At 39.7% G+C, this 144,179-nt stretch overlaps 2 long non-coding RNA genes across 8 annotated transcripts; both read right to left on the reverse strand.

Annotated features, from left to right (window-relative positions):
• Positions 1–4,500: 4,500 nt before the first annotated feature.
• Positions 4,501–35,861, reverse strand: LOC129785262 (uncharacterized). 4 transcript variants are annotated; one of them, XR_008749039.1, is made up of 5 exons: positions 27,344–35,861; positions 26,097–26,595; positions 18,413–18,645; positions 6,399–6,515; positions 4,501–5,193 (listed from the first exon to the last, which is right to left on the reverse strand). It is a non-coding gene; the product is annotated as an uncharacterized LOC129785262 (long non-coding RNA). The 4 variants fall into 4 exon arrangements; XR_008749038.1 differs by lacking the exon at positions 26,097–26,595 and having other exon boundaries at positions 27,344–29,335; positions 29,668–35,849; XR_008749037.1 differs by lacking the exon at positions 26,097–26,595 and having other exon boundaries at positions 27,344–28,117; positions 29,029–35,843.
• Positions 35,862–42,208: 6,347 nt separating this feature from the next.
• Positions 42,209–103,295, reverse strand: LOC129785263 (uncharacterized). Of its 4 annotated transcripts, none has more exons than XR_008749043.1 (4): positions 103,160–103,295; positions 97,410–97,508; positions 63,622–63,744; positions 42,209–42,637 (listed from the first exon to the last, which is right to left on the reverse strand). It is a non-coding gene; the product is annotated as an uncharacterized LOC129785263 (long non-coding RNA). The 4 variants fall into 4 exon arrangements; XR_008749042.1 differs by lacking the exon at positions 42,209–42,637 and adding an exon at positions 48,469–48,611; XR_008749041.1 differs by lacking the exon at positions 42,209–42,637 and adding an exon at positions 56,140–63,307.
• Positions 103,296–144,179: the final 40,884 nt, after the last annotated feature.

The raw sequence follows: 144,179 nt of genomic DNA on the forward strand, positions 1-144,179 counted from the left end.
GCCTCATCACCAGAAAGGAGCTGACAACAGGTAAGACCTGAAGAAGCTACCTAAGACCTTCTAAAATTAGTTGTGCTTGCCATTTAAAGTACTGAATTATGCATAGCTCCATGAGGATGCCTATCGGCTCTTCAGAGTAAAAAGACTATTCAATGTTTCTGTAAGCCTGTAGCAAACAGAAACTTTGCCTTTAAACTGCCACTTAAGTGAGGCCTGGAACTTGTCAAGATTTGTCTCCACTGTTGATATACATGCATAAAACTGTATTAAATTACAGGCAAAAAATATTGCTTGCAATTATTCACTGACAGAATCTTCACTAGACAGCTCATAATCATTTTGTGAAGATATCTACCTGTTCCTATTTTTCTGCCAAACCCTAAGTGAATCATGAAACGTAGCTTTTTTCCAGTGCAGTAGATGCCTTATTTATTCCACAGCTCTTCTGTACATATGAAATGCACACTGTTCAAAGAATTGCATTGTTATTATTGGAAATAATGATCTAAATGTATTCAGGACTTAATCTATAATTCCCTGAGTGTTTTACAATGTGCAGAAGGTAAAGCAAAAGATCTTTAAGATATTTTGGAGGAAATATATATTACCGTACCGTGTCTGTACGAATTTCTTCAGGCAGGTCTTGTTACCAAAATCCTTTCATTTACATTTCTGCTGTATTTATGTGCTCTGTTTTAATGCTGCTTCGCCTAGTTTGGATATCAGTAAGTGGAATAAGAGACATTTTTATGAGCCATACCCAGTGAAACAAAGAAAAGAAAAGTTAAAAATTGATATGCAATATTTATTAATATTTCACTGCACAAAGAACAAAATCTGATTTCCAGAGCCCTCAGAAATGGAAGCTTTAGAAATATGGATTCAGTCCTGATGGCCATACAATGAGAAATTTAAGTTTGATATGATTATGAGGAACTCTCAGCTCCTCCAAATAAATATACTATGGATGAGAAACTGAGTAACTGCTTTACTTTGTTTTTTGAAATAACAATATCTGATTATTATTCTCAAAATCTCTCTTTTCATGGGCTTGTAAAAGATAGTATTAAAGCAGATGGAAATCATGCCAGTTTCACAATTTCATTTATTATTAACATGAAATACATTGTGAAGAATAAACTATTGGTTTTAGAAATGTTTCATCATTTTAAGACACTTTTAGAAAGAAGACATGACCCCCTCGTGCTTTAGGTACCTGCCTTATAAAGTGGAAATAAAGCAAGGTGGCAAGTATGTTTGGGTTTTACTTGTTTTGTTTTGTTTTGTTTTGAGTGCAAAATCAGTTGGTCCATACCAGTAGTATTGACCACCCTTTCCCCTGGGAAAAGAGTCATGAGTGACAGGTCGGGGAGGAAAAGTCCCCACCTACACCAATCTACACAAACAGTGCCACTTTCTCCTCCCAAACCTTTCAGTAAAATCGAAAACTGTGAACAATACACACTGTTAGTTCCCTCATAACATACTTTGCTGACAGCTCCGTAAAATTAAGTATAAAAGAATATTAACACTTGCAGAGTCAAGGCATAAATCCTACTTAAATAGGTAACATCAGGCCTACCCTTACTGAATAGGCTGGTTGATTGAAGTTGCTTACTTCCTATAGCAGATATTGTAGAAAGATGAGAGAAGTGTATCCCGATTTTTTTTTAAAAAAAAGATTTAAATATAAAGAAAATGTGAGAACACTCCTACCCATGTCTCTCCATGCCATGCTACTATCGAACTGTCAAGAAGTTTGCCCCAGTCTTGCATCTAGGGGCTTGCTTACCAATCTAAAAAGCCACCCAGCGACAGAACAGAATTCGATTTGGTCCAGTATTATGTGTTTATCGGTAGTTAGCTGGGGAAAGGACATTAAGAAAAGAGGAGCATGATCCCTTCTCCATCATTCGCTCCCAGCTTTTGCCAGTTTGTGGTTCAGACACTTCCTGAGCAGAAATTTAAGCTGCAACATCACATTTAACCGCCCTCTAAAGACCTGTCTTCCCTCAATTCTGACCCATTTATTCCCCATCCTTGCTACAGCACAGAGTAATGTCAGGATTTTTTCCTTTTTCATTTGTTTGGTATCCACTGAGAAAGACTTCCTTTTCTTCTTCCATTGCCACTGGCTCTGGATGCATGTTTAAAGTTTTATCAGCTCCAGCCGTGAAGGAACTTAGCAAATGAAAACATGCTTTAGTTCACTTTTCTTCTTCTTTTTTTTTGTTTTTCCCCATTATGTTAGGGAGGAAGAAAGCGTGCTTGTCTAGCTGACAGAAACTAAGTGGTTATACCTGCTGTAGCCTGCTTCCTTATCTGCTGTTTTCTATTGTTTCCAGAAACAAACCTTTCTAATGGTGAAGGTGTTAGATAAAAAGCATAGAATAAAGATGAACTAATTTAAAAGAATTTTTTTCTGTCCCTGGATGTTAAAGCCGTGACCCTGTTTGTGAACAATGGTACATGAATGAGATGTATGGATGTTCAGTATGTCACCACAGCGCAGAGAATATCCGTATCTTTTCAGATAGCCTGAGGGATAAGAGCCACAGACACACTCTGCATGTCTAGTCCTAAAGATAACAGAAGCTATTGAATCTTCAATTTTCATATACAAAATCCCTAACACCAATCCCGAAATCGCTCTTTCTTCCCCTGCCGTCTCCCCCTGGATGTGGATGCAGCTTGCTCACACCTGAACGGTTTCTCCTCTCGCGGAGAGCCTCCCCTCCCCAGGTGTGGTCTGTAAGAAAACAAAACCGTCTGCTCGGAAAGAGCACGGACTGCCAGCTGGGCAGGTTTCAGTGCCTTGTTCGCTGCAAGTGGCTCGTGCATAGTAAAACAAAGACATGAAAGCTTGAAACAAAAGAAGCCCAAATTCAGAGTGGTATTTGGGGAAGGGAGAGGGAATGGAAATCGATCCAGAGTCCTGACAGGTACTCATTTTTGTCATTACATTATCATTTAATCTATTATATTATGTATGATATATGATTATAATACATGGTATATAATAACCCTATACATATTATTATATTACCATTTATAATATCTTATATTTCACTCTTTTTTTTTTATCAATAATCCATTCCGGTAGAGTCTACAGTCAACTTCAGTACTGGCCAAAGATGTGATATCACAAATGCAGGTTTTTCGGGACCGCCTGTTGACCTCAAGCACTGCCCCCAGCACATGTTGCACCAGCAGTTGCTGTGTGACTTTAATCATGGTGTGTAGACTGACACTTACAGAGCTGGCTGAGGGTCTCCAGCAGATCCCAGTCTGCCCAGTCAGCACCTCTGTGGGCAGGGGACCAAACCTCTCCCTGCCACAGTCTCCCACAAAGTTCTGTAATATTCCTTTTCCCCTCTGTATTTATTAAGTTGTCGCAATATTTTCGTACAGTGAATTTTAGGCAGCTGTTATTAACCAGCTGGTTATGATTGGGATTGGTGAGTGTAATGCACCACAGTGGTGCCAACACCTACAATGACAAATGAAACTTCAGACTGCTGGCACTGACTGCTTACATACAAATTTATTTTCTGAAATGATAATACACAAATAATAGGAGCAAAATAAAACAAAGCAAAACAAATTATGGTTCTGACTGACAGTTGCTATTGTATTTCAAAATGAAAGCATATATCACTGAAGTGATTTTGCTGTGAGGGAGCATCTTTCAAAAACAGCTATTGGAAAATAACTTTCCATGTGAAATAATAATCACATATATACCTGTGACTGAACTGACAATGAAAGAGAAGGCCTTGAGATAGTCATAAACCTGAGATAGATTAATTTGTCTAGATATGATACTGTTTTCCTACACTGCCCTTGCAAGACTGAATTATGCATCAGGTGGTTACATTTCATTTATTAAATTGCTTCCCTCCCTCTGCCATCCGCAAGCAGCATAACCACAGCAGTAGTAGCACAATGGCACATGAGCTTCTCATTGCCTAAATTGCAATAGATTTTCAGCCTGATAGAAAATACACAATGGATTTTCTTATCATGCCACTCACTAATCTAACAAAGACTTGGTTTCCCACTCATTTCTTACCGCTTTCTTTGCTTTTCTGTTACAGCTTTGCTCTATATTTGTCTAGCTTTTTGTCATGCTAAGCAATAGACAATTGCTGCATGACAAATTTTCTCAATTGCAAATAGCAAGTCAACCATAATTATTTTTTTTTGCTAAGATTATTTTCCAGAGATGCCCCCACCTCTTACAGAAATGAGAAACTCGGGCTGCCTGGTTACATATTTTTCTAGTTGTCTTGAATGACAGGGATTCTGCTGTGCTGTGCATAAAGAAGGAAAGATACCGTCAGTGTCAACGTGCATTCGTAATACCAGGTACCTTCGTGGCTGATGAGCCCTTTCAAGACACAGGGACACAAGTATATGTCATTTCCTAAAGGCAGTGCATTAGGTAGTGTTTTGAGCTTACATGAAAATAGTACTTCCCCCACCTCCAAAATAGTCTTCCCCCACCTCCAAAAACCCTCTCTGTGAACCCAAAAGAGGGTATCGTTGTAGCAAAGAGTGAAAAATAGATGTTTTTTTGAAACCACGTATCATCGAGTCCCTCTTCTGCTTTGCTCTATTGTGCTGCTGCAAACACAGTCAAGGAGGGTGTAGAGAGCCTAGTAACAGCTAAGTCCCCAGTATATGGCACAGACTGGGTACTGTCACACTGGGATGGCAGGAGGCACATAAGGGATGGAGAATGCGTAAGTGCCGGTTTACTAAAGGCTTGACTCAAAGCATACCAACATCTTCATCAGGCTTCAGGCTAGGTCCAAGTTGCACTGATGAGGCCTGAGTATAGTAATGGTAGTTGCTGATTTTCAACATGCTTCTTTGACAAAGTCTCTGAACCCCAACCTTCAACAGCGGTATTCTTCTATGTAGTAGTGCCTGTTGAACAAAGAGCATTACTCCAAATTAGATTGCATTTTTTATGAAGTAGGCTGTAGCAAATCTATGCTTTCAATTAAAGAACATTAAAAAATTGTAATTAAAAACATATTTAAAGCCCATCTTCATCCATCTGATAGAAGAGAGATCAATGCAAGGATGTTGGTCTTTCTCTTCTCACTGGATGCCTCCTCACTGGAGCAGCAATGGAGTGCAGTCAGTGCCAGGAAAACACAGAAACCCGCCAGCAGCATCTGTCTCCTGAAAGAAAGACTTCAGTGACTCCCCTGGAATTACCATAAGGACAAAATTAACCTGATGCTTTTGGCACAGAAAATATACATTATATTCTTTAGGGATACAAATTTTCAATGAAGAAAGACTTCAATGAATGTTTGTAGGAATTTTTAGATGTTTTCACAGTAAACACAAGGAATTATAAAAGGTACCTTCTCCCACTTTAGCATTTCCAAATATGTATCTGTTCAAAAAACCCCACAATATTACATATTCAGAATGAAAACGTTCACTGTGAGTTCATCTGTGGGATGATAATACATAAAAGTGAGCATCTTATATTTTGAAGCATGTTATTTACACCCAGGGAAGACATGGAATGTTCTGAAATTCTGAAAAAAAAACCCAAACCAAAACAAAAAACCACAAGGGGGGGGGGCCTTACTTGCAAAATTTACAAGAAAACTGGCCAAAATTTTGTACCTGAAATGCAAATTCATTGCAGAAGGATGCAACATGCTTTTCCAGGCATATCAAATATGCGAAAATATGGTTGCAAATTGAAAGTAAAGCAAAACATAAACACACCATCATTTTCATTCTGCTACCATTGTGAGGAGGAAAAGGCTGAGAAGACCGCATATTTATTTTCTATATTCAGTTTGTTCACCTTTTTCTTACTACGAAAGAGACACCCATTAAAATTTTACAAGATATTTAGTAGGTGATCTAAAATGATTAAAAACAGTATGAAAAAAAAAGCATTTCCAGTGCTTGTCAGCATCGGTTTTCTTACCAAATTTAATACAAAATAGCTAATGAGGACAACTCAGCCCCACTAACACTGTTCAAAATGCAAACTTGATTTTGAGAATACTCCCCTCCATATTTAATACGGTGATGATTACAAGAAAAGCTATGCTCCAATATGTTAATTTCATCTCTGTTTTTCTGCTGATCTTACTCTTCATTTGAAGATTAATGTCAACCTCTATTCCATGGGAGATCAAAGTGAGGCATCCAGTTTGTACCAGATGCCATCATACAAAATTACATTTAAGAGATCTCCAATGTAATTAAAAACTCGATATAAACCATCTCAAAGAGAAAGACGTACTGTACCAATTCTCCACTCTTTAAACAACTTCTGGGAAGGTGACAAAATGTGACTTAAAACTTATGCTAAACATGCCATCTTCTTCCTTTGAAGTCCTAATTAATTATCTTACCTGAAAATCACTATAAATAGGAGGCTGCGGGTCTGCTTTTTCATGCTGATCTGTCTGGGTTCCTCATCCCCACCGATACACAGGAAGACCACAGCAAACTCTGGTAAACAATTGGACCTTGGACAAATAATTGCAGGTATGGAATATGTCCACGGTACTGGGTTTCTTTTGGGGACATACCCTGTCGTGGAAGGCTGCCATGTGCCGTGCAAACAGCTGAAGTCACACAACAGGTCTGGCTGCCCGGTTGTGCTGGCCTGGCTCCAGAAGGGAGTCCCAGTCAGAAGCAGGGCCTTGGTCTCCCACAGCTGTGCTGGGAATGTCTGAATGCCAAAGGCCAGAGGAGAAGGGGTATAGATGAACCAACTCACGTCATTCCCAAAAGCCAGTCCAAAACAGAACCAAGAAGAAACCAGGATGCTAGAGAGAAAAGCTCCTGTTTCAGAACCGACTCTTGTTTAATTTAGCTTGTAATATCGGGGGGGTGGGGGGGGGGGTGGGGGTGGAGGGGGGTGGGGGGTGTGTCTATTACTTTATTGTAGTTTTTGAACAAAATCATTGTTGTCTGGTACCAAAACTCAGAGGTCATGCAGAGAGCAAGAGGTGGCCCAGTACCAGCCAGGCCATACCAATCCATACAAGATGGTGTAGGCAGGCCCAGGCCTGAGAGCCCAGCTATCACCCCTGCCTTCCCTCCCCAGAACTGCTCCAGTGTTGTCTCCCTTGGGCACCCAGGAAGCCCCAGGCAGACGCAGCTAGCCCTGAGAACCCAACAGAAACACGGCGGTTTCATGGGACATGAACGGTCATCAGCATATCGCCATGTCCTCAGTAACCATAAAGAGTTAACTACCAAGGTAAGGCTGTCTCCCGCCGACTGCTTTTATTAAACAATTCACAAAGGTACGATATTGACTCAGTACCACAACAGACACTAATTGAAATGCATCCAGCTGATGATGATGCCAAGAATATGACTATAAGCAGCTTCTACTGTTTATAGACTTGAAAAAGATAAAAACATCCAGTCTGGCATGTAAAGGGGCTGCCAAATCCATCCTGGAGAGCAAGTAATATGGTATTCATTAACCCTTCTCTATTGGCTTTTTTAATAAAATGAGATACAGCTTGGTTCAACCTACAAGCAGGATTTATTTATTTTTAAATGACAAAGAAATGGAAAATACAAGGCACTTGGCAAAGTATTTCTTTGAGTACCTTGGCAGCTTGTCATTGATAATGGATTTGTTGTCTGATCTTCAGTCATTTGCAATTTAATTTACCCACAAAATCTACCACTTCTTCTTGTACATATTTCTCCACAATGTGCCTATTTACCTCCCCAAACCAGGAAGAAATACATTAGATGATTTAAAGGGTAGATCTTAATGCAATTTAAAGCCTTGCAAATTGATTTTCCTTAATGAACTTTATATCCTAACATCCTGCCGTTTTTCCTCTAGTACATTCAATTAGGCTATAATCAGTTATTAAGGGTTAGATAATGGAAACGTGACATCATCCACACAAGACAGAAATTTTTGCAAGAGATTAATTAAAATCTCATTTTCATGAAAGAATAGACCATCTGAGCTGAAAGGTGCCTATAATAATCACACACACACACACACACAAAAAAATGGAAAAAACAATATCCCGGAAAACACAAGATAAGCAAAGGAAGAACATCCAGCTTGGGTAGATGCTGAGAGGGGCGAGAACTAAAACATGATCCTCTTGGGAGTGTAAGAGAGAGAACCTCTGTACAGTCATTTAGGAAATGAATGTGCTGTATTCATCCAAACCGCAGAAGAGCAAACATTGTGAATCAAAGAATTTCAGTCCATTACTGTAAAAGAGTCGAATACATTTCTTTGTGGATAAAAAGCAAAAGCCATTCATGCTATACTTTCAGATAGACACACACACACATTAATAGCAGTAGTAGTAGTAGTAGTAGTAGTAATACTTAAAGCAGAGAGGCTTTTGTGTTTTTGTTAATATTAACTTCTGATAGAGAGGAGCTTTGGGCTCAAAATATGTATCTAATCTTAACTGAGAACACAGCTCAGCAATTCCATTTGCCCCATATCAAAGAAGGAAAAATGTTGTTATTCTGCCAAGAAAATTGATCTATTTATCTGATGCAACATTCTCTGTCAGCATTTCTGTACAGCTCTCCCCACTCAATATCACTGCAGGATGTCTGTAGAGGATTCACATCTTCAGAGGTCAATATGTCAGGTCCAACACAGGGTTTGTTTTTCCTTCCCTCTCTTTTTTAAAAATAGGTGTATTCTAACTATTCTTAAAACAAACTGAAATATAATGGTTATATTAACAACTAAGAACTTTGTAGTAACAGTATCCATATTGCTGCAGTAATTTTGGAGATCCTCAATAATTCAGAAATAAATAAAAAAAAGGCAACTCAATAAAAATAGCCAACAGAGTGCATAATAGTTCTTAACATTCATTAATGCTTTTGAAAACAGAATCTCCAAAGCATACCAGCTTATGAGCAATTTTAGGGACATTACCTCAAAGGGAGGTGCTAGATTTAAAAAACAGTGTTCAAAGCCTACAAATGCTCCTTGCTCATGTAACTAATCCTCAACTGACACACCTTGTGGTTGCCTTACTGGCCTCATGTGCTGACTGTATTGGATTTTGTCTCCATTTATGTCCAGGAAAACAAGATCCAAGCCTGAGGGTCACATTGTTCCACAAAGATCTCTTTATGGGGTCTGGGATTTGAGTAGAATCTTTTTTGGGCTTTTGACTCTTTGTTGGCTCTTTTTTGTAGGATTAAAAGTAAAACTCCAGGTTTTGTCCTCGTTTTCACTTATTAGATGGCTTTGAATCTGCTGGATAATTCTTTTTCTCAAAACAATTTACAGAAGCTATAGCCTTCGTTCGATCTAAAAAAACCTGTGCTCGACTTCACATTTTTTTCCTTGAACTTTCTAGGTTTTCTTTTTTCCCCAGACCTTCCAAGCATCCCAGTAACCATCTATAACCACAGTCTTAATTAAGAAGAAAAGTGTTTTGAATCATTAGTTTAAGTCTGTTTAGAAAAATTGTTACAAAATTGTAACTGAGGTTTTCAATGACTGTATTTCTTCCCCAGAGATAAGGCAATTAAAGTCGTTTCACATAAAATCAACCTTCTCCCCGTTGCACCAGTGTAGGTGTGCAGAAGTAAGAACAAATCAATACAAGAATCTATTCGCAGGGAAAAAGGAACAAATATATCTTTATAATTACAATATGTAACACATTCCACAGCTGCATGCCTCTTGTGAATAGTTCTGTTCTGAATGTAAATACATGCTTTATGCTGAGAATAATTTAAAAGAGGAACTGGGAACACACACAGAACGAGCCAGTGCTTTCTATATGCTTTTAAATATATGAGCCAAGTTATTTGTATTTTCTCTGCATTCCCATGATATACTGAAGAGCAGCCTATGTTGTAATGTATGCTGCGGCAGAAATATAAAATAAGAACCAGTTAACTGGCCAAGAACCTGCAATCTCTCCTTAAATCCATGGTCTTTATAGGCCTATCAACATTACCTAACTCATTAGGTGAGACAGAATATATCATGCAGGAAAGACATCTTGATTTAAAATGAGGTTGGTCAAAGTACTGGAGACCAAAGATGAAGATTTCTTTACTGGCTTCGTGCTTGCCCTTACACTGAAATAAACCCATGATGAAGCATTGGGGATGCTTGGGGCATGGATAATGCTAGAACAAGTCTGAGAAACTTGTTCACCTCTGTTCAATATTCGCTTAGATGCACAAATGTTGCTCATGTCCATCCCCTCAAAACAGAATTTTCTCAGTCCATGGGAACACCAAATTAACAAAAGTAGTCTTTGCTGTTTCAGAGTTTCCTTGCCTAGGAATTCCACCCTTAGGAGTTTGCTTATCCTCTCCTCAACAGCTCCAAAGTCACACCACCTGGAAAACGCTAGTTCCAGAGCAGTTTATGCTTGTCAGCTGGAGGGAACATGCCCTGTGGGTGGGGTATGGCTGCTGGAGGATCATAGGTGCATGAAATATTCCCAGACTAGCTCCCAGGACATTCCATTTAATCTATGCAAAGAATATAACTATGGAAAAAATATGCAAGGCATTGAACGCTTCCAGAGAAATTGCTATTCTTCATAATTATTTTTAATTTACTTTCTACTGGATGAGAACTGAGGCCCTTGTCTCCTAGTCAGCACAAACTTTGCATTTCTTGATCTGCATCTGGGGCTTACTGAAAAATGAGCATGTTGATTACGACTCCCCTCCTCCCCTGCTCAGCCCCAGCTGCTGCTCTCCTCGTGCAGTTCTAAAAACTAAAATGCAGAACCATTTACTTACTTATTTTTATTATTTATTTTGCTTCTGTGATTTCTCTGATCTCCTTTTTAAGCTCCCTGAATATTGCTGATGGGAGCAAACAGTACAATTTTGGTTAAGTGCCCAGCTGCACTCAGCCATGTGCAGGACCATGGGACAAAGGGACAGCTGGGGCAGCACCACCACGATCTAATGATGGTAACGAAACCCAAAGCCCCAAACTTTATAGTTCTTCAATCCCACCTCTTGCTGAGAGTAATGAAGATATTAAAATCTGAAAGAGGAGGAAACTGGGGATGGGGAAGTAATGGAAAACAAATATTTTTCTGTGCTCTCGGTGACCGTAATCCTTTGCAAAGAAAGGCCATGTTTGGTGAGACATAATTAAAGCTGGGGGTCCCAGAGATACCCCTCTCACAGCTCTCCTAAGCGGTACACCACCTGACAGGCAGACTACTCCCATATTCTCCTTTTCCCTCAACACATTGGGATCTGCCCACTCTCCATTCACAAGAAGATGGGTTTTGAGCTCCTGCTTCCTTTCACTTATGTTCTTGAGCTACAGCTGCAGCAAAACCAAGGCAGGAACCACTTTTCCACCTTTCCTGATCTATAGGTAAGTGTTCCACCATACAAGGCTGACATAGGTTGACGAAGAACAGAAATGGCTTAAAACAAACAAACAAAAATCCAGAATGAAACCTTGTTCTTCCCTTCCCTACCCCATCCTTACACATCACTTTATTCTAATAACCTTGAAACTTTGTGACAGCATCTGGACCACAAATGAACATAAATATAGCTGAATACTACTTGATGAAGAAATCTATTTTAAATAATGTTGTTGCATTTTTCCATGGAAAATTTACTTCTAGGCTGCTAGTGAGAGCAACTCCCTGCTCACAGATGATTCACCTTCAGCAAGAAAATTTTACACATCAAAATAGAGCATCAGTCAAGAGGCTTTCTTGCATGGCAAAGCTCGCTAGCGTGCTTCACTCTGTAGTGGATTCAATAAAGATGGTGCTTCAATGTTGTTATTGCCGTCCCCCTCTCCAACCCCAGAATACAACAGGAGTTCATAACCTTCAATAAAAAAAAAAACAACCCAAACTACTCCCACATCAGAAAGTCCTACCTGGTCTCCCACTGATCAGCTTTGCACTTGTGCAGAAGCCTTCTTTTGCTTTTTCAGTGTCATTTCTCCCCTCAGAAAAAAGTTACTTTCTACAGCATTGATCTCTGGTAGATGTTCCCATTCCAGAGATCCCCCTTTTACCCGGTGTTGTTTCAAGACTCGGCAGGATGGCTGATTTTTAATCAGCCTAGCAAGTCACTTGGGTCTCTTACTGCCTAGCAGAGATTTACTTTAGGATTTTCGGTTTTGATGAAAGCACAAGTGGGAAGGAGCAAAGCTTCTGTTCCCTTTGTAATTAATCACAGGTTGAAGTGCTATATGAATTATACAGGCCTCAAGAGAGACATCACTTTTTGAATTTTCAGCAAAGCACACAACTTAAGACATACTTTGCTTTGTATATTTGGCTAATAGAAGCATTAGTCACTGAGCTGCAGATATTTTTTTTTTTTCCAAAGTTTGAAAATAACCTTGATAATCTGTGGAAGATGATTTTCTGACATGAGCTCTACCTCTGTAACTTTGGTTATAGGAAAATTTGTACTATCTAAGTTTATACATCATGGCAACTGGGTAACATACAATGGTAAATTCAAATATAACTGTGTTTTTCAAACCAGGATTTTTTTTTTTTTTTTTTTTTTGACAGGGAGGTGGGCGGGAGAGTCACTCAGCACATTAATTTGCAGGGAAGCATATGGGTGAGGGCAGAATTACAGCCAATTGCAGCTCTTGCAAATTTATCAACAAATATCACTACAGCTTTTAACATCCTTCCCTGCCATGACTCCAGACTCATTGTTCACACCACATTAAGAGACAATTGGTTAATACATATCACTATCATAAGCAATACTTCAAAAGGTGTTAAATCTCCCCATATGTGCCAGTTTCACAGATCCTAATGAGATTGTCTTTGTTTTGCTTCTCATGAAGTACTTTCAAATTCAAAGAAAAGTTAACGGGGGTGGGGGGGGATGAACTTTGAAAGTTTAATTTCGCTTAAGTAGCAATCTATTTCATTATAAGCAATAGGAAAAAAAGAAGAACGAATCCAGTCTTAGATTATTCTCTGCTACAGCTGCAAAGCCATTGCCTACGATGATGTTACGCCATGGGCAGCATTCCCCAAAATGGGATCTGCAGGGAAACAGCTACGCCAATGCCTGAAATACCTCTGGGGAAGTAAGGAATAACTGAAATCGTCAGCGAAGGTTATCTCAGAGGGAAATAAAGCAACATATAAAACGCCAGAAAGCATCATTTTTCGTAGCTGAATAAAGTAAAAACAATCTAGCCATTTTCTGTCATCTTTACACACAGCCAAACAAAACAGCCTTGGCTTTATTTCTGTAGAGCAACAGCAGCAAAACATGTCCCTTTAGGGAATTTCAGGTGCAAAACCATATTGCCAGCAGCTCTGTGGAAAGATACACCATCTACCCTCTGATTTCTTAAAAAATGTCAATCAGAATTAATGTAAAGATTCCAACCTGCCAATTTGTTCTTTAAGTATTCAAGAGTCATTTTAGAATATCTGGTTGCTGGAGAAAAAAAAAAATCTGATTATGTGACTACACATTCAAAAATATGAATGAAAAACTTCTGAGAATATAAACATTTCACAAAACTGTTCAGGGAGAGAAAAATACCCTACTATGATTCATGCATCGTGCTTCTATTAGCAGTGCAAAATAACCGTCCTTGTCCTGCCTTTCTCTGCCTTATCACCAACAGCTTTTTTCTTTAATTAGACTTTCTTCTTAAATTATTTTAAAACACGGAAAAGGTACAAACACTGACAACAGTGTATTGATGGAATTTCAAACAGTAAAGCATGAAATGCCAAAATATGGAAATACTTTGTCTTTCAGTCACCTTTAACAAAATGCTGCTTTTTCTGTAAATTGATTAATGCATGGTTCACAAAATGCATTCAAGAGATAATCTTAATTCAGTAATACCAGGTCAGGTCCCATGGCTTTAAGGGTGCTTAATAAGGTTAAATAAAAAGGGATGTAAACTAGCTATGGCTACATCTGAAGTCTCTGAATAGCTCCAGACATACCTAATGGAAGAACTTGGTCCCTAGTGAATCTCAATAAATCTATTTTATTTTTAAGAAAAAAACAAGAAATACTAAAAGGACATCAATCACAATTTTCTTGACAGAATGTTATGGAGTGACAATTAAAGATGTCCCATTGCATCATAGCTTAAATCATGTTACAGAGTCTGAGTATCTGCGGTTGTTACCAACATCGTTTCCTCATTGTATTAAAATTAAGATTTCTAATAAATTTTGGTTTATACTAGTAAAATTATAGAATATTTTTATTATTTTAAAACTTATCTTTATATTTTCTGTAAACGCTGTTAGAATAAACTAAAGTTTTCTAATAAAAAGCCACGTTTGAGATTAATTTTTAAATTTATGGAGTGATTTATATTTCCAGGTTTGACCAGTTCTATTACTTTAAAAACAACAAAAAATACCCAAAACCAATTACCCCCAAAACAAACCCTAAACAAAAAACAAAAAACCAACCCACCCCCCTCCCCCACCCCCCCCCAAAAAAAAAAAAAAAAAAAAAAGAAAGAAAGAAGATCCAGTAAGATCAGTTTTTCCAGCAGACAGCTTTGGCTTTAAAAAAGACCCCAACATTAACAGCAGGTACAAGAGAATTAGTCACTGCCTCCAAAATGTATTTTTGCTTCTCATATTGCTATGATACCAAAACCAGTTGCATGACAACAGGACCTTCAGGTCTTAGGGGTTACAAACTTCTTGCTACTCCTATCTAATACCCTCTCTGCCCCGGAGTGAGCTAGCCTGCCAAGGCGGGATCTGGCACGGAGGAGCAGTTACATGATTTGTCTCCTGGGCTCAGGACAGCTGTTTTAATAACCTAAGGAATTATGTTCCCCCTCCTGGGTGCACATCATAGTGACATGTTTGGATGATATTTTTCATGCAGATATCATGATGTAAGCGTGGTGGTGAAGGGGTGTATCTCCTTCTCATTGAAACCCATCAGAAACACAGTTCTTCAGCTTCTGACGAAAAATTAAATATTGGCCAAGTAGTTCCCTTTAGGGTGGTGCGGTTATCACAGTTCTCCAATTATTTCTTTTTTGTATAAACTTGTCTACCTCATTTATCTACCTATCAATACTATCTTCCTATCCTGCGATGAGCATTTTCAGGCTCCTTTCCTGCAAGACTCTTAGAGAAAAGAGATCATTTCCAGTTCACTTCCATGCGTGGCACAGAGCTGTGTGCAAGTCAAACACCTTCGTTTCTGTTTGTCTGCTTGCTCTTTCTAAAGCCTGAAACCAATCTGTGGCTTCGCACAGCCCTGAAAAGACATGAGTTTTGCAAACTACCTCCCAGAGACTCCCGCAAGGGCAGAGCAGACAGCAGATGGCACGGGAGTGCTTGCTGCTGGAGCACAAGGGTGCAAGAGTGCTGGGGTCTCCAGCCCTGGGCTGCAAAACCCAAGAAAGAGACCTTGATGCTGGCACACGGCTGCAGGCAGCTGGAATGTGGGCTGCCCAAGGTTTCAGGAACTTTTGCAGCCTGTGGTGAGCTCTGGGCTAGCTAATTAAAAAGCAAATTGATTTAGATCTTTACGATAATACATACCACCAGACTATGTCATAGACGCACCCTCAGTTTTATTTGATGTCTAAATGTCATCTACATGAATGAAAGTTACTTTATGACTAATATTTCTGGGCCACACCTAGCTAAATGATTAATGCAAGTAGTGTTGGTCATCTTGCAAATGCAGTGACTGCATTTCACTCGCTTTATTGTGGGCAATTCTATGTACTGCTATGTTTGATGAGTCTAATTTTTCCAAAAGGAATATATGAGACATTTCTGGTTGCACCCCATCCCAAGCAGATACCAGCGAACAGCAAGGCCAGAACAATGATGTCTCAGATTCAAAACTTCAGCGACAAGCCACAGCTATTTCACCTTACAGAAGTACCCCAAATCCAGCTCCTGTTGGTACTGCTCAGCCATCTCCCAAGGGCCATATGTGAATCATCTGTTTCCCAGCGACTGGTATAAAAAGATGCTTAGAGGCTGACTGATCTTCTAGAGAGGGAACATGGAAAACACACGTTGTCACCTGTTTTTCCAATATATCCCATCCTTTCATCTGCCTAATATGCCCAGGAAAAAGAGATGCCTTCTGCTATGGATTTCCAACACAACAGAAAACCTGGACTTTGCACTTACCAAAGTAATGCAAATAAATGAAATTCTTAAAAGTGTGGTTTATCTTTTTAAGATGTCCAGCAAGATGTAAAAAGAGCCAAATAACCCAGCAAGTTAAACCATCACTTGCAGTAGTTTTCCACAAGCAAGTCTGTAAAATTGTCTCTAATCTTTTTTTTAGGAGCTGCTCTTTTCCACCTGCTTCCATTTTAACGTGTCCTCAATACCAGTTATTTTTACTTCAGCTCTAAGAGGCAAATAACTAGAATGAACAATAGGTCTTCCCTTCACAAACAAAAATATGATATTGTTAGTGGAAGAAAACATAAAAAATTGCCATAGAAATAAAATCTCAGCAAGTGTTTTCATTTGTCAAATTTGCTCAGCAAGAAGGTCCTCAGTAAAGAAAATACAATCTATAAAACCAGCGTCAATTATCACAGAGTGTAGGCACTAGGCTGCATTTGTTCTTAATTTTTGCATGTCAGGAAATTATAATTATACACACTCTGTCAACAGGGAAGTGGTGAATTCATAGAAATGGCAAGAATCCCCATCTCTTGCTGGGCGTTGTGGAAGTCTGAGAAATACTGCAAACCTACTCGTAAACCTCCGAGCTGAAAGACTAAGCTGAACTGATCTATGCCACTGACTCAGTAGCGATGGAACAGCTGCTGTTTTAGGAAAACATGAGGAAGCAGGATGCCTTGTTAACTGGGCATTAGTTCTTCACAAAGATGTGTCCTTCATGACCTTCCGTCCCCTAATTGGTTCGCACTCTTAAAAGCGCACTTATCTTTGCCCTGGCCTTGAGCCTTTCAGTGCAAAGGTTGTTACTGATGCTGCTTGCAGGCTGCATGCATTCCTTCCCCTAAAATGAGTGCATCAACCAGGACAGAGAAATAAGAAACAAAAGGTGAGTTTTCAGTCCCAGATATCTGTAATTAGCTGCTTAAGGCCACATTCCTGATCTCACATCTAGGAAAACTAATTAGTAGGATGGCCAAATCCGTGATTAAAAGTCATACACAGAGTATTTGGATGCAAATTGGCAGTCTAAAATACTACTACTACACTATATGGAGTCATGCTGAACAGCTGGGATTTATTTGGAGTTCTTCAGTTCCTACTGTGGTAAACCAGCAATATATTATTTCAACAAAGAATAAATTAAATAAAAGGAAAGGAGGAAGGAATCTGACGGCAAGGATCTAACTGAAAAAAAGAAAACAGAAAGAGATGAGGCTAAGAGTGGTAACAAGAAAGATTAGAGACTTGTTTATATAAATTCATGGAAATTTCTAGAAAACGAAAAGAAGCCCTAAACAAAAAGAAAGGGAAAAACAGTAAATATGTAGATGGAGATCTACAAAAAATGTTAGGAAAGCCCAGAAGCTGAGTCGATTTTGAGCATTTCTTGTTTAAAATTAAACTAAAAAAATCAGGAGCTTTAGCTGTACCCTGCTAGTCCTTTCAGAGCATACCTTCGTTCTCCTCTTTCTTTAAATTTGTCTTTGTGATGCTGAGCTCAACCCCTTCATTAAAATACACGCACATGGCTTCTGAATTGCCATCAAGCAAATGCTGGAAGCCAGTCTACTCACTCTAACGTAGAATAAAAATACCTGCAATAGATGGCTGGGACAATGAAAAGCAATTTGTAGTTGTTCCAAGCATCCATTCATCAATACTGGAGTTGCAGAATACTATTGAAATACTAAGACTTATAGGATGCATCATATTAAATATTCCAATGACATTGTTTCCAGGAGAGGTTTACTGATGTACTAGAAATGAGCAGTATGCTCACCGCTTTCCTCAGCAGTGGTAATCCACTTCACACTGACCTACAGATCCAATTAATTTGCAGCTAATGGAATGCTATGTTCAAAGGAATTCTAAGTATTACTTGAAATTCCCAAATGACATTGTTAGCCAACTATCTTGGAAGGGTTGATAAGCAGCACAAGCACGGGGGCTACTGGTGTTGCATAATTGAGTTTTGCTTCTAACATATGCTGCTTGTATTTTGCACACAAATTATATTTTAAGCTTCTTAAAAGGGTTCAGGGTTGGGTTTTTTTTTTCCTTTGGTACAAAGGCCTCTGTGATACCTCTTCACATAAAACAGTCTCATGAAAGTGCATTGGCTTGACCCTGAAATGACCCTGAATACCTTAATTGCTCTAGATCTAACTCTTCTTCTGAGTTTGCTTCACTGCTGAGAGCCAGCGGTGAGGTTGGAGTCCCTTGTAAGGCAGCAAGTAGACTTCCTCAAGACTTACTTTTAGGGAAAACTTGGTGTTGTAGATGTGATACTTCCTCTAGCTGCACGGTTTGGGCCAGGTTCCCAGTTTAGTCGTCTCACCTTGTGGCTGGGATCTCAAGGTAATGGTAGAAGTATCCTTTTTTTCTGGCTGAAGCTGTCAGTCCTCTTCTTGGGCTCCCTAAGAGGGGGTGTGTGATGTGCCACAGGATAACTGAGGGACATCTCCCCATCTTCACCAAATAATTGAATCTATGGGATTTAAATCATAAGGAGAAAATGAGAGTTACAGTCGTGCTGTACCTGGGCATCAGGGTTGTGTCTTTGTGCTCTCTCAGCACAATTGGTCATTAATTCCCTGGGTGGGTGAGGACTTCCACAGCCCAGATCTGCATAGATGAAACAGCCTCAGATGAGACAAATCTGAGTCAGTGGGTGGCACAGAGATGGGGTGATTGACTAAACTCTTAGCCAGCTTCACAGGGATGCATTTGACTGAGTGTCAGAGAACCTCTCCAGAAGGCGATTTTGGACTGTCCTGGAGATTGCCCCAGGCAGGTCCTGTTCTGCATAGACCAATCAATGTTTGAATGTCTTGATTAGTATCATAAGGGTAGACACTGCAGTACCAGCATCAACCCCAGGCAGCTGCTGCTGCAGAATCGACTGAACTGTACATAGATAAGAGACATGTAATTAGTCACTAAAAACCCTTCCCGAAGAGTCAGGAGTGAATGGTCACACAGACCAGCCCGTTTTTATGTAGCTAAAGCAGGTCAGGGCTGGTTTGTTCCTAGTTTAAGGGAATAAATAGCAATGGATCCTGTGTTTGCTGTAGTGGTCACACAGGACCACAAGACGGGTTTGGGGTGTCTGATTGGATGCTGTTGGAGACACCACTACAAAGACCTTCACAACCAGCCCTGTCACCACCTGGAAAGTGATTGACTGTCCTGTTTGAGAGGTTTGATACCCCATATAAGCATTAACCTATTAAAAATATTACAGCAAAACAGTTTTTGGAGGTTTGTCTCCAGAGTATCCACAGCAGACTGTGGCGCACGGGCTTCTGCTACAATTCAGCTGCCTGTTTCCATCTCCCCGAGACCAGATCCTCTCTTTCAGCAGCAGACGGGAACAAATTGTCTCTTTAGACAAGGAAGCAGCTATGGAGCTGCACTGCAGACATAAAATAAATCTCTGGCATAACATTAGAGAAGGTAAAGCAGAAAGATATCTATAGAAACCACTGTTCCCTGCACAGAATTGTGTCAAATGCTGGTGCTCAGGAAGATCTTCCCAAGCCACGCTGTCCATACAGCGGAGAGATGGAGCACCTCTGACAGGTCCAATATTAACCATTCACCCTTTTCTCTTGGTGAAAGAGATGAGGTGTTTTATCTTCTAGTGTGAGATTTACCCAAAGGAAAACTTTCACTGAGTAGGAAGCATTACAGTTCTGTGGCTGCATATTTTAAACCTCATTCCTAAGTATTCAAGTCATTATAAATCCACTGACTTCAGCAGAGTTGTGCAGAGTTATGCCAGCTATGAATCTAGCTGTTCTCTGTTTAAGTACTTTCCAAGCATTAAAATCCTTTTAAAAGTAAGTCATCCAGGTGATGTTCACCCGCATATAAATCAATTAAAACATGAAAGGTTGTATGCAGGCATGGGGATTAAAGGGGAACAAGGGGGAAGAGGAAGGAATATTTCCCATTTTAATTTTCTAGGAAGTTTTTTCCCTCCAGTGTGTCCCGTTTTCAGCCCACTTTGTTCTATGTGCCCAGAGCTACCCATTCTGTGTAGCGTGTCTGTGTAACGCTCACCGTGTTGTTAAAGGTTCATCAGGATTTATAGCATATATCCTTAAGGTTGTATTAATTGTATATTGCTTCATGAAATGGGAGCTTTGCAACCTGGGGTACTTACATGATGAACAGCCTTTGTTAGGCTCTGGTAGAACTATAATTTAAAACCACCCCTCTGTAGTCTTTCTAATGAAGTGACTGGGGGGGTTGGTTGGGTTTTGTTTTCTCTGTTTGTTTTGGGGTGGGGATTTTTTTTTTTCTGAAACAGGCTGTCAACGAAAGGTATTAGCCTTTTAAAATCCACTTTCTACATTCAGACTTCAAAAAAAAATAGAACCTACTTATTCTTAGAAATCAGTGATGTCCTCCTGAATCTTCTCCAAAAAGTTTATTGTCAAGTGATCACTGAATTCTGGTTTTTTGCTTCTTCGGGCTAAACCTCAAAATTAGAACTTGCTTTGTTTTCACCGTTTATCTCAGGATCAAAGCAGCCCCATCAAATCCAAAATTTTTCTCTTTTGAAGAATTAACTCTGCTGAAAAGCACACTCAGGATCATTACTATTTTTCCAGGCATCATCAAGACGCATGGCAGTTTTCAACATGAAGTACTCTTAACTGGAAATATTATACAAGATCTGAGCTGAATTGACTGACAGTGTTAACAATGTTAACAACGGGGCATGTATTAGCATCCAGTTGTCTTTAACCCATGTCTAAGATGATCACACACTTCCCAGTGAGCACAGTGAAGAAAAAGGGGCAGGTTTTAAGCTCTAACTCAGACTAACATTGAAACATTATTCCTGATGCAGTTTAAAGGATTAACACAGGTTTTTCAGCAATGCAAATAATTTAAAAAGCAGCAAAACACTCTCCAGTGGTCACACAAGTCAGGGAACACAGTGGCCAAGGTCAGCTGAGAGCCCAGATTGCTGAGCAAGTCCATAGGGACAAGGCAGCGTTGCAGCACAAACCAGTAGGTTGCAACAAGGCTTTTACCATCAGTCAGATTCTACTGTCCATGCTGTTTCACCTTCCTCCAGAGCTCAGACCACACTGCTCCTCCTCCATCCAAACCCCTCCCCCACAGACTTCAGGGCTACTTAACTACTTAGCAGGAACGAGCTACAGCTGCACGTCATCCATGTCAATCAACCCGCTGCCTTCATTCCTCTACCAGGCAGGTCCAAGGTGAAGCCTTGAAGCTAGGGTCACATTGGGATCAGGGTGGTGCATGGTCCTGTGCAGGTATAGCTGTGGCATAGCTTGGGTAATGACCTGAGCTCAAGTCAAGCTTTGAGGAGAAGAGGAGAAACCCCACCACTTCTCCCAGATTCATCTCACCAGTCTCATCACAGCAATCTGATCTAAGGCTATGGTGGCTGCACTGTATCAGAGCTGGCCCCAGTAGAGGCAGCTCATCTTGTTGAACAGGGATAACATTAGCTGTGGATACCACACCCCTGGAAGTGTTCAAGGCCAGGCTGGATGAGGCTTTGAACCACCTAATCTAGTGGAAGGTATCCCTGCTGATGGCAGGACAGTTGGGCTAGATGATCTTTTAAGGTCTCTTCCAAACCAAAGCATTCTATGATTGTATGATGATTCTACAAAGTTTCCTGTCCTGGGTTTGTGCAGGGTGCTCCTAGACCATGATCATATTTCTTAAGATTTGAAACAATAGGAAAACAAAAACAATTTCTTCCCAAAGGTTAGTGAGACCAACAGACCATATAAATCTCAGTTAAGATCTCTAGACATAGCAAAAGCTTTGTTCTCATCCTCTATCAAGAAGCAATTCAATACTAATAGTTCTTAAATATCCTCAAGACTTCAACAGAATGAGCTATTTACCAGTAACATATCAGTGGGTTTACTGGCTTTACATAAAAAACAGAACAAATCAAAGGGTTATCTTAGGATTGTTGTTATTATTATCAACCCAAAAACAATCTTAAAGACTAACATTTCATATCTAATTAGAGTTTGAAAATGCACTGAAATGTAGGGAAAAACGGGCACAAGAAAAAGATGTCAGTTAGGCCTGGAGTACATACATAGAAGTTGAATAATGGGTACTAGGGTTTCATAAGAAATCAGTTTTCCTGCTAGGTAAGAACTATTCTTGACTTAGATACAAAATTAGGAAAAAAAGGATCCCAAAGTTTAATTTATAGCTAAACCTGTTTAGTTATAGGTTTTAAGATGTTTCAAACAGTGTTGAGAGCTCTGGTCTACTGCAAAGTCACCTTTACTCTCCTGGTTCTGGCAGGGGTGGAGGGAAGGTTGCATGCACTACAGCATCTCACAGCAGCTGAGCTCCATCTGGCTTAGATAGTGGCACAACCAGAGGACTGCTCAGGCTAATGAGAAAGGTGTTGTGAAGTGGTCATCACAAAATACACTGACTAACAATAAGACAGCTTAACAGAAGATACGTGGAAGAAAAAGTGAAAAGCAAACCATAAAACTAAACCAGAAATACTGATCAACTACAGTTGATCAACTGTATCAACTACAGTTAATCAAAATAGCTTTACTTGGGAATAAATATTTGCTCCATATCACATGAAGCTGGCTTATAGCTTTTTCACTGACAATGTAAGAATAAGTGAGATTTTCCATTGTTCTTTGCTTTTCATTTTACTTATCCATCATAAATTGGCTACTGAGACCATAACTCTCTTGCCTGATAATAATATTTTTCAGTAGATACTCTGCTGAGATCATATCTAGTGAGATATCATACACAAACACTACAAAAAAGACAAAAACCCCAAACAGGTTAAATTCTATTATCTAGGGAACAACAGCACTGTGCTCAAGAAAAGCATTTAGTTAAAAGCTACAGATTTCCTTGCTGAGTTTTCAACCCTAAAATTGCACCTATTGGTTAGTGACTGAAAATTCACAGAACCTTGAAACAAATTTCAAGTTAAATTTCCCTGCTTCCTCTCCCCTGCACCTTAAAAAACATTATAGGCACCTGAGGAAAGGTGAAGAATTGTAAAAGTATTTTTGTTTTAGAGACATTTATATCACAAATGAAGACTTTTTCTCAGTTATACTTTCAACCTGGTTCTGAAAAACCTGAGACATGCTAAAGGAGGGCTAGATAAAGGAAAAAACCTCTGAGGTTTCAGATTTATCTTGCAGAGAACTTACTCAACCAAAAAAAAAAGAGGAATAAAATCACAGTCCTTAGCTGCATGCCCTTGATATTGATTCAGCTCACACAAATCTGCTGTGAACTCCTTCGTTCCTCAGCAGCATTGGCTGTGCCAAGCACTTTTGTGACAGCTGGCTCTTAAAGCTTTAGTTTCAGGAATCTTGTGAATGTGTGAATAGATCAGTCCTGTTTTCATAAAATGGCATTGCTAACCCTGATAGCTGCAGAGAAAAGCTTCAAAATGCGACCCAAGCGGATCATAAAGTGTTCAGAATCTAACGACAAATAAAAGAGCCCACCACATTTATTAGATTGCATCACTCTCCAACATTTGGGCTCAGCAATATCATAAATGTAAAAATAGCACTTACAGAGCTCATGTATAAAGAATGTAGATTGTTTTATGAAAAGGTAAGGACCTTTCTAGGTTCAGCTCCCACCTCAGCTGCCTGCATATCCTTGACCATGTCCCTTTAATCTGCTCTTAGTCTAGTACTTGGTCCAATTCTGTCAATGTGAGTCTAAAACAGGCAGAGCAAGGTGTTGCCTGAAATCACAAACTGCTTTGCCCCAGTGTGCATTCCTGTTAGCATGAATGACCTTCGTGATGGTTATGACAGTCTCCGGACTCTTGCACTACTTTGTGAATCATGTACCAGGAAAAGTATTCATTGCCCATGCAGATTATCAAATACAGCCCTCGGTTTCCTTTGAGCTCTTTGTGCACAATAGTTTTTATTCTGCTGAGTGTAACTTGCCACTAAGGATGTCAGACTTCACATTTAAAATGCCACCTCCTTTTCCCCACTATTCATAAACTCATACTCAATAGCAATCCTACTGGCCAAGGACTGCTTGTTATTGCACCCTTAACACGTGCAATGAAGCCTGGAGCGTGGTGAGCACCTCTTCAGTGTTTTTGTAAAACAGCGTAGGATTAATGCCAAGGGGGGAGACACTATGCCCCGCAGAAACAGCATTACATCCCTGTAACAATTTGTACTTTGTTTTATCTCTGTGTCTCCCAAATATGTCTGGGAACCTGGCATTTCCACACCAACGTGTTGGAAGAGAGGGACAGACTGTTCCCAGATCTTCTGGTCAGGATTGTACCCACCAAAGGTTTGAGTGGTTTGTAGATACCTGAAGGTGCACATGAAGTTGATTATGCTCCTCCAAAACCACAACTTGCATATTACTAGTTGTAAAAACATAATAATGCTACTTTAAATTCTGCCAGTGTCTCCACCCAGAATAATACTTGCTGATCTCAAAGGAGTTCTGAGAGCCGTAATTATTGCAATTGTCTGTGGGCGTCTGTCGCAGGAAGCTGGAGCCCCGCAGTCTCTGCGGCACAATTTCTTGGTCAACAGCACCATCTACCTCTAACGACAGAGTGCTGGAGCAGACCGTACCTCGGCAGCGTTCCCTGGCTCTGCTTATTGCTGCAAACCTACTAACGGTTATGTCACTGCAAAGCTTCTTCTGTACTGTATGTAAACCAAGGCTTTGAAACCTAGAGCCAAGGGTTTCAGTCTCCATAGCTCATAAAGCTGCTGGAATGGCCAGCACGGTACAGTGATCTCGGTCATTGCTGGAAACCGGCAGCACTTACCAGGCACTGCAAAAAATCACGGCTTTCTCCCAGCGTGTATGAGAGTGGAAAGCAAGGACTACTGTATAGTAGGGTCCTGATTACCTTTTTGTGTGTCAGAAGACACAAATACGTCACTTGTTAATTTGTTGGACTTTTTTATAGAATACATCTGCTCACAACAACAAGCAAGGAACATTCCCTCTGGCGAAACTACCGGGTTGACCTTTAGGATGGAGATGCTCCAAAAAAAACGGTGGTGAGACTGCAGTGGCGTAACCACAGTAATGAAAACGGCAGTGGTATCTCTGGGTGGGGTTGAGAGCTGGTGAGACTACCAGGCACCTGGGGTGCTGACGGGGCTGTCGGCGTGTGCTGCAGCCTGAATGACCGCATGGCACACGCCGTTAGAAGAAATGCAGACAAGCTGTGCTATACACTCAGCTACACCAGACCTCCCTCCATAAGCTGGCATGGGAACCAGTGTAAACAATCATTTCTTGACGTGATCAGCTGAAAAGTGGTACAAAATACCCACAGGGAGTACTGAAAAGAAATATTGCAGGTATAATATATCCATAGTATCTCCAAAGCAGCGATAGTCATATGATGTTTAAATGTACATTGTAGAAAATCCTGCTGTTCTTTTGTGTGATTATGTGCTTACAGAGCACTTTGCAGGGCTGGAAGAACAAGAGTTCTTGTCTTTTCTCTTATTACCATCTTTTCTGAATGGTAGGGATTCTGGAGGAACCCACAGCTCCTGTGGGTTCCTCCATCGCTTCAAGGATCAGTAGAACACAGGAAATCAGCATGAACAGAGATTCCTGGTGCCCTACTGAAAACTGTGTCCTGAATCAATGACAAGATCCCACAGCATGGGTGGACTCTGGGCCATTGTAATGGAAAGACCAGAAAGCCTGAACAAAAGTACATGTGAGTACATTTAGCAGAGGCCTGAACTCTTGCCCAAAATTCAGTGCAGTGTCTGAAAATAAATAAATAAACACATAAAATTTGAACTCATATCAATCTTATTAACAGTCATTTATTCATACTACTTAACCACCTGGATTGCAGTTTTGGCTTAGTAGCATAATACAAAAATTATGACAGAAAATACAGACCTATCCTTTGCCTTGTGTTTAGTTTTTAGACATCACTGCACCTTCTAGCCTGCAAAAAGAGTAAATGGAAAATGGACATAACCAAAAATGTCTTCATGCTGCTACTTTCGGTTCACAGGCATGACAAGATGCTGAGTCCTGTCTAAGCTCTGAACTGCTGTCGCCCTTCTGTAATTCTACTCAGAACCAGAAAGAGGTCTTTCAACCTTAAAAGTCATATTAGACTAAAAATTAACACAGTTAATCTGCCTTAAAATAAAAACAATTTGAATGGGATAGAAAGCAACTAAAAGGTTTGGTAGAAAACTGCCCCTCTCCCGTTTCTCCCCTGTGATACTACAGGGTGAGACCTTCCCATCAGGGTTGCCATCAGCACTGTGACTCAGGTTCCTACAAAGCTGGGTCACACCTACCCTGCACCATCCCTCTGAGCTCCCAGGAAAAGTCATTTGTTCCTTCTTTTCTCAAGCCTGGCTTTGCATTTGCTCCTGAGTCTCTTCTGGAAAGCACAGAGAATTAAGTGCTTAAATATTCTTATTTTAAATAGTATTATTAAAAGATAGAAAAAATCTTAAGTGCTTACAGTCATTTTTGAAAAACAGACTTTGCAATATAGATTAGCATAAGCTAGACAATTCTAACACAATGAAGTGCAATGTCTGAATGCCTTTAAAATATTGGACCTTGCTGTAACCAGGAACACTCAGCACCTCACAGGACTGAACTGTGTCTGTTCAAAATCATCCCCTAGCTCCTAAGGCGGTCTATCAGCACACGCACATCAAATGTCACCCACGTGTTTTAGATCACTAAGACTATTTTTGCCTTAGTAACAGAAAGAAATTAATATGCACTTTTTGGTTTCTTCAAAGGATGTGGTCCAGCCCCTTTTCTTCACCATGGTTATCACATATCCTAAGGAAACATTGGGAAACTTGATCAAATATACCTCAGGCCCTTCAGCACTCTGGATGCTTTAACTGCTTCAAATGAGCAAGGTGGGCTTGTCTGTATGAGGGAGCTGGGGAAACCCTAACATGCTCTTTCACCTTCAGCTCCTACCTTGAGTTTTCCTTTCTAGCCAACACAACCTTATTTAAATCACTGCTTTCCTTCCCTTGCTATGGCCTTGGATGTCAGGGACTTTCCTGATGACCAGCCCCGAAGGAAAGGGATGGCCTCGATACTTTGTTATGGGAGGGTTTGTTCAGAGGAGACCTGCAGGAGGGAAAACCTTCTGCACCTACCTGTTGCCTCCTTACATGGACAGGTCAGGAAAAGGCACAGTCTCCTTCCTCCAGCTGATCGTTTCCGTGGTGCTGAAGCACATCACATATTTCCGTTGCAGGTGTCCATGTTCTCCTTAATCACAACCAACTTCATTAAGTTCCCACTGTGCTCCCTGAAGAACTCAGACCTGGGAGCATCATTTTCCCATATAAAAGAGCCCCCTCATCACAAAAAAAACCAAAACCCAAATCCCCACACCTGAAAGTAAATGTATTCATAATTTAAGGTCCTCATGCCCTGTAGTGAGAGAAGCCATCCATCTATTATGCAGCTGCCAAAAAAAATTTAATGTGGCAAAGCATTTATGGTAATGAACTGCATTCCAAATAAAACATAAGGGGAAGAAGAAAGCTAACAAGCATGCAAAGACTGGAGAAGAGGATGTACTGTTTGGGGAGTTACTTGTTTAAATTCCCAGCTGCTGAGAGACAGTTCGGAGGTGGTGAGAGCGGCAATTATTGATTCAGCACTGCCACATGCTCAGCAGTGGCAGGCGGGATGCGATGGGGAGTGGAGATGCCTGCTTTCCCACCAGACCCCGTGAAATATGGTTCTTTCTTTCCCTGCAAAAAGGTTTTATTAAAGCTGTCGGCCTGCTTTAAAATAGTGACAGGTGTTGCGCAAATCAGCAGACGGTTTCTTACTTAGGAAAATGCCAGACTGGTCTAATAGCACAAACTAAAATATAAATAATACAAAGAAATAACACAACGGGATGAAAATGTCCAGTCCTGTGGAAAAAAAAAATAATTATTATTTGGTGATGTTACTAAGGCACTGGGAGACTTATGACAGCAATTTTAACGTAAGAGATGTAAATACTATGGATATTTTCATTTACAGCACCCTGAGCTGGACAGCAAGAGAAATTTCCATTTGCCTCATCCTTGTAAGGTATTTTAGCCCATTGTCCATAACTGGTTAGGGAAATTACAACAATTGTAGATGGATTCTAACAAAGCCCCAGAAAAATGACAAAATCTTTTCACTGAGAGGAGGAGACAGACTGCAGAGATTTTTTGGTAGAGGTTTGCAGTCTGAAAAACAGTCAGCCAGCTACTCTGCCTTGTTGCTGTTACCTTTGCAGGCTGCTTTCACTGTTGAGTCTGGGCAGTTTTAGCACTCATAACTAGTGATTTATGAAAAGTAAAGTCACATGGAGTCCTGAGAGGACTGATACAGAGTAGCTAAAACCAGCACTGAGAAATGCCTGTAGTTTGACCGGCCCCTCTGCACTGGCCTGAGATGTCTGGACACTGTGCAAGCATGAGGCAACACAGTACCCTGGAACTGCAAAACCTGTCAGAAGTAAGCTGCTCATCAGCATCTGCAAAGCATATTTTAACTATAACGATGTGATTTCAAATAATACATTCATATGCTTTGAAGTCAGAACGTTCTTCAATGCCTTGCTGAATTAGGGCTTCCATGCAGTGACACGAGTAACTCTGGTCTCTGAAGGGTGTAAAAGCAGGTATATAGACTCCTATCCAGCAATTTCCAGCACACAGAGAAAATGGTACTGGCTGTAAAAACCCACCTGCTCCCTCACCAGATTTGTATGTCATGATGCATCAAGGGTAATAGAGGAAATCAGGGAGAAATAAGCAAAGCACGCAAAAGGCAGAATGGCACAGCTCACCATAGGGCTCTCGCTTGGCAGTAGATCCACATTCTGTTTCAAAGCGTTCACACGTGCCCAGCCGTACCAGATCGCTGAGCCCACTGGCTTGACTTGGCCTCTGGGATCAGCTCCAGAAGGTGGTGCAGCAATATCAGAAATGCACCGTGCCGGGCAAGCCCCGGGGCTTGTGAAGTGAGTGAAGGTACCTCTTCCAGAAGCCAGCACCACCTTGCAAAGGGCACCAAGACAAGTATCTGGAGATGTCTACAGACTGAAGCTTTATCTGTCCTCTTAAATCACCTTTTCTTCTGCTGAAGAAACAGCACTGCCAAAAGCAGGAGGGATGCCTCAGCCAACAGTACTGTGTTCCTCAGTCAAAGTCCTCAAAACCAGCACACTCTTTGTCTGGAACGCATTTACACTGGGTCCAGGAGAAGCTTCCTACCTTGAACAAAACTATTTTCCCACGCAGGTTTTAATTATTCTACGCAAACTTATTCCATCAGAAAGTGGGGTTTAGTGCCTACTGTGCCTCATCTGAAAGGTTTTAGCTAAAAGTGTTTCACATCTTATTTTTCAGTTAAATAATTTTTTAGTAGTATTAATAGTAGTTGCTGTAAATGGGTCTGTTTTCCAATGCAAAATAACTATTCTTACCTGTTTAAAGTGTTTCAGTGAAAAACAGATGCTGAAGTGTTCCTTTGTGGCTTATTTCCTAAAACCCAAGAGTATGAGATTTCCATTATAAAAGGGTATCTCTGAAAAAAATGAAAAAAAACCCTATTTCCTTAAATTAATAGGAGCTCATTCAAACCTCTACTCAAATCAGCTGCCTTGTAAAAGAGAGGAACCCTATCGAAGTGCAAAACTTTATCTCCAAAAGTCACATGTGTGTAGGGGGAAGCCCTCTGAGCTGATTTCAGAAAATGCTATATTCTGTCTTAAACCATATACTACTGTGAGGTGTTAAAGGAAAAAACGCTCTCCCCTAATAATCCCATAAGTAACCTAGGGACAGGACTTACAGAAGTTTTTTAGTATGACAGAGGGGCAGGGGGCAAATAAAACTTTGTGACACAGTATCCAGTCCCCCTAACCTGGTAGTGTGAGTTGGAACCCTGAAACTGTTGAGCTGTCTTCTAGTTTGGGTCTCTTAGCATTGCTAGGGCAAGCCTCTTCTCAAATCTTGATGCAGACATGCTGAGAAAAACTACCAAAAATGCATTAAATATACCAAAGCTGTGAGTGCTGTTAGTGTTCTTTAATAGGCTGTGAAAAAACCTGAAATCGTTTGTCATTGCTAAAAAGTTGCAGCATAATTCACTCATCATTTACATCAGAGAGGCTACTGATGTCTTGAAAGGGCTGTGGCTGTCCCCAAAGAAAGCCCCCCTGGTCGGGAGCAGCAGTCACTGAAAAACTCCACAGATTTTCTTTAAGAAGGGCAACTCATAAATTCAATCTCTGTCTCTCAGGGATCAATACTGGTGCCAATATTGCTCAATGAGCTTATTAAAAGACCTGGTTGAGAGGTAGAGTGCACTTACATCATTTGCCCATGATTCATAACCAGTGAGAGATGCAGATATGCTGACAGGTCTGGCCACCATTCAGAGACCTCAACAGGGTGGAAAAATGGGCCGGTACGAACCTTCTGAAATTTAATAAAGGCAATAAAGGAAAGTGCGAACTCCTGCCCCAGGGGTGAAATAATCTCGGTACAGGCTGAGGGCTGACCAGCTGGAAAGCAGCTTGGCAGAGAAGGACCTGGGGGTCCTGGTGGACACAGAATTGAACATGAACCAGCAGCATGCCCTTGCAGCAAAGAAGGCCAATGGTGTCTTGGGCTGCATTAGGAGGAGCATTGCCAGCAGGTCGAGAGGGGAAGACCTCAGCTATCTGATAGAGAAGACCAAGGCAGGCACTCCTCAGATGTGTGCAGCAAGAGCATAAGAGGCAATAGACGTAAGCAGTAACAAAGGAAATTTTTATTAGATAGGTCAAAAAAAAAAAAATACCATCATACTGGTAAGCTTCACAAAATATGTCCACAGGATCAAAGTCTGTGCTGATGGCCACAGAGCATTTCTAAAACTATTGCCCACATTTTTTTATACTTGGTTCTTACATGTCTTTTTAAAACCTGATTCTATTGATCTAATTTGATAAAATCCTCAAGAATGGCATTAAGGTTAAATTGATCCTTTTAGAAACAATTCTTCCTAATCTTCTGAATAATCTTCCTTTATGACCACAGTAGGAATCTGTTCAATGCTTATCCATGTGCAATGCTTATCTAAGAAGTTTTTATCTCAATGTTTAATGGAAGGGGTAGATTTGGATATTAACTCAAAACCAAAATATTTCCCAGCTGAAGTCGATGAGTAGATCCAAATGCAGAAACCCCTGCTTTACCACTTTGACTTTGACCTAGATGTTCCTTGAACAGCACCTTTCTTTGTTATACACTGAGGTACGCTCTATGAGTCTCGTGACATGATGGAAATGAGCCTGAGTTTTGGAGAACAATCATATGAGGTACCCGGTAGTAAAATTAGATCAGGCAACATACTAAGTCAGGAAGAGCAGCTGAATAACTGGAATCCAAAACCACTGACATTTTTAAGAACAGAGAAGCATATGTTTGACATAATTTTTTACTTTCTTCTCACATAAATTTTCAATATTTTGGATACATTTGCAGATTTAAAAAAAATCAATCAAGAAATAACACAAAATTGTTCCTTTGGCATTCTAGTAATAATAGCATTGTCACTCTCATTTGTGGAGAGCCCCTCCTGTCCTTTAATATCCAGCAGTGTGAATAAGGGAGAATATGCAGAATGTGAGTTTTATACTTACAAGCAATTTACGGTGAAAAGGAAACAATTTTGTACATTTAAAATTGCACTAAAATTGTGCTTAAAAATTGGGTTCTTCATTTATGCTTCCTTTGTTTTCCTCAGGCAAGACACTCAGAAATATAGACTGTATTAGCAGTAGGTACTCCACTGTCTGACAGAACCAGAAGCTTTTAAAATGAAAATTAAAAAAAACCGACATGAACATAGAGTTAAACTGGTTAAAAGTAGGCATGGTTACATGTATGGTCATATTGAGTTAAATTAGTTCTGATTTAACACTGGCTTTGCACAGTCTTGACTAAAAGTCAGTCAAAATATGTAGTTATGAATATTTCAGTTTAATTTTGGTTTGTCAGGTGGCAAATTGCCTGAAGAAGCCACAAGTACCTGCTCAAAAGACAAAGACTCCCTGAATGCTGCCCAGCTCTCATTATCAGTGCTCTCCGTGTTTCTCTCCTTTCAAAGCTAAGAATACCAATCAGCTTTAATGGTTGGAAAGAATTATTCAGCCTGTTTGATAAAACTGCCTTCAAGCCACATATAGGCTGTGACAAAGTTTTCTAATTAAACAGTTTCATTAAGCAGCAGAGCATATCTTTCTAAATCCCAAAGCTGCCAGCTCAGGGCCTGATCCTCCTCCCACTGAACTCCAGAGGAGCAGTATCCCTGTATTTACATATCTACCTGTTCAAAAGATTTTAAGAATCAATAAGCAAAAGTTATTCTAAGTCTCAAAAAACATGCATGCTCTTTGGGATTCTCTGGGCAAATTACTTATTGATTTTTCTCAGCACATACTGCTGATTTTCATAGGTCTTAGATTGTTTGGGGGTTTTTTTTGGCATCTTGTCATGTAATCATAAAAATTTTCCTCTGATAATATGGATATAACCCAAATTTATAATGTGTTTCAGTCAATATAAGCGTAGGCTGTCTCAGAACACCAGGGGTATAAGGTTAGTGCAGCTGGAGAGCACATATCGTTGCTAGATGCATGTCAATCACTTCAGAAGAGCTCAGACGGAGACACAAACCAACTGAGGTGGACACAGCCATAATGTAAAGGCAGGCGTGGGAGGAAGGTGAGGCTCCTGTTAGTAGCATGATGAAGGCCTCCAAACAGAAGAGGCTCAAGCCCTCTGCCTCTCATAAGCCCCATCCTGGGCCTTGCTGATCCCCATGCCGTGCTGTAATTCCCACCTGCCTTCCCATATCTGCCATTTGCTCCTCTGAGTGACTCCTGCCTCCAGCCCACCTGCCGAGAAGCCAGCCCCAATGAAGGAGAAGTAGCTTAGTCTTCTCATTAAATTAAGTCCCTGCTACCCTCATCCCTCTTCACGGTCCAGAATGGCCCGGATCAGAAGCACTGGAACGTCACAGAGGAGTGTCCACCCACAGCCTTCTTCTGACCTCAGTGGAAGCTGAAAGGATTTAAAAAAACCCACATTCTAAGAAAGCTGGCTCCTAGTAAAATGTCGTACTCATTCTTGCCAAGATGAAAGGCCAGAATTCTTGTGGTGTGAGTCAGGACAGGCGCAGGGCGCCCAGATACAGCTCATAGGCAGCTCCCCACCCCTTCATGAGCAAACCCTCTGGAACCAGTTATCAGGTCATCACACCCAGTCACTTGCTTCACCTGCCTCTAACACATCTGTAGACCTGTTTGCAAGAATTTTCACCAGAATTGACAAATTGTCGTTCTGTATTCAGAAGACATGCTCTGTATGTCTCCCATCCAGTCCTTTGACAAGCCCAAGGAAAGCCCTTAGAAAGACTGTCATCAGGCAATTGCACATGAAATAATTTGGTGAAAATGAGAGTCACAATCTAGAAACCTTGAACACTCTAATTAACCTTCCAGGAGAGAGTCTCTTCTTCTCTGTATTTTTAAAATAAATGGGAACAGCACACAGGTCAATGGCAATCTCCCCGGTAGGCAGGGAAGTCTGTGTGACTCGGGGAGAATTTTAAGACTGCAAGCAAGTATATGTAATAGGTTTAAAGAAAGCATGTCTTTCCATGTCTGCCGATGCTCAGCATGAGTAAGGAGGATAGCATCTGGTTTAGCAGTGTTGCATCTTTCCATCACAATCTTCTAAGTTGTGCAAAATATGTATTTTAATGTTCCTTAATTTTTTCATGAGGAAAATCTACCAAGTTTTTACCAGCAAGGAAAATTCATGTTTAAGGACATTTTTTTCATCTTCCTCATCTAAGATGAAAGAAAAAGGAAATTTTTTTTCCATCACAGCATCTTTGGAGTGGCCCTCCAGCAATTGTGTGCCTACTCCCTGCAGATTGCTTTATCTAGAGAGAGCCTGTCACACAGGGAGAGCTAATGTATCAGACAGAAACGAGCTGCAGCGACCCACACACTCACGCATATAAATAATATAGAATATGAGATGTTTGTGTGAGCACAGAGATTTCTGGAGGGCACTTTAATATTTTGTTTACATCTAAAAGTAAATACAGTTCCTTAAACAGCTGCCTCATGATCCCCAGCTGTTCATAAATATAAAAAGAAAGTGACATTTGCTTCAAAACAGCCAGTAAATTATATATCTAGAACAAAAATCTAGCAAGTCTGCTTGGATTTCTACCGCAGTGAAAACTTAAGCAGAGAACTGCATTGCGCATCGGTGGAAAACATGCTGGCTCCCCCACTAACAACTGGTCTGGAGATGGAGGTAAGAAGAGGTCGGGCTGTTCTTCGCTGAGCTCTCCCAGCAGCTGACCCTTGTGAACCAGCAGCATTGCTCCTGAGCTGACACCCTGCCTGGCACCCTGCCGAGCAGCCAGCCCTGGGTGGGCACCCTGCTCCCCGAGGGACCGTGGAGCCCACGGAAGCGGCCCCAGAAGTGGGCTGGGAGGCAGGGAGCAACCCTCAAGGCAACTTGCCATTGCTGTGTTATCTCCAACCCCCTCAGCAAAATGCCACCAAGCATTCCACATGACAGGCTGCTACAGGGCCCTTCACGGGGGTCTCGTGGACCCTCCTAGCCCCCTGCAGCCCCCTTTGACCTCTCCCAGCCTTACTCCAGGCACCCACCGTCGGGGATCTATTTCATTACCGTGGCAAAGCTTCAAATGTACCTGGGCTGCTGACAAGCCTTGAATTACTGCTTCTGGGTTTGAGGGGTTGGGGTGAGGGGTGGGGTTGTGGTGGTGGTTGTTTTTTTTTAATTATATTCACTGATCTGAAGGTTTATAGGTTTGCTTTTCATTCCTTGGTCCTATATGTATAAGCCTAAGAAGGGCTTACACACCTGAACAGCTAGTTTTTTTCCAGCTACAGCAATTGTTATAAAAAAAAAAAAAAAAAAAAAAAAAAAAAAAAGATATAAACCTTGCCTGACCTTACTTTGATGATATTAAAACAAACTCATTTTGAGTGGGCTGACTTGTCAAGCTACCTAGATTGTTCCCAAGCTTCCTCATTATTTACCACTTCACCAGCCCTCTGTCATCTCTGTGCTTTATCTGCAATGAGTTTGCACTGCTTCTAGATAAAAATATTGAATAACTTCTGCCTACTCCCAATCCATGCAGACCCCAGTTAGGGGGGGGAATAAAAAAAAAGAAAAAAGTCTGACGGCTATTCCGCAGTAGCTACATCTTCAACTGTGTCAGTCAGTTTTTAATCTAATAAATGTGAACTTCCTTGATACAGTATCACTAATTCTTTTACAGAATGTCATGTAAACTAGGTTAAACGCCTTACAGAAGTCTACCGGACCAGGTATACCAAGCTCATCACTTCTTTTACCATCTAAATTTTTAATCTCATCGTAATTAAACAAGTCTTGCTTGGCAAGAGCCTATTTCCATAAACCACACTATCTGGTGTTCATTCTGTTCCCATCCTCTCATTCTGTATTAATTGAATACCATATTAGATCCACAACTGATGTCATGCTAACTAAGCTGGAAATAGTCAGATACATGTGGACTTTGATGTGGAGGGTTGTTCTCTTTAAATATTCAACTGTGGTTCTTTCTTAGTATTTTTAGATTCCATATCATATCACCAGCTAATTTCCTTTTTGTCTGTTTTTGCATTGTTTTTTTTATTATGATTATTTTTACTTTTTCCTTCACTTCTCCACTGAACTAGAATGGACTTTAAGCTAGAAGTGTTTCTTTTTTAATTCCCCCCCTCACCCTGCTTGCTGAATTGTGGCATTTTGGTGGGAGGGTCCTCCAAGCTCCAAACTTCATTCACATTTTACTCTTTCAAATTTTGCTTTCAACTAAGTTTTATCTTTTCACTTCTTTCACTTTAAGAAATTCACCTTTTGAAGCGTTAAGTACATATGGACTGTCTCCTGTCTACGTCAACAACAATCTAGCTGAAGTCAATGATCCTTAAGCAACCGACAACTTTCATTTCAGAGATTGATTTACCTTCATTCCTCATAAAAAGGTCCAAAATTGAGTTACGTTGTGGAAGGTACAACAGCTTTTGTGTTAGAAAATTATCACTGATAGTTGTAGAAGACTGCAGGAGATAAGCAACATGTCATTCAGTATAAAGATCTTTTTGCCATGGGATAATAGTGCATCGTTCTTCAGTGCATCATGTGCTGGTATCTCTCAGGGACAGGAAACTGAGCATAGCTGTCCACAGATCTGAACCTGAAAACACAGTGATTTCTTATATTCCATGATTTGCAGATAGATTGGGGTTTATTCATTGCATGCTCATTATCTATTTAGATAACCCACCAGATAAACCAGTAATACCTAAAAGAAGTAGAAAGGTGCTCTCACAGAAAGCAGTCATTTCCTTAAAAGACATGTCTATAATTCCACGCTCCATGCAGTCTCTTATTTCTCATCTTTAACCACGGTCTTGGACATGCCCAGGGTTCCTGTCCTAAGCTTGGCTGCTGTCGGCTCCTGAAGTCTCTGGTGGTACAGCACATCTATTCTCAGCACCATACCACTGGGCCAAACTCTTGTCAATGCATTTAGGACAATGAGGCATGACTGGGGCAGGATGTGGAAAAGCTCGGGCCATTCTGCAGCTCATCAGTACACCCCATTTCCTAAACACAGCATTTCAGCCCTAACCAAGCCAAGCTAACTGCAAGCAAAAAGAAAGGAAAAAGCATAAGCCAAGAAATCAGCATCCTGTGTCCCAGCACAGATGGGATCTATGTATCTTCAAAACCTTAGAGAAAAAAACAATTATTCATTGAGATGGCATCTCATTAATTTGATATAAATTCCCAAACTCTTACTGCAGTCAACACAAAGAGAGTCTACTGTCCCATCCTGCCTCTGACAGAAAACTTCTCAAGGAACCTCGGACTGTTGGGGTAGGTCCAAAGAGCAAAGAGACTTTTGAAATAATAGGGAAAGTGCAAGGAAATATCAGAAATGTTCTGATTTTTCCTAGCATTCAGCAGTGTTTCCAGTACCATGTGTTAAATACTAAAAAGTGATGAATTTGGTGAAGCTCTGAAATGGCATTAGTCCTAGCTGTGTCATCAGCTCCAGTGAGAACATCACATTAGCATGGGGATTGTCTTCTTCTGGAAACTCTGGTGTTAGCACAGAGTGCATACTCCCAGAGTCAGGGTACAACCTGCTAAATGTTTGCAAGACCTGCCTCCCTTCCTGCAGTCACTAATTTCTGTAAACACAATCTCCTGAGCATCTTGCTTATTTTATTACAAAACCTATTGTCTAGCATCCAGGTAAGAGGAGTTCACACGTATCTCTCCTTCACCTTCCTCTCTTCTGCTTATGATTCTGTAAGAACATCTGTGGCAGTGAGCAAGACCACCTTCCCCTAAGTTTGCTAAATTAGGCTGATATCTTGAAAATGGTTGCAAGCTTTTCCCCTTTTCTTCTTTATCTGTCACTGCAGAGACAGCCTGTGAGAACAGATTTCATTTCTGAAGCTGGCCAGCAGTAAGTTTTGTCCTGAACTATATTTATTTTTGTGTTTCCAAAAGTTTCCAGTCAGAGTATCAAGTTTAGTTCTTATCAGATAATTACACAGCACTTGCCTCCTGAGGCAATTTTAAATCAATCTCAGGAAAGGCAGTAACTATACACTGTAGATAATTATAGTCCATTAAAGTACCTTAAGATTAGATTCAGAGATCACTAATCACACAAGGTCATAAATGTACCGCACCTTTCCGTGCTCGTGTCTGAATTTTGATATGTAGCCCTTTCATAGGAAAAAAATATTTTCTAGGGGTTTTTATTGAGCAAAGTATCAGGGGTAAATAGCAAACTAATTAAAACCCTGCTAAATTATTGCCCTAAAATCTATTTCAGTTCTAACCAGCCAGTCACAGAGACAAAATCAGCACGGAGCAAGACTGTCATTTTAAAGATACTGACAAAGCATGTCATATTTTCCATTTAAAACAATGTCTAACCAAACGCCTGCCTTCCTTCAGGAAAATGGCTCCTTTAATTGCAGCGAGAGACGTGTGAATTGCGCTTGACAAGTATTTGATTAAATCAAGAAGCTTCCTTACGAGTCCCACTGATCAGAAATCCTCCAACTGTTTTCCCTATGGCAAAATATCATTTTTGCTCAAAACATATAAAATACATTAAGACAATAAAAGCAAATGTATCTGAGGTCAGATTATACCGAGCTGAAACACTCCCTTCCTGCTTTGATGCCGTAGTGAATTGCACCTGGGATGCACCGTAACCATTTAGTATCTTTTGCCGTGGTTGTTGGTGATCACAGCGCCAGCCACGGGGGTTGTCGCTCTTCTTGTGGTGGTGTGGTGCCTGTGTCAAGGTCCCAGGTCTGCAATGCCGACAGACTCTTAGTCGGGAAGTGCCAGCCGGCTGCCTTGTCCATAGAACAGCCACAGCCAGGTTTGGAGAAAATTTGGACAGATTTACTGAACCCAAACCAAGTTGCACGTTTGGTCTAGGGACTTTTAACTCTAAAGGTAAGCCACATGTGTCAGGGGAAAATGGAATGATATAAAATCCAAAAGGCTTCAACAAAGGTCACCGTGGGCATTACCAGGTCTTTATCCTTTTTTGTCATGATAAGACAAAATGGCTTATGTGAGACGCTTCAACCTTATCTTTGTTTTATGGGAACCCTGTCTGAAATTTTCTTGTTCCAGCCTTATCCAGATCCCCTCACACCTGGTACAACATCTCCTGCCTCAGCCTGCTCAGGGTACACAGCAGAAACTACCCAGCACCCTCAGTTTGATACTTGCAACTTCAGCTTCCATAAAGTTTTTACCTGCCGGGTTTGCCGGTAGGGCCACGTTTCATCAGCACTTTGTATGAGTAACACACATGGACCGATGGCTGCAGCATCATGGCAGGGATGTTCACTTGTGATTCCTGCCCCTGGAGGGCAATTAAAGGTGCCTCAGTGTGTAGTTAGCCATTTACCACATCACTTGTGGTAAAACGACATCGTTCCTCCATAGCTTGGTGATTAAACTATTTTAGCTCTGCCTTGTAGCAGGAATCTCCGGAAGCATTTCAGAGGTACCTGCCTCTACACTGAACATCTTTTGCTGATAACCAGCAGATGAAGGCAAATACCTGACCTCCTAGGGCACTTCTGAAAGCCACCGAGGATGTCAGCCTTCTGATTCATACCTTCAGCTACCAAAAATTCCAAGAACAAGTGTAAAAGACAATGGAAGGTAAAGATTTACCATCCAGTCAAAACCAAATCTTGACCTGATGTAATTGTAACCTAGTGTTGCTAATTCTGCAGCTATATGGTGAGTGGCTCCTCAGATCCTCACACAACTCAAATCACGGCTCAGATGAGACATCAGGCAGGCATGGGGTACTATCAGACCAAGTCAAAACAAAAAATGGTTCAGTGATTTCTAGTTGATCTTTTAAAGGCCTATTCTTTCTACAAATACTTTAAACTTTTTGTTCCAATACCAGATGAAAGCAGATATTTAAAAACAATTTACCTTGGGACAATCTGCTTTTGCATTGACCCCATTTACTAACATCACAGAAACCAAAAGTACTTCTGTATGATATGAAATACATCTTCTAGTGCCACCCAGAGCAAGTCACCCTTTACTGGGGACTTTCAAGACCTGTATGGTTGTAGTTTCTCAGGTGTTCAATAGGCTGTTACTGCTGTCTCTGGCTCCATGAAGTAGTCTTACATTAAGCGCTACTTCTTAAGGAGAAATTGCATGTGTTTTTCAAAGCCCCAGCCCCCTAGATGAGTTACATTTAGGGTTATCCCTTCTGTAATAGTTGATGTCAAGACAACAACGTAGTGTTTGCAAACACCTTCCAGTGTTTCAGAAAACTACTCACATCCAGACCAGAAAAAGGGGTGATTATAAACATTAAAAAACTTCTCAGTATATTTACCTGCCTCACCCAGCATACCACATTCATTGAGACTAAGTCAGAATCTCTGAAATATTTTACATTCGTCTGAATCACAGTATTGAACTTCCTCATAATAGAAGAAAACTTGTTTCTGACTTTGGGTGCTCCTTTGGAAAGAAAATGTTCTCAGAGGTGGGGAGGGAGGTTCCTTTATCCATCTTGCACATCCAGAGCTGAGTCTCTCAAAGTTCCCTCGTGGCTCGTCACAAGGGTATTCATCTCACCCAAAGCCAGGCAATTCATCTGAGCTACTTGCCTGCACTGCTGCTACAGACATTAGAGAGAAACAGGCACTCTCAGAGAGTAATCACCTAATTTTCTTAGACATCTCCTTCAGAATGAGATTAATTTGTGATACAGTAGCTTCCTAACCTCAGTCAGAATCTGTGAAGTGTATGTACAGAAATATCCGAAAACTGCTGACTTCTTTCACATGCAGAGAACTGGCTCATTAATTTTGGTTTGCACATAATTAAAAGACACTAAGAAAGGCTGAAATGACATGGCTTTCTATATTCTTACAATGAGGCAGCTAACACAAAGAACTTGACAGTATTTTCACCCAAAATGCCTGCTTTTGAGTGCTAGTATAAATTCATTGTAAGAGTATACCGCATGCAATAACTCATTCTTGTAAGGGTCAGAAATCAGAAATCTTCTATACATGGCAAAGAAGATTTGTATGCAAGATCACTAATCACTTTTCAAAACAATGGAAAGAATATGATTTCTTATATTTCATTCTAAGTCAATAACTCACACACACTTAACATTGCAAACGCGAGCAGCTCCACTCATCAGTAAAACTGCTCAACAGTATGCTCAGGTTTGCAGAGAAGTCATCATAGAATTGGGAACTGAGTTACCAGAACATCAACAGAGGAACATATAGAAATCTTTTTTTTTTTTTTAAGATTTGAATTGTCTCAGAAGTTGCTTAACTTTCAAAACTGGGCTTTAAGATGCTTATCTGGAACATAACATTAATCATGCACATTTTAAATGTTATATGATAATGACTGAAATGCCTTGGCGAAATCAGGGTTGTATTGTATTTGCTCTCTACATTTCAGTAGGAAAAAATCCCATTCCCAAGAACATTTACAGTCTTTGAGATACAAGGGAGATGAAAGGTTGAGGAGAGATAGACACAATTAAGTAATAAGTCTTTGAGTAAATAACAGGTCCATGATGAAATCAGCAGTAGAATTGAGGTCTCTCACTTCCCAAACCAATACCTTATACACAAAATCATTATATACTAATTAAAAATCTTTATCAGTAGAAAATGAATGTAGCATGAATCTGGGATAAGTCTGGTTTCTATGAGAATACTATTTAAAAATAAAAAGAAAATTTTAAGCACAAGGAAAGTCTCCTGAGAACAAAATTTTTGTGGAACACATCGCCATTTGCTGAACGTGGAAGAAATTACCACTGTGATATAAATGAGGCTCCACTGAAGTAAGCAGGAAACCTCACACTGAAAGCTCCTGCCTCAAGCTCTCTGCAGACTTCAGTAGGCATGGCTTTTCCATTACATTTATTGCATTACATTGCATAGTTATGGTTGAGTAACATTTGGAAGGTTGTCTCTGCAATGCTTTAACTACTTTTTTACAAGTGACAGTCAAGGGGACTGAGGGATCAACAGAAAAGTCCATCACTGCAGAAACTTGCATCAATTCATATCAGAGAAACACCTGTCTCTGTACAGCTCCATGAACAAACACATTCATTTACGTGACAATGCAAATCAATTAGGGAAGCAATCTATTTGGTATTACTAATGATCCATTTGCGGTCCTATTGTTTCAAGGAATGTGTGACAGCACATAGCATGGGATTGACAAACTCCACTAGCACAGAAAACCTCAACAAAGGTCCTCACAAAATACTTTAGGGTCTAAAAATACAAAAATAAATAAATAAATAAATAAATAAATAAAACCAAACCTGTATACTGAAATAGAGGCAGAAAGATAAAGGGCCAGGTCTTAGATGAATGAAGTGTGCACTCCACCACACTGAGATGCAGAATGCAGGACCCAGAGTAATACCAGGAGCACTATGAGACCTTCAGAGACTCTGGACAAAATCCAAAAAGTTTCAGTGGTTCTTTATTTAGAAATAGCTAAGAAGCTGAGGACAGAAGTAAGCCCCCATCTTCCTCCTACACCTTTACTCATGGCTGGAGAAGTACTTCTGCCAGTGACCCTAGAAGAAAAAGAAAGAAAAAAACGAACCACAGAAAATAATGATAGACTACAGTCATTTACCCAGAGGTGGGAATGTTCAGTTTCCTGCTTCGCTCAACTGAAATGAAGTCCATTCTACCCATTCGACCAGGAAAGATGTTCTTCGCTTTGTTCAACACAAAACTGAAAAAAAATTTCAAGATTAGTAAACACAAAGAGAGAGCAAGGAAAAAAACCAGAGCCTGGCTTCACAAAGTAGTGGCTGGTATATTCATGTGAGTCCTGCCTGGTTCCAGTCCTTGCTCCTAAGGCAAAGATTTTTACAGAAAAGAACTTTCTGTTCTTCCCCATGCCTGTCTTGCACACAGCCAGGGAACCTTGAAGACTTCTTATGTTTAGATAATAAAATTCAATTTTGCTGAGGCTGCACTAAAGGGAGATTGCTACCATGTATTGTTTATTTCAGTATAATCACTATGGAGAATTACTAACAAATGTTAGTTGTGCAACATTATATTGTTGAGGGAAAGTTAATCAATAACTCCAAGAAGGAACTAAAGCAAAGATCTTCTTGTAAAGCTGGATCTAAACCCAGACTTGTCAAAAGAAGTTGAACTGTGGTCAAGATAAATCCATACAGGGAAAGCAAATTGAAGTTCGGTTCCCAGTCAGCTGTAAGCAGAGGGTCATCTATTTTTTGAGACCCCCAGAAGACTCTGAAATACCTGTAAGGAGCATGCAGGATGCTTAACTAACATAGCACCACCTATTCTTGGAAAGCAAGTGAATATGTATGATTATTCCAAGAAATGTCACGCATAAACATATGTATGGTCTATATAACTTTTCCTAAATGTAAGATATGGCATGCACATTAGGTGGAACGATCCCCTGTGCATCCAGCGCTGCGATAAAGGAATGTCTGCTTCTTAACGCTGCATTGGTGTGAAGGAGTTTTCTTATTCCTGATTTCAGTGACAGGATCACGACCCTTGCTTCTTGCTTCCTGCACAAAGGCAGGCAGCAATTTAGCATGGACACTCTTCATTTCAAATGACATTTATTTCATGCAGAGGGTTATACAATCTCCATTTTCATAATATTTCATTTAAATACATCCTGTGTAATGGAATCTTGGTATTTTAATATCACATCGCTGGTAAATGAAACTCTCATCTCATTCAGTAAGAACAATGTTTGGGTTTGGCCTAGAGCGGAGAACAGTGATTGAAGCACTTGGGAATTCATTTCAAAGCACTCTGGAATGCATCGCCATGGCCACATCCTCCTTTTCAGAAAACACCCACAAACAGTGTCAGTCTATAGGGTGCAGGTTTTGAAAGAATGTGTTAGCAATTGTCAGAAGCTAAATAGGAGCCTAAAGGAATGATTAATTAGGAGTACAGCCAGCAAATTGACACAAATGGTGAACATGAATAACACTTGCCTCAACAAGCATTTATAATTTCCTTTCATATTGTCAGAGGCAAAGCCCAGCAAAGATGAACACAAGGCCAGTTTTCAAAGTTTTTACTCACTTTGATCGGATCATTCATACAGTTCTTGATCCCCTTTAATTCTATCAGACAGCAACATTTTCCTCTGTACAATGCAGCTGCAGAATAATTTTTAAAAATTAAGCTGGTCAAGAGAACAAGAAATGGAAGGGACATGTTACAGGCAGAAGCTGGGCAAATGTTTATCACCTATAGCCATACTGCATCAAATTGAAGAAACAGGGAAAGGTCATTAGTTAATGATCAGGACAGTCTTTTCGATGCTGGACAATTCACAGAAGTTAGAGTTACTCTACCTTGTAGATAAGGAAGTGCATATGATCAACAGGAATTCTCCAATCTGAACAAATCTCAAGGAGTTAATTCTTCTCATTGATATATTACAGGAAAAATAATTCTTTGCAAAGGTCTGTTATCCTTGTTTAGAAAAAGTCACTACATAAAGAACATCCAGATTTGTCTCACATCCATCCACCAAACTTACTTAGACGTGGCCATCTGGAGCTGTAGATGGTTGTGCCAGAGCCTTTCCTTCTTACCCAGAGTCACATCAGACATTACTTTCTTTCAAGGCCAAACGAAGGGAAATTGTTGGCATAATGTTTCTCTTAACTATTTAATACATCAAAGTAAACCAATTTTGTAGTTTTGTACTTCTGACAAGTTATATATATTAATAAAGGAGAACACCTGTCTTCTGCTTGAATACGTCGTGAGTGCCCTGGTTTTGTTGCTGAAGAATTCATTGTTATGTTTTAGCAGAGCATGAGTTTTGGGAATAAAGCATAAAGAAGTAAATTGGGATGAGGCATGAGTTTTAGTAGCACTTAAAGTGAACAGTTTTAGCTTTGAAAACAGAGGGAATCTAATCCCACTCTCTAAGTTGTAAAAAGACCTTATGAACTCGTCCAAGAGTTGGGATCAAGCTCAAGAACAGAGTCACTGAGCAGCTAAAGAAAATGAGCAATTATATAAATGAAAGATTAAAATTAATACTAGTGTTTAATATCACTATTAAAGAAATAAATACTAATATTAACTTAAATTATAATAATTAAATACAACTTATGTACTCCAAAAGTGAAGGGTAGTCAATAACAGCTACCAGTATGCTTGGTGTCTAGAAATTATTGACTAGGCAACATTCACTTAACATCAGGACAAAGGAGCAAAGAATGCTCTTAATGCCCAGTTACAGTAGAAGCCATCAATGTATTTATTATATGCAAAAGATAGAGTGATATGGAGTAGATTTTTTTATATCTTTCTCAATCTAATTAACACTGTTCTTCAAATAATCTCGTAGTCTTCTTTCACAGAAAAAGTATGTTTGAAAGTTTCCAGCCCTTCCTTTCCAATGGAGGGTTTGTCTCAGGTAAGTAGCACTCGGATACACTGGAAAACACCTATTTTTAAAATATTCTAAGAATTCTTCTCAAGAAAATGCAAAATTTAAAGACTTTTATCATTATGCTATTGAGTCTTGCTTTTTGGTAACTATTTAGTTAATACCTATTACCTATTAACCTAAAGTTAATTACCTATTAATTTTTAGGACAACATAAAGCTTTAGCCAGTTTAGCACTGTAGTAAATAAGAAACTATCTGTTCTGAATAAATATCCAAATGTTAATATTTCCATGGTGAAAATAAATACTTCCTTTGTTAGTCTGCTAAAAGTATCTTTAGAAAGATTTATGATAAATTCTGTACACATATGTATATACATATAATAAGGCAAAAGTTTTCAGAAGTGGCAATGGATGTAAGCACACAACCTGTCATAGATAAACGGAGCAGTACAAAACGTTGCTGTCCTACTTTATTTATTGCTCCTCTCTTTGCAGATACGTTATCATGGACACTCAAGTGTTACTCATCAAAATCATTTGGGGCTTTCCGGATAGTTCAGTAACCTGCACAGCTATTTCAGGTTGTAAAGCCATGTGGTGCCCTGTTGTTCGATGGGCTCTTTGTACTCTGTAGTTCTTGTCGTCAGGTCACCGGGACTGGTGCCACAATCTTTGGAACATTTACAAAACAAAAAGGTAGATAACTAGGCAAACCAGTTTACCTGCATAATTATAGCAATTGTGATAACAACTAGCCATGATGAATGTTCCTTTTAAGGGAATCAGATTGGTTTTAAAAATAAAATGTTACACAAAAAAAAGCTTACAAGGCAAACCATGATTTAAAGGGAAGGATGAAATCTAATACCGGTGAGTTAGGTACACACTAAAGACAATCCATCCTTGCTGCTTCCCAGAGATCCCTTTTATCGCATAACCTAAAGAACACATGATGAATACAGCTAGAAAGAGAAGTACACCCAAAATATCAACAAACCATCTGAGAAAGAGAACCAAAAGCATCCTTCAAAGTGTGTTTTCACAACTGAGAACCCAGAGAAAGGATTTCAGACTGTCTTGATTCACTTCAGGGGAAGAGTTGGGTTTGTTGCTTTTTTTTTTAAAGGAAGGTAATAAAGTCCATGTATAATATTGCTCTGCCATTTGTGGGGCCTGAAGGGTAAAGACCCTGTAGTAGCCAACTGTGAATTAAAGAGAAATGAGAAGCAATCAAACTATAGCAATGGCATTAGATAGTATTCTTTTATTAATTTTTTTTTTTTTGTAATATGACTAACAATGTCTAAATGAAACATTCTTTAAAAGCTAATTATATTAATTCTTAATGAAAAAAAATTCACAGGCACTGGAAGACTTGTGCCATCTGGCTAATGCTCAGATTTTTACAGAGATCCTAATTAGGTTTCATTACTTGAAAGAAGGCACTAGGTGACGTTTCTTTTATCTCAGAAATCATGACTCCTGCAAAGCCTGTGAAGGAAGCAGAGTGCAAAGGATCTGAGAAACATTCTCAGCTGCTATGTGAAATCCACACTGTTAAGCAAGTTGCTTACTGCTTCTCAGGTATTTAAAAAAAGAAGTTACAAAAAAAAAGTAGTCTTATAATGAATTCTTGATAGGGTATGTATGGAGGTGTTTGGGTTGTTTGATTTTTCTGGACCTTTCATGTCTGAATTGGAAAAATCTGTAGTTAGTATAGTATTATATTTAGTTCAAAAACAATTCAGTCTACAGCCTTTGTGTCTTTCACAGTAGAAAATTCTGTAATCTAATTCCAAAGAATGCAATTGCTATAACCGCAGCAAGTTGAAATTGTTCCAGCGACCAGAGCTAATCCTGTAAAAAACATTGAATATCAAAATAGCAGCCTTTCAGAGACTGATGAGGAGAAAGCCAGTGCAGAGAGGAGAACTGACCACTACTTTACATGCATTTTGTTGCAATAGCTAATACAGGGTATATGGCTTCATTTCTATACCAATACCAGCACAAATTAATCAGATCTAGAGGTTTTATGAAGTAAAATGCATTCTGTATGAAACACATCCAAAGACAGGTGTGGTTGGATGAAGACTAGTAATTTCACAGTTCACTTGACTACCCAAAGACTCATTTAGATCAAGTCTAGACACATTTTGTGAATTTTATTCACAAAACAGGTCTGAAACCCATTTGTGGACACTAGTCTTTAGCTATAACATAACACAACCACCTTTTGGCACATCTTTACCCCTCTTACCTTTCCACAATATTTTCCTGAAATTGTAATGGCAGGGAAATGAAAAGACAAATAATATGTATTCAAATGTTAAAAAACCTCCACTTCATTCTAAAATCCAGAAGTTTTTCTTGTACTGGAAACTGTCGTAATTGTACACACAAGTTACAGTCATGGTCTTTAAATTATGTTGCTTACATTTCACATGTATACATATTTCATAATTCCTCCATTTCTTGAAGCCCAGGAGATTATGTCAGTTGCTTTACTTTCCTTATAGAGAAATGGCACCAGCACTAGCAGTTGAATCTATAACATTGACATGATACGAAAGATGCGAAAGTATTGATCAGGCTGCAAAGAAGAGAAGACAAAGGAGAAGAGTCTTTAAAAAAAAAATCACAACATTTTAAGACATGTGGGGCAGGCCTGGCTCATAGTTTTTTAATGCTTCATGTGCACAAATGCTAAGCACTTTCATACAAAAGGCAAAATAAGTATCTCCCTCTGGATGGAAATATCAATGGTTTTTTTAGAAATCGTAAAAGAACAATGAATAATTTCCAAAGGAAGCACTTCTGTTTGGAAAAAGCAGAGAAAGATTCAGACTACTCTATTGGGCTTCATGAATGCAGGATTTAATAAATTCCTCCATGAAGTCTTTTATGGCCTCTTCCAAAAAGCAAATAGTTTCCATGTGACCAGTCACTTGATTCATCAGTGAAGGGATTCATTTTGCAAAACAAATTGCCTTTAGCTGCCTTATCTTCCCTATGCTGTATTATCCATCAAAAATAAATCCTCCTTGGTATAAGGTAGCTGTTCTTGTGACCTTCTTAGTGCTATACTGAGTTCTTCAGGAGAAGAGCTGGACCGAGTTACAAATGTAGGACATAGGTAGGTATCTCATGATTCTATAGGCAGGTTGCGAAATCTCCATCCTTGAAGATATTCGGAAGAAAAATGAACAAGGCTTTTAGCAAGCTAGAGTGACTTCAAAATTAGCTATGCTCTGAGTGAGGAAAGGAGCCGATGACCTCAGGAATCCCCTAAGGAGTTGGAATGAATAACATGGAAATTAGAAATAGAAATAGAATAGAAATAGAAATAGAAATAGAAATAGAAATAGAAATAGAATAGAAATAGAAATAGAAATAGAAATAGAAATAGAAATAGAAATAGAAATAGAAATAGAAATAGAAATAGAAATAGAAATAGGATTATTCGGTTTAACACAGTAATAATTAACTTATTTACTAACTAAATTGTAAGTTTAAATATAAAGTCTAAATAATTGAATAAAGTGAAATTCTATTATTTAGAAAAGCAGATATGAAATTAAGTGCTCTTTGAAGTAAAAAATTGAGCTTTACTACCGGAAAGAACTCCATTTTTCATGTAGGCCACTCATACCCTTAAGTAGTTGATGGCATATTAGATTCCCACTCACAGTAAAATTTGCTTTCCATTCTTCTGTACAGCAATAAACATTCATTTTTAAATTCTTTATTTTAAGCACATATTTAAAGCAAATTTATGTATAAATTTGAAAAGGGTGTGTCCTAATACACAGGTTGGTTTTGGTTCTGTTTGTTTTTAAAAATCACGATACAAGGCCTGAGATGTGAGGGCACTTAAGGATGCAAAATCAGGGCATAGTTTGAAAGGCTTTAAGACCTATGTGGCCATGAAACACAGCTGTGTAACGGCTCACCCTGAAGGACACCACCACTTGTACCCACGAGAGCCTTTAAGCTCTGCCATCATGCAAACTGCACACCCTGAGGAGCTATAAGGAAGACAACTGACTGCACAACTAACGTTTGCTAGATTGAGTCTACAGCCTCTTACTCCTTGGATAGCCCCCCATTCCCCGCCAAACCCATCACCTCATTTAACTACAGGTCACCGTGTTCACAAATATTTGTTCACTAACATGATTAACATGCTCGCGTAAAGCTATTGGATTTTACTCCTATATTTGAGACACACAGCTGAATGAAACACCATTCGTGGAAAAATGCTGCTGGGTACTTTTCAATCCTCTAAAGTAATGTTGCACCTAGAGTGAAGAAAATAACCTGAACCCTTCAAGTTACTATCTTTTCTCTGGTTTATTGAATATTTTATAAGAATTCCAAAACAAGATTGAAAATGTTTGTGCATAAAGAATCATAATATTGATTTAGTTCCCATAGTTATAAAATATAAACCAACTACCAAAGAACAGCCATTCCCAGCCTTTCAGTTGTTATATTTTGTATTCCATTTCATGTTCACAGGATGGTACAACACATTTATTTATGTTATTGGCAACAATCTTCACTGTATCATGGGAGTTCATTATGGGAGTTTTCAGCATACTGGCTATAAGAACCTGTCTCCTGGATTCATAATTCAGTAACAAAATACAAGTGATAAGTCTAATGATGATTTGTACATGTTTTGCATTTTCAGTAAGTATCATTATTTATCATTTACATATGAGGAGTAACCAGAATATAGGCAGATTGTCTTGGAGGCTTAGATTGTGGGGTTTTGATGCATTTTTGCTAAATTTCAAAAAGAAAAACATTAAAAGTACTAAAAAAGCATATAAAATCAATTTTTTAAAAAAATCTGAATTCATAGGTGTTTTATATGCTAAACCCTAACTTTCATTCCTACAGAAGTCAGTAAAATTACTTTTACGTAAAATTACTAAATGCGCAATGCATTTGCTTCTTGTGCTAACCAACCAATTTGGAGTACGTAACATGTAACTCACAAGTTCAGTTCTGGTAGCTAATGAAATGCAGGTTGGCAGCCCCAGCCCTTTGGTCCCATAGCTGTCCATCCAGCCCAGCTACAGCTGGGCAAAAGAACAGGACATGCAAGCAAAGCTACAGCAGACCAAACTCTGCAGGAGATGCCCCCCCAGCTGACAGAAATGGAAACGGTTCCCCACCAATCTTCCAGTCTTACCCCGTTTTCCTCACTCTCTTCCACAGATTGCCCGCCTATCTTTTTTTTTTTTTAATTTTATTTTATTTTTACATATCTTCCAGGTTCCCTCTCAGTGTCCTGGGTGGCACAAGGCAGCAAGCCCTGGGGCTCAAGTGAATGTAGAACTAGAAGGCTGCATGGGCAGAGAGCATAGAAATTAAATCCCTTCCTTCCACCTTGCAGCCCCACCAATTCCAGCAAACCTTTTTCTTTCACCTGAATCCTCACTGAATTATTCTGGTTTTTTCCAGCCCCAGTTTCCCCCTACATCCTTCTGCCTTGTCCCCCCAGCTCTCAGCCCCCCTCTCCGAGGACTTCTTTTGTTGCTCCAGCAAAGCTGAATTTTGCCTGCGTACTGAGCGCTTCTTGTCTTAGGTACACCAGGACTAGTTGATCCACAAAAAGCAAGTTTATTTTTTTGTGGATCCCCTTTGTGCAGCTAACGAAATCCTTGCTGAAAGGCTTCTAAAGCCCAGGTCCTGCCTCCTAATCATATGCACACAGTAATCACAATATATTCACAATAGACAAATGCAAAAGAAAGTCTTACATGATTAGACCTCTCAGTAAGAAAAGACTGTGTAATTTTTCAAAAACTGCCAAAATAAGTGTCGTTTCAAGGATATTCATAACCCTGAATCCTTTTAACAGGCAGCACCCACCAAGTAATTCCCCCTCACTGAATTATTTTAGTAAACGTAGTGAAAATGCACAGAGAGAAGAAAAAGGGGAAACTGGCATGCTGAGGGCAGCACAGAAATCCCCCCTAGAAGGCTCACTGGCTCACTGGTTCACTGGTTCCTCCCCCTTTCAAAGCCTGTAGTCCTCATTTTCTGAGATTACCACTGAAGTTAACACCTGGATAAACTTTTACCCATGATGAACTGAGGATGTTAGTTTACTGCAGACTGAGAATGGAACAAAAGCAAAATTAAGGACAGAAAAACAAGCTATTCAGAGTCTGAATATTGTGACTGTTGCTTGGCCAATGCAATGCTTAACTCCTGTTTTATTCTACTAAGAACAAAAAAAGCATAAACTGGTACATTTTGGCAAACAAAAATAATAGCTAGTATTAAGCTAACAATTTATAGCCACTTGTGCTATATGGCATACGTTGAAGCTATGGAACAAGATGAAGGCTCAAACATATTTCAGCAAAACTGAAGCCAGTTTATAGAAATTAAGGATCTGATCCTTCAGACTGTAAAAAAAAAAAAAAAATGTGGCAGATTCTGATTTTCTTTGTGGAAGTTAACATCTCACTTTGGCTCCTGTGTACCTCTTAAAAAAGGAGAGATGGAAAATCATGTCAAGTCTATTATGCTTTTGTGCAGAGAAACATTGCAACCTAAAATTTCCATGCCCCCAATTGCCAAAAATGTCAGAAAACTGTCAGGTTTTATGTCTGCTTAAAAACAAAACAGTAATAATACAGCTTCTGCAAGAGATCTGACTTCCATCTGACAAGCTGATAAGGCAGGCTGAACAGAAATTAGACAGGCCTAGAAACAACAAGTGAACAGCAAGCTCCACCACGCCTGCGGTTTTCACCAGCCTACATCCCTCCTCAGAGTTATTAAGCTGTTGATTTAATTAATAGGACCAAAATACGTTCTATCCTTTTGAAACATTTCTGTCCAGCTTGTTTCACTGATGCTGTTGTTCTTAAGAAGCCTGAAATGATGCAGCAAATGATGTTTGGCTTTTTAAATGTAATGTATTGTATTATTGTTGGTCTAATGCTTTTCATGTTAATGTTTTAATTTTTATTTTGGATACTTTAAAAATTTTTGAAATGCAATGCCTACAAGACAAGCTTCTGCTTTAGCATAATTTCACTTTTGACAGAAAAATAAAAATTGTACAAACAAACAAATCCAAATCATACGGGTTCGGCTTCTGAGTTTAATACACCTGAGGGATGTATGATGTAGGGTCTTCCACAAATAGCAAGCCAGGTGTTGGACTCAACATCTGTACTCAGCAACACAAATGTCTTCAAAGGTGATTCTGGACATTCCTTTGGTGGTGAATGTAGTTCTAAAATAATAGGAAGCTTTAGGACCTGAATCATCGAAGACCTTCTAATTTTACACTTCCTAGGCATTGTTAGCATAATTCCCAAGAGAATTCTTTCTCCAGAGAAGGATCCCAGTCCCACCCAGCTGTACACTCTCTTTGGTAATGAGCGTGCTAATGAGCCCACGTGTAAATATGAACTGCCTCAAGGACCTCTCCAAGCACAGCCCTGGACCTGCCACTTACTTCGAGACATCTAGCAAACTTAGGCAAATCTCAGGATTTGGGGTCTCCATCATTTCCTTCTATAATTTTCCCTCTGATGATGGCATGTACTTAAATTGAAGGTCTGCGGCATGCAACTTCATAGCATGAGGCCTTTCAAATTAGCCTTAAAAAGATAAATATTTTAATGAAAAATCACATATAGTAATAAGAAAGAAAAGGAAGACAGGGGGGTTTTTTGGCAAAAGTCCTTTACAAGGAAAGACAAAAATAATAGCTATTTGGTAGGTTGCGAGTGGTTTTAAAGTCTATACCCTGAGGACAGCACAAGGGAATGCTTCCTTCACTAGGAAATGTCTTATCTGGATGAGACAGGATGCTTTACAACACCCAGCGAGCAGCACGCTGAGGAGCAGGACATGCTTGGGCTGCAGATGAAAGCAGCAAAAAAGCAAGAGTCAGAGGTGCCCAAACTGCAAGCAGTCTGGGATCCAGATGTACGCTTTGACTCTCCCCAAGGGAACATCCTGGAACAACACTCTTCCTGAACACATCCTTGATGGCAGAAATCTTCCCCAAACACCTGCAGTTATACCTCTATGCCCCTCCAAAAGCTGCATCCAAGCAGGTAGGTGCTGTCTCCCACCTTAGCCCAGGGACCAGGTAGACGAGTCACAACAGGCAACTCACCCTATCTGACCCGTCTAGAGCAAACCCAGACCTCAGACAGGGCTGAACGTTTCTCTAAATACAGGGACCCCACCCTTTTCCTACCACTTTTTGTCTGTAAGAGCAATAAAACAGTAATACGTGTCCTCTACAATGAGAGCATCTGCCTCGGAGTGTGTGCGCGGATGCCCTCCTCTCCTTCCCGAAGCTGGCGGCTGACTGCTGTGCTGCATGTTGGGGTGGGGAAAGGCACTGCCCCCCTCCCGCATTAAAAGCTGTGCAAGATGTATAGGGCTATAGAGAGCGAGAGTATAATGCCTTGCAAGCATTTACTTGAAAGGGGTGGAAACAAGCAACAGTTTCAGTCTCTGCTCTCACAACAGAACATATTATATGAAATCAATAGTTTTATTAAAAAGCAAAAATAAAACTGCCACCAAAGCATTCCCTTCCCCATTCAGGTAAATTACAAGTCATGGAAGAGGGATGTTGCCTGGTGTTTTCTTAAGCACATACTGATAATTGGTTAAATAAGAAAGAGCTAAAACTCTTTAGGAAAGGTTTTTTCTTCTCCTGATTTTAATTTTAAAGGGTAAATTGAAAGCCAATATTCACAACAAACATTTTGGTGTGTGCACAGCTTGGAAAGATTCTCAGTGGGCTACAGCATATAGGATATGCCTTTCAGATGAGGATTTTGTAGTTGTTGGAATATATCCTTTAATAGAGTTAGAAACATTGCTTAAATTATTTGTCAGTCATGATTAGCACTGATATAACAACCATGCAATCAACAAGCTAACAAGTTCAGCATCTTCAGTGCTATATTATACTAAAACTGTTTAAGCAATAGAACTAATATCTTGCCCGAATACCTTCATTAAAGAAAAGGTGAAATAGGCAAACTTTCATTTTTATGTATTACAGACTCCATTTAACCATGCTCATTTACAAATTCAGTTGCGTTACTTCTAATATCATCAGAAATAAGTTCATCTTCAGTAAAACCACTAGCCTCTGCAGCGAAGTAACTGAGGGTAGAAAAAGTGGTTTTATTCTAATCTGAAACCTTTTCCATGATTATAACAGTCCATTAACCCAATTTAGTGCCTCTTTGTCAAGAAGGATCTGAACCTAATGTTATGCAGAAGCCTGCTCCGAAAGTCAGCAAGAGCATTACTCTTTGTGTGAATTCTTACCACTCGAGCTGAATGCTTCGGTCACCTGTATAATAAATGGTAAATGAATTACTGAGAGGACCCAACCTCTTAACCATAACTACACCATATTTTCAGATAAAAATTAAATGAGAAAATAACTGCTAAGATAGTACTGTGAGCAAAGAGACATCAGACTAAGTTAGTCTTCACACAGAGACACTAAGCCAAGAAGCAAGGGCAGGTGAGCTTTCGCTGCTCAGAAGAGCGTCAGGAAACCCTAAACACCACACAATGGCAGAGCTCAAGGCTGGTGGCAATACAAAGACAACATTGTGTGCTCATAGATTGTCAGGGTAACCGATTATATCATGTCACAGATAGAAGTGATTACAGCCAGAGCTGAGATTTCAGGCCTCTTGAATATAATGATAAGAGCTAAGCAAAGTTACAAAAGCAGTAATTGCATATGATGTTCCTGCAAACGATCCAGCAAAAGCAGTGACACTGGCCTTCCTTGGACTTAAGGAACTGCAAATGTAAATGCTAACTACACCAAGATCTACACAGCAAATGCTACACCAAGATCATCACAGCAGACTTTGAGCCTGTATCCCCAAGCCCAGATTTGGGGTTTCCAGAACACAAGAGTTGCTCAGTCATTGTGCCGTGACTCTGCAACGTGCAGCACCCAGTGCATCTTTGGGGCACATCTGGGTTGCTGGCAGCTGCTGGCCTGAGCACCCATCAGATCCTGTGCCAGGAACAGCACCCCAAAGAGTCATCTGCAGCATGCAAGGCATCTTACAAGCCATCTGCAACACTGAGCAGGTAGTTTCATCCAAGGTAAAGGGAGGTGATTGCACTTGTTAAATTATTGGCCTGGCCAGTCTAGCCACAGCTCCACATCACGTGGATTCCCACCACACAATGGTGCTCCACCTCCCAAGAGACCTGTCACAGCCAGGAGCAGCTGGGTACTCCTAGAAGCCAAGGCAAAAGTTACAGCCTGAGATTCCTTGGGTTCACCTCTGCCACAATTTCAAAAGTATTGCTAAGAAGGTTTACATACCTGCTATTGAAGTGCTCTTTTATCCTGCAAAGCAACTTTTAAAATGACACCCAGCAGTTCTATAATTAGTGTTTTGAAGAACGAATTTGGTCAATCTACACGTAAAAAGATATTTTCTGACTGATATTATGAAAAAAGATATTTTCACACAGACCAGCAAACAGTGCACGAGCAGTGATTTGCTTTGTCTCCTCTCATTGTCAGCAAGTAGCATTGTGCAGTGCTGAAACGCTGCCTTTCAGCACACTTTTCTGTGGGTTTTTTTTTGTTTTGTCCTTATCACCTTTCTGCTTCCCCTCATAGACGCAAAGACAGCATCTGGTCCTGCTCTTTTCTGACAACGTATTGCTACAAAAATAGAAAAAAGCTCCACCCCTCCAACTCCCCCACCCAAAAAAAAAAGCCTTCTCAAAAGAAGGAAAAAAAAAGCCTTCTCAAAAGAAAAAAAAAAAAAAAAGAAGAAAGGTTCTTCGGGAGGTAGTTTTAATATGATTCTGTCTAGTTTGTCTTGGTAATGAAAATACATCCAGCTGAATAGCTCAGCCCATATTCCCTTCAGAAGACCAGCAACCCTAAAGCAGCAAAGTTCACCCTGTTCTGGTGTAATTTACACACACACACACACACACACTTGCAAAGTCCCTGTTTCTCCTCATTCCTTCAAGACCCCCAAACTGATGTGACAAGTTCATTGGACCTTGCAGCACCTCGGCTTTAATTGCATCTCAGCAGGTCTGTACAGCTGGCGGTGGCCACCAGCCTTCTCAAGAGGGAGCTGGTAGATCTGCATTGCCCTTTCAAAGTCACAGCTGAATACGGTTCTGAATACGATGAGACAAACACTCCAGCTCCCTTCTCTCTGCCGTTTCTGTGTCCTCCTTGAGAGTTCAAATGATGTGATGAGTTACAAAAATGCCATCTCATTTTAATCCCCAAAGAGGGTCCTGAGTGCAATTAGAAGCAAAGAAAGAGATCATTGTTTAATAGGTATGCTTCGGCTGGAATCAAATTGCCTCCGAGACCCTAAATCAAAAACTCTGTGGAACGCAGATAACTTTAGAGAGCTGTTTGTTAGAGAAAGCCAGTCTCCAGGGACCTGCGCTGCATTTCAGCTGGGAGCTCTGCTCTTTGCCGCTCCTGGCAGCCCTGATGAAGGGCAATCCAAGCGAAGTGCAGCACTTAGACCTCTGCAGGCAGGCAGAGAGGAGCATCTTTGGCACCAGCCTTGAAGGACTGAGCAATCACAGCTGCTGAAGAGCCCGTTGGCTGGTGGGAGGGTTCAATGCCTCAGATGTGTTGGAAACCTACTTCCCTTCAAAGGCTACACTTGACTGTGGAGAATGGTATGCGATGTAGCCTTCAACTTGCAATAGGTTTACTTGACCACAAATGCTGCTGCAAAGTGAATGTGCTGAGAATTACTCTTTAGCTACCTTCCTCAATGTGCACATACACATATTTTGGAGCACTTTGGAAAATACATTTTTATTGGCTCATCAACAGGAAAAATAAAGTTGCTGGCAGCAAGAACTTTACGTGCCCTAAAAACAAGAAATGCATTAGCATCTTTATTACAAATGTAATTGGGTTTTTTTAATTTGTGATTGGGGAAAGGGTCACCAGTTAAAATACACCACTGTAAAATTTGCAATTTAAATTTCATTTCACGCTGGAATGTAGAAACAGTTTACATAAATAGTATCCATTAATCATTAAAAAGAAAGGTTAGATGTAAATTAGGCTGCTATTATTTTTTCATGTGATTATTTATGGGTTGGTCGTGAAATTTGTTTTCACAAGGAAGAAGAATTAAGGCTTTTTGAAAGCAAAATCACATTCCTACAGAAAGTATAAACTTCAAGCAAGGAAAACAAGAGTACTTATTGATTTGACCCCCAAGGGCAACTAAAGAAATGCAGAGTTTAGTTTTGTTTACCTTTAAGGTAGAAGCCTTTCACTTCAACTAAGTTCAATGTAGCACCTTTTGTCACCTCTACTCAGACTGCCATTTTCTGGCAATCCATTTTACAAATCTCACTTTAAATTTTGGGGAGAAAAAAGTACAAAAGAAAAGGAAATATTCTAAGGGTAGAGAGCGCTACTTCATCAGCTAGTGTAGACTGACTTAATGCCTCTGTGATTAGCATAGATAACAACAATCAGCATTTTACCCCAACCTTTCAGAACAGCCTTCTTTAAGGCATCCAGTTCCAGAAGCAGGAACAACCCTTACTTTTTCAATGAAAATCGCTAAGAACAAATCTGCATACTATTTCAGAAGAATATATCCAGTCAGCCAAGATGCAAGATGTTCAGCATCCTCTGCAAAATCATTCACGCAGACCGTCTTTGCACAAAACCCCAAGAAAAAGTACTTTCCCTTCAAAAATATCCATACTGTACTATGGAATACCATGTAGGGTATATCATATATGATACACCAGTGTGGGATCCCATACTGTGGTATGGTGTGCTATGGGCAGGAACATGTTCTGGTTGCAGCAGAGGAGACGACTAGCAGCAGTGCATTCATGTGCCCTGAGACCATGCTTAGGGATCATAAAAGTTTAAGATTTTTTGCTAGATTTGAAGATAAGAGGAGAACCTACTGTTACACATTTAATTTTACTTTTTTAGGATACCTTAGGCCGGTTTAAATTAATTCATGTCATCACTCGTTGTACAACTGATGGATCGATAAGAATTGTTTTCCCCTGGCTGAAAGAAGAATCTTATCTGCTCCTCTGGGATGGAAAAAAAAAATATGATCTTCAGATTATCTGAAACCTCTTCTTTTATAATAAAGTAACTCTCCTTTTTACAAACTACAGAGACTTAACAGATGTTGTCAGCTGCATTTCCAGGCTTTGGGGGGAAATCTCTCTTCAAATTTATGCTACATATTAGCACTTTGGTTTGCACTAAACTTAAAGCTTATAATGTATAAACCTGTTACATAAAGATGTATTAACATTCCAGGACCTAATCTTTAAGCTCACTCTACACAAGAACTTCCTATCAGGATCAATAAGTTGGGTCCAAGCTTCTAACATGGATAAGACATCCCAGAGAGTGAGGATCTGTCTATAAATCCTTCTTTTTCCTCAGAGAAAAATGAAATGAGACAGGCACAGGAAGAGTATGCAATTCAAGAGTACTTGAATTCTGGACCTCCATGATGGGTGAACCTGCTGCACGTTGGTAAGACAACGTCCCACAGCCAGCAGGTTCCCTCCAAATGTACCAGGAGGAAGGATGCAACAGCCTCTGGTTTCAGGACTACAGCTTCCAGCTCTTATATGTTAGAAATTTCATATCTTGACACATTGGGATTTCACTAGCCCTGAACCCACACTCTTAATTCATCCCTGAAAGTGATGATCCCATCCTAATTTCTCACAAATTAACTTTATGCTTCCCTGAATTAACTCCCACCAAAGAAAGGCTTTTCACAAACTCTCTAAAGAATTTTGAAATAGAATTATAAATAATAAAAATTATTGTCAAAGTGACTCAGTATCATCACCTTTTTATAATATTTCTTTACTCATTAATACACAGACTGTGCTTATACACAGTTAAGGGTCAAGTCTTTAGTGGCACTCCTCTTTATGTACTATCTGATTTCTCATGGGGCTTTGGCTTGCAGCTGTAACATCATATAATTTATGATTTACTGGAGACATCCTGCTAACACTTGAAAAACAATAGAAAAATAACAATCACTGAAATTAAATAACTCCGTATTTAAAAAATAAAAAAGGGGCTTTTTTTCTTTGCAGTCTAATAGTTTCAAGGTTGGTATTTTATCAGTTCATGGAGTGCCCATAGTAATGTGATCTCAAGATACACTTCTGTCTCCCATTTGTAAAGGCTTACAATAGCACATTTTTTTCAACCCTGGTGCACTAGACGATTCCCATTTTCATCTATGTTATTACATTGATTGTCACTACTTTAATACATGTTATTGTATAAAGGGTTTCAGCATAAAGTTTTATGAACGCATCTGTTGAGATCCCCATAGACACAACAGAGCACCCCAGGGCTCTTTAGAGTGAAGCAATTTAAACATCAGTCTTTGCTCGAGGCTGTATTCAAAACCACAGTCAAGGCCTCTCCAGCAGAAATTTTTTGTTTCCACTGTGCATAGTGGTTATTTCACCTGAGTATTAAAACCAGCAAGAAGACAGAAAGGCTTAAGAGCTTTTGTAATCTCATTGCAAATGCATACAGAAGGAGTGCTTGAGTTGTAATATATTATTGACTAGATCATTGGCCTGAACTTCTTTCCACTTATTTTTCTTCCCCCAATTTGAAATGGAAAATAAGGTTAAACCTTATTTTATGCCCCCAGCTGAATGGGAAACCACTCATAACTTACCCCATTTACACAGGGAAAAAGTGAATAATCTAATTTAAAATTTCAGGAACAACTGTCAGACAAAACAAGTTTCTGATGTTATTCCTGAAGGACAAGCACCAGCCCTTGAACTCTGTATGTGGTCTTCATTATGGTGCCTTGGCGTAAACCCAGAACACTGTCTCCTACAGACACCTCTTTAAAAATGTATGAGGGCCTAGAGAGCACAGCGGGGCAGCAGAAACCTCCCGAATTCTACATGTTAGCATATTCATTAAGCACAATCAATAATTAAAATGTCACTTCAATGAAACATACGGATTAAATTATGTCTTGGCTAGGACTATTCTGAAAAGATTCATAAGTATTCAGTCCATTGTTTATTGTGCAAATGTAATCTCAAAGTAGTCATCCTGGCATTAACAGAGCAGGACTTTTCATCTTTTTTTCAACTGACAATGCTAAGAACTTCCCAGGGGAAGGAGACATCCCTCAAGAGCAAAACCAGGCCTACTGATGATAGACTTCTTTTTCTAAGGTGGCTTTTGCAGCTCCTTCAAAGGTAGCTGAGTGACCAGGGGTCTCACAGGGCAGGCACCGGAGGCAGTGTAGCACTTAGGACAACATGGGTGCACAGGCAAAGATGGGGATCCATTAAGTGTGAGCCCTGTTGACTATCACCTTGACCTCCAGGAGCATAAATATATTCAGAAAATGAGAACCCATATAAAGGAAAAAAATACGTTCTGATATGTTACAAAACAACCTCTCTTCTGGCTGTGAGAGCACATTATGACTCTACTAGTGCTGAGGCAAGGAGAAGACTGCAAGCATCTCTAACAGCAGAACCTGCAAGCACTGTGGAACAACATTCAACCCGTGGTAGTGTGGCTGAGCTCAGTTCCTGTTCCTTTCAGACGTGCACACCTGAACACCTTCTTTAAAATATATATATATAAAAAAAATCTATCTGGGTTTTGTTTTTAAACGGCCAACATATCTTTAAAGTGGCAAGTGTTATAAACACGTATTGGAACAAAAAGATCCAAAACCAGCCTCAGCCTTTCCCCTCTTAAGTAGAGTATCTCCCTTGTTCCCACCTTCTGTACAGGATGTAAGTCCTTTCTCCCTCCCTGCATCGCCATGAGCTGTCTACCACTCACAGCAGAAAAGTTAAAAGTAAATATGCATTTTCCATTCTCCATTAAATCTTCATACTGAGTGGGAAGGGTAACAGAACAGCAGATTGCACATTATTCTGTAGAAGTATTTGGTTGCACTATTCTAAAGTAGAATAGGGGAGGGAAAGATGAGATAAAAATGTCATTGCAAAAATGAGAATTTCCTGCTCTGCATCTGTCACTTCCTTTGTGTTTGTCTCTGCTTCAATCAGATTTAAGTGATGTTCCCTTGGGTTTCTAAATCATATTATTATCACTTCAGAACCATTAAAGGACTGTGACAGTCGGAACAACATTGTAAACTATTTCCCAACAAATTCTCATTTAAAGTATGTTATGAAATGTTAATGTATGAGATGGAGAACCCTACAGAAAGATTATATAACAAACTCAGGTTTTTCTTCTAAAAATCCATTTCCATAGAATTATTAGCTTTTCAGAGTGAAATATTTCTGAAAGATGATTTAATTTTGCCAAGAGCTATTGGTCTTTGCTTGAAATGGGATATTGGGTTCTGTCCCTGATGATTAATTTGGGATGTGATGAATAGCATCAGATGCGGAAGTTGTACTTTGCATATATTAATAATATTAGAATTTAGGCACTTTTTCCCATTTCAAAAAAATGTTTTGACACCTAGAAAATAAGAGGAACACAAGTGCATTATCTAAAAACATGATTTATGACAAAAATAAACAAATTAAGAGTCTAGTCCTGAAACTTCTAAGAAAGACTGGGCTGTACAATACCTCTCATACTAAAACCTTTACACAGACAAACATTTTGGGCTTGGATATTATCTTCTGCTTTTAGGTGCTTATGGTCTTCATTTATTATTAGTGAAATATTTTTAAAAGGCTAAAAGATACCTCCAGTCATCTGCCCAAATAAAATTGGATGCTAAAATATGGTATATCAATACGCATGACCAGAACCATGTACTGCATTCCAAATTGCTAATTAAAAGAACAAAAATCTTCAAATAAGGAAAATTATTGTTCGGCTAAAAATACCTTCATTTTCATTTAGCTGTAACTGACAGTGTTTAACACAGATTTTTTACCACAACACATTCATTGCCTGACCACAAATTTCTAATTAGGGATGCAACACAACCAACTTTTCTGAAATTAAAAAAAAAAAAATTAAAATCGAAAGATGAAAACAATTTATTAAAACAGTTTTCCTCTCTATACCTTCTCCAGAACAAGTTCCACCACCTAGCTCTCTTGTTCTACCTAATACACACTCTGCATATCAATAAAAAGCATGAATCACACAACAGATACTTCATGTCTCTGCTGGCTGTTTGATTATGGCTTACTGGCTTTAAGACCAGAGTGGACTCATTTTTGTAACCCAAATGGCACTTCATACACCTTGAAGACAATAGAATTTCCTTCAGCAATTTCCTCCCTGTAAACAAAACTCCTTGTTCAACTAACATATATATTTACATATTAGCCACATATTAAATTCTGATCTAAAGATTTCAAGTGGTAGAAATTTCACCACATCCCTAGATAAGTTGTTCCCATGGCAAACTGCCCTCATGGGTAAAATCTTGGAACTTTACTCTTAGCCTTAAATTGTCTAGCTTTACACTTGGGGTAAACAACTAATTGTCAAAAAAAAAGATAATAAACTGGGTTTTTCAATCTATGTTCCATTATCTGGAGTTATCAGTTGCTGTCAGAAAAAAACAAAAGCCACAAGCATGTGGGTGAAGAGCATCTTTGTCCTGGCTTGTATCCAAAACGGTGTGGCCAGCAGGATGAGGGCAGTGATCGTTCCCCATACTCAGCACTGGTGAGGCCGCACCTCAAATATTGTGTTCAGTTTGGGGCCCCTCACTCCAAGACAGACACTGAGGTGCTGGAGCAAGACCAAAGAAGGTCAGCAAAGCTGGGGAAGGGTCTGGAGCACAAGTCTTGTGAGGAGCAGCTGAGGAAACTGGGGCTGTTCAGTCAGGAGAGGAGGCGGCTCAGGGGGGACCTCACCACTCTCTACAAATATCTGAAAGGAGGTTGTAGGCAGCTCAGAGTCAGTCTCTTCTCCCAAATAACAAATGCTAGAACAAAAGGAAACAACCTCAGGTTGCATGAGGGGAAGCTTAAATCAGATATTAGGAAAAATTTCTTCACTGAAAGGATGGTCAAGCACTGGAACAGAATGCCCAGGGAGGTGGTGGAATCACCATCCCTGGAGGTGTTTAAACATGTAGATGCATATGAATTAGTGATGGGCTTGGCAGTGTTAGGTTTACAGTTGAACTTAATGATCTCAAAGGTCTTTTCCAACACAAACGATTCTATGATTCTGTATTTTTGGATAATAGCAAGAGCTCAGGCAGCAGCCCAAAGTTCACATGCAAGATGCAAATACCTCTGAAGGTGGTAGCATGTTGTGGAGCCAGAGGTGTGTCACATCTGTGTGCTTCTAACTAACCCATGTCTCCAGACATTGCATCAAACAAGGGCAATCTTGAGTCACCTTCTTCAGAAACACCTGGAAAGAAAAAGCATACTATTTATTCCGAATATTTATACATCAATTTTTTTCAGAACCTGTAACTTGTAACTGCGTATTTTAAATGCCTTGTTAAAGCAGAAATTTTTAGACTTTTTCCAGGCTTCTTGTTCAAAACTCATTTCTACACAGGTTTCTATCCAGCATGCAGTACCAGAGAAGATGTTTTGCAATTCCTAAGTTTTACTTAACCAAAAACCATTGGGAAATCATGTCGGTATTATGAAATACAATCACTTGCATTTCTAGTTTGTGGAACAAGAGGTTTAATATTAAACATACATTTTTCATGGATACTCAAGACCCATTTCACTGTCTTCAGATACACTAACCTTAAATGGTTTGTCTGATTCCCATAGTATTTATATAACTGTCTCTTAGTAATGTATGAGCAAAGTCTATTGACTGTGTTATTCTGTCCATATAGGCAGATCTTCTTTTAAATTGCAGAAATGTTATTCTCATTTTCCCAGATAGAACACCTGGGAATTTTTGCTAGTGATGCAGAGATTTCAAACATTGATACTATGAAGTAATTTTGCTCTGTGTGTATTTTTTTAAATAAATATTGCAGATATTTAAAAATATAAATTAAGGAAATGCTCTTGGAATTCAATTTTAAAGTGGTAACTAAAAAAAAATTATTAAATCATACCTCTGTAATTTAGTTAATAATTCCACTACATTTCTTTAACATAAACTTGATAGCTGTTTTCCAGTTATATTTTAGTCTCTCTCTCACTCTCCTTGATTAAACATTATGCAGCAATATATGGCAGTGCAAAACTCTGAGTTGTAATGATAATTGTAATTCATTAAATATTGATCAAATTAAATCTAAAATTGCTTGGATGCCATATATGTCTGCTAAATATAAAACAAAATTCTATAATATGCAAATAACTTAGTAGCTGTATACATAAACTAATAAAACAAAAATATGAGTGCATAATAATATTCTCAGTAAGAAAAAAAATACTTACATTAAAAACTAATTTGAACAAGATGATTATCCCTGATATTGCCCTTGAAAGCCTGCCATTTGACTGCTGTCACCAGCAGCTTAATTCAGAATACAGCGGTAAGTTTCTTTTTTAACAAAAACTTACATAAAGGTTTCATCTGCACTTTGGACTTAGTAACTGCATATCAAACATCTGAGTTTTGCAGGCTAGAGGCCTCCATGTACCATTACATATAGAAAACTGCCACTGTTTCAAATTTTCAAGCAATCGTTGTACCTTCCTGCCAGATAAGCACTGGATCCAAGGCCCACGGAGCAAAGATGCTCCTGCTGCTTGCATTTTGACCAGGCTGTTGAGCTTCAAGCTGCACATTTCGTACTACCCTCAGCAGCCACTGATGCTAGTAGGAAAACCTAAGCAGGAACAGAGGATTTTAGCATCGCTGTGGGCTGGACTCCGTTTCTTAGTTCTATTTAGGTTTCTACACTATTAAGATTTTAAAGGGTTGGAGGTGCTGATTAACTTAGCACCAATATAGCTGAAATGCCTCACATATAAACTGTTAGGGATGTTTTTCCTACTCCATGCCTCACTGAACTGCTTCCATGCCTCAGGCTACTAGGGCAGTACTGGCATTCCCATGGGATTTACCAACCAGTGAGAACCCTCCAGCTTCCACCTTGACTCACAAAGAAGGTATAACCATCTACACATTGGCACTTGAGACAAGCTGGTCCAGGAGGCTGCTGAGGAGGTTTTCCTAGGGGCTGAGAAATGTTTCCACAACAGAGAAATTAATCCCATCCCATTAAACAGCAGCTGTGTGTTTATCATGCCTTCATCCACCTTGCTTGCATGTAAGTATTGGAAGGTCATATTTTTCCTTTTCCCACATTTTTTTAATTACCTTGTTATCTAAAGATTATTTAGCCTTTCATAATTTAAAGCCCTAAGTGAAACCCCACTGAGATCTTAGTGTCATGACAGAATTATGGATATAGTTGCTTAACACCCTTTATTGTAAACATTTCTACAGGTTTTCCAGATACATTTCTTACTGGCCTTAAAAAGCGATAAATAATAGAATTAATATACTGTCTAATTTGTATTACTCAGGAGTTTATGATTTTCTTTTCTTTTTTGAAAGGTTGTTCACATAAACACACATTGCCCAGAAAAAGAATGCCATGGGGAACAGTTGTCTGTCATGGCAACTTTGGAAATAAGGAAATTTGAGCTGACATAATTCCATACTGTGAAAATTATACCAGGTGGTTGATGGAATTGAATGTGTTGTTGGCAGTTTGACTTTGAGGCAGTTGGAGCAAGTGAGTGGTTAAGGGTTAATTCAGGTTACATGCCTGTTAACTCAGGTATGCCCTGCTGAGCCCTTTGCTAGGCACCAGCAAATCTTCCCTTCAGAAAAGGAACTCCACAAAGGAGGAAGCACCTTCACAGGATGGATGGGCTGATAGGAAGCTAATCACGGGCAAAGAGCTCAGCAAAACTAAGGGAAAGGTAATTCCAGCAAGGGAAGATGGTAACCACCGACTCGAGAAAACCCCCAGACCCAAAAGAAGTTGACACTGAGCATATGGACTAATTAACATGAGAAGCAAGAGAATTATTTGACAAATGGAAAACAGAGTACTAAGCAATGAAGGAGTTGGGCAACTTGTAACCAATGAAGGCTCATGCCTTTGTACTAAACTGTATATATAGTATAAAGTTCTGGCAATCAGGGAGCTATGCATTGGCAGGTTACCAGCTAGCTCCCTACTTTGCGCAGACTAGAATAAAGAAATAAGGAATGCCTTGCCTAGGTGTATGAATTGGTGCTGCGCACTGGATAACAAACCTACCTATGGGACAACAAAAATATCTGAGACTTTTTTGTCATAATGTCAATGCAGAACTAAAACAAAGATAGACAGGAAATTTGGGTGGTTCTTTCTTTTTCAGAAAGTTACCAAAGTTCCATGGACTACAGAAGGTTTCCATTAAGCAGGTCACCAATTCAATAAGCCACTACTTTGGACAAAAGTTAGCCAGTCACCTCTTATGAGTTATTGTTGGCAAGTTCATGAAATAAGGTCTTAAATACAGTTTTAATAGAAAAAGAAGGAAAATACAAGAATCCAAACCTACTGCTGTACAACAGGCACCACACAAACCCAGAACATCTATGGCTGACCCATTTCATTTTTACCTGCAATGGTAGGTGCTGCATTCTATTCCCAATTTATTTCATTATAAAGGTACAACATGAAGCATGCTGATAATAGTTATATTCAGTACTTTTATCCTTATTTGCGTTTGTTCTTATTTAGGGATGTATAGCATGTTTGACTTGATGTGTGGGAAAGAACATCTTTTGTGCATTTGATGCTGATTTTAATGCTTACTGCACTCTTGGTAAATTCAGACATGGCACAAGGCCCCATATACTCTGAGTCCAGACACTTCACCCTCATGTTTTCTTCACAGGCAGTTCAAATTCATGTTCCCTGCAAGCCCTACCCAGACTTTCAGCAAGGGCTATGGCCATCTGGTCTGCCCAACATCAGATGTGTAACGCAGGACAAGTCACTCTTCACCCAGTCTCCGTGAGGTTCCAGCAGGCAGCGAGTCTGGTCTTCAGCCCCACACGGGAAGGACAAGATGTCTAATAACATTATTTGGAAAGGAGGTTGATATATGAAAACTCTCAAACATCCCAGAAAAAAATGTACTGGCCACTTATTTTGGCCATGGTTCAACTCATTTTTAAATTTGTTAATAACCTTGAGCAAATGCTTTGTTATTTGGGGATGTTTTGGATTTGTTGTTAGGGTTTTGGTTTGTTTGTTTGGTTGGTATTTTTTTCCCCAAGTAAAGATAATTGTGAGATTTTAAGCAAAAGCAGCTCATGTCAAGGATTTTGAAGGGAGTCAGATGGGCAGGGATGCTTTGTCAGCACCTGGTATAAAGAGAGACCTCAGTAAACAAGACCCCACAGGCATGCTGTAGAGATTTCATTTACATTGCATGTTCTACATAACTGGGGCATGTCCGGTAATGATAGATAGTTTTGTAAAGCTGAGGGACTTCTTATGAATTCTAGTATTGCAGAAAGAAGGAGCAAACCAGGGAGCAGACGGGCTGGCAGGGCTGAGCAGCCAAGCACATGCAGCAGGGGTGGCTGATGAAGAACACAAATAGTAGGAAAGATCAGCAATGCGATGTGAATGGTGAACCAATTTGGTAAGACAAGCTTGACAGTGGGAACGACAAGCAGATACACAAAGACCAAGAGCTGCTGAGAGCAAAACACTTAACTTTAGCAAAAGAGCAGCTCTGGTGAGATCTCCTTTCTAGCAGCCTACAGCTGTTGAAACTCAGCAATTTCCTAAACTTTGTATGTGTTTCATTGAGAAAATTAAAGAATCAGTTCAGTTTATTCTCCTGCAGTTATTGTCACCAACTTTGTGTGTGCAGCAGAGCACAAACCAACTGTCAAGATCTACAAACCTTTCAGATTTGGAGACAAACTTGAGCATCCACAATCAATTTTAACACAGATTTAGCACCAGGAGACGTAATAATAGGACATCAAGAAATAAATGCTTACTTGAGAAATTATTTTAACAACTAAATCAATTGGTTATAACACAAAATTTGACAGAGGTGTGACTATGACAAACTTGTCATGTACCTTGAACAAGCCAGAGGACAAGAGGGTAACACCAACACAGAGGTAGTACACCAGATATCTGTCCAATGACTTGAGCAAGACTGTTTTATTTTTCAGATTGAAATTTATACGAAGAAGCAGCAATCCAACTTGTTTTTCAGAACAATAGTTTATCACACAACAGAAAGGTGAGTACTTATTTTCCCTAAGTAATTTCATTTCTGATAGTTAGTATGCCACAGCACTTATGGACTACTTCCACAAACCAGAGAGCAAAGTCACTGATGCTCAAAAGAGTTTGCTATGGTTAAATCAATAGATAGACCAAACATCATCAATATAGTCCTTGTGCACCAGGGTTCATTCATTTACAGGTAAGTAAGAAAAATGATTACTGACCAAGTCAGCTGCATGGTCCTTAAAGTGTCTAAGAAAGAGTGGGATACTAAGAGGAAAACTGTTACACTAGTCAAAAACTAGTATTCATTTTAAAAGACTAAAAATCGAGAGTAAATGTCTCCAATTGGGAATTTATACCAGAAATATTGTCTGAAATCAACACCTTTCTCACATGACAACCAAAGACTCTACAACAAGTTCAAAGGTTCACAACCTAAAGATGATGATTCCAACTCAAAATAGGTGCTCCCTTGCTGTTCAGTAGGTGTTGGTGCATCTACCAGCCTCAGGATGGCACTAAGGAAATAAAAGAAAGTTCGGAGCAACATTCATCCTGGCGGTAGTCAGTAGCATGGCAGACAGGCAGTTTTATGTTGTGCTAAATTTTCACAACTATGTTGTATTTCTTTCCTCCCTCTGTGAAATAATGACACCCATAAAAACTTGGACTGAAAGATTATCTAAAATTACTAAAGAAAAATGTAATTTAAGAGGAAAAAAATAGAGTACTAGCAATGTGTAGCAAAGTGTTACGAAAACAAGCAGATGTTTTCACTGAGACTCCCAGCTTCAACATGTGCTATTATTTTTTAGAATTCATTATTTTTCCACATTCTTATTAATTTTATATATGATATCTTCGATGTAACTACTTAGAAATGTTCGGATTTATGTCATAAAGTCCTAAAAACTGTAGCTGGAGTCACTATAACAAAATGTATCTCAATGAACAATTAAATTTAATTTTATTGTTTCCAGATAAATAGGAGGTTATTATTACAAAGAAGTTGTGGATTATGAATAAAATCAAGACTGCTACTTGTCTTTGTTGTTACACATTACAGTTGTTGTACAGTTATTTTTAAGTTTAATTGTACACAATGGGAAATAGGATATCTAACAGAAATTGAACATGATTAAATAAGATTTTTCAGTAGGCTAAGTTACAGAGCCTGATTCTTATTTACACCATGGTCTTCTCATTTTATACTGACAATAGATGTAATACATAGTATAACAGATGCTCAAATACTGGTATAAATTATACTTACACAAATTACAAGCCTGTTTAATATGGGGGTAAATCATCTAATAGATTGCAGAAGCTGAAAATCTCATTTGTGTTAAAAAGCCTTCAGATAATAGAGGACCAAGAAATGGCTTATAATCAGTTAAATTATTGTATGCTATATTAAGAACATGGACATATGACAAAAACTTCAGCTGGCAGGGTGTAATTAAGGAAAGATAGTATCTTTATCAGCCTTGTTTAAGAAAATGAAACAACAAATAATGATGAAATAAGTATTAGTGTAATCAGTATAAAAGCAAATAATTTCCATCAAAAATTGAGGCAAATTTTTGTTACCAAAGCTCTCCACTAAAACAACTCGGCCTTTCCTCTTGCTGGTGGCGAACCCAATGCTGTCACCCACGACTGAGGCCACCTGCTGCCCACATGTCCCCAAGAAGAACCACAGCTTCAGAATTAGAGATGAAATAGAGCTTTTGGTTTTTTAAAATAATGAAAAATAGCCAGACTGGGATGGGAAGGCCAGCACATGTTTCAGCCCACAAAGTGGAAAGTTTGAACAGCAGTTTACAGCAAGGCTGAACTAACTTTCCCTAAGTGTCTTGAAACGGTGCATGCAAAGCTGCCACAAGAGGCTTGGGAGCTGAGTGAGGATGTATTGGGAATGCATCAACGCACATAATTTAGATGATATATCAATGTGACACACAGATGGAGGAGTCCTAATTGCATGCCAATAAGGAAAGAAGGTCTGCCTATAAATTTTCATACTAGGAATAATATTCTTTTTAATTTTATATGTTACTTTGAAAACTATATAAAAAACCCTCTATTAAACTCTATTATACTGTCTTAGACATAGATTATATTTCAATGGAACCCTATTAAAGGTAATAAATTACCTTCTATAGAGTTTATTAGTTATTAATAGTTAATTTTTTCAGGTCTTTCTGAAGTGATCTTATGAAAAAAGATAATAAGTAGTTACATCAATAACACCTGTCTACTCCTACATGTCTACTAAACTTCATAACTTGAATAATTTTCAAATGCATTACCTGTATATGTTCAACCTACTCCAATGTTCACGTTAAGAATTTAAGTGCTCTAATCACATAGTAAATGCTACACTATTGTCTGTTACTTCCTTTATTGTTAGACAATTGTTAGAAAATTAAGAGGCCTCAGAAAAGAAACCTTTTTATTAAAGGTCACCTTTATTAATAGCAGAGATTATCTCACCAGGTTATCAATGTTCAACATCTTTGTTTTGATTAAACATCACTCTAACATGCAATGACTATAAAACAAGCTTTTCCAAGTTATCTTTCTGTGGCTAACAGATATACATTCTTAAATATAGTTAATGGCAGGGTGGAACCATTTGTTTTATCCGAGTTTTCCAAAGCCACAGTATTGTGACATGTAGGGTGATAAATGGGTGCCATTGATGTTAAGTAAGCATTTATGTCCTGGGAAAGTACTGTTTTCTGTTTTTCATTCACTGTAGTCTAAGAGTCTAATGGCAGGCAGGTAATCTAACATCCATTAAATGTGTAAATTATGTAGTCATTTACAGACATGAAACAGTAGACAAATCTGTTAAGCACTTGGGTAAGACCATAATTTGAAAGCCATGACATTATCAAACCTTTCCACAGTTCACCACAGCTAATGCATTCAAATCCAACACAGTAAATTTGTTAATGCTGTCAAATACAGTTTATTTGACACTGCTTATCTGCCAGGGGCAAATGTTTACATTATCACTCCTTCTGAGACATCCCTTTGGTTTCACTGGGAGGAGGGATGTTGGCCTTGTAGCAGGGAACAGAAATACCTGAAATTATAGCATTTTTCAAAAGAAAGAAAAAAAGGACCTTTTTTCAGTTTTACTCTCCATTAGCAAGTTAGTTACAAATTCTGACAGAGGAAGGCTCAGTGATTTAAACAACATTTCAATCATTAATCACTCAAAATTTTATATAAGAGAGCTGAGAGTTGCATGAGAAAGAACGAGGATGGAACTGAAGCCAGTACACAAGTATGTAATGCTCTCAAGCATCTGGGGGATTGGTAACACTTCCATTTTTACATGCTTCTCCAAGTCATTGTTTTAAACTCATAGCAAGACAAATGTTTCAAGGTTTCTATTCCTTGTGTAAGCTGGATTAATACAAGAATGTTTCATTTTTAAAATCCAGTTTTTAAAATTATACTACATTTTCAGCAACCTTGAAAAACCTATAGTAGTTGTCATTCCTTCCAGTATATTACTGCAAGTCTGAATAAAAAATCAGCTATCTAATTCATCTAGTACGGGGCCTTGAGAGACAGGAAAAGATAGTTCTGTGCCAAAGTGTTATTCTCTCTGGTCAGCTTGGGCATCTCTAGCCTGTGCTAGATTTGCCATGTAAAGATACCCGTTAGTTTCAGTGCCATCTTATGACTCTCCTCCTTCCTTTCACTCAGTATACAGGCTACATCCTAGCAGGTTATAATTTTCTCAGTTATCTAAAATATACAACTTTTTCCATCTGTTCAGATTAGCAGCCAAGATTGCATCCCTTATGGTAGCTAAAGCAAATTCCCACTGTCTGGTATTTCCAACACATACCTCACAAATACATTGGCATTGACTTTGTAATCCTGTTGTCTGCAAGATTGTTACAATATTTTACAATCATAGCAAATATCCATAATAAATACATCTCATCAAGCTCACAATCTCCACTTGACTTTGGTCCACATTTGAAATCAATAGTCTAGGTGCTGCTTCTGCATTAGAATACTCATCCAAGTACCTCTAAGCTTATCCAAGTACCCCTATGCAATCCCAGAAGCCTATGCTGCTACCGTGACTATGATTTTTTTCTTATTTATGTGTGGGGTTTTCTGGCTTTGGGGTTGGGCATTGTTTTGCTCTTGAATGAAAGTGAATAGGGGTAAGCAAATGCAGTTTCAGAACTGAATGTGAATCAGGGTTTCAGAACTGAATTTGGATCAGGGTACAAATTTCTCCTCAGATACTCACATCAAAGGCTTCCTTTCCCAGCAAAGTATTACCTTTTGAACAAGATGTTGCACTTTTGGTAGAATGGTGTCAACTCCAGTTTTAGCTCCTTGCTATTCAATGCATAAAAGTATGTGTGGATCCATAAAAAAATCCCACACTCACTACAAGTTCTGGAGCCTGAGCTGCCAAAAGCATTACCAATGATGTAACCACCTCTGTAACCTTGAGCTTAGCACAGGATTGTGATGCCATGGGCCTTCCACAAAAAGTGGGCTTCTAGTGGACATGACTTAGCTACTGACTCCCAAGGACTCTAGAGAAGATCAGAGGTCCTCAGTACACTTTAGATAAAATACAAATCACTATTCTTGATATACCAGGACATATCATGAGCTGCTTTCTCAGAATGCTCTCCAAAGATCTCACTCTATTACAAACCTGATGTTCTTCCTCATTTCTTGCCATTTGAAAGTAACTAGTATAAAAATAATTCAAAAGGACTGACTAAACATGTAAAGATCCTTCTTGTTTGCTGTCTATTAAAAAAGATCCCCAGCAGACCTACTTCAAAAGAAAAAGCAACTCTACATCATTAACCTGCACAGAAAGTGTTCTCTAGGAGAACAGAAGCTATTACATTAGTGGGCAATTAAAGCCCTCAGATATGTTTCATACTATATTCCATGCACGTGCCAATATCAAGCATCTGCCAGATAGCAGGTGGTTTGTAAATCATTATCTTTTCAAATTATGTTGCTAATGGCATGTGTGAAATGACTGAAAAATTACATGTTTCCTCTTCTCCATCATTAAAATAAAATAAATTGCTGCAGTACATTATCTAAAGCTCAAAAGCCATAAAGCACTGGCAAACCTGGTTTTCCCATTTTCCACCCTACTCCGTTAGCATTGCTTCCCCCGTTAATGGTGGACAACGCAGTCTGTGATATTTGACTATTAGTACTTCCCTTTACTGCAAATAACTAAACACATCATCCAAAAGCATCAGCATCAACTAGTTCTCAAATGGCGCACAGTCTATTAATTAGGAACAATCAGCCAATTCTTTGACCAGTATTGACAGATAGGACAGTCTGGCTATAAAAATAGTGAAAGATTCCTGTAACAATGTATGGACATAAATGGAAAAACAACCCCAAAATCATTGTTAACTATCATTTTTATTTTACTGCGGAATGGCAAAGACCCTAATTATTAAATACCAAAGGTATTGGGTTGGTGTGGCAAGGGTTTGGTAGCAGGGCCCCGTCCCTGCACTGCGCGGGGGAGGAGGCAGAGGAACCGGGGGTGAAGCTGGGCCCGGGAAGCTGGGAAGGGTGGTGGGAAGGATTTTTAAGATTTAGTTTTATTTCTCACTATTGTACTCTGATTTGACTGGTAATAAATTAAGCTGATTTCCCCAAGTTGAGTCTGTTTGGTTGGTGACAGCAACTGCTGAGTGATCTCCCTGCCCCCCCGCACCCCACCAGCCTTTCCTTACATTTTCTCCCCCCGGCCCAGCTGAGGAGGGGGGGGATGGAGCAGGTTTGGTGGGGACCTGGCATCCAGCCTGGGTCAGGCCACCACACTAAAATACAGACAAATCTCCTGGGTTTTTTAATCATGCTTCAGTTCAGAGCTCACAGTGACTGCTCGCTCCTAGTTCTTAGTACAACCTGGCAAGTTAGAAATTTACCTTCTTTTCTTCAAGCTTAGTGTAGACAGCATGTGGTGTGCAAACATTTGTCCTTCCAAGTTGCAATGACAACAGCTCAAGCTTTTGAGGATAAAGCACTTTTACAAGTCCTTGTTTTGGCTGCCCAGATGCTGAGCCTGGTGGCTTTTGTTCTACTTTTCCAGACCAGCATACCCACCACAGCCTGCTGGGCGGTACAGGTATCTGAAAGCAGAAGGGATGCAATGAGGACTGTTCTGTTCCTCTTCTTCCAGAGAAAAAACATTTCTGTGGCCACAGATATCCTGGCTGAAACCAGCTGCTAGCTCAGAGGGAAAGGTCACTTTCGGCTTTACCAAGTGAGTATGATGCTTGGAAATCTGGTTTATACCCTATATAAACATATAGACAAAGGGAGAAACCTACAGCCCTTGTATCCACTCCATTCAGAAATGACCTGAAAACAAGTAATCTTTAAATAAGTGGCTTTCATAATCTCCCCATACTACAAATGAAAGTGGTAGAAAGGACACAGGCCCTATCATAAAATCAGGTAGCCAGCAGTTAAGGATTTGGATAGCAGGCTGACTTGATTTTTGTGCTGGAAAAGTCTCCTGAAATAAATTAAGCAAGACAGTTCACATTTTTGTCCATGCTAATTTTATACCACTTCTATTAAATGAATAGTTGCTTCAGAAATTCAGACTGTTTCCAGATCCTGAGTATTCTAGGTGATTCGAGACTTCCAGATATTTTACATCAAGATAACTGCCAGTTAAAATGACGGATGAGCAATGCAAACGTGTTCGTAAGTATTGGAGGATAGCTGTTAACATGCTCTAGCTCAGTAGCCTTCTGGCACAGCTAATAAAGACAAAACAATAGGGAAGATTTACTATAGAAAGTAACTGTAAACAAGGCACTAGTCAGTGAAAAAAAGAGTACTGCAGTGCAGACACAAACTCAAGTACTATGCAATTCAGGGATATTTCTATTTTGCTACTAAAACAAACATATAAAAATCATAGCCAATTTAAACTAGATTTTTTTTTTCATTTTAGACGAGAGGATCAGTACCTTAGAAAAGCCTTGCAGTTTCCAAGGACTTCATACAGATCTCACACTGTGAATTAAAATACCATAGCACCGTCACTGATTACTATTATATTTTGTCTGCGTCCATCCTTTATTGCCTTTCCCATATTACCTGGTAGCATCAAAAGATCTGCTTCATTTACTTTAATCAAAACTTCCCCGCAAATATCTCTAGTTAGTATTTAGTCTAAATGAAGCACCTCATCAAAATCTCTAATGATTCCACTAAACACACCCCACCCAGCTGAAAGGCAAGTAACAGCAAAACCACAAAATTAGAATAATAAATCACAGAGAACGGGATTTCTCCTAAATATTTCCAGCTTCATTAATTATGAGAGCCTTATCCAAGCCTGCTGAAGTCTTCAGTGAGTTTTAGAGTATAGCCATGTCAATGGTTCTCAGGTCACCTGCATCGCTGTACATATTGAATTATTTACCTGGAAGGCACAAAACAGTTCAATATCAGAAGTAACTTGTTTAAGAGGTTTCTGCCATGCTTGGATTGAACTTTCCTGACTATAAACTCAAGTTAATTGTGGCCAAAGACTTCTGAATTATTTTCTTCACATTGTTATAATAGAGGAGGGTGGATGACCAGTTCAGTATTTGCACCATAACCAAAACAAGTACCTGCAAATTGCAGATTTGTTTTGTTTCTACAGAGCCTTTACCACAAAGGCCCAGATGAATGGTGATGAACGATGTACGTGATGACAAACAGTGTATGCACATCTGGGTTCAAGCATGGAGATACTCTGTTTTAAGCACATGTATATGATCCAGCAATACCAGAAGAGGCCATAACCCTTTCAAAACCCATGAACCAAAAAATCTGAACTGGAAATGTAAATGGAAGATTCAGGGGAAAAATAAAAATCATTAAGAGATCTTGCCAGTAAGACAGCTAACGTTGCAATGTTAATCAGTTCCTTTTAACTCTTGCTCTAGCATGCTGTTAGCAGATGTACTAATACTGTACATGCTTTGTTTAAGATGCACCCCCCCTAACCACTCTTCTTATACCCATATACAATGCTGACAGGAGCAGTGGTGTTTCCAGCACAGCTGGTGTTGTGTAGGTCGGCAATATATCAGATTTCAGCATGTTAGTTATAACCTATTCAGACAGTCTCGTCTGCATTTCTGCTGTGTACAAAATTAACCTTAATTTCCCATCTAGGGTTGTAATTTAATCTTGTTGATTACATTAAGGAGCTGTCCTTCACAGTTAATGACAGATACAAATACGTAGTATAGAATATAGATCTCAGATAAAAGATTTTAAAATTATTTAGTAGCTTTAACTCCAGGGAGATTCTTTAAAAAAATAGATTTTGTTTTCAGAAAGCAGTAATTTCAGAGGACAAGTAGTTAAAGACGACATTTTTAGTGGTGTTTACCTAACTAAAGATGCAAAGATATTTTAAGGTAGGAACTTGTTAAGCTTTTCCAGAATATCTAAATTTGCATCTTTATTCATGTAAGCACTTGTAGAATTTCCTCCTCTGTCATGTTTGAAAACGTAATTTCAACTCCTCATTTGCTCAGGCTTTCTGAAACAGGTACCTGCTGTGAAGAATGCCTGTAAAGCAGTTTAAAAGGTAGTTACATAAAATAAAATGCATAATGCTATAACAAGTACACTGAGATTGTTATTTAATCTGAAATCACTTTTGGCATTAAAATGTTAGAAATAGTTTCAAATTCCTGTGTGTTCAAGATGGAAGGTGCCTTATTAAGATTTTCCTATTCATCACTACAGCAAGTGAGAGTCCCTGATGGTTGTGTTAAGCATAGTGATTAACACATTTTGGTGCAACTAATGGCCACGTTGCACTTGTTTCAGGCTACAACCTTCCCTCCTGTCTATCTGAAATTTTCTTAAAAGAAGCAGAGAATGGAAAAAGAGCACAGGAGTAATCTCATCAATGACCATATCTACTCCAAAGTCAGACAGTTTTCTCCAGTGGGTAGCAGAAAAGGTACAAGAGGCCAGGAGTTGTGGGGAAGCCCTTAAAATGCATCACATGAGGAGCAGTGCAGTCCGTTTTCATCATACTTCACTCACACTATACTTACTCCGCTTGCTAAAAGTTATAGAAATAACTGCAAACAGAAGTGGGCACTGCAAGCGAACCTCTGCTTCACAATTCTAAGCTGGTATCATTCTTATTACTCCAAGATCATGAACTTTACAGACGACTCCTTGCTTCTAATACTACATTTGGAGCCTTCTGCTCAGCTTGCCAGACTTCATCCTAGATGCTCTCCAAAATGCATTCTAGGCAGAGTTTTCATTAAGGTCTACATGAAGCAGATGAAAATGAAAGACTGAAAACATTTATTTTTTTTCTGAAACAGGGCAGAGTTTGATCCTTGGACTGCAGAAGGTATCAAGTTTCAGGATTAAAACATGACCCAGAAAAAAACACATTCTTTGTTACCAAAACCTAAAGAGTAGTCTTGTTGCTATAATTGAAGGGCACCTCTAGTTTGGGTTTCTTTTTTAAATTTTAATCTACAAGTCCCTCATCCACCTAAAAAATGGTGTAGAACCATATTTGCACATTAATAGATACCAGCAGCACCTTCATATTGCTCCACTCTTTCCAAATTAGCTAAAACTTTACTTCTTCGATTAATTCATCCACTGTAAAAATGTTAATCTGAGTTCCGTTTCTCCTAGTAAAAGCCAATGAAAAATTTCACCTTCTTTCACTCTAAGGAGAGCTATCTCCCATGCATCCAGCTTCTCCTCCAATCTCACTGCTGAAATTGAAGTCATGCTAGCCAAGAGCTGTATGACCAGCTTTATTCACAGGAATAAAATGATGGGGGTGGTGCAACCCTCATCTTCCCACCAATCTGCTCCAGGACAGTTACAGAGATTATCACCTTGTTACCTCATTAAGGTCAATGGGAATTAAGTTAATGGCAAGATGTGAGGGATGCACTCCACCCCTTAGCCAAACTAGCAGTAGCATGGTACAGGCTCCCAAGGAGGTAACAGCCTGAGCCATAGCCAGGCCAAGAACTCCTCTAGCAAACCCACAAAGGAGCAGAGTGACAATCAGCATTGATGCATGTGGGCTTGGAACACCAATCATGCTATTAACACATGAATAGTGGGTGGCTTTTCCAAAACTCATTTATCAAGGAACAGAGAAAGTTGTCTTATGCATACCTTTCCCATTGTAGCAATTTGACTACAAGCCAACAAATATGACAAATATGAGAGCTTAATGAGCCTTCCCTGAGCTCTCCACACTAGGCAGTGCGGCTGTATGGTGATACCTCTCCTTGAGGTGGGACGCCTCTCAGGGTTGCTCCTTGAGGCAGAGAGACCTTTTACCAATGACAGATCTTTGGATGAGTACAATTTCAGTTCTCCCTAAGTTGCAACTGGACTGCACACCAGGTGACTGTACCCTTGAGCAGGGACACATCTCAAGGTTTGAGATTCCTTATCTGAGACTAAGACATCCTTACCCAAGGCGGAGACACCCTTTACTCGCAACAGATCCTCGATGACTGATAGCATGCTGAATCGTTAATACTGATGAAACATTACTAATCCATGTACTCAATATTAATTATTACAAACTTTGCATATATCATTCTTCATACATAAACCATTGACCAAGTCTGGCACTAAGTCTGGATCTAGCCGCACCTAGACTTCTCTCTGTGAAGGAGTTTAGAAGGCAAAGGGGTCCATTCTGAACCTCATCACTCAGTGGAAGGGTCTTGCTTACCCTTTTGCACCTGTCTCTGTGTAAATCATTCTAGCTCAACTCTAACTCGATTTCCCTCTGTATGTTTCATCCATATAGTAAGCAATAGACTGAGCCTTGCCACTGGACTTTGTTAAGCTGCACTTTTATAAGTTCATATATAAACCCCCTTTTTCTAATACATTTGACACTAATTCTTTGAGCGATCTGAATCACTCATTCATGACAAAAGAAGATAGCTTTATGCAGAAACATATACATTTCAAAGTGATGGCACGTTAAGAACTACAAAAGTATGTGCTGTAGATAGGAGTCCAAGAAACAGGGACACAATCTTCAGGTAATTTAAGCCCATGGGGGAAAAAAGAGGATGATATGCAAAATTTTCACCTTGTTAGCACTTCTTAGTAAGTAAGAAAACAAAGCAAACTGTAATGTATCAAGTGTTGGAGAATGACTAGTTCTCTACACCAAATATGCAACTAATCTTAGAGAAATGCAAAATTGGTAATAAAAAGAATTAACTTGAATTTAAATAAATTATTAATGCTTATATTCAATAACAGAAGTTGAAGGCAAATCTGGAGCCTCATTTTGAAACTGGACATGATTTTGCAAATCGAAATGTTGAAGATAGATTTTTTAAGTGCCCTATCTTGATCATCTTTAATACTGTGCATTAATTATAGATGGGTAATTTTTTAATCATGAAAATCACTCTTAAGGAGTGATAGTGAAAGATTACATAAATAACTTCATCAGATGCAATGAGAAAATAAGTGGAAAAAACCAATTCAATACTTCATAAGCAGAATAAGGGGTTATTTTTGCAGATTTGGCTATTTCATCTGAAATAAGACCTTCTGAGGAATGGAGTACAGCAAGAAAGAGTACAATTTAAAATTTTCATTTTTTTAATAGAAAGCTAATTTATCTCAAAATCACCATATTCAATGGCTGAAATAAATGATTGTGTAAGTGAATGGGAGTCTAATTATGTACCACAGGTAGTGAATGTAATGTTATGTTTCAATGATTCTATGTATAAGCTCATTTCTGTGCTATTTCCAATAGGAGTTTTACAACTAACACTAATAAATAAAAGAAAATCTGTTCTGATTTTTAACAAAATACAGTTTCTTATCACAGCAGTTTATCTTATATATCTAGGGACAAGGCTAGGGCAAAGCTTAAAAAGCAAGTTTTATTAATTTTTCTCTCCATTGCATAAATACATACTATATTCTTTAATTGCTTACCACCACTATAATTCCTTCCCATAAAGTTAATTGGCAATAAACTTTCTATGATGATAGTAAGACTAAAAAAAAAAAAAAAGAGAGAGAGAAAAAAAGCTCCCAATCATTTTCCAGTTCTTTTTCAGGAGTCTCCTTTCCCTAGCAGTCAACAAAACACTATTACCATACCACAAATCATGGCATGAGATCTTTTCTAATTTCTTTTTTCTTCCTATGAAGAAAGTTTTTGCCCTTTCTTCTAACTCCAGGTTACCTTCTTAAGTTGTATAAATCAATATAGTAACATTAGCTTTGACAGCTAAGCCAGTTTACAACAACTGATGATACATCCTCTTGTCTGCACACTCAATTAAATATTAATTAAAACCAAGCAAACAAACAAAATATCCTGCCAATAGAGGATTTGAAAACTATTCAGCATTATACTATTTGAACTAACAGGACATCACAAGTGAAGGTCTAGATCTTGCAAAGAGTGAACTGTGGTAGAGGAAGGGAGTGATCTAAAATCTCTGCAATGCAGTGCCCAAAGCTTTCAAAATATCCTTCTACTCAGAGGTGTACATCCTACGAGGGTATCTGTAAGTATAAAGTGTGCAGCAACATGCTGCCTTGTTATTGAAGTCATGCTTCTGTCCTGATTTATACCAGTCCATGGAAAATGTAGATTTATCACATTTTATAATGGTGATTGGCTCCCAAGCACGTAATCCATCTCTGGAGAGAAAGCCAAGACTGGCATGAATTTTACATTGTCTGTAGTTATTTCCAGATCTAGAAATTTAAGGTATATTTCTGTAGGGTTAAAATGTGGAAGAGAAATGTTCCATAAACCAGAGTGAACCAGGCCTGGCACTGACAGTTACTCCATAATTCAGCTCAAGGGCAGGTCTCAAATCAGCCTTTTGAAAGCAGAATCTCCTTAAAAGGGGAAAAATGGGGGGGAGGGTGCTTTTCAAATGATTATAAAAATGGTCTTTCCTAACTGCTTGCTAACTCTATAGACCTGAGTGGATGTCAGCCCATAACCGCTGTACAAGCTAATGAGCTTAATGGACCAGCTAAATTAATCAAAATTATTTGCAGTATACCACAAGAGCAGGCAATTTATAGCAGAAAGTTTTGAACACCATCATTGTCACCAGTACAGTTATAAGCATCATAAATCCAGATATGATGGATGACTCTTTCCTTTTGCTGATAAAGGGAACTGCCACCGTTTTCTATATGCTCAAGGTTAAAATCAGTGCTTTACCTGTTAAAATATCTGTTTGCAAGCTTCTCCAGGACAGATTTAGAGGTCATTTATTTGCCTGGCTACAAAGACAGAAAGAAGGTGAACAGCCTAAGCTTGTGCCAGCCAAATTTCAATCTGAGCCATTAAAATAAAAACAAGTGAAAAGTGATTTGTTAAGAAGATGTGTATATTCAGATTAAAAGTTACAATAAGACTTAGATTTTTAAATTTTATTTCAAATTAACTATTGTAGAATCTGAATTTCTGAATATATATAATTACTGATTATTTATCATTAAACGTAGAGCTTCGTAAGTATAGGGCTTGGGTCTAGCTTTGATAACACCCTCACGTCAACTTTTCCACTTCTACCCAAAAACTGCTGATAAAGTTTTGTCCCTAAAATAGATTTTCAGACATACCTAGGGATCAATGGTGTCTTTATTCCGGTATTGAGATAAAGAAGGACACAGATCTGGGCTACCTGAAGACGCAAATGGGGAAAGAGGTTTCTTATCCACAGTAGTTTTAATGCTATGACTGCTAACATTTACCTTCTTTACTGTGTTTATTCTAAAACTCACACGCAAATGTGGAAACGTATTTGTCACAGGTTTTATTCCTGTGATTCCTAGAAGACAGTAGGCATGGCTGCCTTGAATTCCAGATGATAAAGGGCATATTATTGCACTGGTAGGACGTGCAATTTCTTTCTTCTTCTTCTTCTTCTTCTTTCTTCTTCTTCTTCTTTCTTCTTCATTCTTCTTTCTTCTTCTTCTTCTTTCTTCTTCTTCTTCTTCTTTCTACTTTTTCTTCTTTCTTCTTCTTCTTTCTTTCTCTTCTTCTTTCTTCTTTTTCTTCTTCTTTCTTCTTTTTCTTCTTTCTTCTTCTTCTTTCTTTCTCTTCTTCTTTCTTATTTTTCTTCTTCTTCTTCTTCTTTCTTCTTCTTCTTTCTTTCTCTTCTTCTTTCTTCTTTTTCTTCTTCTTCTTCTTCTTTCTTCTTCTTCTTCTTCTTTCTTCTTCTTCTTTCTTCTTCTTCTTCTTTTTCTTAAAAGGAGGTTTCATTTCTTTCCACAAAACATCTAGGATCAACAAACCCTTTCCAATGCAGAACCCACAGACATTTGATTTATTTTCCTCTGGTATTAAGGATTCGGTTTAACCATAGTGCTGAGAAACTTTCCCCCTCTTCAATATCCATCATGTGCCAGGAAAAATATCTTTCCAACAAGTGATTCACAAGTGATAGCACAGTTCAAATATCCTTCACATAAGAATGTGAGTAAGATGGATATCCCAGTACATATCAGAAAGCAATTAGACAAATGGAAGTTCATCTAAACATATTCTGTATCTTCTCTAATAAAATGATACCTTGAAAATGTCAAAATATAAAAATGCAATACTGGGAACCTAGATTGATGGACAGCTGAAATCTAATCCATTAGTATAAAGAACAGACAAGAAACAACTTGAATCAGTCTGTATATGGTTAAAATTAAGAAAGGAATTGCTTTTTGTAGAGAAAAGAGTCAGAAGGAAACACCATTAAACATGTATTTTTAGTGAACAAAGATAAGAATAATTTAGGTGTTTTTAAAGAAAGTCAGGAAAAATATATATGAAATGTATTTGTCTATCTCAGCAATTCAGGGCTGCAAAGATTAAATGTAGAAAGGAAACATGGTTCCCAGAGGGAAAGAAAAGAATTACTAAACATTAGGAAAACTCATGACAGTTCTCTGAAGGGCATTAGCATTATTACAACTTCTAAAGCCATGATGGATACTAAATCTTATTTATTATGATTACTTGCTTTTGCACAGTCACAGTGAGAAGGTTTTGTTGAGTTTTTTTAATACTGTTCCATGAAGTATAGAGGACACTGCAACTGTGGTACAGGTGGTACACCTAAGTGCTTCAGGATTTCAGAACATCTGCTTCTCATCAACATCAAGATATAAAGACATTCCTTGATTTTAAATGAATTATCTATAGCCCATTAGTTTTAACACTGACTTTTCTTTTGGAAGGACAGTTGTGGCAAAGGAAGAGTTTCATGTGAAACTTCTATAATGAAGTTTACAAGAAGAAATGTGTAGGATATTTCTCTTTTGGAAAAAAAATGCAAGTTAAGGAGATTTGCTGACCTAATCGCTCCCATTTTCTCTAAACTGCCCATTACTGGAAACTATTTACCAGGTTAACCAACAATTCTGGTCACCTGGGACTTTCAGAAAGTTGGCCTCAATCTGTTCCTAGCAAAGAGAACAAAGCACATTTAAGGTTACAAGGAAAGGTTTAAAAATCCTATTTCATACAAATAAGCTTTTTCTTTCATGACTGTTGCTTATATTCTGAAATTTCACTGGCTACAAAGAAAAAGAATGTACAGTCCTAATGCAGACCACAGCACAAGCATGTGCACTGGTCTCAGGACCCCTGCCTCCTGCTTAATCCTGTCATTATTGGAACTAACGAAGCATATCCACGATAAGCTTCATGAGAATATGAGATTCTTATGTTATGAAATTTATGATGTGAAACATACGTTTCATATGATATAACAAAACAGTTTTCTGCAGGTGGCAGTATCCCATGCAGACTTTCACCTTTCAGTCTGGTAGTAAGCAATATTCATGCCTTCAGAGCACTTTATTATGGGAGTTTTTTAAACATCTCCTTAATCACAGCACGTATCTCAAGCCTGTCTTTTTCATAGCTGGTGCCTCAGAGTTATTTTCCACAGTTAATTATGTATTCTGTGCAAGTAGCATATAAAACTCTAAGCTCATCATTGTCAGTAAAAGTCTCATGCATGTAAACAAGGACTGAACTTGCCTGTTACTTGAGAACAGAGCTCAAGTGTCTTTTTTGATCCAAGCCCATGCTGCTCTTACAGTTTCTGAAGGTTGACAGAAGTCTGTTCTTAAAAAAAAAAGATGACACACAAAATCAAATTCTTATTGTATCTGGTCTCTAAATCAGCAATTTAATTTAGCTGCTTTTTGTAAATGTCCTACTCATGCCATGTTACACAATAATGTCCTTCCATAATGAATATCAGGTCATATAAAAATGAAAAGACAAAATTAAAAAAGAAAATTGCAAAAAAAACCCAAAACCCCAACCAAAAAATGCATGTCAAACCACTACATTTATTCTGCTGTTATAACCTTCCTCCTTTCATTCAAGCTGAAATCCATCTGAGTTTTACATAGGCCATTAAAACTTGAGATTTTCTCTTGAGAAAATCATGATTAATAAACAATGCAAAAAGAACAAACGCAGCTGTGCTTGACCCCTTCTGGCAGTTCATCCGTGTCACAGCTGCAGACTTAAAGCAGCTGTTCCTAGGAGCAGTTTATGAGTTTCTTCCATTTCCCCGTTTTTGTCACTACACACTCAGTGAAACTGTCATCAAATTGTTGAAAGCAATTTCCACTGCTTAGGAGTACTAAAGCACTTGCTCAAACCACAGGTACAAGGAGCTGAGTTTCTGTACTGAGGTACAGACTTCTTATGTCCCCGCCAACACACACCTCCGTGTTGTGCAACTGTGCTTCACCTGCCTTCCAGAGCACCCAAGGGTAGCCATGGCATGTCCACAGAAAAAAAGATCTTACGGAAGCCAAATGATAGCTAGTCCTCCACAATTAATGTTCCCCAAGGTCTTCGTACACATAAAATGAAGTTTCAAAACAGGGTTGTACTGTAAGAGAGTTTGAGATTGAGATTTTTGTAGAGGTTTGAAACTGGGCTGTGTTCCTCCTCCTCCACCCATCAGCGCTACAGCCCTAGCAGACATGAGGTGGCCAAACACCAGGGAAGTTAAGTTGAAGTGTGGTCTCCTCTGTCGTTGCTGTTGAGGCCACATCCGGACCCGAGTTAAGTTTTAAAGAGCGGAAAGTTAAAAATATTTAGTACACCTGAAGGCATTTCACAAGTCAGGATGGAAGAAAGTAGCACCAAGTTACGTACCCATAAACATGGTTGTGGGTGCAGAAAGGGAACTGCAAATTTCTGACTCTTGACGTGGCTTTGATATGTATTTCATTAGGGAGAGATTTTTTTCACTAGCACTTGGAGATTGGATCAGGCTCTCAAGCTTTAAATATGGAAAGACAGACATACTCTTTCTGTTATTTCCTAATTTAATAACAAAGATCAGCATATATAAAAAACTTGCATTTCACCTGTAGTCAAACCTTTCTCCTGCTTATAAACAGTATCCCTGCAGGACAGGTGAAAATAACCAAATATATTATTCAGGAATATAGTAAGAAATGGTTGTTTAAATTTAAAGATCTAATTAGATTGCCTATGTATGAAGCTGTATTGGGCTTGCATGGCAAGGTTTTGGTAGCAGGGCAAGGGGGGAGGGCACAACATGTGTAGCTTCTGAGAGAAGATTCCAGAAGCTTCCCCCATGCCCAGCGGAGCCCATGCCAGCCGGCTCCCAGACGGACCCGCTGCTGGCCCAGGCCGAGCCCCTCGGTGCCAGCGGCAGCGCCTCGGGGGAGGGGATTAAGAAGGGGGAAAAAAAGTGACAATGGCTGATTGAGGCAGAGAGTGACAACAGCTGAGAGCAGCAGCACTGGCCCCCGGGTCGGGGCAGGGGGAGGCCGGGGGGCTCCAGGCCCGGAGCAGAGATTCCCCGGCAGCCCACGGTGAAGCCCCCTGCCCATGGGGGTCCATGGGGAGGCAGATCCCCCCCGCAGCCCGTGGGAAAGGCCCACATTGGAGAAGTTCATGGAGAACAGTCTCCTGTGGGAGGGACCCCACGCTGGAGCAGGGGCAGAGTGTGAGGGGGAAGGAGCAGCAGAGACACCGTGTGATGAACTGGCCGTCACCCCCATTCCCCCTCCCCCTGCACTGCTCGGGGGGAGGAGGCAGAGGGACCAGGGGTGAAGCTGAGCCCAGGAAGCTGGGAGGGGTGGTGGGAAGGAGTTTTAAGATTTAGTTTTATTTCTCATTATTGTACTCTGATTTGACTGGTAATAAATTAAGCTGATTTCCCCAAGTCGAGTCTGTTTGGTCGGTGACAGCAACTGCTGAGTGATCTCCCTGCCCCCCCTGCACCCCACCAGCCTTTCCTTACATTTTCTCCCCTCCGGCCCAGCTGAGGAGGGGGGGGATGGAGCAGGTTTGGCATCTGACGTCCAGCCTGGGTCACCCCACCACAGAAGCAAAGCAAGGTACTGATTTACACGGCATGTGTCTAAAATGACATTTTCAAAACTGCTTGCAAGAACAAAGGTACCATTGTGTTACACAAATTAAATTATAAATTGAATCCAAGGTAAAGCATTATTATTGTATTAATAAATATTTTGCAATTTCCACAGCAGTTCTCAGCATCTTACAGCTGTCTCAAACCTGTAAGTACATAAGTATTGCAGCACTGATGAAATGGCTTTCCAGCTAATATATTCACAATGTAGGGTTTTAAAAAAGAAATAATAAAAAAAAAAGAATAAAAGGTCACCTACATCTTTTTAACATTAATCCATGACTGAGCGTATGAAAAATTGTTCGGTCATCAAGGTTAAAAGTAGATGTGTTCGACTGAACTGAAAGCAAACTTCCCAGTGCAGTATTAATTAGAGCAGGCATGTGAACAGCCAATAAAAACCATGACTTTTTATGTCTTTGTTCTAAAATATCTTCATGCCATAATTAGGAGTCTACTCTGCAACTGCAGGAGCAGAGACATTGCTTTATCCCACTGCAGCCACTGACAGCTGCTTTACCAGGTTCTTGCTAGCAAATGGGCCAGGAGGAAAAGTATATTTAAATTAAAACACCTGTGAGGGAATGGAAAGAAAAAAAATCTGATCTTGTTTGTGAAGTGGTTTTTGAAAGCCAAGAAGGCTGACAAACCTTACACAAAGTGTAAGCACCTTAGTGATTGCCGTTACCTATGTGAACAGAAACCGTGTAATAGCCAGTTTCCCACAGCAGTAGCTCAACTTAGAATTAAGAGCAAATTTAAGCACTTGTCTGAATATGAACATACTTAAGTATATCCTTAAATTCCATACGCATGCTTAAATGATTGACTAGATTGTGGCCTAAAGAAGGAAGGACTGTATAAAACATAGATGATCCAGTAAAAGCGCCAAAATTGGAGTGGAACCATGCATCATATGCTACAGGAACTTGGATATTCTTACAAGATTTGTTACAAATTATGGTGTTCTTCTTCCATGTTATGCAGTAAGTAGTGGACAGAAACACTCATGCTATTTCACCAGTTCCGAGGGAGCTGTATCATTGCACATGACAGCAGAAGTTGCCCTGTAGGCAATTGTAAACAATTTCAGGCAGATACCTGCCCTCAACCCTGATCCTCTCTCCATCAGTGGAAACTTTTCATGCCAATATCTTGGGGCATAGAGATGATCTTTTTGTTCTGTCTTTGTTCAGTGACAAGCACAATGCTCTGTGATTTGTGATTTCAGAAGGACCCAAATGCTCCTTTTCCCTACATTTTCTCAAGAAATCTGACCTTCTAGCTCTTAGATCAGTTTATTATCCCCTCAAACAGAAGATATTAAAAATCTGACATTTTAAATTGTAACCTAATTAAAATGATACATATTTCTAGACTGTTTGTGATATTTTGTGCGAAACCACTTGTATTATAAAATATCATGTTAGGAAGTTTCTTCATGGATGTTGATGACTATTTTAATAAAGCATGTAATTTAATGAAGCATTTACTCTCTTTTTCATGGAAGACTAATTGAAAGGTTAATTCAAACCGGATCTGACAGATCCAAAACCTGACTAATTGAATGTAAACAAAGACAATAAGGAGTAGTAGTATGCCAAGTTGACATCTTCTGCGGTAACAAGGGAATTGTGGCTATCATTCATATTCTTTAATACTTTCCTAAATGATTTGGAAGAGTGAGAAATAATGATATTAATAAAACTAGCAAACGATTCTATTTTGGGAGACATGGTTAACAGCAGAAAGGCAGAGTGGAAAAATGGGCAGTGGTAAAAACAAAAGACTTAATTAGGACACCTCTGAGGTCTTGACATCTTTGCTAAATACAGATGGTGGAAAATAATCCAAATTCTATATCCTTTCAATGAAGGAGAAACAAGGGGAGAAACAATCAACTGGCAGTGACAAAGACCCAAATAGAGAGAGATGAAAAAACACAGCTGAGCATACACGTGTGTAGAGTAACATGTCCACATAGGAACCGTGCTCCCTCTCAGTAGAGTTACTGCAGCAGGAACAGCTTTCTCCAAAAAGCTTTCTGGAGTCAACATCCAGGAGCAGTCTGGAGGAACTGCAGTCAACGAGAAAATGGGAGAACATGGAAGATGGGTCAGATTAAATGTTTGCATGCATAAAGGTAATCATACGCTAAAGCGCCTAGTTAAAAGGGGGCTCAAGGACCAAAATACAAGCAGCCAGGGTGAAAAGAGATAAGAACTAGTCTACACCAGTCCGTGTATATATTTTTTATATTAGTCAACAGCTGAACTTCCCTTAGTCCTTTATTCCAATCCAAGGCGGGTACTATTACAAAATGGTGTTACAAAAATGGACTGAAGTGATCGTATGAAGTACATGACCTGGATCTCTGAAAATAAAATGAGTGATTCAACATGGTGAGCTGAACCATAGTATTATTGCATAAAGAGAAAAAAAAAATTCAGAGATTAATGGACTGAACACCTATAAAACTTGCATAAAAGTCTTCTCAAGGAATATTGGAAGCTGAAAGGAGGATTAAAGAGGTGCTGGGAAATAGATAGTCCTTTTAATCAGAGTTGGGCTAGCTTACATATCAAATCTGCCTTCCATCTATAAATTATAACTCTATATTAAATAATTTGAAAAGGAAATTCAAATATCTTCCCCTGTTTTTCTGTATGTAAGTGGCATCTCAATCAACAAATGTGATTACATATTTTAAAGACCATTATAAATCATTCTCCTCTCTAACTGTAGTTTTCAGCAAAAGTATCATTTTATGCTCCTGATTTTTGCAGCGGATGTTATTAGCATCGTACATTATGTCTAAAACAATCGAAGGAAATAGAATTGATAAAACAGAAATAGAAAGTGTCCAGAAATGAAAAAGTAAAACAATAACACACTCTGAAACATTCATCAGAGCATATTAGCAATAAATGTTAATCAACAGTATGTCACTTCCCATTGAGTGAAAACAGAGATGCTATGCTATTCCTACTTACTGACATAATATAACCAGCGTCACAGAAAAATTGGTTATCAGGTGAACTTTCAACTTAGATCAGAGGAAAGTAGCAGCATAAAATAAAACTGAAATTGAGAAAATCAATGCAGAAGAGTGTAGAAGACTTACATGTCCAAGAAGCAAATTGTTCAGAGAAGATATAGCTGCAAAAGGTGTATTAAAGGCCTGAAACAAAAGTCCATCCCTATCAAGTCAATGGAAGTTTTTCCAGCACATCGTCTGTCCCTGAGTGATTTGCAAGGAGCCAGGCACAGGCTGAGTGCGCAGTACATACCTAATTTGCTTTTGCAAGGCTTACTGCAAATGTGCGTATGCAGTGAAGCAGGAGAAGGGAAACATCCTGAAGACATACCCAGGTCAACATCAACCTTCCCACCTGGGTACCTCCTGTCGAACTTTGTCCGTAGCTTAAAAACCCATCCCAAAAGAGAGCCACGACCACAGGATCACTCACACCCAGACACCCCAGCTGAAAACCACCACTGAATTCTACCAGCCCAGGATCTGTCTCCTTAAATCACCCTTTATTATTCTAGTGATATAGGAAAACTATTTGAATAATGTTCAAAATACAATTAATAATCTTCTTTCTCAGCCTCGGGGAGAGAATTCCATTTGCATCTTATCAATCAGGAGTCAGATCACCAGCCCACACAGTGCAGTCTTAGACAGTAATGTGTCTAACAATTAATAATTACAAGATGAAGAAATTACCAGTGATACTAGTATTAAACTCAATTGCAATTTAGGGTTACAAAAATAATCTATAAAAGAATACGGATTCATCTGCAGAATGCTGCTTGCCTGTGGTAGGATTTAGTTGAAGTACTGCCATTTAGACTTAGGGAGAAGACTAGCTACACGCGCGCACAGTCAAGCAAAGAGTAGTTTGCCCTGTCCCACCTAAAGCTAGTATTTTAGGGATGATAACTGGACAGAACATATATTACAGCACAGTCTCCATATTCTCAGCAGAAATAAATAATTTTTCACAAGTCCATTTTCTGCCATTTAAGGAACTGAAACATTTAATTTTAAATTTGGTCAAGTTTTGACTCCTACAACATGACTTTGAGAGTCAAAGTATCTGGATGCAAGAGATTTACACCTAGGAGAAATGCTTATCATCCTTCACCTTACCGTTCCTATGAAATGTTATACAATCTGTCAGTAAGGTATGTTCTGCCATAATCTAACTTTATGAGCAAATGTAGAGGAGGTTTGAATTACATCTGTATAGTCAAGTCAGATATCATGTAAAATCAAATATTCACATTTCTAAATCCATTCTCTTTTTGAAGGGTACACTTCTAGTATTCACACAATAAATCATTCACATGTTCAAAAATATATAGCCCAAACTAATTATTTTATTAAAATTATACACTCATAAGTACAAAACAGTTTATATGGTCTAGTACCTTACTGTCATTTAACAACTTTATTCTCTGTCCTAGAGTGATAATGCTTTACCAATTAAAAGAAATTAACTGTCCACTTTGGATTGTGTTACAATCTTAACATCAAAACCTAGAAATCTAATGGAGAGTGACACATTTTTATTTTGCTGAAAGAGAGTATCCTTTGTCAGACTTCATCATATACTCTTTGCATTCTTCCCTCTACCTGTTTGACCATATAGCTATAATTTTTCATTAATGAAAGAAGTGAAAAGAAAAGTTCATAATAGCATTCTGAAACTACTAATTAAAAACTGAAGTATCCCTCCCTGGATTGAATATCTCACTATATTTCTAAAGGCAAATAATGATACTGAGATCCAAAGTAATCCATCCTCAATGACTACCACTCCTTGTCATTTGATTGCCTCGATACAGCAGATAAATTCAAATGGTTTCAGTCCAATTTGAGGCATAAGAGTGTGAAGAGCACAGTAATAATAAAACCAATTGACTTAAAATGGCTCTGCATGTGGAAGTGACTACAATTGATATCTCTTCTTCCGCTGTTAATACAGGCAAGTAGATTACATTTTTGCATCAAGGTCTGTAATTATAAAAGAATTAAAAATAATCTACAGATAGCTAGATATAGAGCTTAATATCAGGACTAGGTATATAAATGCCAAATATATATGCTATAAGATGATTAGCCATGGACTTCCCTGAAAGGCAATTTAAATCAAGGGGAGCATCCTCAGTGGTAGAAAGGAGCTTTCAGACACACTTACTTTCATGTTCCTTAAATAACTTCATCTTTCTAAACAAGTTGCCACAATTTGCTCTTGCTTAGACTTGAATAAAATATACTATTTTTATATATATATGAAAAATATATCTAAAAATATAACAGAAATGAATGTAAACCAAAACCAATGACAAATGGTAGAGGGGACAAGAAAATGCAGGTATTTGCCAACAAGCAATACAAAAGAAGAGAGTACAAATGATGCAAAACAAAAGCAGGTAAACCAAATTATTAAAAGAATCACCCCCAAACAAAGGTTAACAAGCAGTGAAAAGCTTTTATATTCACCCTATGTTGAAATCAACTTTAAAACACTTCTTGGAAAAGAAAGAACTGCAGCTGTGGCAACCCTACTCCACATTAAACTGTCTCTTTTTTAAATTCTCTGCTCCCCAAGGTAACTGATCCTGAGGGACGCAATCTCAAATTATGGCTAACATAAAAGTCAATGGATTTGGAGGGGACATTCTCTTTTCATCAGGATAAATCAAAGATATAGTCTCAAAGGAGAAAAAAAAATATCTGACCCACTGCATATGAAAAGGCCTCATGCATATTCAAGCATGTGCTGCATCACAACTGACACTGTCCTGGTCCTGCCAGCTCTTCCCAACCTGCCTGTTACGTGTGTTTGGAACAGCCGTGATTCCTGCTGTATTTCAGTCTTTTCATAGACACATGACTCCAAGCTAAATTGAGACTGACCAGAAATTATTCCTATAGCTTCTCAGCTGAGGATGCTTTAACTTCAAATAAGGCTTTTGGCATCAAACCAAGAGTTACTGTGTTTTCAGAGCCATAAACAGATCCTGTGGTTCCACAGACGTTTACAGAGATATGGGTTTGGACCACCTGGGAGAGACCAGCTATTCCAAGTTCAGATCTGTAAGTAAAAGTCAGAGGAGAGTTTCCTTTAGATACACCATAGGGAAACTGTATGGAAACCTTGGGGCACGCAAAGTCAACATTACTCCGCTTAAAAGCTTGAAAACTTTTAAATTCTGTATTGTTGGGATATTAGCTCTAAGCCTGTGGAATACAATGTGGATTTCAAAACCCTAATGAGGTTTCATGGTATTAGCTTCAGTACCCTAATGTAAATTTTATCTCAGATATACGTACTCTCCCTCTCCACATCTCTACAGTGGAAGCTGAACACAAGATTTCCATTCAGTCTTGGTCATAATGTACTGTGAATCACTCTTTCCTACCATACTCCCTCCACCACTTTCCACTTTCAGAAGGCTACAAATTAATTTGGGATTAAAGCTATTATAAATCCAGTATTGCTGCATAAACCCACAACCTACTGAATAGACAGCTGGTTTGTAAATTATTAATCATCATTTTCAGTCTCCTTGGAGCAGGAAACAAGGTCATTTTATGGGCAGAAGTTCCTATTTATTCGCCTTTAATTTTTCTTCCCGTTAGCTAAGCTCTCTAATTGAAAGCCTAAAACAAAATTTTTACCCGCTCTGATGCTCTGATATATCACCATCCTGGGGTGAGAAGTTCTACCAAGCCTGATAAATGAATTTATTCCATCATCTTGCTTTTTTGCTATGCAGGCTGAGTGCTGAAATGAGTTTGGACAACACGTCCACTTACGGCACTGCAGAGAAGTGCACTTCAACAGGAGGAGAGAAGAAAGGTCAGATGCCATGATGAAACTCTGCACACCTGTCCACTGGGTCAGCTTGAGCTTCCCTCCTTATATACACAAACCTCTTTTTAAATCTCCTCTTGCTTCACCTGAAATGGATAGAGAGCAAGTGCCTCCCCAGATGTCACCAGCAGGGAGACTTGCCATGGTTGCCCAGTCAAGAAGTGTCAAGCCTCTTCCCTCCAGTGGAAAGGCATCAGATGCCCAGCTGAGTTAGCCCACAGACACACCAAGTTAATTCTTCCATTTATTAGCCTTATAAACATGTCTGAATACTGCCACTCCTTGCATGTAACTTTACTGCCCACGGGAATACAATGAGCTCTCCATTAAGCCCTGAATTTCCTTAACTTTCACGCTGGGACAACCACCACACTTGCCACAGTTCCTCTAGCTGTTTTAGGAAAATATTTAAGCCTTTGCAATGCAATTTCATGGGAATGACACTGAGAGTTTGGTTACTTGTTAAACTTGATCTCAGTCACTCATTAGTCCATGTGCATTTTCATTTAAAAAACAGAGAACCATATCAGACATACAGAGGTAAGGAAAAAATCCTTCAACTCTAAGGGTGGGTGGGGGGGGGGGGGGGGGTGTAGGGGGCGGGGGGGGTGTGTGTGTATGTGTAGCACTGCTTAATTAAGTTACCCAAAGAAACCCAAGGTGCACTATATGGGAACGATGACGAACAACACCAGCACTGATCAAACTTGGTATGAATGAATCATGTCACTTGAAGTAATTATGCCATACGCTAACCAGAAGGGCATCACACACAAGAAATGTTAATTATTTTTTTACTTATTAATTAACATTACCTACTCCCTTTTCCTTTTCACTGTTGCCCAGTGTGGATGGAAGGCTGCTCATTTCATAGAATCATGGAATATTTTGGGTTGGAAGGCAACTTTAGAGGCCATCTAGTCCAACCCTCCTGCAATGAGCAGGAGCATCTCCAACCACATCAGGTTCCTCAGAGCCCCCAGTCCAACCTGACCTTGAATGTTTCTAGGGACGGGGCATCTGCCACCTCTCTGGGCAACCTGTACCAGCATTTCATCACCCTCATCATTAAAAATGTCTTCCTAATATCATGTTTAAACCTACCCGCTCTTAGTTTAAAATCATTACCCTGTGTCCTATTACACAGGCCCTACTAAAACATCTGTGCCCATTTCGCTTCCAGACTCTCACCCTTACCTATGCTCCTTCCCCAAGAGCTCCAAAACCCTGCCTGATCAGTTTAACGCTATCTCCGCACTGGTGGTGCAGCTCTTTCATCATTTTGTTACCCAACAGGGACAATCCAAAAGCACTGACCTACAAATTCAGAGTGAGTCTTAATCGATAGGCTCAAAAATGTCACAAAACAAAATGTGAAACTGCAGCCTGACCTATTCTGCTGCTTCCATGAGCCAAGATTTCACTTCTCGACTCAGCTGAGAAAGTGACAGCACTTCGGTGGTATAGGAATTAACCCATCTGTCTCCAGCGTTCCCACAGAAATAACTTACTGGGCTTACACAAAGTGCTGCGCAGCTCTACAATCTTCCATTCAGGAGCTAAGTACAAAAATACCGTTTAAAAACTTAGAGTGAGAATAATAACAAATCTAATTTCTGTTGTCTTTGCCTCTGAAATAAAATACCCTGAGGCCAGAAAATGACAAATAAAGCATTTCCTTTCAGTTCGTACACTTTTGGGGTTTCCTGTAAGGGAAAAAAATGGAAATGAAGAGTTAGGGGCAGATTCCCAGACCTGCAGGGGAAGGAAGAAAGAACTGGCCAAACTTTTATCTGTCCCATAGAGGTAAAAAAGTTAGTCTGAATGTCTTCCTCTGCCCAGGTGTGAACCTTGTCTCCTCTAAACGCTTGAACCCTTTGGCATAGTCTCAAATGCATTTTTGTGCAAGGAGGCTACTGCTAACACTGCTTAACTTCACATAAATAAATAAACATCTATTCCAGGAAGGAACTAGCATATGGGAAAGTATTCCTCCTCTAGGCAAGAAAATCAGCATTTCAGCTCCTTTTTTAGTACGTCTTCAAGCCTTCAAAATGGAAATGATCAATTTTTCACAGTTGTGGAGCTGGGATGAGGCATCCTTCTGTAGCTCTACCTCTTCCCATCTCACCTGAGAGCACAACGGGACCTTGCTGTTCTATCCTGATCAGAAACTGGGCAAGAACTTCATGAAGATAAAAAAAGGTAATTAGAAAGTGTTATTGCCCTTTGCATTATTTTCACAGCTGACACATATTAAACCAACAGTTAGGAATTTAATTTACTCGCAAAAAGAGTAATCTCTTCTTTTTGTCAGAAAACTCACCGATCTTGCTGAAAGTCTTATTTCCACTCAATTACAAATTTGCCATCAACTTCCCTGGGATCTGGAGTTCTTCTCTGCTTTTATGGAAACTGAAAACGGTCATTACCAAGCAGAGCAAGGGGGTATTTTGAATGAATGAATTACAGCAAATGCCACATTTATTTTGATGGATGAAAAGGAAGTGTTACTGTAGGAGTGAAATATTCATCTATGCATAGTTTTAATGTAAAAATACATAGTTTTTGAGATAAATTTGGTAGGAAACAAGTCTGGTAGGAAAAATGAGCTAATCTTAATATTACCACAGGGCTAATCTTCAGAAATGTATGTGCATATATGGGAGCAGGGCAGACTGGGAAGACTGAGTACCTTAGAAAACTCTTCTGTAATATGCTGAAATTGTATATGAGGTAGAGGCTGGAAGAAAGAACACAAAAAAAGGTTTTAGCTTTCAAGTAACTCTGGGAATTGTGGCTGCAATAAAGAATAAATATTTTTTTTTTCTTTTGTCCAATCTAGGTAAGACTATCTGAAGCAGTTGACCACAGTCATGCTGTAGATTTCTCCGAGCTCCAGACCCGAGGCAGGTCCCAACTTAAGGTTCAGTTTTACCCCTTACAAAGAGAATGTGCAAAAAAGAAATCATAGGTTATAACCAGCTCTATGAAAACTACATTATTCAATGCCCTTTGATAAAAATTTGGTGAGGCTCAGAGGTGAGCACTGAGAGAGTAAGAGAGAGATCTGTATAGAGAGATTTGGGATAACCGTGAAATTACATCAAAAGACAACAAGAACAATAAATGCAGCTTATACACCTTTGCATTGTATGTGAAAATTACCTTACACTTGAGGAGGGTTGATTCAAAAACTCAGGTTTACTCAGGTTTATTCTTTAGCAGGATGCTGTCAGTAGAAAGCCTGTGATTTAATTTGTGTCTGTGCCTGTGCAATTTACAGGTAGTTTATAATGCTGGAAACAGGCTTCCAGATATGTTTTCAAGGAAGATCACATCCCGTCCAGGATTTTGAAACTGTTGAGTCCAAATTTTGGCAATTCAGAACCTCAGAGCAGGATGGCTGCTGAGCCTGGGAAGAGCCCTTACCTGTTCTTCACACCAGCCAAGGGCCAAACATCTAAAGGCTCCTTCAGGAATTTACTTGAACATTCCATACCTTATCTCCCATAGCAGAACTGAAGATGTCTAGGGAAGAAATAAAAATAATAAAGAAAAAGAACACATAAAGAAAAAAGAAAGACAGACAGACAATAAAAAATCATGCATCATTAACTAGGAGTTGCTAATTTAGAAGTAATGAATTTGCTACATTTCTGTCTTCCTGAAAGTTTTGCAGTCTTATTATGTTCAAAGAGTCCAGTTCTCTGATGTTACTTACATGCAATAAAACAAAGAGAGGATTTTTTGGTTTTGTTAAACACATGATTTTGGGGTTTTTTTTGCTTTAATTTTTCCTTTCTTTTTATCACTGTCCACTCTCAGAGTGCTTCACAAGCTAAAAAAAATAGTCAACAAACAATTTCCAAAAGGACAGGTATACTCTTTAGCATATATTTTTGCCCAAATCGGAGATTTTATCTAAGACAAAGGCAAGATAAATTGTGCTATATTTCCTTTTCCATTTGAAAAAGGGTTTCTGCAGATCCCAGATCCTGCAGTTCTTTATAACTCTTCCTATTTCCCAAGAAATCTCTTGCTCTGTATTTCCTTGGAATTGGTTCTTCTCTTTCTTACCCTTCCAAACACCTCCCCTTATATGCTCTCCACGATAAATGGAGCATAGCTGAAAATTCAGGTCATACATTTGAAGCAAAACCTTTTGTATGAATTCTAAACTTTTTGACTAACATTCCACAATATCTATAACTATCTATATCTATAGCTACAAGTAGTAATGAGGGTCAGGGGGAACCTCTCTAACTATCTACTCCAAGCCCTAAAAGCCTCCCTTATGCCAAAAGAGCAGCAATTCAAACATTTTCCTGCCCTTTCCCTGCAAGTCTTTCATTTCTTTTCCTTAGCGTATCACATAGTGATTAGAGAAGCTACAGCAGCTGATGCCCTTCAGTGGTCTGTGTCTTCTCCACACTTGTTAGATGGGCTCTCCTTCATGTCAGTCGGCTGTGTCAGATTAGCAACTAATAAGAGCATCACCACCAGGAAGCCAAGCTCCCTGCCAGGAGTGATGGCTCTCCAAGTGTGTTGCTTTCATACGTAGCTGAAAAAGTGTCTGCTAGGCTTGACCTTGTCTCTGCTTTTGCATTTTATTCCTTCTTCATAGCATCCTGCATCACAAAAAAATACATCTTCCCCTACCTTTCCACCCACAGTGGAAAGGCAGGTTCTCTATTTTTTCAAAAGCTTGTTACAAATACATTCTGGGAAAATTTTACACACTTGGCTAGCAAAGGGTTACGTTTGACTCTGCATCCTGTGCTACTGATTATTCGCTTCTTTGTTTCTTGATAATATGCTGATGTTGGATGATTGCAATGTCAGGGGCTAATTCTCACTCCATTTGGTTCAGCTGTCCCTCTGTCAATCCACACTGCAGCTTTCACTTCAAACCTGCCTCCGTGTATTTCTCACTTCTGCACACCCCTTAACTTTTGGAGTCCTTTTCTGGAATCCATGATCCTCTTCCCATCTCAACCCATATTTTGCAACACCACATTAGGAGAACTTTCTTATTCAGAAAAGCCCTGGAACATCTTCAATTTTACCACAAGGGTGTTGTTTTGGGTTGTTTGGGGTTTTTTTCTACAGGTTCTTTTCAACCACAGCCTCTATTTAATCCACTTAGTTTTGTTATTGATGAGTTCCACTGCTCACAGGCTCAAGTCAGCAAACCGTTTATGCATATTTAACTTCTATTGACTCCCATGGATTGCTCAGGATTAAGCACATGCTTAGATGCTTCTCTAAATTGCAGCCATGACTTTTTTTTATTTCCACAGGGGCACAGCAGTAGAGCTATGAACCTAATTCCTCAGAGTCTAAAGAGGAACGGACTGGTTTCCAGTTAAACCACTTTATCAGGTAGGCCAAGTCTTAAAAGATTCAATGACACCACTAACCAGGTTCACAAATACAAAACCAACATCATTGCTTTGCTCTACATTCCATAGATAAGAACAAGACGTGATGTTATACTAAGAGACAGGCCATTTGAAACGGCCACAGAGCACAAATGTGGAACCAGACTGTGGGTAAGTCTTGTCCATTATTTTTTCCACTTGACATCATCTTCCTATACTTCCTTAGAGGCATTTATGTTAAATGTCCTTCTGAAATTATATTTTTCTTCTTCATATAATTAATAAGAATTTAGAATACTTATTGGTTTTGAGGTACAACATAAACTTTTACATCAATTTCCTTTTGGTATTTACTCAAAAAATAAAACCCTGGAATTAGAGAGACAAGTGTTATTATCATTCTTAAGCAGATTAATGAGCTTATACCAACAGCCACCTTTTCTGCAAAGTGGAAAGATTTATTTTGTGTAGGAATTTCACATTTACATGCAACTACTTTGAATTAAATGCTGATCACTTTATACCCATAAGCAAAACCTGCTCACTGGGATTGCAGAAAACAAGGCTTTTCAGGGAAACTCCTTAAGCATGCATGGTAAAGAAAAGCACACAAAAAAACAGCTATGGCATTGTTATAGGAGTGCCCAGTTAAATAAAAACTTGTCCATCCCATGTTACCAGACTGGAAAAAACACATAGGCACTTAGTGCTAAGCATCTCGGTAAACTCAGTAAAACCCAGAGGAATTCTTACATTCTTCAAGATTTTTACACAATAAAAAACTCCATGTCTAAAATGTATTATTTTCAGTAAATGGATCATATTAGAACTAGTGATTTAGAAATCTGAAGGTTTATAGTGCTTTATGAACTAGTTCCCTTCACTCCACAATTGTTCTTCATTATCCTTCAGTTCCTGCTGTATTGACTAACAACCATGCTTCCTATAAAACAAACTGTATTTCCATGCTATCAGAAGTGCTCTGGAAATAGCACTTCAGACTTTCTAAAACGTCTAAAATGATCTGCTGTGCTAAAGTCATTGCTCAGATAGCTTGGGAAGGTTATTCTCTCGTCAGCACCTCGCATAATCACCTTAATAGGAAATACAGTAAAAGAAGTAAGCAATGAGAGGTTTTACTCCAAGCATTTGCACCTGAAGTAGGCAGACTGGCTTTGAATGCAGTGTTAAATAGCATTTTTGACACCCAACTGTAAATGATGCGTCAGATTTTAACAGGTCAGTACTGGTAGGTCTGTAGCAGGGATTATTTACTTGTCCCTTGCCCACGATGAGAAAGTCAGGAGCTGCCCTTCATTTCAGAACATATTTCACTTTTTGCTCTCTTTCTGCTCACGTGGAGAAGATGAGTGAGAAGAGATGTGGCATGCAGGGAGACCACAGAAAGAGTCTGATTTCAGAGAAAGAATAGTAATGACAGCGGTTTGTTGCTTTGTGTCATACAAGTTCAAGGCTGCTGCAAGGACAGAACCAGCACCCCAAAGGAGAGAGTGGCTTTTGCTAAACAGTGGCCTCTAATGTGCTGGGTTTACCCTTAGTCCTCATATATCATTTAACCAGGGAACTGCGCAAGGACGGTTTGACTTAGCCAAATACTTTGACCCTTTATCCGGTTACCTTCATTTAGGCATCTGAAATCTCCCCACTGTTCACACTGCTTTCTTGTTTCTGTCTCTGCTGTTTGTACATTTTCTTCACCCGCATCATGAGCTGAAGGAAGACAGTCATTGAAATACTTTGCTCCTGAATATCACCCTCCTACTGCACATAACTCGTGAGAAGGAGGTTGTGAAACTGCGATGGTACTCATGTCAAGAAGCAGCCACCGAACTGGACAGCACTTGCAGGTTTTCCACTGCTTCCCCAGAAGGGATATAAAATAACACTGAGGGAGACTATAATCAAGAGTAGTCAGGAAAGGAGAACATACATAGGAAAATAATGCTGGTGCTAAAGACAATGTGCAAAAAACTATTTTTGTGATTTTATTTTTTTTTAATTCTAAGGAAACTTATATACTGCATTTACTTGAAGCAATAAAATACAAGACGGAACTGTCAAACACAACTATTACAGAGTTTATGGGGCCTTAATTGATCCTCACTGTATGATCTGTGATGATGACACAGCAGTGCTTCCTCACTGAAAGTTACTGAAACCTCAACAAAAAAAACCCCACCTTATTAATTTTTAAAACTACAAATAATTTATTTCTCATTCCAATGTTTCACAGAAACCTATGCCAAGGCCAGCTAGACCCATAACAAAACAAGGAGCTGGCTTGAGTTCAGAGATTTTGTTGTCAACTCAAAGCTCAATTCAGATGTTCTCAGGAGTTTATAGTTCATCTGTGAAGAGCCTGACTGCACTACCAAAGTTTCCTGTTTGAGACTCCCAAGAACTGTTTTATATTCTTTGCCAAACTTCTGATAAAATAGTAGACAGTAGGTAGTTATTGGCATGTTCACCAGACATCTAATCTGTCCCCATCCTGCAGCAGTGTAAGTTGAATTTAATTTTGGAAGCCATATAAGAAATCCAAGCAAGTCATAAGATGTGGAAATCCTGTGTAGGTTACCCCCTTGCCCCACTACCTTTCCACAGGGTATCTCCATACCTAAGGACCACAAAAAAACTGACTCAATGGCTTTGCTATTAAGAACTGCAAGAAGTCAGCTATTTTGATTATTCTTTTCTTAAAGACACAGGAAAAGAAATCCAAACCAGAAAGCGGTGCAGCACAAAGGTCACAACACTGTCATCCTTCCACTAAAATTTACATGGAATATTAATGAAAAATTTTGATAATTTATGCTCGTGATACAGGTTGTAACAAGAAAAAGAAAGGGAAGAAACTAATTCTTCATATGGGAAACAGTAAAATTATAATTCATTGAGATCACTGCTTTAGATTTTCATTTACTGATTCCCTTGGGCTCCACAGTAGGAGAAACTCAAGGACCCACAGAAGGAATAAAAAAAAAATTATATCAGAGAAAAAAATTAACTCATAAATAGTTATAGATCATATCATAAGTTCTCAGCAGACCTGTTAAAAACAAAACAGGAAGCCTTATCTAGTTTGTCCCTTCAATTAAAAATCTGATAAGTACATAATGGGAAACTTATACTCTTTGCAGTAAACAAAATTGTGGGAAGAGCTAATGGAAAACAACATGCTAACCAAAAAACTCTTCTTCCTTCAATCGATTTTACTGTCCAATTTTACCTGGTTTTGAGTTGGTCTTTAGCTAAACATGGAAATAGAAAGCATCACCAACCCACCATTAGCCTAGAAAGTGCAGTACGTCATGGGAAATCTGGCTTTGCCACCACAAGACAGGGATGCAGCCCTACCAATGCCCAGCAGTGGCAGCACAGAAAGCTTATATATTCCACCCTTGTTTCCAGAAATGTGGTTCACAATTGACAACAGAGACCACAGAGCTGGGAAGCTGTTTGAACTTGACACTGGCTATTAGGGCAGTGTTTACATGTGCACGGGTCTTACTTGGTCTGCAGCTGATGGATGTGGGTGAAGGGAAGGGGGTGAAAAGAAATCAGTGAGACAACACCCAACACCCAGACTGCGACAGCAGCTTTAAAATCCTAAAAGTCAGAAAGCCACAGCTTTTTTTTCACTCTCTTCTCCACCCTCCCCCCCCTCCCCCCCAAAAAAAAAACCCCAAACAAAACAACTCCAAAACTATTTATTTGACAAAATTCCCTTTCCTAAACACAGTCTGCAATTTTCATGTCGAATGGAGCACTACTCACTGTAAGGAGTGCACCTTCCACGTGCAGGGCTGTCTTTCAAAGAGCATTTTGGCAGTATCCCAAAGAAATTCAGAGTAGACATGTCTCACTACAGGGCACATCCCACAAGTGCTCTGCCATGGAATGCTGCTTTGCCCACTTCTCAGGGGGCTTGATTTCATCAGAAAGCAGAAGTAAGACAAACGAACAAAACAACAAAGCCAAAAAGTCCCCAAAACCTAATAATAACTGACAAATGCAGAAGTTCTGGTTTATTCTTATAAGGAACAGGATTCATTAGCACTTTTAACAAGAAATCATTTTATTTTAGTGCAAATTCATTCAGTTTATCTATTCATTAGCAAAACACAGAGATTAGATACATACTCAGTCTTGAAGAAAAACGTAGAAGCTACTTGGCCAGAAAGGTCTGGCATCTCTGAGTAAAGCAATGCCAATGAGATGGGAGATGCTCATCTTCTGAGAGACGAGCACTCTCAAAAGGCTTCTAACCCTAAACTGCCTTGGACATTTCTCTCTCATCCTCCAGTACCAAAAGAGTTACGTGACGTGGAAGAAGAGTAGCCTTCACCGCAGGCACTATGGGCCTTGGAGAAGAAATGGTTGCCCTCAGGAAGGAATGGAGTCTCTTAAACAGTGAGAGCATTGTATATATCAAGATAAGGGGGAGCAGCACCCAAATACTTCTTATACTAAGTCACAGAACAAGTCAAATTTGCAATTAACAGTCTACATAATGTATTCCTATCGTGCAACTGCAAATCTCACTGAAGATAACAGGACTCTTGACCTCCATTCAGTTTGGAACAGTCATGAAAACAAGGCAATACTGGGGGATAGCGAGTGCTTCTTTCACAGGATGCTACAAGACAGGTTTAACAACACCTCTGCCATTTCAAAGCTGCACATACCCAACCCCATTATGAACAGCGGGAGCTATCGCTCCCACCATAGGAGCAGCTGAAAGGAAAAATGCATTCTTAAGCACTAGGATGCAGGAAAGCTTCCTCTTCTCCTTGTCCTTTTCATTACAGTCCATCTGAGTCTGTCTCTGGCTGTGAGACAGACACCTATTGCACCCATGGTACTGGCTGATGAAAACAAACCTATTCAGAAGCACTGGAGCGCTTGAGAAAATATATAAAAGTGTTTTATTTCTTACACAAAGAGAATGAAAAGGTTTGGTGGGAGGGCAGATTCCTGGATAAAAATGTGTTTTTCTCTCTCACGCTCGAGCTAGCTGGGAAAATGGAAAAAGAGAATAATTTAGATCTACCTTTACTGAATTTTTTTTGGGTTTGCCTGAGGTTCTTGATCGTGCCTTGCTCAGTCTCTTGTTTTCTGCATGTCTTTCTAATAAACCAGCATAGTTTACGTTGTCTGTATTTTTTGTGTGTGTTGGATAAACCCATAGTTCATGACGTTTCAAACTACCTTATTCAGCTGAACACATGTTTCTATACTTTATTATACAGCATCTTAGCGCTGTGCATAGCTAAATCAGGTGGGTTTCCCGTGCCTCACCCCAGGCGTAGCAGGGCTAAGCAGAACAAACGGGGTCTGGCCACAGCAGTTCCCTGCAGCCTTCTCTGCCTCTCCAAGAAAATTCAGAGCTCTGTTCCCTCTCCCTACAACAACTGCAGCAAATCAAAATTCACCGCCAGAGTCCAGCTGAAAAATGTGCATTCTGCAAGGCAGTTTCATTTAAAAGATACGAAGAATCAATCGTAAGTATAACAGAATAAAGAAAGGACACCGATATAAAGCTAAGAAAGTAAATCCACACCCTTTTCCAAAATATTTATCTCACATTGTACCATTATGGTCAGTTCTTCACCTGCAAAATTGTCTCTTCCCCAGCTGCAAAGTACACGTTACCTGGGAAGCTGTAGGCAGGGTTTTTTATTATTATTTTACTTTTTATTCCAGAGACGATGGTTTGTATTCAGCTGTGGACTTCTAGATACTTCATCCTCGAGGTTAAATACGAGTGTCAAAGAAAAGAATGAAACTGATACACAAGACTGTATGCCTTCTTGTAAGAATTGGCCTGATTAGCTTATTACTGACTACTGCATGTAGGAACATTGGAATTATTTTCTGAAATACTTTACAATAAAAAAAAAAGTTCTTTTTCATGTTTCAATTTGCACTGATGTAAGAATACATCTTTTGTAAAAAAAACTTTAAAGTATTTTCCTACTTCAAATAAATCCTTTTATCTAAGGGTGAGACCAGGTTGCTACTTGAGATTGTTTGCATAAAATCTCATTAGCCTATTGATTCTGCTTCTAACACCTTAGGTAGCCCTTCATTACAATGCAAATAAAGACAGACTTTTTACATGTAGCTTAATGCAGGACTGATTATTCCTTTTTACATAGCAGGACAACAAAGCACTATAAATGAAAGTCATCAATAATTGTTCAACAGGTGAAAAAGATTAGAATCAAACAGAGCCTTTCTTATCAGCAGGAGCCTCCTTTTCCCCTCCAAAACACAAATTTGGTTGACTACCACCCTCAGGAAACTGCAGGACACCGAGTTTCATCCTTTTCTCCCACAGATGGGACACACTGTGCTAGCAGAGTGAAATATTCTAAAATTCACAAAGTGAAATCCAGACCCCAGTGAAAGCAGTGGGGTTTTCGGCGCTGGCTTGCTCCCCCAAATCCCAGCCCTGTGCCTTCCAGGTCATTCTAGTGATGGCTCTGAAATGCACACCACCTCTGCTTTTAATTTTAAACACCTCGGATGTGAAAGGTCACTGTTTTAATGTGGCCCACAGTTTGTGAGAAAGAATAACGTGTCCTGTGAACTTGCACTGACTCTATGATTTAGAATATAATAATAATAATAATAATAATAATAATAGCCACCTAGTCTATTGCTACGCAGATTTTAAGAGTAAGTCCTCATAAATAAAATTGTCATGCAGTTCAGAGGGGATAGCATGCCAGAGAAACAAGAAGAGGCTATTTCAGATAGCCTGCTAGAAATCTTATTTCATATAGGAAGTCCTCAGATACCTTAGAAGTAACACCTTAAATAAGGTTGTATATTCACTCTTTTTGCCCTAGTGGCTCCAGGTGATAAATGCTGAGAAGGCAAACCTGTAACAGATTGCTTCTCTTCTGAGAGGAGAAGAGCAGGAATGAAGGTGCAAAATAGGGAAGTTTTAGGAGTTTTAACCACTGAAACCTGCATGTGCATGAAGGTAAATGGGAACTGGTGTAAATAGCATAGGCCCTGGCAGAGATCTCGCACTGCCCTCATCCTGTAAAGTGGCGTTCGCAGTATTATCCAAAAATTCACAGTATTCCAAAGCTAATTTGAGTTTAACCATGGCTGCCCTCAGGGATGTGCCCTTGGGACAGAGACTGCAATGCAGAAGCTCCAGCAGGGAATGTGCTGGCCAAACAGCCTCTGTTGGGCTAAGGAAGGTGCAAGCAGGTTTGCCCAAAGCAACTGGCTTCCTTCAGAAGGCCTTCAGCGCAGACTCAGCAAGGAGCAGGAAAGAAGCCAGACAAAAGGAAAGGGAAAACCACAAAATATCCCCAAAGCAGATTTGAAAGGCAGCAAAACACAACTGGGTTCACTGGAGCAAAAATGTCTTGACAGGAAACCCAGCATGAAGCATGTAACCTGCTAAGCCTGATTGAGTGGTGATTTTATTGCTTTCCCTTTTGTGTGATCGCACACATGAGAAGCATGCTGCCATTTCAGACACCACAGGCATGATTAATAGGGGCAGGCATGATTAGTGGGGTAAAATTTGCGTAAAGCCTCGTTGAAACCAAAAATCTCATCTTCTTCATCTCACGATCTGCATAAAGGAATTGAGGGTAGCTGGCTACAAAATCCTGCTGGGCTGATAATGCAAAAACTACACATGAACAAGCTCAACCAGAAGCAGAGGTACGCAAAGAAGAAAACCGGGAATGCAATAAAAATGCTAGAAGTAGCTTCCAGCACTTTTTCCATAACGTGCAAATACAGGCACAAAGCAGCAGATAGAAAGCGGCAGAAGCGGCACTGGAAACATGGCTGTGAGACACAGCCCTTTTTGAGCAGAGTGCTACCTGGGAAAAAAAGAAAAATAAAAAAAGACCATTTTTGAGTGAAGAAAACAGTCCTTATCTGTTTTTTGTAATGTTAAGAGCAATGGGCTTCCCGTATAAGCAGACACAGCTCGGCTATAAATTTCTGCTGCAAAAGAGAGCCTGCAAGAAAGTAAGTGTCAAGCAACTGACCAAATCAAAAAGAGAAAACAATTTTGGTCTCATAGTAAAAAGTACATGCACTGGTTATTTGGTCATTTTTTTTCCCCTAAGACCTCTAATGAGTTGAAGTAATTCTTCACTCTGTCTGCATCCTGTTGGCAGTGGAAATACAAGGAAGAGCAGCAAGATGCCTGTGCCTATTGTATTTAGTGGTGTCCTCCCCTCGTTCTTCTGCAATCTTCTGCAGCCCAGCAGAAATTCTAGTAATTGCCTGAGTTTCAGGTTGAGTTTTTCCCTTAATTAAGGATAAGAGATACACAGTATTTTGGGAACATGTTTATGAAAAAAAGGAAGGAAATTTCAATTACATGTGCATACAGTACATAATGAATTGGGCCCAATTTCTGTAGCAATTGCTAGCTGAAAGCCAGAGCTTTGCTATAATTCAGTTTGATTACCGCTGTTGATTTCCTTTTCATTACTTTTCCAAAAGAGGCAGCTTCTATTTAGAAGCAGTAGGAATAGCTAAGAATCTATTATCAAAAAGTACAGCAAGGGGAGAAGGAGGACTGAATACATGAAATACCAAAAATATAGGTGTTCTGGGCAGAATCGCCTGCTTAGAAGAAAAGGATTTTGCTGCACAGGCAAATGTTGCTTAATTGCCAAGAAATAACAAACAAAAGCATAAAAAATAAATAGGTAAGAGATTCTGTTCTGTTTTGTTAAAAGCAAACCAAACCAATTGTGTAAGTATACATAAAATACTAATGATATTATACAACTCAAGCAAAAACAGCTAATGAATCCCACTGACTAAAAACGCCTGGTTCAGTTATTAACATTCCAGTCACAACTGCCACAATTTCCACTTCTGCTGTCAGAAGACAGAGAAGGCATAAAAAGAAAAGCAAAACTCTTAGAAATCCATGTATAATATTTACTAATCACTACTAATTCAGAAAGATTTAAGAATTCATATGCCTTGTACTGCCAAATACCATCTGAAATGTTTTAATACTCTCTAAGACCCTTATTGTCCTTTCACTTGCAAATTTTATAGACAGGATTACATTTTCCTGGTTTGTTTTTTTTTTTACAAAAATTGTACTCTGTGCAAGTAAGCAGCGTTATACTATTAACACAGACAAGAAAGAAACAACAATGTTAGTACTGCAAAAGCAGCACTGGAGTCGTATGTGAGATAGGAAAGAAATGCTATACCCCTGGCACTATGAAGCAGATGGTTCCAACTCCTCAATACACATCATACACAACATGGCAGTCAGAAAACATGATGTCTTTAACAGAAAAGATACCGATGCTTTTGTCATTAAGAGGTCCTGGCACAAGATCATCTTAATTTGCTCCACTGCTAATTCAGACAGATGCTGCTATTGATCTCAGACAACTCTCTCCATGCTCTCTTCTTCCATGGTCTTCCGAAAATAAGAAAAATTAAGCAAGCTGACAAAAAAAATGCTGTCCCAGAGCTTACCCAAACAGGCTTTTGTTCACTTAAAATTTGTTTTCTGGGTTTTAAGAGCTACAACACACGTATAGAGATTTGTATTTGATTACCCAAACCATATGTTAATATAGTTAGCAAAGGACCTTTCTGATGGGAAGGAAGGAAGCAGCAGCCCATCGTCTCTGAAAGGGTCGTTATTGGACAGGGACCGTGTTAATAAACGTAAATGCTACCTGGTTTGCCCTTGATACTGAGCCAGTATATGTTAATATGCAACTAGGTATATGGCTAGGTGAGTTGATTCTATTAGAATTCACTTCGAAAGCTATTAGGTTAAATTGGACTCTTGCAAATTGTGAGACAATTTGCATTCCTGTTTAAAAATCTATAGTCTGAGTAAATCGCCCTCAAAGCTTCATCTCAGTTAAACTAGAATATAAGATGCAATATTAAAGAGCAAAACATACCTGTTGGCAGTAGTGATGGGCTATCTCTGCCTAAAAGACATTGCTTAATTAAAAACAAATGGAGTTGACATGAATTAAAGCTACTAGCTCAAGTGCAATCAACAGTCAAGTCAATCTAAGGGTGGTGTGACCTTTAAAGGAGCATGTTTTCACTTGATAAATACATTGCTGATTTGTTGGAAAGAAATATGAAGTTTAGAAAAAGATAAGGGGGTGTTAATAGGCTATGAGAAAAGAATCTAAAGAATAGCAATCTTACATCTTGCTCTTCTGTGGCAAGTAAGGCGAAGACCTATATTTTTAATGGATATTTTCTGTACACTTTCATTTATCTGCTCGCTATTGTTCTCCCTAACTGCCTACGGTTAAATCAAAAGAGATATTCACTAAGGGAAAATAACCCAAATGAGCTTAACAACAACAAAAAGTACTATTATCCACAGGAATAACACAACTTCCAAGAAAAAAAGAAAATCAGGGAGCCGTTAATTAGAAAATTAGTTCCAACCAAGCTAGCAAGGTTTATTTTTATGTGTAAAATGGGAATGCTGCTGCTTACATCTCTCAGAGGCTTGTTGTGATACCAACTGTGAAGAAAGTTAGAAAGTCTCAAAGATAAAGGATTTTCCACACTTCGAGGCTCAGTGGCAGAAGAATCAACAAATGACCTCTGGTTTTCTCCACCCGCAAGTAAATGACTTGGCAGGGCCAAGCTGCCGTTCCTGAAACCAGGAGGTTTGTAAGAGCATCCTGCAGACCAGAACTGGCACCTGCCACCACTGGAGGGGTCGGGGCTCCTCCCCTGGCAGGCTCCTGGTGAGGCGGAGGTAATTGGAAACAGGCCAGCAAGCACGAACCCCGTTCAGAGGTGTGGAGCTGCTCCTTTTTTATTTTATTTCATTTGTAAGCCATGGTAAGTAGGCAGAAGTGGTAAAGTATCGTGAGTTTTCACATCATTTCATCTGACGTCTGTTTTGAATTGGCAACATATCAAATTGATTTTCTTCAAATTGAGTCTGTTTTGCCCTTAAGGATAACTGGCAAGTGTCTTTATGGGGTTTTTTACATCTAATTTTCTCCCCATGACCTGTTGAGGAGCAGGGAGTGAGAGGGCAGCTGGATGGGCATCTGGCAGCCAGCCAGGGTCACCCCAACCCACTGTTTACCCACAAAGATTCCTAAATGCTTGGGAAAGTGTTATATCCCTCCCTTCTGAAAATTACTAATAAAAGAGTCTTTGGAGGATGCCATACTGCCAGCAAAGCCGCGGTCCTGCCCATCTGGGAATTTCTGTTAGGACAGAAACACAGGCCTGTGAAGAACTTCCCACACAATGAATGAGATTATATGTTATATAGCAGAGTTACCCGCAGAAAAGTGATTTTGTCTTTTACAACTTGCTTGATTGCTTTTTCCGTTATTATTGGAAAGTCATTCCAGAACCTCATTTCCTCTATCTGTGAGAAAACTTCTGAAGTCCAGCCTGAATTTATGAGCAGACTATTTGAAACCACTCATTCTTATGCTAACATTTTCCTATAACTTTCTCCATTGATTACTTTTCTCTCTCAAGCGCTTCTAAAGAGAAAGTCTATCACCTGTCAACCTTAATTTCACAAGGTATCATCATATAAAATAGATCTCTATTTCTTTGGTCAATCTAATCATTTTAGAAAAATATGAGACATTTTGTAAGATAAATGTTAGAGAGTTAGGATTTAACGTGACTAATAGGACTTTGACTCAGAGAGAGCCTTGAGGAAGGAGGCCTTTCTGTTCTCCATCCTTCCCGCTCCCTTCTTTAAAGTGACACCTCCAAAAGATGCTTGAATGAGTCTGAACTATACAATAAAACTTCACAAATACTTGTCATCTACAAATAAAATAATCTAGGAATTGTCCTCAGTAAGGCAGTAATTTTCAGGGACTGAAGTATACAATTCTTTCCTTTCTTTCCAAAGCAAGGGTGTATGCACATATTTCTTTTCTCAGTTAAAAATCAATTTAAGGCTCTCTTCCAAGGAATATAAATGGCTACAAGAGACTAACGGTCTTGCAATTCATTTTCTCATGAAAGCTCCCGAAGTCCCAGACTGAAGATTAAATGAGCTAGATCAGGTTGATCACACAAGGTTCCCAAAGCCAGGAGAAGAACAAGCATCAGGAGTGCTCTGTCCGCGTGCTGTAGAAAGAAAATACGGAGTCCATCACTTACTTCAGGAAAGCAGTATGTAAAAAGAAGTTTCCATTACACAAAGGATTCTGGGATCAATTGTGGACTCCAAAATACCAAGCAGTTTTAGACAAGTTACAGATTTTTTGTCTTTTTTCTGTGTCTATTCTACGTGTGGTTTCCATGGACCACATTTTAAAAAAAGAAACCATAATTTGTTAGGTGTTTTCAGGATCTGCACTTGGGGTCCTGGAACACGCTGAGATGAGTGCACCCACCCACGCACCCCAGCGAGGAGAGCGCACCGCCCCTATGGAGCGCACTGAGGCCTAGGGGTATGATGGCATTGCGGGATGAGCGGGAACAGTAAGAAGGGCAACACCACAAGATCTGGCCTGCTTTGGAAAACTACAAATGCTTCAACTAAAGCTAAACTACCCAAAAATACGTTTCATGAGTGGTTTAGAGCTGCTATAAAACAGGGGAAGACAAAAGATAGAATAATTTAGTGATTCATAAAAGGTTGCACAAGGTTTGTGACAGACAAGAACATAATCCATTTCTTCCACATCACAAACACGAGGCCATTCTTTCCTTTCCCAGATCAAGGTTATTTGCCTGCCCATGTCTTCATTTGTAGATAGAGATCATGGACTTCCATTCTTTTTTTTCCAAAATCAGATAAAATCTGGAAAAAGAGGCTGCATAATGCATCCCCTCAGAGGTACACTATGATACACAATGTCATTCAAAGTCTCCCTGATGCGAGTAGCTCAAATTCATTTACTGTCTTGTCTGGTGACGAATTACAAACAGCAGCATTTACTATGACCCGAGATACTCTACTTTCCCTTTCCTTTTCCAGACATGTTTTAATAAGTTTCAGAGAAATGCAGAAGACAGACACTAAGTGACAAGAATAATTTACTGCAACTGAGAGATTCATATCCCTCTTGATTTGAACACAACGGCAGCTTTCACTCCCTTTAAAAAGAAAACCGAGGAGCTCGGCACTCTGCAACAGCTGGGTTTAAAACTCTCTCCAGGCACTTCCAGTTTCTCTGAAGTAGGTACGTGAGGAGAAAACAAGAGACCGTGCCAAGTCAGGAGCGCCACACTCAGTGCCAGGACCAGGAGCCGTGGATTTAACACCAACTACCAACAGGGATATATGAGCCCCAAACACCCCTGCCTGGAGTCAGAGGTGACATAAGGAATGTTAGAGAAGTGTTTGGTGCCGACAGGATCTGCAGACCTGGCAGAGCAGCTTTGCTCTACCTCGGGCTCAGGTGGACTTTAGGGAGACAAGAAGAAAGTCCAAGCTTTTAAAGCCAAACTGTCCATCTCTGCCCCAAACCCTTCCTCCCACAAGTGTTTTGAGAGCATTTACTTCACTGAGGATGGCTGGCTCTGAACTGCCAGCCAGCTAACCCTTTCCCACAGCTTTGGGAGCACTTTGGCAGTTTTTAAGAGTATTTCTATAGCTAACCCAGGAGCTCATTAACCTTCTCCCTGTCAGGAGGAGAGGAGGAAAGCAAGCCACCTTTGAGGGTGATCTTCAGTACAGTTGTCTTGTTATGCCTGGCAAGATGGGAGAGGAGATCCCACCCTCACACAGAGAGGGCTGAGGATGATCATCCTTTGAACCCACGGGAGGGATGTTTTGCAAGTCAGACGTACGCTGTGAGCCCCGCTGAGGGCTGCCGGTGTCACTCCTGTAACACTTTCTGAACAAAGAAAATGTTACAGATTTACTGGCATTATTGCTTTTGACCTGAGCACTGATAAAAAAGTTGGTTTACACAAAGCAGCAGTAAATGTAAAAAAAAAAGCTGATTTTTTTTTTTATATATTTTTATCATCATTGCTGCTGTTATTTCAGAAGGAAGTCAGGAGAGGGATTTCCCATGAAACACTAGTTTTCTCAAAGACCTACTAATATCAGATTGAAACGACATCCAGTCATCACCACTATGGGAGTAAAAAGAAAGGAAAGGGTATAAGGAAATTGCAGCACTCAAGGACACTTCAATTTTATCACCAGTCGGAAGGGAAATGCCTGGTTTTCTGGTAGCAGCTCTCTCAACATGATGAGAGTGCAGGCGAGACTCACCCACTGCCCGCCCTACAAGCATGCCTTTTCACTCCCCCTTTCTAGCTACTAGCACATCTTTAGGGAGTATGGACTGCTGCCCATAGCCCACCAAGATGATGACCTGCTGCTTCTGCCTAATGCCAGACTAGCTGCAACTCTGGGGCATCAAAAAATTCTGGGAGCGTTAGATGTCTAGGATATTATTGGAACCAAAAAAATGCTTTAGAGTTAGCACCTTGTCTATCATATCACATTACTTTTTCCTTTAGCAACTTTTAAGTCCAGTAGCTTGTTCTGATGCTGGAAGAATATGTACCTGACACCTCAGCTCTGCCAATCAGTGTTTCAGTATGATAGCTTAATTTATCAGTAATACCAAAGTGTATACAGCCAGGGCACAAAAGCCAATTCCCTCCTGCCACTCAGTAACAGAGCGAATGAAACCGATTAAAGGGGTACAGTGGACAGCTAAACCTTAAGTCTGTTACACCAAGAGGTCTTGAAGCCCTCCTTAATGCAAACCTCTTCCAAAAATATCCCGCACAGGAGAAAAATACAATAGAATTTCAAATAAGAGGGGGAAACACTGAGTTTAAAGCACACTAATGCATTGGTAACAGGGTTTTGTGATGGAGTAACCATAGCAACATAATGTACTAGTGGCTTTAAAAGAAAAACAACATGAAATCCCACACAGGTCTAGGTAAATTCTGGCACTCTTACAAAACTAGGCTGTCAAGGGGCTCTGGATTCACTTACCAAATATATCCCATTTGAAAAGCCCAGACATACAGATATGCGCCTGCTCAAATGCATATTTTACTTCCTAGTTTAAGTACTCAAAAATAGTTTGATCTAATTGGTTGCAAACATGCAAGTACCAATTTAATGCATGTAAAGCAATTAAAATTCAACTCACCAGCCTGTACATAGACTAAGCATAATCCTTCTCACACACGGGGCAAATAGTTGACAAGCTGCTTCCTTTCTGTAAGAAATAACGTTTATCATAGTGCTTCCCAAATCAATACTAGGAAACTGTAGCCAAATTAGAGGCCTCTGATACTTGTACATTATAAATTTACCACTCAGGATGTAATTACTAATAGTGCAGATATAATTAATATTAGCTTGCCTCAAATCCAGAAATAAGCGTACTAAGCTAGTTAGTGGTATAGATGTATTTTTGTAACGCTGTGGTCAGGCACAATGCACAAGTATGCAAGCAAAGTGACCGCCAAAAGGGTAAAGACAGCTGTGTGTAGCTGCACGCAGGATGCATCCAACAAAACTTGTCATAAAAAGGACAAGAGAAGCACAGGGGACCACTTATAGACTGCCAAATACACAGCAAATATGGCTGGCAAACCAAAGGAAAAAGGGATAAAAAAACAGGCGTCAGCAAGGAAAATGGGAGAAGACAGACAACCCACTTCAGTTTGGGCTTTTCTCATTGATGAGTTCTCAACCTTGTTCACCTGAACCTCAGCCTCTGGGACCACCAGGAGCCACAGCCACCAGCACGAGGTGGCATCGCCTCCCTTGTCCTGTGTACTCACAGCTAATTTAGAAAATTAGTGGTAAAGAATAATGGCTTTATATAAATAGCACTGGTGATTAATACTGTGTGAGAACTGACTACTTGCCAAGAGTGTGTTAATGAATGAGTTTAGTACTGTCCTGCTTTTTCAGCCTTTGAAACCCCATCACAGCAATTTCCAATTCCCTGATTTATACGTATATACACATATATTCAGTTCACACAAAAGCTGTTGATCTTTTTATTCAAATATTGTACTTGGGCAACTTGACCTCCGTTTTGAAGCCGATCTCTCCAGAGATTTGTCATGTCACTCAGTCCATCCCTACCTCCACTGCAACACAAACAGAGAATAAAGAAGCTCCATTTTCCCACTTCTTGTACATCTCATCCATTTTGATTTAAGTGCTCCCTCACAAGCTATATAGTTCATTCTCTATATACCAAAACTTGCAAATTAACAAGGCTATCCCACAGGAACACAGATGGGTGTCCCCTCTCTCTCTACATCATTCAAGGTAACAGATATTTTTCCGAGGGTGTTATGTGATGGAACTGCAGAGCTCCTGCTCCCATCTCCAAACACATTCCTGTGCACCCACAGTACTCTCAAGCTGGATATTCAAAAGCCCCAAACTGAAACAGTAGCCCAGTATAATTTCAGTATAGCACTGAAATCAGAGCTAACAGACGGTAGGAACCTTCTTCAGGCATCTTTGAAACTCCCTCTAAGGAAAGACAATGGGATATTGTGAATATATTATCACTTAGTAAAGATCAAAGTTGGAGTCGTGCTGTGGTTATGATAAAAACTTTCTCTCTTTTAGTTTCTGATGTTCTGCATTTTTTAAAAAGGAAGTTTCTAACAGCTTGTCATTTCTCCATGAATATCTTCTTCAGTCTCCTCTCCAAGTTCTATTTATCAAAATTTTATCAGAGGGAGCCATGGATGAAATTTCTACGTGCCTAGCAATATTTCTGGATTTGTGCTGCCAGATAAATGAACACATAAATGCGTTCTCACTGGAAGTACAGCTACAGCAGTATTTGGGAATGAGAAAGGAGCTGGCAGCCCATCTGCACAAACAGTGACATCTTCCCTGAAGACAAGCAAAGGTTATTTCTAAATATCCATGTTGACAGCTTTTTGAGGAAAAGTTTGATTAAAACAAGCACATTAAAATGAACATTCTTTATTTCAAGACTAAATAAAACATAGTACTTAGATATCCAGTCAGCTGAGGGATGTAGACCCACGTCTTCTGTTTCTTTCAATGACAAAAGATGTATTTGCCAGCATAATCTGAAAATCTATAGTAGCGTGACACCAGTGTACTATAGGAATATATATCTAGAAACATTCATAATCCAGAAGTCTATCCATTAAATGGATGCCAATTTCCATAAACAATATGCAAATTTCAAAAGCCCTCCTAGAGAAAACGGTTAAGATACCATGTCTGAAGGCCATCAGATGTCTCACACCAAAACTCTGAAATCTACCTGCCTTGACAGCATATTTATTTTGGCTGCAGTGCCCCACTCTCCAATTCTCTCTGTGTGGCCTGGTGGAGAACGTCCTTCCTGTACAAGGCAGAGAAAGCTCAAATGAACTCCTGTATATAAAGTTATGCTTATAATGACATTTTTTTAAGGATCTGGAAGTTTGAGGAATAGATTCTGGTCAAAGATGAACTCTCTTGACAAGATCAGGTGATTTGTGAAGAGAAAATTGTTGCCTGTGTAAATGTAATTAGGTTGGACTAAAGAGAAGCTGCCAAAGTCACAGCACCCTCCATTGGGGTAAGCCGGAGTAATTAAAGCAGTGTTAATGCCTATTTACACCAGCAGAGAATCTGGCTCTAACACTGGCTGTCAAAAAACAGAGGTGGTGAAATTGCATAATTTCACAAAAAGATATTGCTAAATAGTGAGATGCCGGTACTGAAATACCTAATTATCCATCGGTATATTAACCTCTTTGCTCACAGATGTCAGAGTGTTGAACAGACGCGGTGCATTTGGCACAGTCACATGTTCCCCAAGCTCCTACCAACGTGTAAAACCGCGAGCCACTGCCAGCAGATGAGTTAATTTGCTGTGAAGGTTCAGCTCATGTATTCTGCTTTGCAAAACCCCCAAAAAGGGTTAGCCAAAGCTTTCTGCAGAAAAAATATACTGACAGAAAGCTTTTGGAGCAAGGGAAAAGCAGAAAGAACTTTGACAGCTCGAGCACAAGCTGGATAACCCAAAACACACATTGCCCAGGCTGCTGAGTCGAGGAAGCTCCACCTCAGCTCTGCTGTCCCATCTCCAGACTATAATATTCTTGATCTTACGCACTGTTTCTCTTCCTGTATTTCCTGCGAAAGAATTTGCAGTTAAGATATAAATACCATCCATGGGAATCTAAGAGAACTTTAATGGGTGAAGATTTAATAATTTCCTGAATATTACCAGTGTTTCCATAATTCCCATATGTTTCTGAGATTTGAGGGACAGGGGTTGTTTTGCCTTTTTTTTGTTTTTAATTAAACAAAGCAGACAATCTGTCCTTGCTATGTAATTTTCCCCTCGCCAACAGAAGACCTTTGAACAGCAACCGCTTCTTCCAGTTCTCTCAGTTTTCCCTACAAACTCGAAGCTGACTTTCCTCTGCTGCTGACAAAGTGAACTTGAGCAGTGGGAAGCCAGTAAATCTCAAACAGCAGTGATGCTTTATGTACCTTAAGTACTGTAAGATTAAAAATGTGGTTTTATCACAGTGTGATACCAACGTTAATAACTAGTCTGGAGCAAGAATTCAAAGCTTTCAGTATTCTATAATTGAAAGTAGCCCAGTTGCACATGGACTCATGTAGCAACAGAGGAGCTCAGATCATCTTAGTCAGTATTTTACTCAAATAGGAAAGCCTGAGAAGGGCAGTGAGGCATCGCTCAGTCATGGATTATCAACAGTGGTGCACCAAACGCAGGGTTTCCATTAGCAAATGAAGCTACATGCAAGTAACCATTTGATGCCCTCTGATTACCAAGAAGGTCAGGCATGCATCAAAATGTATTTGTGGCATTTGGTGAAAGCAGAGCAAACATTAAAATTTTAGATTTTCAGCCCAAGATGTGCAAATTAACATTACACATTAAAAAGCCATTTTTCAAGCTTTGTCCTGGATTAACCCATATTACCATCCCAGATATCAAGTCTCCCACCAGATATATGATAACATCCTGTGTACATACCTGCTAAATCTCCTGGTGTGGCATGCATATGGCTTTGCCCGCCTGCCTTGGCTGTACACTTGTTTTCACGAACCTTTGGGCTTTGTCACTGTGTTCTCATGCCAGGTCTGACACAGCACTTTGACTATCTCCACTCAAAGACCGGTCATGATAGCCTGCATCACCCTTTCTGCAAATAAGGGCACATCCGTTTGAGACATACATGCTTAATCTTAAATTTTAAGTGAAGATATTTCTTCAGCCTTGTAAATAAATATTGCATCATCAATAAATGCGTTCCCTCTTGTATCTGCTTTCCAGTGAGCTCTATTAGTAGGGTGGGGAGGACAAGCCTACTCAGGTTGCTAAGCAGAACAAACATTTGAATTCCAGTAATTCCTTTAAAACCTCTACACTGCATATAACCCCCTTGAGAATATGGAGATGCACGACAGGAAAAGAGTAGGAGAAGCCAAGCACCAGCAAGGGCAATCTGAAAACCACACAGAGTTCCGTTGCTCTTTTCAGCACACGTCGTGCGTTGTGCTCCAGCGGCAGGCAATGCATCCCGCTGCTCATGCCTACTGCTCCAAACACACCATCTCACTCTAACACGTGGTTCTTCCCCAGACCTTTCTGGGATTCACACTGCTGTGGCACACTTTGCTGCTTCCTTGTTCTCTAGGTCTTGCACTGTGTCAGATGTGCATCTCTTCTAACTTGTAAGGATTAACTAAAACATAAACCAATCAGAAATGTAAACATTGCTCTTTCACAGCTGCAACCAGCTGGAATTTGTTGATTCTGTTCATGAAGACCACGTGTCAGCGGTTGCCTGGTACTGACAGCAGCTGATTTTCTCCATTAGAAAGCATCAGAAAGAAGAACGGCAATCTGTGAATAATATGATATTATATACAATGCACTAATTCTCAGGAGTAATGGACATATTTGGATCTAATAAAAATGTCAGAATGTCATTTTAACAGCTTTTGGTTATTATTTCGTCTCCCCTTCTCACACTACACACATCTGCACCTGACCTTAAAAGATAATAAAAATGTCAAGGACACGAAAGTGCTCTGTCTGTGTGTTCACATGTGTGGGTCTAAATCAACTCTACAGCTACAATTACTTCTGAACCACAACAACAAAAGTCTCTCGGCACAAACTGTCCCCATTTTTATTTTTTAAATCAGCTTCAATACAATTGAATACGTAGGACTCAATACTACCTATAAGCCTGTGCAAATGGCGCTCTGTGCATATACATTGCTCATTTCCCGCATGGATTTTCCGGTACTCCATTTCATTTGTGCAAAGCAGACCAAGCCCGTGTTTCTGTTCCAGATCAGGCTGCAGAGGAGCAGAATGCAGTGAGGAAAGCTTTAGCACACAGGAAAAAAGAGCAGTTCACGCCTCCCTCATAAATCATAATGAAACTAAGTAGGTATAACACTACATAAAATTCAGGCAAATTCCGAAATTTCTGGTGAAAGAAACCTAAAAGTATCAACCAGAAACTTGCCTGACACCCACAGTAATTAAAAAATAATAATCAACATATGTAGTTATACTTTTTTTAAAAGTAAGAAGATTTAAATATGTATAAATGTGCTAAGGTGGAACTGCAGGACTATTATTCAGCCATAATTCCATTCCAAAAGTCTAATAACACTTCTTGATTTAAATTCTACACATCATTCTGCTTTTGTTTTCCAGTTGCTGAAAACGCCATCATAAGAAAATACTACACATTATTTATAGTAGTGAATGTTCATGGTTTATGGCTTCTTTGTCCAAACGAATTGCCATATATGTAAAGAAAATCAATCTTTTCAATTCCCAAACTGTTTAAGAATTTATGTTCATTTTCTATTATAAGCATTTGACTTGGTTTATGAAAAGTCAGATAGAAAAGTTTCAACACTTTACAGGCGGGAAAAAAAATGCTCTTGAGTCTTTTTAGGTTCTGCAATATAGAAGTTCTAAAGCCTGAGATATCCCTTCATATTTTCTTTTCTGATGCTTAATATCTTTTCTGTTGCCCATTTGTGATAGCAATTCCTGTGGGGGATAATGAGGAGAAGCAAACATTTGTTCCGCACAGATTCTTTCTTCCATTAATAACCCTGACAAGGATATAGATGTCAAAGGCAGTTTCTGTGCATTCGACACAGACCTGATATGGAACTGTAGAAGCATTTTTAGTTGTATTTGTCACTGGATGTTACATTTAAAGATCGACATGTTTGCAAAGTAAACAAAACAGAAATAACAAGCACAGCCACACCTGCAGAAATTAAGTAAAAAGGGAGGTGTAAAACTGTCACCTCCTGAACCTTGTCAGCTTGGCTTGACACACAACTTTGCAGGAAAATATAGGCATGTGGTGTATTTTCGAATTTAGGTCAAATGTAGCAATTAGCCGTTTTGCTAAATACATAGGACTTCTGCTCTTAGTGTAGGTCAGGAATCTGGAAAAGCTGTGAGCCACTACCACAGAACAGCTCAGTGTGTACCGGTTTATCACTTGGCATCCTTAAAAGCGCAGAAACTTCCAGACTGTCTGCCTTTTCATCTTCCCGTTCAAAAATGCAACTTAAAGTAAAACCTTGCATTGAAGTAATAACCAAGCCACAAACAATCATGTTGCCAAAATTTTCAAAAATAGCTCATCATTTTTTGTTCCATTTAGCTTGTGACCGAGCTGGGGGTTGCATACCTGCTGACAGTAAGGGATCTGGAGATCCTGAAACTGTTATTATTTTCCCTCTTTTCAAATAAAAGAAGTACAGCAACCACATCCAGGAAGCTGCTGACACCATTTAACAACCAAAGCAATGTGATGAAAAACCACATGAAAAATCCAGCTGGAATTTTTGTTTGCCTGTTAGAATAAGTAGGCACACTATCAAAATTAAAGATCAGGCTCATAAATAAAAGATGCTTAAAACTCCATCCCAGCTGCGAGGAGCACTCTCATGTCACAACTCAACATGGCAGGAAAAGACTGAAATAAGATGAGCCTAACTCAGCGCATCCTTAAACACCCCCGCCGGGCTGGCATGGCTGGGGGGGTGACCACCTTTTGCTTCCCCCCCCCTCAGCCCCTCACAGGTGCCCAACTACAGAGGTTCCCACTACAGAGGATGGCAATGGACAAGTTCCCACCTTGAGAATAAGGTTGGAAAGTCACTTCCGACAGTTTAAACCACTAACTCGAATATCAAGGGTAAAACCAAAGGATGCATGGCACAATTTGGGATTGGTCTGCTGGTATGAAGGTCCTGCCCACACAGTCGGGAAGGAGGACTGCCCCCAAAATGCCAACGGATGAAAGAATATGGAAGAATTCTTTGTTCCATAAATGATTTCCCTGGTTTTTCTGTCAGCACCGAGACTCTACACCGGTTCCTGGCCATCATAAATAAGAACTGGGCAGAGAAACAGGAACCTCAGTGCAGTGGGTGAGAGGGGAGGAGTACTTCCCCAAGGTTATGTTGTAAACTGCTTTAAATTTAGTGTATTCTGGTAAAATTGAAAAGTAAAATGTATGCTTGGAGAAGCATTTTATGAGCCCGAAGGATCTGCTGTTTGACAGAAACAGCAACTATGTGGGGAGGGAGATGAAGTGGCAGAGTGAATAAGTTATACCGACACTTTCTTCTCTAGTTTTTGACAGCAGAATTCTTAGAGGACATAGGGAAAACTTAAACCCATAGTAATTCAGAGAGCCTGCAGGCTCTGCCAACAAGCGACAGTTATATTCTTCAGTATTATGGGGAAACTTTTGTCTTTTTGGAAACCCGTAACTTAGTAGGATTTCAAAAAATGTGTTGCATCTAAACTCATGGCTGAAGTGAGATACTCATGGGTTACAGCATGCTCACTGAAAATCCTCCTTTGCTGGAAAATATTATGATTTGTAGTACTTCCTCCCCCTTTCCCTCAGGCAGGGTGCTCAGCACATGCATACCCACCTCACCATTTTTGCACATTCAAAGGTTATGGCATAAATATACTGGGGAAGGAGACAAGAACATTCCACCACTGAATTACCTGGCAAGTTTTTGCTTACTTGCAGGCTGGCGGAACTCTTGTGAGTTTCTTTATTAATGAAACTGGGGAATCTTCGTATTTTATTCCTTGCTTTCTGTCTCTGTTACCACTGCCTAACCATACTTTCAGCACTGTCACCAGCAAAATACATCTCCCAATGTTAAACCACAGTCATTTGATGATGATTCTAGAAGATGTCAAGATTTTAAAGGCTAAATCTAACCTAATGTAAATTGAAGTAAACATGCAAATATGGTTAAGCAAAAAGTCTCGTTTGTCTCTTTACCCTACTTACATTTTCTGTGTTGTTTCAATTATTTTATTTTTTTTAAATGGGAAGACAGTCACAGGAATTGTAATATAACTGCAAAATTTAAAGGTTACTATGGAAGTATATTTTCATTTATCCTATTTAGCTCTGAAATACACCACTAAGCTGCTAATATCTAATAATCCATTTTTAGAAGCTGAATGTTATCTGTAAAAATTAAATTGTTTACATCCACAATGTCGCATAGTAAATATAAATGCTCATTCAATATTTAAAATGTGCGTCTCTTTGCAGCACATTTACATCATAGCAAATTTTACGTTTTCCCTGCTTAGTTTTGGCTAACCAACTCCAGATACGTTAGCACCATCTTTTGGCTAAACTGTATCCTGACCTCTATTTATATCTTTTTCTTAGAAAATCTCTTACAAATAGGGTTGTTTTAAGGGGGCAGCAGGCAGGGTAGAAGATGCATTCAAACTCATATTGCTGCCATAAGCGTTCAGGCAGAGCTGTGGAAAGCTTTGGAAGCAAAGATCTGTGTGGTTGGCTACCTGCGCTCTCTCCAAATGGAAGATTTAGATTGGGACTAAGGTGGACGACAGCCATCCAAAAACCACCTCTGACATCTCCCTGGGGGATGTCTTCCGAACATGAAGAAGGGCCCAAATGGGTATTGAAGCTCAGGCTCTGGATGATAACCCAACTAAGAGAACCCTATTAGTCCCAATTTATTTTTACACTGAGGAGCCTTTACAAAGTTGTAGCCCTAAAATTATTTTTTTATAATTACTTTGTTGTCCTAGAATTGTGTAAAAGTGATTTTGTGTATAGATGCATACCAGGTCCACTAATTATTAATAATCTATGGATGCCTGTTGGCACCATTTCGTTTTCATAAAACATAAAATGTGGGCTTGCTGGAGGGACTTGCTGCTACTTTGCCATTCACTTTTACTTTGCACTTTATGTTACCTTGTGTAAAAAGCTCTTAATCCAGACTGAAGCTGATTTGTAAAAAGTATTTTTCCCTCTCTATTTTTATGTTGCGTTTCTTAGTGTTTATTAACATCAGTTAAAAAGGAGGATGAAAATGCTGGTTCTTACTTAGGCAGAAACCTCCACTCCCTTCTGTAACGTCATCCTTTTGTCAACTGACGTCACATCAGGAAAAAAATCTTACCTACCCACCGAGTAATGGACCCTCAACTGGATCATGTAAGAGCCCAGATGGCTATTTGTGCATGCACCAGGATGGAGGGAAGGTACCCCAAATAAGGCACAAATCAAGGACTTCAGGAGACTGTAAAAGCTGGACTGCTAGAATTTGCTGCATTCTTGACAATACTCCAAAAGAGAGAAAAGAACTATCTTAATATTATTTTTTTCTTTTCTGGATCTGGACAGATTCTGGCTAAGCATTTATTTCCCTAACTTCAAAAATTAGGACTTGTGGAGCACAAATGACCTCATAAAATGTGGAGTTGCCTTGCTGCCACAGAGGCAGAGGGCCCTCTTGGTCCAGTCTTTACCCAAGTGAGGTGTCACATTCTGCTTCTGCTGAGGTCTCTGGAGTTGTCAGTCACCTCAGTGAAAACACGCATAGGGTAACCTGAACTTACAAGGCGCACTGGGATGACTAAGATCCTTAACTACTTAATTTGCCTTTAAGAGCTGTGTTTGTTGTCTCTATGTAGATCAAAGCATATCCATGTCAGCGCATCACCACGTACAGGCAATGGGGTGCACCACCCTCTGTATCAAGGAAGTTCCATTTTAGAGCAAGACAAACACAGTAAACTGCAAACACAGGTGATACCTCGTCGAACAAGGACAGAACCTGGCATATTGTGCTGTTGAATTCATGTCATCAATAGAGCTATGAATCCCACCAGCATCCCCTCTACCTCACCTGTAAAAAAAAAACATTCTCTCAGGGCCAAACATGAAGCATTATGTCTTTTTAGTGTGATGCTTTATATTCCAACTACTACGATGTGTAATCAATTTGACATTCTGCTTTGCAAAGCAGTCATCATTCATTGCCACCCTGATCTATGAGTGTAGATACATCATGATTTGCCCATGGCATCGAGTATTTCAGCTTTGTTAATCTACAGCAGAAAGATAATTTACTGCATGACAGCAGCAAATATCAGTGCAAAACTTAACATAAAAGAGAAGAAATAACACTTGAGAGAGAAATACGTGCTATGTGTATATGTAGTATGGGCATATCAGAAATACAGATTTGCTAGTAACAATTACTGGAGCAGCGTCAGATTCTAGCAGCAGTATTGCTTCAGATTAGTACCTTAGCTCAGAAAACTAGACTTTTTAGACTGGAATTTTCATGCCAAATTATTGTGATTAAATTGTTCCTTGTATATTGCTAATTTCAAGTTAGACTGTAGTCTGGTAACCTAGCAGTTCTGCTGTGGTTTGCAATGGGATTATATTTACTATTTACTTCTATGCAAGAAGTGCCATCTTGCATAGAACTGTGGAATCGGAAGGTAATTTTACTTTCTTCATGTTAATTCTTTGGATTTATTTAGAGACAATAAGCAAAACTGGTAATAATTAGCTAAATTACAACGTAAGTCTAAAGCCATGCAGTTAAAAAAACCTCCTTTACCCCTTTGGTAGGTTTATATGTACTTTTGGAGACAGAGGTGCAAGACAGCTGCTGTAACGGAGCACACCAGGATGGACAGGAAGCATGTGAAAGTGAAATGTATTTAAATAAAGGCATCTAATAAGTACTGTTAACATTGCTATAACCAGATGCCTGTTAAGGTGTGAATGACAAGTACTGACAAAGGTATTATGTGTGTAATATAATATAAATCTGTCGTCTGTATCTATATAATATACATACCTATACCAAAGGATCCAATTTGATCTCTGCTTATGTAATTTTAATTTCAGGGTTAAGAAATCTGGAAATCCTGAAAAATGTATGTATGAACAAAAATGTTTTAAGTCTATGTGGAACCAGATCTGGAAATAGGAGGAAGACAATCACATCTTAAAAGAATATTGACATGTATCTGAAGAAAATTATACCAAAATGGACAGTCAAAAGAGAAACAGGTTAATTAAGAAGAGACACTGATGGATAGCAACTGTAATGGACAGGTTATCGAAAAAAGAGAGGAACCTTCTGTTGCAAAACAATTAACCTTGAGTAAGGAATCACATAATTCACCCATGCATAAAAGTTGACTGTACAAACAGCAAAGGTGGAGCTACCTCTGGACTGGATATTTAAAACTGTAACAAGCTGCGCGTAGTTGTTTCTTTGGCATTGGAGGGGCAGGACAGACCCCACTGCTGCCCCACATATGTACCGCTACACAGGTACGTACTGTCTTGTTCCCATCAGAGGGGAGCATACCTTAGTATTTCGTCTACATGTGTGCAGGCTGTTGGATTGTTCTGGTCACCTACCCCTTTTTGGGGGGGTGGGGGGGGTGGGGGGGTGGTTAAATGTCCAGTCTTCCCAAGCCTGCCTCTGGGACTGGTCTTCCGATATTCAAAAAGCCGTGTGAATTACTGTGTTGGTGGATGTGATGCCAGGAGTGAAGCAGAAGCACACAAAGCAAGCAAAAAAGCAAGAAAGTACAATAGTTTGTCTTACTCTAGCTAGCGACAATTACCCTAACCAGGAACCGTACGATACCAGAACTGGAGATTTATAGGCTGAAAAAACACACAGCTTGAAGTTTCAAAAACATGGGGGAGGTTTCTGTTCCCATTATTTGGTAAATAAGTGAGGGGAAATGGTTACAGAGCTACACTGCTTACAGGCTTACACTGCTCATATTTTACTAGCAAAGGGAAACCTTCAAGGAACTAGCAGGTTTCTGCTTGCCGTCTAAATAGCCAGCGTGTTGTAAGTTTGCATCATTGACTGAAAGTACAGTGTTCATAAAATGGCTATCGAGGGACCCAGCCTGGCTGAATCTCATTCCAGTTGCTTCCAACCACATCTAGTGGAAAAGCTACCCTGTCAACACACACAAATAACAAAATCTACTACTGCAAAATTTAATGCAGGCAAAAAGGAAGGAAAACGTTGATCATTATGCAGACAACACAGAGGCAAAAACTGTACTCACCTAAAGCAATTTGAAACTGCTAGAACTGAAAAATTAAGAAAAAAATGTTTTTCCTTGAATTTTGGAAGTCTAAAAAGTCTCATGGCATACCTATTTACATGAGAAAGTTTAAGGTCAAGGAGCTATTTTGGGCACTAAAGCCTGCATGTTCCTTCAAAGGTAATACCCCAAGATTTTGCAATTAGTTTAAATCGATTCAGAAAGAATTTAAACTACACCAAAAAGAATTTCTAAATGAAAATAGGCTGAAATAAGTGGAAGGGAGGGATTGTAAACTTGCAGGAGGGATTTTTCTCCCTGTTGCACTGACTGTACTGATTATTTTTAAAAAATCTGTAAGGCTTCTGAATCTGTAGTTCATCCTTGTTAAAAATTTTACGTGTGGAAGCTTTGAATTTTAAGCCAGAAGGATACAAAACATACAAGGCTTTTTTTGACCTTCCCAGTTAATGTTTGATAATTGGCTATGAAAGCACTTATTTGAACAGAATCCAGACAATCTCAAGTACTTTGGGTACCTATCGTTAAAAATAGTATTATGCAACTTACAAATGGCAATTTTCCCATGCCAACCACAAATTATTTTTAACACTCATTTGGCACAGTGTGTGTCTGTTGTATCATTATCATGGTAAATGTTTTGTTTATTGAAAACCCACTCTCTGTGAACAACTAAGCCAACTAACATTAGGTATTAAATAGCACCCTGCACATGGGTCCCTGAGAAAATGCTGTTGCGCTAATGTATTCAACTGCATTATTGTGAGCAGCAGAATGTTAGCTACTGCCAAACACTTAAATATTCTTTTTTAAACCAAGAATGAACATCTTAAGGAAACTGGCTCATTTGAGACATTTGGTGTCCCTGTTAGCGGAGGTGAGATGGCATCGCCATCACCTCCTTGTGCGCAGCGAAGTACAGCATAGGGAGACAGAAAGCAAACAGCATGTCGTGGAGCATCCCAGTTCCCAAAGGGTCCAGCACTGGTTCAGCTGAGGGGCGTGTGGACAGAGGATGGATTTTTCCATCCTGATCCCCACCATCCTTCCAAGAAACATCAACAGGGAGAAGAATGGGAGAGGGAGCTGTCAGGGACATGATCTTTCTGAAGAAGAGGGAGAGAATAACCAATTTTTCTTGTGCATTGAGGGACAGCTGGGAAAAACAGATTGTCTCTCTACTATATTGTCCTCCATAAAAAAAAAAAAAAAAAAAACAACCAAAACCCACAGAACACAAGCCATACTGGAAGACAGTTAAAAAAATAAAACAACAAAAACCAACTAAACAAACAACAAACAAATCAAAGAGCAGTTGTCATCTCGGATGATCCATCCGCTTCTGTAAACACTGTAAACACTGCTTCCCTTTTGGCAGGAAAGGATCATTTTAAACATCGCTAACAGCCATGCTTCGCTGCGCAGCACTCAGGTTCTTTTACCATATGAAACCATCCATCACAAGTCAGTGAAGACCCAGGAAGAGAGGAAATACTAATCAGGCTAGGCTCTCTCCTAATCAACATAAACATGAAAAAAAGGTATCAAACCTCTCATGAGCATTACACTTCATAGGCTAAACCATAAAGTCAGCCCTTGAAACTTTTCATTTAGCTCTATGAAGATAAACAGTAGATCAGCATTTTCATTAAAAAGAAATGTCATGGTTCATGCCTTTCTGTGATTGAAGAGGAAGTAGCAACAACTTTTAAAACTCAGGAGAAAAAACATATGCTTGCAATAAAAAATAAATAAAAATGCGATTGTTGTTCCATTAAATGTTTTAGTCTGTGATTATAGTAACTTCCTGATTGGGAAGAATTCCAGTGTTAAAACCCCTATGTAATGATAGCTAAAGTAGATCAAAACAGAAATGGTGAAGCTCACTGGGTCAGCCAGGGGTTGCTTCCCTAGACAAGGTGCAGGGGAGGAAACCTAACTGCTGTTCATACCTTCTGTGTTTCATTATAGCTGTGCAGCTGAAGAAATTTTCATCCCCCAATACTGCTCTATTCTCTCCAACCCCTATAATTTAGCAAAGACCTGGGACAAAACTACTTAAACAGCTTAAGTTACAGCAGATTTTGATTGAGGCACGTCGGAAAGTCCTGACACAGGCAGGTGTGGAGGAGGAATAATATTTAACAGCTAGGATTTGCTGAGATGGTGGGCTCCAGCTGGCACAACAGCGCCAGAAACAGGTTTTTCCCTTTGATGTTCAGCAACGACAAGATGGGGGATGGCTCAAAGGCTGGATGTGAATGAGTCATTGTCCACAAGGGAAACCACTGTCATGGAACAGGAGGCAGTGTCCTGGTGTCTGGCAGACACAGACCCTGCAGACTGTTTGGTAGAGCGATAGCCTGTGATTAAAGGCTGCTAAGATATAGACCAAGGAGCAAATATAAAGCAAAGCAAGTTGGAAGGTTTTCGGCAAAATGTTTTCCGTCACTGTAGATCTTTTGAAATCAGAACTTTTCACTGGAGGGTACAAGTTCCAAGAAAAGGTTTGTCAAGAAATATTTCTTCAGGATGAAATGACTGGTTCAAACAAAGGTCTGGTGGAAAAAAATGAGGGAGAAGGAAGCAGAGCGCCTCAAGAAGCAGCAGCTGACCTACCCAACATTATGAGCATTCCTGTCATGACCCAAAACTAATATGTAACATGAAAAGTAGGATATACGGCAACTCTGTCTTACAGGCAACACACAACAACTCCTCTAGAGTCTGCAGCAGGGTGACATTGATAAGGATGTAGCCAAATCCCAGGCAAACATGGCCAGACTGGCCTCAGCCTCCCCTCACGTCCTCCTGCAGCCCCCAGTAGTGCAACCTCCCCGCCACCTCCATCACTCTCCTCCCAGCAAACCCTGCTGCTAGCAGGCTGATACAGTTTGGGATGGGAGTTGCCCCTGAGCTGCTGTGTATCAAGGTGGAGGCTAGTGCTTCGCTTAGTGAGACTGCAGCGTGGAGCCAGACGCCTGGGGCCCCCAGGGAAGCTGCACAGGAGCTCCTGCTTGTGGGGCACGTTACACCAGGAGGACTGGTCAGAACAGACTGAAAGGAAACAGAAATGGCAGGTTGGGCTTTAGATCCCTGGGAGAGGTAGGAGCAATAGAGACAGGACAGGTATTAGAACAACGGTTGGAAATGAACTGCCCATGTATTAAATCCATCTTTCAGAAAGTAGGTCTCCTGGGAATTTGTAAAAACATTCAAAACACAAAGAAAATCTCACAACTGTGCATCAGCGATTGGATGTTCCATATGGTAAGCTGGAAGGCAAAGGCCTCCAAATCCTTTTCTTGAGAAGAGACAAAATAGGTACCAATCACTGGAGAAGAATTGCTGAGCAATCTCAAGGCAAAGTAAGCTTCTAGATTTCTTACTTTTTTCCCTTTCATACGTTCTTTGTTTCATTATAATTGTGCAGCTGAAGAAATTTTCATCCCCCAGTACTTCTCTCCAACCCCTATAATTTAGCAAAGACCTGGAACAAAACTACTTAAACAGCTTAAGTTACAGCAGACTTTGATTGAGGCACGTCAGAAAGTCCTGACACAGTTGGTGTGTCAGTTTCAGGCAAGAGCAGAAAACACCAGTAATCTTCACAGAGCATCTTTCTGCAAGAATCTAAGCCCAAATTTACAAACCAAAGTGAAGGCCTGAAAGAGTTTTGGATGCTTATACAGGATTGTTCTCCAGCTTTTTAGTACCATAACGTAGTATACTAGTAATTTAACATAAATATATAACTGTACATAAAAAGTATATACAAAGCCACTCAAAAAAAGCATCCAGAAAACCTACCGACAAGGAGTTGGAAACCTTCAGCGTTGATCATGACTACTTTCTTTGTGTTAACTTTAAAATAGTAATGATTTTCTTTTATCTTAAATATACGAGCAATGAAGTAAAACAATGTCAAGTCAGATGACAAAATCCTATGTCACTTCAAACAATTGAGATCTGATATGTACTGTAAGTACCGTTCTGCTTTCAACAGATTAAAGTACTCTCAGATCTATTTTTTGTTCTAGTCAAAGGCAGACACATTGCATAAAACATCAGGGGGCTTTCTTTGATCAGATGCATATCTTTACATTTCTTGTTAAACAGTTATAAAAATAAAAAAGCCTTATAAGAGATAAACTCAGGGGATATTTATACTTTCCAAATGACAGCTCAATTGGGGTCTTGAATTTAGTACCACTTTTGAGGTGTAAAAATAATTATTTGTGCAGTAATTTTTTGAGTTATAGCTCTAGAGGAAACCAAGGAATAATCCTCAGCTCTGTGCAAAACAAGTCCCGCTTGGAGAGTGCTGTTACCTTCACTGAAACGGAGCTCTGCTGAATATTGCCGGATTAGAACAGCGAGAGCTTCTGAGCATTAATAGGGTCTTTCTGTGCCACTCTGGAAGTCCACAGGAATGATAAAACTGTCTTAATTAAGGCTAAAGATTTTCTCAGCATAAAAGATTATCCCTCTGAGAAACAGCCAGAGCAGTTCTTTGTCTTCAAGAATTAGATCAGATCGGAGGTACGAATGGCAAAGCCCAGAACAGGGTTTTCTAAAAATAAAGCACGGCAAGGACGAAGAGGTGTTCAGCCTCAACCTATAGCATCGTTTATCGTGGGTTTTTTAAGGCTTTTTCCAAAAATAAATCTGAATATGAGCTATCAAGTTTTTATATTGATTTTCCTCTGTGTCATGAAAAAAGAATGTTAATCAGCTGCTAAGAAATTAACCATAGAAATGAACTTGTAATACAAAGGAAAATGGGGTCTTAAGACCCTCGTCCTCGGGTGAGATAAAAGCCACACTGGAGTAGAAGGTTCATTTCTCCATCTCCTTTTTATATTGCAGCTCTGCAGACGTTAGCACCCAGCAAAACAAAGCTAACCGTGCCGTGAAATGCTGCTTTTCCTTGGACCACATTTGTTTGTCAGATCACCAAGTCGCACTGAGCACCAGGGATGCATGGTAACAGCTTCCCTTTTCTGTGTTACCTAGGCAACCTAGTTTTAACAGTCGGAGCAAAAGAGAAGGAATTCTTCATAAAACATGAAGAAATCAAATAGCATTCTGGCAGATTAAAGGAGTTTTATCCTCGTTTATCTAAACTACTCATCAAAACACCGAAACTCAAAGAGATGTAGGTCAGCTGTTCTGTCCTTTCTTAAGTCATATCTGAAATCGTGACAGGACAAACACTTTGAACAGTGCCTTCCCAGTGTCTGCTTGCCAATCCCACCCCTCATCTCAGAAATTATAACTTTCAGCATCCAAGACATCTAGGGACTTTTCAGGGTGGCCCTGCTTTGTGTTTTGAAAGTGCATTTTTCTCTCATGACAGCAATGTGTCGACTACCAGGCAGCATTTCTAAAGCCCTGGCCTTTAAAGAAAAATGCTTGCTGGTTGTGCAAATAAAGGCCAGCTCAACAATTTATGTTTTGAGTTAATCAACACAGAGCAACGTATTTATAAAAACAATTTTATCAGATTGTGGAAAGCTATTTCATCCTGATTTGCAAGACAACGGCTGAGAGCTCTGTAGCTCCATTCCTTTAGCGGGCCGCTCTCCGCACAATCCCTGCATCTGTTTTACAATATATTTAAATGCATGATACTAGACCAATACATAATTAAGTTCCAACTCTACACGTGTTAAAAGTACATATATGTACCTATGCTGTATACCTGTCAATACATTATTTATTCTCCTTCCAAAAACTGGAGTAGATTGTGAGAATTTTCTGAAGCACCTCCACATGCGCACTGCACTATCTATGTAGCGCAGTTAAAGCAAGGCTGGCATTTTTATGTTTTCTGAAACCAAGTGCGACTTTAATACCTGAGGTAGGCTTTCCATTAAACTGATGTAAGAGGTGAGGAATTATGCCAAACTAGCTGTACTAGACCATCAGTCTTCGTTTCTTTGTAGGACTGGAATCTGTATGAACTACCAACATTTATAGAAATAATTTATAGCGATAGAAAGATATTTTTGTCTGTAGCTTTGATATTCTCAGACAAGACTGTTGGTGAGATGGTCAATTCATGTCATCCTTTGCAGGATTTTTTTCATCTCTCTGAGGTGAGAATCTGTCCACTAGGAAATCTACTGAGACTTTCGATTCATCTTTCAACTGCATATCCAGCATTAAAGAGAAACATCTTCCTGGTAAACAAATACCTTTGTAACACAGCTAGGGAAAAACAGCTCCATCGTGGCAATTTCCAGTATTAGACATTCTCTCCTGTCCATATTTGTGCAAAATAATTTACAAATACCAGATACAACAGGATAGGGGTGAATGCTGAGAAAAACTCTTTTTTGCATTCATAGGTTTCAGTGTACTCTTTCCAAGTAGTTCAACATGGTTATGTGTTAAAATGCTAATGCCAACCATTTGCATAGTCTCCTCTGAATAATGAATAGCAGAGACTTACTGAATAAGAATCACAGAGTGAATTCCATGTCTACAGAGACACACCTTACAGACTCTTTTACCAGTTTCAGGACATTTTCTTGTTTCACTACCCTGGGAAACCTCAAGTGACATTTTTCTTTCATTTTAATGTTTATATTCACTATGATTTCTCTTTTGTTGAACTGATCCCCACTGCGTGTGCTTCTCCATGCCTAAGAAAACCTCTCACCACCCTCCATGATTTGGTTTTCACATTGGTTTTGACACTTCTCTCCCATATCTGCAATAAAATCCTAGATTCCAAGTAGCAATAATTGTCCAAAGAAGAAATTCTGTCCATAGAAGCAAATGACCACTGGAAGGCATTTGGAAGTAATGCCATCCATCTTACAGGACTGCACCCACTTGTAGGTGACAAATGGGAGCATGTTGGCAAACCAACATTATTGGGACACAACAGCATTTTAGCCAACCGTGGTCTTTGTCAGCTGGCTTTTGGGACCTTTTGTCTGTGACAGGGTGGCTACTGTATCATGCAAATAATGTATTTAACTCTTCATTACAATTATGCAAAAACAAATCTACACAGAAAATAAAGCTTCCCTCTGGCTCTTAATTTTGCTATCAGAGAATTTTTCTAAGCCAAAAATGCAACATGAGGCCATGGTGGAGACAGTCAACCTAACTTCATTGGGGGAGGGGGATAAGGGTAAAAAAATCACCTCTAGATTGATTAAGAAGCTATAGTTCTCTGTCTCTTTCAAAAAAATTACATATGAGGGGATACAAAACAAGCACACAAGAAAAGCAGTTTCCAAAGCATTTGGTTTTCCTGAAGTTACTGCCAGGACCCAGGCTCCGTACCTGCGCCATAGACATGCATTTAGCCTTGCACACGAGTAGCCCGGCTGCTGCATGGGCACGATGGAGGTGGCTCCTCAGAGGACATGGCTGAAGGACACATTGTTTTGCAAGATGGAGCTTCTAACTGTGGAGAACAAGGTTTCGTGAATGTATTTTTGGTAAGTGTTAGAGTATGATGCCTCAACCAGATGCAAATTTGGGTCTGAACAAGAAGGACCTCAGCTGCAGCCACATAGCATAGCCCAAGTCCAGTTTAATTGTACTATTTCCAGCTAATGAAGCGGTGCAGATGAAAACCTCTTAGACAACTGTTACACATATACACACACACCCATCACTAAATCTTTGCAAAAAGGCTGAAACCTGGTCATAAAGTCAACAGCACACATTTCATAGATGTGAGCAACAAGGACGTTGTTCTGAATCTCTGAATTTTCACATTAAAAAAAATATTGCAAACTAAAATCTACGTTGTGCCTCAATACTGTAGAAAGTGTTGCTGCTCTGTAGGTTTTCGGGGGGAGGGGGAGGGGGTGAGATGACAACAGAGATGCTGTTCATTTTCTAAAGACAGTTCATGTGTATGTCAGCCAGGTCAGAGGAACATGTGGCCTCTAACCCAGGGTCATCAGCCTTCATTTCTCTAATTACTGATCAGAGAGGACGAGAAAGCACAAATAAGAGCCTTAAACAGAAAAACTTTACTTAAAACAGAAAAAGTGCAGAATTAAAGAATGAATACACTAAACTTCAGGGGTGTTCACAGAACCACAGAATGCTTGAGGTTGTCTGGGGCCTCTGAAGACCATCTGACCTAACCCACCTGCTCAAGCAGAGCCACCAAGAGCCAGCTTCCCAGGACTTCCCAGACAGCTTTTGCATGCATCAAAGGATGGAGACTCCACATCTCTGGCCAACCTGTGCCAGTGTTTGGCCAACCTCACCGTAAAAAAGTGTTTCCTGACATTCAGATGGAACCTCCTGTTTCAGTTTGTGCCCTTTGCCTCTGAAAAGAGCCTGGCTCTGTCTTCTTTGCACCCTCCCTTCAGGTATTTACGTACACTGTTGAGTTCCCCTCTGAGCCTTCCCTGCTCCAGGTGGAACAGCCCCAGGTCTCCCAGCCTTTCCTTACAGGAGACATGCTCCAGTCCCTTCATCATCTTTGTATCCCTTGTCTGGACTTGCTGAAGTATGTCCATGCCTCTTTTGTACTAGACACAGGTTCCATTATTAAGCAGGAGGATCTTGGTTTTAAGAGGGAAACTAGACTGAAACAAGAGGAGGGGGTTTCTGTGTTCTCCCAGGCAGAATTCCCATGACTTCAGGCAGCTCAACCTCAGCTCCCTCTGTATTGCGACTGATGGAGCAATATCCACGTGTCCCACAGCAGTGCTGGAAAATGTATCTGTAACTGATGTATTCATGCATTTCCCTTATCAGAAAGTTCTGATTAAGTATCACAGGTGGTTTCATAGTGTGACGGGCACCACAAAGGAACCACCATGGCAGCTGCTGCATAGCTACTTGGTGCCTCCTGGAATACCACTGTAAAGCAGAGAGAACATGGAACTGAATGGGAATATTTTCCGCGGGATCCCACAAGGATTAATTACTGTTTTTCATGGTTTTATTAGTGATATGAGGAAGGAAAACTTTCCATCATACCCTCACTAAAATTTGCAGGGGAGACAAAGAACAAGGCAGCGGAAAACATGAAAGAAGAGTCATCACTGATAAAGACTTACATTAATCTTCAGGAGACCAGGTAAAGCAAGCAGCACTCCTCTAAATGTGGAGAAACAAGAGTTGTACATCTCTAGGTGTATGGCAGAGCTAACAAACAGCAACCCCCATCTTGTCTTGTTACATATAGTTCAAAAAGCCTACCGATAAATCAGAGATTTGGGAGGTTACTTCACATGGAAAGAGTCTAAGACATAAGTCTTCTTCATTTGAATAAAAGAGAAGTCAGAAGACAACTTAATCATGATCTACAAAAACTGATATCAGCAATTTATCTGTGGCATTGGACTCTTCCAATTTAGTCAATAAATCTATAACAAGTCCCAAAGATAAAGAAACAGCTATCAAATAAAGCAGAAGACAGAATTAATATATTTTAATAATTCTGGTGGTGGCACTTTCAAATGATCACAGAGATTTTTATATCTAAATTTTTTTAAAAAGCTTTTTTTTTTTTAACAGATATGTTCTATCTCCTCTTTTTACTGAAACTTAAACTAAGTGGTCAGAATATTTCCTCATAGACTTGTCTCTTCATTTATTAAGTGAAACTTGTTATTTTATACCAGATTTAGGAATAATTGGCAGCATAGGCTTTTAAACAAAACACAGGGTTCCGAAACTTTCCATTATTGTCACTGAGGCCAACTGTCAGCGAATATTATCTGCCATGGGATAAACCTTGTTGTAAGAAATTCTGTTCTTCCATACCAAAAATGTGGCATAGCTAACCTGAAGTTTGAAAATCTACTACCATCACCACCTAAAATAAACTCCAGTGAGGTGCCAAGACTGATTTCCCCTTGATTTGGAAAGCACTACACATTTTACCATGGTACAATGCTAGAAAAACATAGGACCAATCACAGCTCCTTTATCTAAAAATTTTTCAAAGGGCTACATAATCACTTGAACACGTTTAGTCGTAAGTCAATAACATGATGATTTCCTGGAAGCTCCGGGTTGCTCTCCCTTACCCTCACAGCATGCAGATATGCTTCCTGTGCACATTCAAGGGAATTTAATTATTCTCCAACTTTCCCTTTAATTCATGAGGAGGGAACAGCAAGCTAGCCAAGGCCGTCAAGATACTTCATGGCTTCTAAATAACAGAGCCAAGAGTTGCTGAAGTTTGCAGTCAAAGCTTTTAAATTAGGATGATCCTAAGGAGAGGTACCAGTAAATACGTTCATTTCAGGTGGAAAGTGAGCTGTTACAAAAGGACAGACAAAGAAAGGTTAATAAAGCCTTGACTGACATTCAGGTTGAACCCTAGTTAACTTATATGCAGAGCTATTCCCTTTCCGAGAAAATAAAAGGTAGTGCTGACATTGATGCATCAGAGCCAAAGCTGCACAAGTCCCAGAACTGATGCTTGATATCACCCGAGTGAGGGAACCGGAATTACAGATGGCCAACACCTGCTACATTACTGATTTGGATCCTCTTCTTTTAAGCCTGTGGGCATAATTTGAAATTTCTGTTTCATTTGTAGTAGACCAAAGTTTTCTGTCAAGGCACCATCTGTAGCAATGAAATTCCCATCCAATTCCAATTCCTGACAAAAACCGAACCAACCCAAACAAAAATTATACCTGCAAAACAGCCACACAAAAGTACACAACTTCAAAATATCAAAGACCTTACTTATCATATCATATTTACACTCTGTATAAAATGCCCTCTGACATGATTTGGAACAGCCACATCCAGTAAAAGCAGTAGAACTGCTCAGTAAAAGCAGTTTATTGCGAAACTCAGCAAAAGCAAAAGAACAGCAATCTGAAAAAGGCTCATAGGTCTGCATCCCCAAGGCACTGTCTCCAAAATCACTCAGTTTGCTCTTTTGGGAACAATTGGGACCGTACGGGCCAGCTCCGCCACCGCAGGTACACTGGTCTCAGTGCGTACACACGACCATGTGTGCTGTGCCATCAGACACAGGTGAGACAAGCAGTTAGGAGGAGAGAGGGGAATTATTTCTGTTATAAAAGAGCATCTCCGAATTGCTCTATGTTATTTTATTTTGTGATCCTCTGAAGGAAGTAAATGACTGGTGATGGGAAGAGATCAACAGTTTTGTATAGGTTTTTCCGCAGGAGCATTCAGAAGAGAATTGGATTCTCACCCAGGTAACAAAACCAGGGATTAATATCTTACAAGGGAAGAAACTGAAGCTGGGACTGAGCACACCACAAAGTGTTGCCTAGACACCACATGTAAGCAGAGAAAGTTGTCCACATTCTTCGTTCATGCTGAATTGCGGTAGAGAGGAAGGGAAGGTGTTGTAACATGTTCCTGAGCTCATGCCAGAGCCATTGTGCAACTCATGACTACAGGGTGGAATCAGGAAGAGCTCTGACCAGTAGGGTTGTGCTCAGCACTTCTCTCATCTCAGCAAATATGATTTATTTTGGGCTGGTAACCCATCAGAACTGTTTAGCATGTGCCTTTTTTTCTGTCCTTTAGAAAAGAAATTAAGAAATTGAATGCCTTTGATACCACTGTGGTGGTGACCATGAGCTAATACTCATATTAAGGTTACCACAAAGAAGTTAAGCTTCCGGGCAGCAGAAGAGAAAAACAACCTGTTGGTGAAGGTTCTTTTCTTGGAGGCATGAGTTGAAACCCTTTTAGATAGAAAAGAAAAGCTGTACCAAGGTTTTATGCGCCATGGATGACCATGAGCCCTACCTCTTTTCTTCTGGATAGCTTTCATGGGAAAGAGATCCCACAGGCATCAAATTTCAAAAGGCAGTTCAACATCATGATCCTGCTGTGACCCTTCTCTGCCAGCCACGAAAGGTCTCAGGCAGAGCCAACAAAGCCCACGCTGGGGCAAGACAAGCGCTCCCAAGGCTGCTCTGCTGGTCCACCTCCATCACAGCCTCCACAGCCAAGGACCAATCTGCCAAATCCCATCTGCCCGTGACTTCTCTCCTAGTGCTACCAGACATTAAATAGTCTCTTCAAGAGGTACGATTGGCTTGGTCAAGCCAATCTGTTGAGCTGTTACTACAGACAAAGTTTATGGACAACTTCAGATTAATGAGATGGTGTATAAACATTTTAAAACAGCGCCTACAGAAATAACTAGAATAACCAGGAGATAAAGCTGCCGCAATTTGCTTTGAGAAAGTTGCATTTTTCTTCTGCAAGCATGTACATGTGACCACAGGCTTTACACCGCACATATGTAGTCATGGGTACTGAGGGAGAGGGTTTGTGGCTTTTCTCGGAAGTTGCTTAACAGCTTTAAAACAGCCACTGTCCTCCGAGGAGCTGGCTGAAGGGTTTGGTGTACATGCCTTTTCTGGCGTCTGAAAAGAACATTCAAAATTGCACCCTACCAGCTCTTCCACAGCATAAGTAAGTTGTATATTACTGATTAACACTTGTGTCACACACCTAGCCGAGCCTGCAAGCCCTTTTCCCCGGTCACTGCACACACTGATAACGAAGGGAAGACTGGTGCAGTGATCAAAACGTGAGACTGCAGAGGCAAGACAAGGCTGAGGCCGCTCAGCAAGTCCCTGATACAGAAATGCAATCTGGGTTTTAAACAGCTTAATCCTGCTAAGGCCAGTATCTCCCTGGGCGCCGAGTCCCTGAACAACCCGGGAAGCTGCCGGTGTTCCCTAATGCTTTAGTTGCAGAAATAGCCATTGATTTGTGATTTAAGGATAACCAGTGCAGCATCACCTCTTTGAACCTGCAGAGAGCCTGAAACAATTTTGGGGCCATTCAGCAGGATATATGGATGGTTTACCCTCCCTACATTCCCCAGGGTGGTAGTACATTGGAAGCCTACTCACGACTTTGTGCACCAGCCTGTTTTACTGAAGGCGTCCTAATCAGGTGGAAGGAAACAGGGTAGAAGTCAAGTCTGCGAGATAAAACTCAGGAGTTTTCAACAAATTAGGGCTGAGCCTATCTAGCGGGTCAACAGCACCAAAATCAATAGACTCACTCCTTCCCACCTCACACCAGGAGCTGGTTCCTTCTGTCCCCAGCCGACAGCTGGAGCTCCTTAAATCCCAGTGGAGAAGAAAACCCCCAAGGAGATGAAGGATGGGATCCTGTCCCCCACCTCTTAGTGGCTGTCTACCACAACGCTCACTTCTTCAGCAGGAACATTTGCAGGTTTTTTTCTGTATTTGCAAGTTTTTTCTGGGTAGGTTTTCTGTTGGATTAATGATGGCACGAGGAAAGTGCTGAAGCTGGTGCCACAGAAGCCACAACCATGTGTGACAGGACTGAAGCAAGCAGGTAGGCTTGCGCTAGCCCTCCTCATTTGGCTGTATCCTTAAATCAGGGGAAAGAGGAAGGACCAACAGGACAGAAGAGAGGCAAAGACACAACAATTCTCTTTAAAAATAAATATTCCTAAGTGGTACTGTAACGAAACAGTGACCAAAAAAAAAAAAAAAGAAGTTGAAAATATAAGAAACCAAAATTAGAATTAATGATAAAATTCATGACATATTCCTTTATTCCCCATACTAATAGTAGAGAATGTAAAGCTCTGTAGAAATTCTTTGCAGGACTGAACACATAAGCTCACCAGAGAGTTAAAAAGGATAGCCTTACTTTTTGCTGTTTTGCTCTATAAAGTGTTGCCATATACTGGATGCATTTAATGTGCTTAGAAAAAGGGCAGGAGAGGTCTCTGCAACTAGGAGATTTAGAAGGAAATTGTCACTTTCTACTCTTAAGTGACAATTTTGTAAATTCTAGATGTGACAGTAAGAATCGAAACAGTAAATTATGGTGCCGGGGAGGAGGTTGGTGGTGGTGGGGCAAGGTTTGACACAGAAAGAGCTCCACAGGCTCAGCTACAGAGGTTTGGTCAGGAATGTGCTATAGCTGCTATAATGCGCTTCTACAGAGCAACACTAACATCTAGTGGATCTGGGAGAAACTTCCATGGCTGGACCTCGTGGTTCTGCATTCCCCATGAGGAATGGAAACAGCCTTAAGGAGAAAATAAGGGTATGCCCTTACGTCCTGTCCCCCCCACTTTTTTAAGTACATGCATACACCTACTAAAACAGCCCTAGCCAAATCCCACCACCTCTTTGCCACTTCTGCTGGCAAGAGAGGTAAATTAACTACCCCCACGCCAAAAAAACCCAAACCACAAAGCCCACAGCAGCTGGGGGAGGCTGGTGGGCTGCAGGAAGGGAGAGCCTGGGGATGCTGAAGTCAGCCCAGGTGCACCCAGCTGCTGCACCAGACGGAGCAGCTCCCTGAGTCCACAGTCCCAGCACGGTCCGTCCCGTCCTGCACACTGTATAGGCAGAGCAATGCAACATTTTTATCTTAACGCTTCCCTAGAGAGAGCACTATACTTTCATATGATTTACTGCCGTATTATTTGTTACAAAGATTCTGATTATGATGATGATTAGAACTGACACCATGCACAGCTATGCAAGCAGAATGACCAGGATTTTGCCGAGCTGCTGTGGTTAGATAGCACCAGACAAATACACCCCACCCCACCTCCTCAAAATCCATAGGAAAAGGCAATAAGCACACCGATTGGAGAGGGGGGAGCAGCCACAAACCGCACAGGACTTCCTAGAAGGGCTGAAAGCAGCAATGCAGATTTCTGCCTTACTCAACCAGCTTGACAGAGCGTTGGGCAGTTCGGGGCCCAAAGGCCGTGCCTGAGCTGGGGAGGGGGCACGGAGGTCAGTGCATCTTTGGGAAGATGCGTTTCCCCAAGGGAGCAGCAGCTGAACTGCAAACTCATGGTCTTCCTAAGAGGAAGCCAACTTTATTAATTGCCAGCTTACACATCAGTCTGAACCTTGGAGGCCCAGGGAAGGGAAGCAAGGTAAATTTTATTCCTCTGTTCTCATGGAGTCAACAGTTAGCAATGGGAGAGACACTGCTCACCTGTCTCAGCTCCCTGTTGAAGTCTCACCTCTGATGAGAAGAGATGGAAAAAATATCAATTCATAACAAAATATCTGAAAATTAACATTTGAAACAGGAAATTAAGAAATGGATATTGGGAAGGTTTTAATATTTTAGCAAGTATGAAATCATTAAGTTTGGATATTTTCATTAATCATTTTTTTAAATGATCAGAAAGTTGGGGGTTGTTTCATTTGTTTTTGGGGTTTTTTTTTAAGATGCTTTAGTTTGTTACTTCAGAAATAGCTTTCAGATCAGAGTCAGTTTTCACTAAAATTCAACGATGAGCCCGGCTGTACAGTACAACCTGTGTCTTTCTGAATGGGAAGAACAATTTCCTATTGCCTGAAAACAAACAAATTTAACTGGATCTTTCTTGCAGCACAAACAAACTAGTAAGCTGTAACAAGGCTTTTACCATCCGTCAGATTCTGCTGTCTGTGCTGTTTCTCCTTCCTCCAGACGCCAGACCACACTGCTCCACCCCAGTCCAACCGCCCCCCCCGCCCACCCCCCGGGCTATTTAACCACTTAGCAGGAACGAGCTACACCTGCACATCATCCACGTCAATCAACCCGCTGCCTTCGAGGAAAGGCCACAGCTGCTGCATGTTATCAATGCTAATCAACACACTGCCTTCATTCCTCTATAGATCTTCAGCCTCGTTTGAATGTCACCCTGCTAGAAGGTGGCATCCAATGCAAGCGTTGGGAGGTCATCTACTCCTCCTTTCTTAGTTTCTTATGCATTTACTAAAACTCAGAGCCCACTCTTCCCTGTGGCTCCCTTTTGAGAACAAGCATCCAGATGTTTCAGATTCACAAGGACTTCAGCAGCAAAAAACGCGCCAGCACCCTTATGCTGGGCAGATATCAACCAGTCCTGGTCTCTTCCCTTACTGAAAGCCTGCCTAAACATGCAGCTGTTACCACAACTTCTGCCCAGAGAGGACCACATATCCACTGAAAGCCAGTTGCCTCCAGCCCTTTTGCTTCACCTTGGCTACACGTTTTAAAGGAATTTCCTACAGCTGGGCTTGCAGTATCTTTGCTGAAAGTGGTGCAATAGCAATCGGCTGGAACGATGCTCAGTCCATTTCAATTTCATTCAGACCAGCTAAAAGGTTTTCTACTATCCATATTCCATTTTTCCACAGTTGCTGAAAGATATATATAGTCCTCAACATTGTCATGAATATTCACGTGTAGCTCAGTTTTAAACCCCCTACTATCCAACAGCTTTAGCAGATCAGATCAATCAAGATGTGAAGGCCCTGGGATCTGTTCCCTCTCAGCCTTTCAGCACTGTCAGCACATACCCAAGAGAAAAACACCCATTACAGCTGACTACCCAAACTTTCACAACGCTTTTATCTTCCAATTTTGTTCTTTACAGGCAAGTAGCGCCTGTTGGCTGGCCTGGATGACAGTCTTTACTAGGTGTTTCATCCTGGCTAGCCTTGTCATTACGCCCTTTTAGAAGAATGGGTCACAAATGTTAAGAATAATGTCTTTTAAGTATTTCATTAGTGGTGAAATACCTAGCTTTAACAAACCCCTTGTACCACTTCATCTGTTTGTTCTGGAAGACCACAAAAAGGCCCTTTATCCATCACACGTATTGTTGCATTCAGATTTTACAACCACCTTCAAGGACAGGCAACCTTACCGACACCCTACCTGACCTATCTGAGCCAAAGGAACACACTTGATATGCAGGGCCAAGAATTTATTGATAGTTTAATTAAAGTCTTGACAGTCTAATCCAAGAATTATTGTAAGTCCAATTACAATGATAGGGACATTTATAGTCCAACGCATCCAATTATAACAGCCCTTTTGCAATGATGATATAATTAAAATCCTTATATGCAAAACTTTCTCACAGCTACCCATTTTTCTGGTGTTACGCCCACCCTTCACTGAGTGTTGTTACAGCAGCAGCATCCCACACTCCTCACCGGCTGGATTATAACATTGATAATGGGATTTCTTCCTCTTCACTCTTGAGTCTGCAAGGGTTATTTTTTCCGATTTGCCTAACAGTTTGCTTACTTGCTTTCTCCTCGTTGGTGCATAAATTCCATGTTATATGACGTTTTACTGTATATGGTACAGTTACTGTATGTTAAGTTGTTCTTTGTTCTCCTTGTTATACCTAAAATCAGCTTTATCTAATGTCCGTGGTTACATGCTTTCAGGACCAGTAATGACCACTCATGGTACGTGTTTACAAGTAGTTATCATCCCGTGTCCCACATTCTCCAGGCCTCTGTAGCACCTCATGCTTGTATTTTGGGGGCCCTCTGCTATGATCTTCTGGGGTTTGTGTGCTAATAAGTTATCAGTGCAGGCTACTGGCACATTCATCCTTGTTCCAGAGTCACTGGATGGTGCACTCTAAA

The sequence above is a fragment of the Falco peregrinus genome, chromosome 10 (genome assembly GCF_023634155.1).
Source record: "Falco peregrinus isolate bFalPer1 chromosome 10, bFalPer1.pri, whole genome shotgun sequence".
In the NCBI taxonomy this organism is placed as follows: Eukaryota; Metazoa; Chordata; class Aves; order Falconiformes; family Falconidae; genus Falco; species Falco peregrinus.